General features: G+C 40.5%; 7 protein-coding genes and 20 non-coding genes across 30 annotated transcripts; 2 read left to right on the top strand and 25 right to left on the bottom strand.

The window, feature by feature from the left end:
• Positions 1-4,769: 4,769 nt before the first annotated feature.
• Positions 4,770-10,892, bottom strand: LOC133976671 (NF-kappa-B inhibitor zeta-like). Its single transcript, XM_062414930.1, has 12 exons — positions 10,789-10,892; positions 10,331-10,415; positions 10,108-10,252; positions 8,409-8,503; positions 7,913-8,214; positions 7,723-7,828; positions 7,470-7,616; positions 5,939-6,013; positions 5,691-5,900; positions 5,458-5,568; positions 5,110-5,277; positions 4,770-4,925 (listed from the first exon to the last, which is right to left on the bottom strand). Exons 3-12 carry the CDS (start codon positions 10,178-10,180, stop codon positions 4,887-4,889), a joined length of 1,326 nt encoding a protein of 441 aa, XP_062270914.1. The 5' UTR covers positions 10,181-10,252; positions 10,331-10,415; positions 10,789-10,892; the 3' UTR covers positions 4,770-4,886.
• Positions 10,893-11,261: 369 nt separating this feature from the next.
• Positions 11,262-20,963, bottom strand: gk (glycerol kinase). Its single transcript, XM_062414643.1, has 20 exons — positions 20,846-20,963; positions 19,365-19,438; positions 19,123-19,229; positions 18,922-18,999; positions 18,644-18,723; positions 18,140-18,277; positions 17,916-18,025; positions 17,752-17,818; positions 15,660-15,695; positions 15,494-15,561; positions 15,338-15,380; positions 15,168-15,248; positions 15,008-15,086; positions 14,755-14,851; positions 14,572-14,656; positions 14,362-14,482; positions 13,806-13,949; positions 13,599-13,685; positions 13,286-13,372; positions 11,262-13,006 (listed from the first exon to the last, which is right to left on the bottom strand). The coding sequence occupies exons 1-20, from the start codon at positions 20,936-20,938 to the stop codon at positions 12,996-12,998; spliced, it is 1,686 nt and encodes a 561-aa protein (XP_062270627.1). The 5' UTR covers positions 20,939-20,963; the 3' UTR covers positions 11,262-12,995.
• A 753-nt stretch (positions 20,964-21,716) lies between these two features.
• Positions 21,717-21,788, bottom strand: trnae-uuc (transfer RNA glutamic acid (anticodon UUC)). Its single transcript has one exon. It is a non-coding gene; the product is annotated as a tRNA-Glu (tRNA).
• Positions 21,789-22,269: 481 nt separating this feature from the next.
• Positions 22,270-25,490, top strand: wbp4 (WW domain binding protein 4). Its single transcript, XM_062414743.1, has 10 exons — positions 22,270-22,340; positions 22,505-22,577; positions 22,678-22,740; positions 23,276-23,399; positions 23,482-23,694; positions 23,801-23,871; positions 23,976-24,051; positions 24,178-24,380; positions 24,477-24,691; positions 24,788-25,490. Coding segments are annotated over exons 1-10 (1,242 nt in total). The 5' UTR covers positions 22,270-22,338; the 3' UTR covers positions 24,990-25,490.
• A 123-nt stretch (positions 25,491-25,613) lies between these two features.
• mtrf1 (mitochondrial translational release factor 1) lies at positions 25,614-29,308 on the bottom strand. Its single transcript, XM_062414742.1, has 9 exons — positions 28,838-29,308; positions 28,470-28,567; positions 28,296-28,377; positions 28,097-28,204; positions 27,581-27,753; positions 27,331-27,448; positions 27,093-27,229; positions 26,884-26,982; positions 25,614-26,711 (listed from the first exon to the last, which is right to left on the bottom strand). Exons 1-9 carry the CDS (start codon positions 29,223-29,225, stop codon positions 26,598-26,600), a joined length of 1,317 nt encoding a protein of 438 aa, XP_062270726.1. The 5' UTR covers positions 29,226-29,308; the 3' UTR covers positions 25,614-26,597.
• Positions 29,309-29,529: 221 nt separating this feature from the next.
• Positions 29,530-32,725, top strand: LOC133976607 (coiled-coil domain-containing protein 122-like). The gene is made up of 6 exons (XM_062414854.1): positions 29,530-29,557; positions 29,891-29,994; positions 30,901-31,299; positions 31,510-31,626; positions 32,188-32,261; positions 32,653-32,725. Exons 1-6 carry the CDS (start codon positions 29,530-29,532, stop codon positions 32,723-32,725), a joined length of 795 nt encoding a protein of 264 aa, XP_062270838.1.
• Positions 32,726-52,526: 19,801 nt separating this feature from the next.
• zgc:65895 (uncharacterized protein LOC393546 homolog) lies at positions 52,527-72,974 on the bottom strand. Of its 2 annotated transcripts, none has more exons than XM_062414635.1 (3): positions 70,279-72,974; positions 55,731-55,782; positions 52,527-54,438 (listed from the first exon to the last, which is right to left on the bottom strand). In XM_062414635.1, the coding sequence occupies exons 1-3, from the start codon at positions 72,297-72,299 to the stop codon at positions 54,169-54,171; spliced, it is 2,343 nt and encodes a 780-aa protein (XP_062270619.1). In that variant the 5' UTR covers positions 72,300-72,974; the 3' UTR covers positions 52,527-54,168. The 2 variants fall into 2 exon arrangements, with proteins under 2 accessions (XP_062270619.1, XP_062270620.1); XM_062414636.1 differs by lacking the exon at positions 70,279-72,974 and adding an exon at positions 56,107-56,391.
• A 3,958-nt stretch (positions 72,975-76,932) lies between these two features.
• On the bottom strand, positions 76,933-77,005 carry trnam-cau (transfer RNA methionine (anticodon CAU)). The gene has a single exon. It is a non-coding gene; the product is annotated as a tRNA-Met (tRNA).
• Positions 77,006-77,499: 494 nt separating this feature from the next.
• On the bottom strand, positions 77,500-77,572 carry trnam-cau (transfer RNA methionine (anticodon CAU)). Its single transcript has one exon. It is a non-coding gene; the product is annotated as a tRNA-Met (tRNA).
• An 837-nt stretch (positions 77,573-78,409) lies between these two features.
• trnam-cau (transfer RNA methionine (anticodon CAU)) lies at positions 78,410-78,482 on the bottom strand. Its single transcript has one exon. It is a non-coding gene; the product is annotated as a tRNA-Met (tRNA).
• Positions 78,483-79,120: 638 nt separating this feature from the next.
• Positions 79,121-79,193, bottom strand: trnam-cau (transfer RNA methionine (anticodon CAU)). Its single transcript has one exon. It is a non-coding gene; the product is annotated as a tRNA-Met (tRNA).
• A 556-nt stretch (positions 79,194-79,749) lies between these two features.
• Positions 79,750-79,820, bottom strand: trnag-gcc (transfer RNA glycine (anticodon GCC)). Its single transcript has one exon. It is a non-coding gene; the product is annotated as a tRNA-Gly (tRNA).
• Positions 79,821-81,297: 1,477 nt separating this feature from the next.
• On the bottom strand, positions 81,298-81,368 carry trnag-gcc (transfer RNA glycine (anticodon GCC)). Its single transcript has one exon. It is a non-coding gene; the product is annotated as a tRNA-Gly (tRNA).
• Positions 81,369-85,086: 3,718 nt separating this feature from the next.
• trnag-gcc (transfer RNA glycine (anticodon GCC)) lies at positions 85,087-85,157 on the bottom strand. The gene has a single exon. It is a non-coding gene; the product is annotated as a tRNA-Gly (tRNA).
• Positions 85,158-85,674: 517 nt separating this feature from the next.
• On the bottom strand, positions 85,675-85,747 carry trnam-cau (transfer RNA methionine (anticodon CAU)). The gene has a single exon. It is a non-coding gene; the product is annotated as a tRNA-Met (tRNA).
• Positions 85,748-89,108: 3,361 nt separating this feature from the next.
• On the bottom strand, positions 89,109-89,181 carry trnam-cau (transfer RNA methionine (anticodon CAU)). Its single transcript has one exon. It is a non-coding gene; the product is annotated as a tRNA-Met (tRNA).
• Positions 89,182-89,988: 807 nt separating this feature from the next.
• On the bottom strand, positions 89,989-90,059 carry trnag-gcc (transfer RNA glycine (anticodon GCC)). Its single transcript has one exon. It is a non-coding gene; the product is annotated as a tRNA-Gly (tRNA).
• Positions 90,060-91,343: 1,284 nt separating this feature from the next.
• Positions 91,344-91,414, bottom strand: trnag-gcc (transfer RNA glycine (anticodon GCC)). Its single transcript has one exon. It is a non-coding gene; the product is annotated as a tRNA-Gly (tRNA).
• A 591-nt stretch (positions 91,415-92,005) lies between these two features.
• Positions 92,006-92,076, bottom strand: trnag-gcc (transfer RNA glycine (anticodon GCC)). The gene has a single exon. It is a non-coding gene; the product is annotated as a tRNA-Gly (tRNA).
• Positions 92,077-92,665: 589 nt separating this feature from the next.
• trnag-gcc (transfer RNA glycine (anticodon GCC)) lies at positions 92,666-92,736 on the bottom strand. Its single transcript has one exon. It is a non-coding gene; the product is annotated as a tRNA-Gly (tRNA).
• Positions 92,737-93,852: 1,116 nt separating this feature from the next.
• Positions 93,853-93,925, bottom strand: trnam-cau (transfer RNA methionine (anticodon CAU)). The gene has a single exon. It is a non-coding gene; the product is annotated as a tRNA-Met (tRNA).
• A 588-nt stretch (positions 93,926-94,513) lies between these two features.
• On the bottom strand, positions 94,514-94,586 carry trnam-cau (transfer RNA methionine (anticodon CAU)). Its single transcript has one exon. It is a non-coding gene; the product is annotated as a tRNA-Met (tRNA).
• Positions 94,587-95,366: 780 nt separating this feature from the next.
• trnag-gcc (transfer RNA glycine (anticodon GCC)) lies at positions 95,367-95,437 on the bottom strand. Its single transcript has one exon. It is a non-coding gene; the product is annotated as a tRNA-Gly (tRNA).
• Positions 95,438-97,891: 2,454 nt separating this feature from the next.
• Positions 97,892-97,964, bottom strand: trnam-cau (transfer RNA methionine (anticodon CAU)). The gene has a single exon. It is a non-coding gene; the product is annotated as a tRNA-Met (tRNA).
• A 290-nt stretch (positions 97,965-98,254) lies between these two features.
• On the bottom strand, positions 98,255-98,325 carry trnag-gcc (transfer RNA glycine (anticodon GCC)). The gene has a single exon. It is a non-coding gene; the product is annotated as a tRNA-Gly (tRNA).
• Positions 98,326-99,178: 853 nt separating this feature from the next.
• On the bottom strand, positions 99,179-99,251 carry trnam-cau (transfer RNA methionine (anticodon CAU)). Its single transcript has one exon. It is a non-coding gene; the product is annotated as a tRNA-Met (tRNA).
• Positions 99,252-103,087: 3,836 nt separating this feature from the next.
• LOC134006642 (N-chimaerin-like) lies at positions 103,088-120,233 on the bottom strand. Of its 3 annotated transcripts, XM_062445585.1 has the most exons (14): positions 120,151-120,233; positions 117,668-117,706; positions 117,328-117,383; positions 113,566-113,597; positions 113,181-113,294; positions 111,626-111,752; positions 111,340-111,501; positions 107,485-107,562; positions 106,600-106,684; positions 105,808-105,981; positions 104,886-104,963; positions 104,639-104,776; positions 104,365-104,470; positions 103,088-104,249 (listed from the first exon to the last, which is right to left on the bottom strand). In XM_062445585.1, exons 1-14 carry the CDS (start codon positions 120,167-120,169, stop codon positions 104,078-104,080), a joined length of 1,380 nt encoding a protein of 459 aa, XP_062301569.1. In that variant the 5' UTR covers positions 120,170-120,233; the 3' UTR covers positions 103,088-104,077. The 3 variants fall into 3 exon arrangements, with proteins under 3 accessions (XP_062301569.1, XP_062301568.1, XP_062301567.1); XM_062445584.1 differs by lacking the exons at positions 111,340-111,501; positions 111,626-111,752; positions 113,181-113,294; ... (2 more) ...; positions 117,668-117,706; positions 120,151-120,233 and adding an exon at positions 107,728-107,841 and having other exon boundaries at positions 107,485-107,619; XM_062445583.1 differs by lacking the exons at positions 111,340-111,501; positions 111,626-111,752; positions 113,181-113,294; ... (2 more) ...; positions 117,668-117,706; positions 120,151-120,233 and adding an exon at positions 107,718-107,841 and having other exon boundaries at positions 107,485-107,636.
• Positions 120,234-121,896: the final 1,663 nt, after the last annotated feature.

Here is a 121,896-nt window from a genome sequence, read left to right on the forward strand (position 1 = left end):
CTGACATGACCTTTTATTTTTTAATTTTAAGTCATCTGTTTTTAAGATGTCAAACCCTTGCTAAAGGTTTGTCATTTTCACACTCTGTCCTTGTTGCTCTTCTTTAAAGTTTCAGCTGATCTGTTTGAAGAGTCAACACCCCGGCCTACATTGCTTTGAAGAATACAGTACTGCTTTGTCAAAGTCTTCATTCTTGTGGATGATGCTGTGTGTGTAGTATAATACCTTTGGATAGAGTACTTCTCAATGAGTTATCATCTGGTTGCTAAAGAAGAAAGAGGAATTGTGGGAGAAATGTTAATTTGAAAATAAAGACAGTGCAGAGTTACAAAGTTATGTGTTCTCAGCTCAGTGAACTTGCATATTTTGTATAACTTACTTGCATATCTTGAATACAGAGCTAGCTGTTACACATACCCATTGAGATATGATATCTGTGAGTACTCCTTATTCAAATCAGCGTAGTGTTTCATCCTCCAGGTATCAAACTCTTTCTGAATAAACTGTAAAACTGTCTCACTGCTGAACGCCTTACATGGTTAAACTTCTATAGTTGTGTCCTCTGTGCTGTCAAGATAATGACTGTAACTAAAACTCTAACTAAATTATCCTAAGTGGAGATAAAATATAACGCACTGAGAGAAGAAAAAAAGAGATAAATGGTCTCTATTCATTGTATTACATACAGTTTAAGGTGTATAGCAGATAACAGTGTATGGCTCCTGCTGTAGCCTCAAAGACTATTCTGCTGACAGTTTGGTTATTAATGATGATATGAAACAACGACCACAAGATTAAAAAATTGACTCTCAGCTTGAATTTGCATCCCCCATTGAACAATAGTGCAGTACTGTAATCGCAGGCCTTTTATACTAAGTCTAACTGTTTTAAGGAAGAAGAAAAATAGATAAACTTTAAATGAAGATAGTCTTTGACCCATAGACATTAGTAAACTTGCATATCTTGCCTTACTTACTTGCATATGTTGCACAGAGCTGTCTGTAGTCTATCTATATTCAGATATGATGCCTGTGAGTACTCTTCAGTCAAATTAGCTCATTGTTTCATCTTCCAGGTATCCCAACTCTCTCTTATAGTTATAAGTTAAGTTATTTCTCATAGTTTATACAACAACTGTCTTCTGCATTTAAGGATATTGAGTTTGAATAAGACTACAAGGTTATAATGCTAACTTCCAGCTTTAATTTGAAGTTGTTTGCATCCATAACCGGTGAATTGTGTAGAATGTTAATACATAGTAAAATGAGCATAAATAAAGGAATATTCAATATTTAACATCAGATACTTATCATCATAGACTTGGTATCCTCCATGATAATGCCTAAGCCTGTATTGCAGCCACTACATGATTATTTTATTGTTTCAGGAGTTTTTTGCCTTCAGCTCTGTATTCAGCACATGAAACACATGCTGAGCTAGACTGAGGTCACACTACAGACTTTGGCAGTTAAGAGAACTAAAGCAATGAAGCAATAAAGAAACCCCCCTTTGTTTCCTCGTCCTTGTGCTGTAGCACTTTAACCTCAGTCACTGTTCAGATTCAGTCTGCTGGGGTTCAGAGCCAAAACTGCCTCATTGCCCAGATATGGGCTACACTGCATGATATGACCTTAAACTGAACTTGCTCAACATAATTTGCATAATCTACCAGTGTATCTCACTTACAGAGCTGTGCATTTACGTTCCCAAAAATCAAATATTCAAATTGGTTATACGAGCAGGTGGTGCCCATCCACCTGGACACAATATAATGGACTCACCATAACCAGGTTGCAGCTTCGGAGGATTTCCTTCACTGAAGACACTTTGACCAACGGACTCAGCTCCTGACTGGACCACAGCTAGTGAACCAACCAACCAACCAACCTGCCATTAACCCAGCAAGAATAAGGTAAGGGAGCTCTTAACATTTCTTGGTCGTCTGACTTCTCCTCAGTGAGCCTCACTCAAGTTTGCACCATCAAATTTCTTAAATGAACAAATGCACATTGTTAGTTTCGTACTTGCTTACAATATTTTTCCATCCTGAATCTTTCGATTCTTTGACCATGCGGGTAACAAAATAACTAGGTATGTATCGTGTTCAGGTAAAAATGAGCCAGCTGATCAGCAAAAATGAGAGAAACAGTAATTTCTGATAAAACATACGTCTAATAATAATAATCTATATTTCAAAGCACATCTGCGTCATACAACACTTTGACATTAAAGTTACATTGTATTGCTGATGTAAAACTCCGTCAATTTTTAAAAAATCCTGTTTTGTTGTTTTTCTTCACTAGTGAACCATGAGGATCCCGTTTCTGTGTGTGCTGCTGGTGCTGCTCTGTGCTGCTGGACTCTCTGAGGCTCAGTACTTCTTTGAAATGCACGTCCAATCAGGAATGACTGTGGGTCGATGTACTAGAAAATTGAATCCAATCAACGACCGGCCTGGTAATAGCTATCCCAATGGCTGCAAGCCCAGACATGACTTCATCGACACCAACGATGAAGCTCCACTCAGGGCCCTATGTCGTGGAAGACAACAGGATGAACAAGTGCGAAGTACTCAAACTTTTATAGTTATCGCATGTACACATGATAGGAACAGGCCAGGCTGTTCCTACAATGGTGTAAGAAATCCCAATGCCCACATTACAGTACAATGTAGTCATAATATTCCTTACCACTTAGTTCGTTCAGATTAACATTCCTAATAACTTTGACCACTGAGTTATTTAAAAGTTCTGTTTTACTGCAAATAGAGAATTCAAATTTAAAGGCTTCACCACATGATCATTTCATTGTGTTAATGATAATTCAATCTTCTATTGATACTTTTAACAGAATTGTCTTGGAAGAAATGTATTTCTACCGTTGTCTCTTTTAATGTAAAAGTGCACAACTGTACTGTGTTAAAAACCACATATTTATACATTTACTGTAATTCAAAGACATTTCCCTGTTGACAATGGTGTTACTAATAAGAGATTGAATGATGCTACAGAAAATGTATAAGACGATAATATCTGATGTTAATTATAAACAAAAACAATAAAACTGGAACTATCCTGGCACTGTTCTTTACTTTCCCCTTTTTGGCACACAATGTTGTAAGGATTGTTTAAAGGATGTCCCCCTGCATGTTGTGAATGATGCAGTCATTCAGCCAAGCAAGATAAGGAAACTTATTTGAAAAAGTTCATATGTAGGGTGCTCAGTTGTCTTACTTCTCCACACACTGATTCTGAGTCAGGTATACATCATGAATGTGACCAGTAAGAACAAGTATTTCGGGCTGCAACCAACAAGTATTTCAGTAACTATCTCTCAGAGCCCAAGATAACATCCTTAATTTTCTTTTGTCTTGACCATCACTCATCAACCCAAAAATATTCAGTTTACTGTCACAGAAGACTACAGAAACCAGAACATTCTGATCACTGGTTATGATGTTTGTAGTCCTAATCATTACTGATTATTGCACATCAATAAGAAGACAGGAAGGGAGGTGCCACCTGCAATAGATAATAGCTGCTATAACATATTTAGCATTTAACTCAAAATGTTAAATAACCATTTTGTATAGAATCAATCAGCAGTGGAGATCATAGCCAAAATCTTCTTGGCCTGTGCATCTGCTGTGTCATTGTTCTGGACAACAAAGGAGTTTTTCTGAGCAAGTTGCATAAATGAACATCATTAATTCTTCTCCTGTGATCTGGCTCCGCCTGCAGGCTTGCTGGAGAAAGGTACGTCTACAAATTTGTGTGAAACCCTGAGGCGCTGTTCTCAACCAGAGGTTATGATTGTTTTAGAGCCACTGCTACCAAACAAACAAACAAACAAACAAACACAAATCAGATCTCAAAATTGTATCTGAAAGTTTTAATATTTTGAGAAAAAAAGTCACAACATTCCAAAAAACAGACAATCTTAAAGGACCAGTATGTAGTATTTTGTGGCATCTAGTGTTGAGTGTGTAGGACAACCTACAGAGGTCATGAAACTCGTGAAAAATGCAAAAGGCTGCCTCTTTGGTTTTGGCAGACTGTACTACTGTAGAACCATGGCAATGCAACATGATGGCCTTCATGGAGGAGGACCTGCACCCAATGTAGATCTAAAGGGCTTGTTCATAAACAATGTTTCCTATTTTCATGGGATTACACATTAATTGAAACATTTGTAAATATGATATTCCATTTCTGACAAGTCTCTTCCAAAAGATGCCAATAAATTCTTCACACTGCACTTTTAACTCCAAAATTAGATTAAAATAACCCACAACATGTCAAACATGAAATATTTCTACCTATGATATGCTGTATAAAATTTCAACAACTTTCAAAAGCATAGACATATACTTTTTTTAAATGCAGTTACACCTCTTTAAAATGATTTCACCAGCATTTTACATACCCCAAAAACACACTGCACCGTTAACTAAGTATTTCTACATATGATATGCTGCATAATATTTCCATCCTCTAATTTCATAAACATAAAAATGCACTTAAAAAAAAAAGAAAGTATAACAGTTACACCTCTTCAAGTGATTAATTGTTTTCCATTTCAAAAAGAAAAAAGAAAAGATTTCCTAACCCATGATTTAAGTTTCTAAATATGAAGAACATCTGAGCAATAATGGTAAGATCCGAAACATTTAACATCATTTCTCATCGTACAGCAATTCTAATGTATCTAATGTAAAACAGTTGAAAACACAAAAAAACACAACTCATAGCTACATTTTCTTTTAAAGCATTACAAAGTAATGAACATTTGGACATGTTTCACTGAAACAACCAACATCTGCCCTGTATAGGCAAATAGTATTATGATAGATTGGACTGTCTGACTGACAGTGTTCTTGAGCTCACTTAAGCATTAATATATTTCCCTTTCAGGATCTGCCGCACCTGGAAGAAACAAAACCATGTGATTTATTTTTTGCCATTTTCTTCTATGCACTTCTTTTTTATTCATTAATTGATTTAATTTTATTTCATTAATTACATCATCCTTAACACTTTGGCAACATCTTTCATCTAACGTTCAAGCCAATACAGCTTATTGGATCACAATCATCTTTTCACATTGTACCTTTTCACCAGTGGGTCCTTCGGGCACCAGCTGAGCCGGCAGTTCATTTTCAAAGTTTCTGGCCCCGGGGTCAGCTCCTTTTCTCATCAGCAACTTCACGGCTTCCACCTTAATTTTATGATTTGGCAAGGAGCTGGCGATGTGCAGGGCCGTGTTTCCGCTGAACGTCTGAAACATGCAGACACAAAATAAGTTAGTGTGGTCAAAGCCGATGTGCAACGAGACTGTTGTGAAGTCAATATCTTCTGAGATGCTAATACACAAAATACAAAAACTGATAAAACATTGACATCCCATTATATTCATGTGTTTTTGTAGGCTTGCAGAGTATGGACTAAACTGACTAACCTTAACATTCACAAAGGTCAGTGATGAAGGGTGTTCAAGGAAAATACTCAACAGCTCCACATTTGCCTCCTCTGAAGCTATGTGAAGACAAGTTCGTCCACTTTTTAGATCCTGCAGGTATGAGAAAAAGATTTGAAACTCACTTCTAATATTCATGTTAATTTGGTAGTGGAAATCCTAAACAGTTCCTTGTTTCTTTAGAGTTAAATGCTGTTAAATAGCTGTAAAGTTACCTTTGTCCCATAGGAGGCGCCCATGAGCAGCAGAGTCTTTATACACTCGATGTACGTCTGTCTCCTCTGCATCAGCTCTGTTGCCATATATGAACAAGTACTTTCCACAATCCTCAGGTCTTTCATCACAGTGTTGTGAGACAAGACGGCAGCATGAAGCGGCGTCAAACCTTCAGAGAGAGAGAGAGAGAGAACAGAGCAGTATTTTATGATTGTTGTAGGATGTATGAAGCTTTTTGGTGAAAGAAAAGGCACCCACCATCATAATTGAACATTTCAACATCAATTGATTGCCCACTTCCTAACAGGGTATTCCAGATGTTCTGTTGAAACAAGTGTGAGAGAAATAAATTAATATAGTGCAGGAAATACTGAATCTACAAGGCTTCTCACTACTTCAGCACAAATAGATGTACATTAACAGATAGCACTCCTTGTTTGACTTAAATGAGCAAATGTGGATTAAAGTCCAGAGTTTGATTTACATTTTCTAAGCCATGTGATGACTCAAAGGTCTGACACAGAAACACTTGATAAACCAACATAACAAGCTCAGCGTTTTACATTAACAGTATTAAAACGCAGTTAAAAATTAACAGGTCAGATAAGGTGCATCACTGAGCATTGTGACACATGGAAGGTTTGCTTTTCCTTTACGTGATTCATAAAGCTGATACCAAAGTGTTATTGACTCAACACCAAGTCAAGGATAATTAGATAAGTCATAAATCCTGTCATAAATATGAATAGATGACTTTGACACCATGTCACCACCTAGTCCTGGCTTTTTATGTATGACGCATACATTATTAAATGGAAAAACTTTTAACTGTTGTTTCTCTTCATAGGACAACCAAGTTTGAAAACCTCTGACAAAGTTCACTGATTAAAGTCTTCAACTTCTTCAAGGTAGATTTTGAGGTTGTGATTACATGAAGAGAAAAGTGGAAACTGTAACAAATTAAACAGCTGATAAGGTTTGAGATTTAACTGGTGAATTTTAAAGCCAGCAAGTGAAGACTGATATGTTAAGTGCAAATTTTAAAACTGTAGTGTGGTTGCGGGTTCAAGAGTTTTTTTCCCTCTTCTATTAAGTTCCAGATTGATATTCTAAATAAAATACAAAGAAATGTTTGTCATTAATACTATGACTACCTGCCGGATTAGCTTGTGTTCCTTGGAATACAGCGACATGTGAACACCCAAAACATTTGTCATGACAGCCTACTCATCTACTAGCTCAAGGTGTGGTGACATCTCTAAACTCTGTGTGAATATTTTGAAGTTGTAAATTCAAGTGTGTTGCCAGTCATCACATTTTAAATCCAAATAGTGAAGCGAAGATTTCTGGTAAAGATTGAAATATAAATATAAAACAGTAGCTCAGCTGTCATTATTTACTGCACAAAGTTTTAAAATTGTGGGTTCAATCTTGACTCTGTAATGAATTTAGGAAATCCTGTGAGTTCATTTACTCACAGTGACCTACAGCGGCAAGTCATTTTATTATAGACTTTGTCAATCAAAGATCAATCAGTTGTTTGATCTGCTGTGATTAAGTCGTAAGTTGTATAAGAAGCTGCGGATATTGACAAGGAAACACAGACGAGTGTAATTTGTTATCTGATATCTCACCAGATATGAAAAATGGGAGCCAGACTTATTAAACAAACATATTTGAAAGTATGCTACACTGACATTTTATCAGGTGAGTTAAATCAATTACCTATTAATTCTGTAAGCATGATGTGTGTTGACGTGTTAACTGTGAATTATTACCTGAATACTGAGATAGTGTCCTTTCTCAGCACACACATGCAAAGGAGAGCGGCCCCATAAGTCTCTGGTGTTGATTTGTGCTCCTTGCAGCAGCAGGTCTTGGACAATTAAGTGCTGATTGATGGCTGCTGCTAACTGAAGCGGCGTCTGTGTAACAAGAGAAGAGCTTAACGACACTTTAAGGAAGCAGGTCAAAATACCACAAGGTGTCAGGTAATTGATTTAACCTTTATAACCATGTTAGTGTTCATACCTGCCCATTGTGCTCTTTTATGTCCAGTGAGCCACGTTCTGCCATTTTTGCAGCAAGCACATAAGCCAGAGCCCTTTTACCTTGTGCCACTGCTATGTGAAGAAATCTGGTATTCAGAAATTAAACAAGCAATTACTTAGTGTGCAAATGCAAATAACGTCCAAATAATGACTTTTTTATGAATACATACGTGTCACCATCTGCGTCTTGCATGTGCATTATCTCAGGAGAAATTCCTTCCAACTTCTGAGCCTCATGTTGTATTTGCCATTGAAACAAAGTCATTTTGAACTCAGAAGTCGGAGCCATTGGTCCCTGCAGAGGTGAATGTTGCATATGTGGAGGGGTGATGTGGTTGTGTTCAGGTGCAGCAGCGGGGAAATAAGGAGTCATATTGAGGTTCGCTGGTGCTGGAGGACTCACGTCAAAGGCTTCAAATTTGACAGATTTATATTTATGCTCTGAGTTGTCATCGTGGCAGTATTTCCTTTTCTGAAAGAGAATAATTTTCAAACTCTTATTAGAGTTCAATTCAGGTCTATTTTATAAAAGACACAACCACATTTGGTGCAGCCTTGAAATGTTTTGCATACTGAAAAACCAAAGAGGAATGCTCAACTTCTTCCTCATACTAGAGGAGTACAGAGTCCGTCTTTCCTCATAGATAAAAAATAAGGCTAATGTACCTGTTGACCCTGACTGACCTGGCGGCTCATTACTAGCAGCTGCTTCACCGTCTTTTGCATCACTTCTGGCGGCTTGTGATCAGTGGTAAAAAAGCCTGGGGGGGGAAAAGAACAGCAGAACAGCTGAATGTGAGTTTTCCATCAGTTCAAAATTAAAAACATCCTCAATCTAGGATCAGGTTATTAAATGACCTGGGCTGTTGTGGCTGGCAAAGGTTCTATCTCAGATTTAGGGTTAAAGAGGGTAAATTCTGATTAAAATATAATTTAAATTTGATTTGACCTGATCTAAATCCTCAGTGTCATGTCTCTCAGGTCCTGTTTTGTTGCATTATATGTGATTGTTGTAAATAAATGATGTGTGTATTTTCCACTGCAATGTTAGCATGCTAAACCAGGTAGCTAAACATGTCAACATTGTCATTTTGAGCAGTCTTTTTGTCTTGTTCACAAGATATTATTTAAAGAATAGGATTTTTTTTTCCAAACCTAACTTTTTAGAGATTGTACATTTTTAGCATATATATTTACATATTAGTTGTATATTGAAATGTAAGTAGAATGAGCGTTTAAAAGGTGTTTACTATTAGCGGCAGAGTTAGTTTTACAGGACTCTGATAAAGTGTGCCAACAGACAATTATTTAAAAAAAAATATTTGTGCTTAAGAAATAGCAAATAATGTCTGACAACTAATAACAGGGTCCTTTTGCAATAAAAAAAAAAAAAGCTGAAATAGGTTTTTCTTGCTGTAATCATTCATCTTGTTCATATTTAACATCAGTTATTAGTTACTTCTTCCCCCAAGCTGTTAAACTAATGAACACGGCCTGACCCACTCATCCCACTCACTCACCCACACACACTCACTGACGTGTGGTCTACTGTTACAACAAGCATTGCTACTGTTTGCACCTTTTTATATTGTATATTACACTTTATTGCTCTTATAGATTGTCAATGTTTAATTTATGGCTTAAGTTGTTTTTAATTGTCTTAAATGTTCTTATGGCTCAGGGAGTGCTATCTAAATTGTGTTACATTGTTGTCTGACCCTCAATATAATGACAATAAAGCTACTAAACTAAAACTACTAAACTAGAACATTTTAAAAAAGCAACGTAAGTCAAGGGGGCAAAATTCAAATCAAGTAGATATCTTTCAACTTTACAGTCTTTCTAGAGTCATTGAAGCTCAACAGGGAAACGCAAAGAGGGAAAATCATGCTAATAAGACTGTAATTGTGGCAGATGTCCACTTGATAGGACTAACTCAGACTCCGATATATTTTTAAATGTGTTTTTACACTAAATGACTGTGTGGACGCACTGTAGATTTCACTTACATTGAAAGCACTTTTGAAGGGGCTCTTTTAATAGCCAGTATGACCAAGAGGAATGATTACAGCGAGGAAAACCTCACAGGCAGGCTTGACAGATTGTGAACCTATCGTTTAAGAGACGTAAACTACATAGTGAAGTGCTGGCTTGCGCTTTGTTCTCTAATGTCAAAGTGTGACAAGTTAAACAAACAACTGTCAGAAGGTCTCAAAGAACAATAGCCTACTGTACAGGTGGAATCAAATCTTCAGGGAGAAGTAGAAACACAAAGAAAAGAAAGTGTGTGGGTAGAATTTCATACTTCTGAAAGTGGTGAATGATGAGCATATCTGATATCAAAATGATAAAAACAGATCTTTACCATTAGTGCCGGAGTTGATCCCCGCTGGCAGAAACTGGCCTCTTCTGGTCTGGCTTTGAATTTGATCCAACATGTTTTTTAAGGAGTCATTTATTAACACTCAACTCTACCTGAGAACGGACGGAGAACTCCACCTCTGGAATTCCTGGGAATGTAAACTGGTGTAAAATGTCAAGTTTTAATGACCGAGTGAAAGAGAAACAAATATGCAGGAGTGACTCACCTGTATGCAATTTCCTTCTTGTCAGTGTGAGATCAGAAATGAGGAACAACCGCCACACAAAAGGTGGTACTCCTGACACCACTTCCTGGTTGAGAGGGGTTGCAGATAGAATTTACATTAAGTTTCAGGCTGACTCAGAGATGTATAAAACATATATGAGGACAGGATCATTTAAGGAAACATTCATTAATTCAACTCTGCATCTGACAGTATTTTAGTAAGTCTTAAGTCCATTTCTCAACTAGAAAAACAAGGTGTCAGTTGATATGCAAGTAACACGAATGTGATGCAGATATGCAAAGCAGCTGAACAATAAAGCCTTCATGAACTAATCAGTAAACAAACCTGAAATATAAATAATGAAAGTGCGAGTGGAAATATAAACATTTAAAGTTGTTAAAGTAACAGCAACAAAAACAATCATATTTTTTTGTTTAACACATCTGTCTGAGACTTACTGGTCAAGCTGAACAACCCTGCTGGAACATCTGCACAACCTAGCTTGCGTCTCAAAGCTGAGAGAGACACTGCACACTGTATAAAAGTGTAGCTACTAAATAACTTGAAGTTGTTGTTGGACCAAACCACGCCCTTTCCAACAGCTCCTATCGGTTGTGATTTTCCACCTAAATGAAAAGCAGGTTGTTCTTGGATATCAGCCACACCTGCATGTTTGTTTTTAAGTCTGCCTCTGCTGTCTGATCATTACAACCAAGGAAATGAAGGTTATTTTTTAACATGTATTGTTTATGGATTAAACTCTACAGTCTTTACACAACAAAACAGCTTCATGATCATCTGGTTTTATGTGTGATTTCATACAAAAAGATCATTTTAGTCTCTATTTCAGTAATTAAATGTGTTAGTTATAATCTTAAAGTTGCACCATACAAAACGCAGCTGCCACAGTGAAATTCAGAACGAAGTGAGTTTATTTTTCACGACATTTATTCTCCCATAAAACCGGTTTCCATACATGAGAGATAATGACATAAACTCAACGTTTCCTCATTTCAAGCCTGTTACATTTGCAACTAAGCTGTGCCTGTTGTATAATTGTTCCTGTTTGTTCCTCTTCATAAATAAGTCCCAAACTTTTCAAAGTGTGGAGAACTTAAATAGGATTGTACACTTAATTACATCAGTGATATAAGGTCACAGCAACATGCACAGTCAGTAGCAAAAGGGTTGCATTTTTTTCATTGTTCAGTATGTTGTAATGAGCTCATACATATTGATATCGCCAGAGAGCACTTTGAACCTTTGCACGCAGTCATTTCAAACCTTCAACAAACACTAAACCAAACTTTCAAACCTGTTCTGCCTCCTTCATCAAGCATCAAAAACAAACCGTTTTATTTTGTTTCAGATTCACACGGAAGGTAAACATATCACGTTTGGCAATAAAAATGAATACTGGCTCGCTTCTACTTCCTCAATTCTGCAAACAATGGCAGTTTATTAAGTGGAACTACTTTAAAAATGAATTCATATTCCCGTGGGTTTCCTTTTTAATTTAGTACTTAGGTACTTAACTCACATAAAATTTCTCTCTCATTTCAGTGCAATATAGTTGCATTGGCAATGGTGCGTATCAAATGTTTGCAGTTGAGAGTTTTGCATAATTTGTACATTTCAGAATCATAAAGGAAAAACTGCAGGTATAAATGAGATGATATCAACTTGTGACCAGAGGAACAATATTCCCAGTCTTAATTAGTCATTAACTTGCTGCTTCAGATTTCATCCTACGATGGTGCTTTAGGTTTTCTGGCGTCTAGCTTCGGAAGAATTTTAAATGTTTTTAAATGTCAAATTCTTATAAATAAGTACCTGATTATTCCTAGAATATCATTCATAGCATATGTGTGAACACAGAAATCAAAAATTGTCTGCCAATTCATCATTGCCCTTCATTGCATGCTTGCACATTAAACAACATATTTTCACTGATTCAAGTATGTATGAGAACATCACTTTTCACCAAAAAGCAACCTTGTCAATTCAATGTCTCTCCTACCCTAAACCTGATCCCTTCATGTTTTTTTATTCCACTACAAACTAACCATCTGTGTATTAATCCCAACTGTTAGAAAATATATATATGTACACTCTTCTAAGTACACAGCTCCCACAAGACAAAAAAATAAAATAAAGTGCTCTAAAAAGTCTCTCTGTAGCGCATAGTGGCCAGTCTCACACAACAAAACATCACAGGATTGTGAAGGTAACAATGAAGTGAAAAACAAAGTAATGCAAATTAAACTGTGAACAATTGGCTCTACCATCAGCAAAGTTTCTACATAAATAATCTCAGAATTCATATCATTTCAACACTGTAAAAAAAATACTACATGCACACTGCTGCAAATCATGTCTAATGTACCAATGTGTTCTTGTCTGTCCGGACAAAAAATATGAAAGGGGAAATAATCAAGAAATAGTCTCGTTCGTTAGTTCAAATTTCACCCTGATCTTCCAGTCAGCTGTAAGTGTCAGCAGGAGCGACTGACACGTCTTTCCTCTGGAATGCCTTTTGAAAAAAACAACAACAAACAAACCAAAAAAAAACAAAAAACAGAGTGCAACAAAGAGTCAAAAGTGGTGGTCCGGCACAAAGAGTTTCCGCTGCCCTCTTCACTTTAACGCCTCCAGGAGTCTGAGTCTAGTCGGGGCCTGATGGATGGAGACAGAAACACATTTCAGCTGAACACAGGTTGACGATACATTTGATATTTTAATGAAAAAATGCTTCGCTTCATTAACGTCAGCGAGTGTCTAACCCTAACTTAAAGCTATCAAATACTTGTCATTCTACCATTATGTTTTTAAAATGCCCTATTTACTCAAAGGTCAAAACAAGATGTTATCATGCCATGTCATAATATCCTGGTTAAGTCTCTACATATGTTCTTAATGCCAAACAGGATATTTTGTCGTCAAGTAAACACTAACCTGCAATGTATTTCGCTCCGATTAACATCAACATGCTGCCCATTATGTAAAAGCCCAGTGGAACGCTGCTGAAGATACTAGATTCACCTGATGGTTATCCAAACCCAAGATCAGTACATTGAACATAGAAGGGGAAGACAAAAAAAGAAAGAAACAACTGTATAAAAAGTCAGAACACAGGAAATACCAAGTAACTATGAGACTAAAAAATCTAGCTGAATATGATGTCCAGTGTAAATTAAACTAATCAAATCAAAGAAAAATCATCATTATGTCTTTAATTTTGTGCAAGTTCTGTTTGGTGTTTGCCTACCGTTTCCATTACAAACAGGCTCCGTCGTCTCCCAGTTCATAGATTTCTGCACTGCTTTCTTCCACCGTGCGTACCGAAACTCGCTTTCTGTCAGACACATAAAAAGAAATTCCTTTTAAGTTTTAAATCAGCGGGGGGAAAAAGCACGAACACACAAGCTCTCACGTTGTCTGGTGTGTAAAGATTGACAGCCGCAGCTCGCTGCACCTTCAGGGTTGATCTGAGGCTCAAACTTCTCCGAGGTGACTTCACTCAGGTCCTCTGGGTTCAGACTCCACACGCTCACACCCTCTGCTGCTCCGGCTGCCATCGCTGCCCCCAGAGCAGTGGTCTCAGGCATGGACGGCTTCACTAAGAGAATTATTATATATATTAGATTATATAATGACAGTCTGGATTTTTTTCAGTGACTATTTTCTTTTGAAATAATTATTTAATTTTCTTTAAACCTTAATTGTCGATAAGCATGAGCGATACTGAATGTTTTTAACAGTTGCTGTGTTATTTTTCAACACACCAGCAGAGGGAAGTATTGCTACAGAGTAAGATATACTTAAAGACTTGCTTTTTAACACTTGTAGGTATGCATGTATATTACTAATGTTATATAGAAATATTTTGTAAAATATTTTTTTTTGCACCAGGCATTATGGTGCAGTTGTGGTTGAAGAACCATGGCCCTTTTTAGTGTGACACTAATCCCTACAGGCACACACATCACTGAATACCTACAAATGTGTTCAGATGTGATTGCCAATCTTACCGACAGGGATGCAGAGTATGTCAGCCTGCAGCTGCATCAGCAACCTGTTGGACGTCATTCCTCCGTCCACCTGCAGCTGAGTTAGTGGGATGCCGCTGTCCTGATTCATGGCATCCAGAATCTACACCCAAACAAATATCCTCCATATTACAAAGATACCTGCATACTATTAAAATCTATATTTTTTAAAAGAAGTGCAAAGGTCTTTACCTCTCGTGTCTGAAAACAGACGGCTTCCAGTGCAGCGAATGCGAGGTGACTCTTATTAGTGAACTGAGTTAACCCACAAATAATCCTGTGACACAAACACAGGGTGAGAGATTTAGTGATGATTATAAAACACCTGATTGCATCATTTCAGACGTGTTTGTGCTACTACAGAGTGGCTCTTACCCTCTTGCGCTGGGCTCCCAGTAAGGCGCGTAAAGACCCGAAAACGCAGGAACAAAATAACAACCGTAGGATGTGCCGACCGATGCAGCCAACTTCTCTGCACGGGGAAAGATGGAAAAAAATGGAAAGAAAAGAAAAAGTTGACACCATGAAGCTTTTTCTACTGTTTACACATCAATTAGAGATTAACACTGCAGTCCTAAAGAAGCAGCTCATCGCATTAGATTTGTCTTTAAAGACCAACCGGACGTACCAAGCTCTTCAGAAGATTCGATTATCCCGAGATTGTCCTGCAGCCAACGCACCACAGCTCCTGCAATGGCCACGGAGCCCTGGCAATGAAAGGATGAAAGGAATTATTGTTTTTAGGGCAGGAAATATTAGTGTCAATTTGTATTTTGGAGATACTCTACCTCCAATGCGTAGCAGGCCGGTTTGTCTCGACCTAGTTTGTACGCCACAGTGGTCAGAAGGCCGTGGTCCGACATTACAGGCTGCAAAGTAGCAGACACAAGAAAAAGTTAATAAATGCACATTTTGGAAGCTTGTGATCATGCGACAGATAAAAAGCAGAGCAATTTACCTTAGGTCCAGTGTTTCGCAGTAAAAAACAACCAGTTCCATACCTGAAACACAAAACGTTTTGGTTACATTTCTAACAAAGGAGATCACATTCATCTCAACAACATGATCACAATGCAAATCTTTAAAAAAAACAAACACACACAAAGCCACTCACGTGTTTTTAGCTTGTCCATCCTGGAAACACATCTGTCCAACAAGTGCTGCTGATTGATCCCCGAGACACTGGATTAAAAGAGGGAACACGTTTATCAGACGATGCCTCTGCCATCAGTACATGGAGATAATGAAATAAAACATTTAAAAAAAGAAGATAAACTTACCCCTGAAATGGGGATACCTGAAAGGGCTCCTGATTTCTGCCAAAGGAAAAGATGACAAGTTTAGTAAGTGGACTGTGCCCTTCATTTTTTATTTAAATCACATTTTTGAAAAGGTATTTTCAGCGTTTTTTTCTATAATTTGTTGTATTTTTAGCTTTTAACAGCATGTTGAACTTGTGGAGGAACAACTTAAATGTTTACACCAATTAGATATCAATCAGAAATATTCAATTTATACTTTATCAGTTCACGTTTATAAAGAAAAATAGGAATAAACTGATGATTTTCCAGCCAAAAATGACAGTCCTGATTATAAACCTGAAGTTATACACCTAAATATAATTCAAGTGTGAATATTTGCTGTTCAAATATCAAATCAACAGCAATACTTTAACAGAAAATACAATCAGTAATCAACAGAAACAATCGTCATGTTTAATAACTATGAGGAACAAACTTGCCCAATTAAAACAAAAAAGGGAATTACTCATATTATTTGACTACATGGAGCCAAATAACAACAATATCATGTTATTCTAGCACATAATTCATATATAAAGCGTACTGTAACAGTGAAAACACAGTGAGGGGAAAACAGGGGCAAGTGTGAACCTGGATAAATCAAAATGTCTTCACTCCTATGTGCGGCTGCAGGTCTGGTTAGACGTTTAAAGACGAGAAAGTGATGTCGGTTAAATCATGCTGTGCTAAAGAGTGAAGAGATTCACGAGTTTTTGGATGGGACGTTGCAGATAAGGATGGTCTGTCAGGAAAGCTGTGGGCGACGGGCCGGGTAGCATGCCATGACAGAAGCAATGTGGGACAGGGACCACCCAGTACATTTCCAAAAGAGACACTGTGTGAGTGTTTGTGTGTGTGTGTGTGTGTGTGTGTGTGTGTGTGTGTGTGTGTGTGTGTGTGTGTGTGTGTGTGTGTGTGTGTGTGTGTGTGTGGTAGTGACAATAATGGTAACAAAAAACAAAAACACCACAAACTTTTCTTCTTGTTTCTCAGCTGCTTTTCAGGATCATTAACAAGAATAATGTTGATGGAAATAGTCAATAATCAAAAATCAAACAACAGGGTGATAAATCGCAAGTCTGTGGGCAAATATTTGCATTAGATTACATTAAAAACTAGAAATCTGTTTATATGTTGTTTTGTAAAGCTGATTATTTCCACAGAAGGCTATTATAATTGACTGGGTGACATTTGTAATGAGAAAATCTTGTAAATGTTTTGTTTTACCAGCCAAGATCAGTTTAATAGTTCATTTTTACTGCAGTTGACTAAGATGGAAAAAAGGAAAAAAGGAAAAACAAAATAAGCACAATTTGTAATAATAAAATTTTTTCTGTCCACATTGAACTGGTGTCGATATTTATTTTGTACTTTGGTAAATTAATTCACACGTTTAACGCCTAATGTTGACAATGCATTTCTGTACTGTGATTATTTCAATGGAAAATATATCAAATACCAAAAAATATCATGTTTTTTATGTACATGTTAATTGCTACACTTTGACATCAAGGCTACCTCGTCTAAGCAAGTGTGTTTGTGTGTTTTCTTAATGCTAAAATGCTCCTAAATTAAATAATGGGACATTCGGTACATTATTAGAGCGAACATGACAGCTGGTATTTCTTCAAATCTTTCCTAAAATCTCTTCATACAGATCTTGGAAATGCACTGTGTGATGGTTTATTCGCTTTGGCCACAGAGAAGCAGGACAGATGACTTTTGCATGATGAGGATAATAGTGATGGGGAGGATTACTTACCCGGCTAGAACATATTTTCTACCAGTGAGAGAAGAGAGACAATGGCACACACAAAAAAAAAATGCCTAAAAGAATTTCTCAGTCAAACCTTCATGCACTTTAAAACAGTCTGAAAAGCACACTAATAAAACAAAAAACAGCACAAACAAACATAAAAATCCCTCTATTATCTTATTAGTGGCCTGTTGCATGAGACATCCCACTAGACAAACACATGAAATCATTAAAAGTTAAGAAAACATTTAACATAGTGAAACTGGAAGTATGGCTTACACTTACAGTATAAGCATAATTTATGAGGATGCTTACCATGAGGCCGTATATTTCTGAAGAACTCCTCACCCTGGGCAAGATCTCCATAGGAATACCAAAATATCTAATAAGAAACCAGAAAGATTAAGATTAGATTTAAATCAATGCTTTCATCTTTAATTATTAGTGATATATTTCTAAATGAGTTGCTGCTGTCATACTTGCAAAGTTCTGGGTCCCAGTCCAAAGTATGAATGTTAAACAGCATGGTCCTGCTGGCGTTGGTCACATCTGTGCAGTGAACTCCGCCAGACTTCCCCCCAGTTAAACACTGTTGAACAGCAAAAACACACAGAAAAAGTCCATTTCCACAACATGACTCCCTTATATCTCTTCTTATGTGAAATCTTTTCTACACAACCGAGACAGGAGTCTAGGATCTTACCCAAATGAGCCAGGAGTCGACGGTGCCGAACATGGCGCGGTGAGAAACGACGGCTTCGTGCACCTCGCTCACGTTGTCCATCAGCCAGCGAAGCTTCACCGCGCTGAAGTACGTGCTGATGGGGAGCCCCGTTTTGTGCTGTGAGATGACAATGACATTAACAACTCTGCCTGTGTAAAAGAAAGTCAGTCGTTTCTTGAAAAGGGAACATTTTCTGTTATTTTGATACTGTAATGATGCTGGATGTTAAACAAAAGGTCAAAGGTCCAAAATCAGAATCACAGTCAAGTATGATTATACATACAAGGAATCTGACAATCTCCATCATCTAAAATACTGTTGATACATTTTATGATAAAGTGATTAGTGACCTGCTGATGGTAGTTTATCTGCACTTCAAACTTGCTGTCGAAGCAGAAGCAGACAATAAATCCACCTGCGGAGCTTCAGAAAGCTCTGAAATGAGAAATAAGGTAAAGTGAATGAAACAAATGAAGGTCTCACCTTTAGGTGGTTCTTATTCCTTCCCGGAGTTTTGTTGATCAGACGTTCAACTGTTGATTGAGTCCGCAGGTCCAACCACACTAAAGAAAAATAGAGAAAATCGAGGTCAGTCCAGTGTTTGTGTTTTTGCTGCTATTTCATTAAAATATTCAATATGAGTTACATCTAAGCTACATTTACACTGCTTACATGCTGCATCTGAGCCAGGATTCATGGTAATAATGTACAGTTAATGAAGCGTGCACAAAGGCTGACAGCACACAGCTGTAAAGCTTTACCGATGGCGTTGTAGAGGGGCTCTCCCGTCTCTTTGTCCCAAACCAGCGTGGTCTCTCTTTGGTTGGTCACTCCAATAGCTGGACAGTTTAAAGCAACATTGTAAATTGTGTACATCTCTGTCATAATGTTTAAATGACAATGTTGGAGTGTTGCTTTCAGAGTGCAGGTGGCAGCATAGTGACTGCTCAGCCTCTACATACCTTTAATGTTTGAGATGTCTATGTTGAGCTGGGTGAGTTTTTCACACGTCCGCTCCATGCACTCGTACACTGAATGCAGAATTTCTTTGGGGTCCTCCTCCACCCATCTGAAAAGCACATTGTAAAAGAACAAAATTAACACTTCCACATTTCTGATTTTTTTTGTGCAGCATTTGTAATTGTATCATTTTTATAGGCAGCTCAATACAGCTTAAAATACCTTTTGATGAATTTGTACTTACCCCTCTTTGGGGAAGCTCTGTTTGATTTCCACTTGATGATGGCTGAGAAGCTCTGCTGTTTTTGAATTAAACACCTTCAAAAAAAAAAAATAAAAGAGCACAAGAGAGAGGGAATGTAGCATCAGCTGATTATAGATTGCTTTAATCTTTATTCATCCAGGGGAAGGCTGACTGAGCATGCAGTCAATCTAGGCCTCCTCGTGGTAGCTCTTTATGACTACAGGAAAGGATTTCTAATTAATTGAGCTGTCCAGCAACTGTGTTATATCATGAATACCAGGAAGAACAGAAACACCTTCAATAATTAGAAATTACGACTTGAAAAGAGCCTAAAGAGGGTGACAAAAATCCTTCATTATGTACTTTAATGGTTAATATATTTAGATACACCGTAATTTAAATGTTACACTTTAAATTGCATTGCAGCAGTGTTTCACTTTACAGTATTACAGACCTTTTAGCTTCACCCTCTGTGCTACAGCAATGTTGTTAATCTGCATGGCCAGTATCAACTTTTCATAGTTCAGGTATCACGGCCAAAAATACCTCTGCACATGCTGCATTTACCAGAATTAGCTGTCACGATTTGTGGTTGTACAAGTTAGAGTTTGTGCTTAAAAGATTAAGTTTACTGCATTAAACAAATTATGTTGTGAATAAGTATTGCATATAATTTTGATCCAAAGGTTAAGACTGCTTGACTCATGCCAATAAAACTGTTGGCTCTGAACTGTCAGCACGCACACAGGAAATTAAAAAAACAGAATAACAAACCTCTGTTTTTTCTACTCAGCGAGCTAAAAAGCAAAAACAACAATGGTGACCCTTCCACGTTTCTTACAAGAAATGTATACTACTCATACTGTTGTTGCCACTACTTGTTTATTTCCTTTTTTCCATTCTTCTTTCTTTCTTACTTGAAGTCACCATTTTAAGGGATCAAAATTAACAAATAAAGAGTATTAAAACACCTTTTAAAAAAGAAAAAAGAAACCAAAATCTGGAGCCATCTATTACATAAATTGTCTTTGAGATTAATCAATGATATTTCTATTGCTGTTGTCACTACTTTTTTTCTCCTCTTAGTCCTTTTCTCTCTCTCTTACTTTGGTATGTTGGGATATACAGTAGTTATTGTAAAGCTGTCCTTCTTTTTACCTTTGTTTTTAGGAATGGCCTATTTTAAGGGATCACAATAAAGAGGATTAAAAGACCTTTTAAAAAGAAAACCTGGAGCCATCTATTAGATAAATGATTGTCTTTGAGGTTAATCAATGACATTTCTTGTCTTGTTGTGTGCTGCCTTCTAGTGCTGTTGGAAATTAATAACAATGTGTCTATTTTAAAAGGCTTAGCAGCAAAGAGGCTAACAATGAATATATATTAATAATGTTATATATTTTTTAATAAGCTCAATAATGAAGACAGGTGTTGGAAAATGAAGCCAAGGGCGCCGCCAGCTTTGATTGGTGATGTCTTACCAGAAACCGGGTGGAGCTCGTCCCCTGGTCGATAGCAGCAACCAGCGGCCCCAGCATTATCCGGTGTGAAGAGGCGGCCATGGTGCCGTTCATGGACAGCCCCGCAGCTTCGGCACCAGACCGGGTACTGCAGAGGAAACCGGATTAGCACCACCACCACCCGGTAAAGCAGCTCAGGCTTCAGCAAAGAAGGGCGGTCGGTCAGTCGCATCCATAACGCGTCAACAGTCCTCTTGGAGCTCGATGATGACGCACATATTGCCGTCTGCTATCTTTCCTAGGATGGCAAAGGCACTACCTATCCTACTTTTAATTGACTAGTAGTCTTCGCTATCCTAGGAAACACAATGTGGCGTGCCGTCCTCTAGTGACCTAGATTTGCCTAGACGCAAACCCTTACCTTTTCTAAATCAAATTTATGAACTACCTTTTTAATCCGTCTTTCAATTGAGCTTTATTGTATGTATTCATGTGTCTTTTTATTTTATGATAATCTTTTATGACCTTTTATGTTATTTTTTTTTACATTTGTATCCTTTGCCTACACAGCTGCGTTAACAGGATTCAGTATGCCAATAGCCTATTATTCTTATCTATTGGGTGAAAGATCAATATATAATATATATCAATATCAAAGTCAGGTATATTATTCGACGCCGATATTACTTTTGTACAAAATGTTACTTTTTTAAAAACTACTATTATTTTTTTGTTTTATTGTTTGTGCACTTAATTATTGTTTCTATTGATCGTTCTCTATTTTTGCTGTCCACTTGCTGCTGCAATAATGTTAATTTCCCCACTGCGGGACTAATAAAGAAATATCTTATCTAACAGAGAAACAGCGTATCATTTTTGGAAAAGGTAGTAGTTCCCATACCGGGAGTCGAACCCGGGCCGCCTGGGTGAAAACCAGGAATCCTAACCGCTAGACCATATGGGAAGCTGTTCAAACATGCCCAATATCACTTTATAAATGTTATCTTATATATATGTTGATTGTCAAGATACACACTATTAAATGTGCCTATTAAAATACATGCAAAAAGTTTTTAACTGTGATTTTAACTGTGTGGTTTCTTTCCTTTTGGACTTTTTGTAATTCCTCTATTTTACACTAGGGCGCAATAAAACATCACAACAAACCCAATTGTAGCGTATCGCCCGCTTTACAGTCTACGGTCGCACATAGCAACAAAGCGTCGCCCTTAGAAACTGTGTCACAATCGTCACGATGTTTTTTTTCTGGAATGCCGGTGTTATGACAAAGTCTGTTCCCCCGTCTATATGTGTTCCTTCGTCATAAAGACAATAACAACACAAAGGGGAGGGGAACACTATTCGAAGGGTGAACAGACTCTGATACAACACCGGCGTCTGATGTCGTCATCATTAATGGACAGTGTTGTCATTCTTGAAATGTGGGACGCGGTTGTCTTTTAATTTCCTTAATTTTCCATTCTTCGCTGCCTTTTTAACCACCAAGACCTAAAATGTTAGTAAGGAGACACACTCAAAATATTTTATCTGTAATTATAAATGATTTATTCGGCTGAGGGTTAGGAATTCAGGCATTTAGCCACGTTAGCTGCCTCAGGCTAATGGTAGTTTTATTCATTTATGTTATGGTTTCTAACATTAGTTGTCTGCCTTTTTCAGGGCTGACTACTGGAAGTCACAACCGAGGAAATTCTGTCAGTACTGCAAGTGTTGGATCGCAGACAATAAGCCTGTGAGTTGGCCAAAACGTGCAGGAGCTGTGGTCCATGTTGCTGTGGACTATTGATGCGATGCTAATATAAGTAACTCATCATGTGTGTTTTGATCTGCAGAGCGTCGAGTTCCATGAAAGAGGGAAGAATCACAAAGAAAATGTGGCTGCCAAAATTACTGAGGTATTAGCCTACCATGTCAAAAAAATAAGTTTTCCCTGTGTTTAAGGAGTGATTAAATCAATGCACATAGCAGGAGTGAAATGTTTAATGTAATAATCAATATGATCTCCAGGAATAAATAGAAAATAAGTGTATTTCACTTAAAACTTTAGTTGTAAAACTGAATTTTGACAATGTTGCATTTAATTTGACAGACATTTATGTTTATTTACATTTCTCGTTTGAGTCACTAGAACCAGAATTCACATTTTGCATGAATTCTACACTTGTATATCCTTGGTCTGCTTGCTCACTTACAAACATGGATTAAAAATTGAAATAAATAATACACAGATTACACATATACTATATTCATCTGTGATGGTTCTGTTACGTAAGCATTAATATTAACAGCCAAGAAAACCTGGCCTGTTTTGGCACCGTTTTCAGGACTGGCATGAGAGATAAGGTCCAAACATGACGGTCTGCCACAAACCTGTCTTCTTATTGGCTGCAAGCAGCTGCCACTCATCTCATCCTATCTCTCTCTCTGCAGATTAAGAAGAAGAGTATTGAAAAGGCGAAGCAGGAGCAACGTATGTCTAAAGAGTTTGCAGCGATGGAGGAGGCTGCACTGAAGGCATATCAGGAGGATCTGAAGAGGATGGAAATGGAGTCAGGTAATTGTTTGACTTTTTTATTAAAACAAGAGGAACCATTGATCTTTGATTGCACTTTAAATGAAATGTTTTTGTTTGTTAGGATCAGGTTCACAAGCCCAAACGACAGCACAGCCACAACCTCAGGCACAACCGCAACTTCAGGCACAACCGCAGACACAACCACAGACCAAAAAACCGCAAAAGAAAAAAGGGAAACCCAACAAGTCGCCCAGACAACAAACAGAAGTGCTGTGGTGGACTGAAGGAAAGACGGATGATGGAAACACATACTATTACAACACATTAACTGGAGGTGAGGAGACCTGAAAACACAGCAATAGTCATGCACCATATTCGTAAAATATTCCCATATATTCTCGTAAACTTGGTATTATGTTGTGTATGTATTGTTATGACAGACTCTCAGTGGGAAAAACCAGACTGTTTCAAGGATGAAAGCTCAAACTTTGCACAGCCTGCACAGACTAAGGTTATTATTATTTTTGGTTGTCATGCATTAAATTCATTTCATTTAATGTACTATCATCTGTTGGTTGCTGATAACATTAATCATAATTTTGTGTTTCTCTGTAGAGCTCCTCCTGCAGTGCCTGGATGGAAGGCGTCAGTCCTGATGGTCATATATATTACTACAACACAGAGACAGGAGGTGGAATCACTTTTGCTTAATTGCTATTGAATTTTTTTTAATTTTTTTTCTTCAGGATTACATTTTACCCTCATTATGGAGTTTCCCTCTCTTGTAATCAACACGTCTATCCTCTTTAACTCTCAGAGTCCAGCTGGGACAGGCCAGCAGACTTTCCCTCTTATGAGGTGTCTGGATCCAGCAAAAAGGGTCAGGAGGAGCTATTGACCCCTCAACCGGAGCCACTCTCTGGAGGAGAGGAGAGCTCCAATGGGGCTCCAGCAACTGAGGAGGCTGAAGTCACTGAAGAATCCAGCCAGCAGCCTAAAGTCCCAAAAATCAACTTCAGGGTGAGAGAGGAATCCTTTACAGTGCAGATGTGTCGAGAATAAGTTAAAAAAATTGCTACTACTCAACTAACCCACTTCTTTGGTTGTTGTTTTCAGAAAAGGAAAGCAGAGCACGAGCCCTCAGAACAGGAGGGAGAGGATAAAGCTAGTGGTGATGATCGTGAAGAGGATGCTGAAGAGACAAAAAAAGAGGAAGCGGTCCAAAGCACAACAACTGAGCCTAAAGAGGAAAAGGAGACACAAGTCAAGAGGAAGAAAGTAGTTAACCCATATGGAACATGGGAACAGATCCAGCAGGAGAAGGATCCATAGTAAGTGTCCCACCTGTAAGTGAGGAGTTTGAAACTGTTTAAGTGCTAAAATGTTTCTTAATGTTCTTTTTTCTTCTTCTTCTCTTTCCTCTCCAGTGCCAGCGTGGACTTACAGTTGCCCCAGGTGGAGGGAGCTGCAGTCATCGCTCCAGCTGAGCTGCCACCAGAGCCCAAACCCAAGTTCAAGGAGCGCATTATCACCTCCCTCGGAGATGAAGGCGGACCCGCTTCATTCAGGAAAAACAAGGCACAGAACAGCAAATCCAGGAGCCTCCGACAGAGAGACAATGACGACTGACTCAAACACATACTGACTTCATACTGAGTTCTGCAGGAAGATTTACACAAGTAAATACTCATTTTTTGACAATTAGATGTATCATTTTGATCATTGTCTATTAAGATTTTGTTGACAAAGATGCACAGCTTTTTCTTTTCTTTTTTTTTTTAAAGCATTTTTGGACAAATTGGATTGACAAACTTGAAAGACAAAGTAATCAAAATCTAATGCTGTTTTTTCCTGGAAACCCAAACTTTTTTTTTTTTTTTTTAATCCTTAAATTGTCTGGCATTGGAATTAATTTATTTTCCTTTGTACTGAAGTCTATCACAATAAAGGTGTGCCAGTTTTATACAGAATAGGTAATAAGTATACAATATTCAGCTCGTCAGCTTCCCGGTGTGTACATTTATACATGTGTCTATAGAGAACAATTCAAATAACTTTTTGTATTGTCCATATCTGTATTTTTTTTTTACCAGTGTGCGCTAGTAAAAGCCAGTGAGGCATCTGTGTGGACATGTCATTGCAATGTTTGTCTGTTAAAATGAACTACTGGTATTATTTCATAAAGCAATATCAAAAGAAGTGATTAAAGATCGGAAATTATGGCAATTAAATGAGAACTGTCAGGGTATTGATATATAAGACTAAAAGCCACAGCTGAAGAAAAGATGATAAGTATTCATTTCACAAGGATGGACACTGGTCAAGGCTGAAGAAAACATTAATTTATAATAACAGGCAAAATGACTGGAGAAAAATAGTGGGGCTGCCAATCAGCTGGCAGACACATGCAGGGTGTGACATGCTGCTGGGGAGCATGTGTGTATAAACATGATAGGTGATTTCACCGCACCCTGGCTGGCACAGAATCATCAAGGACACTTACTGAGTTCAGAATATTTACACTACAGTATATTGATGTCTGTTTACAGTCAGTCATAAAAACACAAGTGTTCTCTCTAACAGAGCCAACATTGGGCATGTGGCTCATATCTAATCACTCCAAAATAATTTTCGTTAACTTAGATGCAAAATGTTCCTGGAACTCAACATTATCAAATGGGCAAAATGTTAAATATAACTTTAAATATTAAGGACAAATAAAATGCATGACCTCAAAAGATACAGCTTAAATAGCTCTATTTTCAAAGAATTTGTCACCTCTGGGAAAAGGCAATTTAACACTCAATCCAGGCCATGAACAATAACAGACAAGTGAATGCATTTAACCTATCATAAAGAATAAGAATAAAGTCTTGTGAATAAGTTAAATGTAGATGAGGTCTAAAAGATATTCTAATTTGTCCTCCAGCTCATGATATATTTATAAAGCTGCTGTGCAAATTAATATGCAACAACATACATAATGTAAGATTTTATTTAAAAAAATAACAAGTGATAACTACAAATTGTCTCAAACTGCATAATTTACAGTATTACTACTGCATACATTTTGTTCCGGTATTATATCAACAATAGATATGTCAACCTCAGCATGTGGTCGGGCTGTCTAGCCTAAATACGCTGGAGAAGAACATCCACCAAATGACGTACTGTATGGTTAGTCCACTTGAGAGTACGCTGTGGTGGGTGTCAGTCTGCAGATTGTCCAGACTCCGGTCATTTCAGGCTGCTGTTGCTGTTCACCACCATCTCCAGAAGAGCCTCTCTCTCTGCATGTTCAAGTACATCGGAAATCATCTCGTCCAGGCCCTCCCCTCCTCTCATGAACTCCTGGATGTAGATCAAAACATACACATTTCACACCTCAGGTTGTAAGATGTTTCTTGGTGATAAAGAGTTGGAATAGCAAACTGGTATAACTGCTATCAGTTTAAAATACAGTAATACAGGTTTAATAGTTTCCCTTTTATCATGAAGAGTTTGGGGACTCCTGTGCTCTAACCTTAATATCTCTGGTAACATAACCAGTCCTGTGGTCTGTGACTCGATCCTGGCTGAAATGGTAGGAACGAATCCTCTCTGACTGAGAGCGTGTGCCCACCTGTGTAAGAATGAATAAATAAGTGTGAATACTGCTTGCATTTTCAACTATAAAAAAACTTGCAATCATTTTTTGTTGAGGGCAAAAACCTTTTATAGGAAGTCACTCACCTGCTGTTTTCGTGTCGTTTGCCTCTGCTCAGTCTCTTTACCCATCATGCTCTGGTAAAGCCGAGCCTTCAGCATGCGCATTGCCGTGTCTCTGTTCTGCAACTGAGAGCGAGTCTGCTGACACTCTGCCTTAGTACCTGTCAGGAGGGAAAGATCACCATTAAAACAGCATATGCATATGTTCACCATTAAAACAGCATATGTTTGGAAATATTAAGAACCTGTGTGAATGTTTTACCAGTGGGAAGATGAACGATGCGCACTGCGCTGTCTGTTGTGTTGACACTCTGGCCCCCAGCACCTCGAGCTCTAAATGTGTCAATGCGAAGGTCCTTCGGATCAATGTTGACATTGAACTGTGAACACAAACACAACCAATAAAAGGGTTAGGATTAGGGTTTGGGTTGGGGTACATAACATAAACAGAATGTGAAAAGGCAACCCTAACTCTAACCCTGATGAAGAAACAACTGTAGAGAACGGTGTACCTCAATGGGCTCAGGCAGGATTATAACAGTCATGGTTCCAGTGTGGATACGCTGCATCCTGGAGGAGAGGCCCACCTCAGGGATCCTCTGCACCCGGTGTGTTCCTCCTTCATTCTTCAGATATCTGTACACATCTTCCCCGACTATTCGTACTGCTGCATGGTGCAAACCACCTGAGCAACACAGACAATTTAGAAAAACTACTTCTAAACCTGCAACAACTCGTGACAGCTCAGTGCGTTTATGAAGATAAAGTAAGTTAATGGAAAAACACTGGCTGATTTTCTCAAGATGGAAACATTATCACCTTACTGTCAGTAAAATTCCAGTGTATTCAGAATATTAGAAATTTAAGATAAGAAAAGAAATCCCACTTTTGGAGTTGTTAATGTTCACTAAAAATGAATAAAAATCACTGGGGCCACTAAAACAAACACAATACATGATAACATTCTTGGAACAACAATTCATTTTACTCCATTTGACTGAAAGACAGACGGACATGACATGACGTACCATACTCAGCAGATGTGTAGTTCATAACCTCAAAGTCCCAGTTCTTGTAAAAGGCAAAACCCTGGTACATGTCAAACATTTCGGTGGTGAACTGCTGACAGATGTCCCCTACAACAACATAAACGGTAATAAAAGGTATTAGAAATGATCAGAAAGCATATGATGTTGTTGATGCAGGCATTTGGCGAGTGTTATTTACCTCCTGTTGTCCGACCTGACACAACCTCCAGCAGAACATTACTGGGGTCGAGAGGGTCAGTCGGCACCAGAGCTTTGATTAACTGGAGAGAAAGAATATACACTTAAATGCATTAACATAGGATGTTTTGTGACCCATTTAAACACATATTTGATAATCTTTTCGTGGTCTTACATCTTTTCTTAAGCCTAAAATTCTGCGGGAGATCTGTGCTTCCTCGTCTTTTAGCAGCTGGGTCAATTGTTTGTCTTCGTCTTTGGAACCAGCTGAACCTGCAGTCAAAGGAAGAATAAAACATTAATTTACATGTTAAGATATTTTAATCATTTAACCAAAATTAACAGACAGATGGTGAAAACCAGTTTACTACGTGATAAACATTCTGATTTGTGTTTAGTAATAGAAACTGGAGGCATGTTGAACTACTACCTCTGGTTTTATAATATGGGAATCAATCATTATTTAAGTGTTTAGCTGATCGATTTATACATATTTTCACAATTACTACTTGCAGAAAATACAGAATTAAAACATCTACTCACCAGTGAGAAGTGATTTGACTTCCTCAAGGTCTTTCAGAGCTTGTTCAATACTCTGCAGCACATTTGCCAGTGGCAGCAGCTCTGTGTGCTTCATAGTAAGCTCTTTTCTGTCTGTCTCATTGAGGTATGCGTGCTGTAACTTCTTGCTGAGCTCCCTGTACTCCTCCATGAGCTGCTGGAGATACTTCTGCACGGACTCATTCTTGTATAAGTCCCCCAAATCACTGTGACAGAGGCGCTTTGATAACACTGTGCCCCAGTGTTGCACCTGTGTACTGTTGAGAGTGGTGTGTCCTGTAAATGTCCTCCTCCATCCTGCTCCTTCTCTACTCCTGCTGCTGTAAACTACTCGGCTACAAAAAGAGCCCAAACCAAACCAGCGACGCATTTGACAACATATAGAAAATAAATAAATTAATACATAAACACAGTAACAGTATGTTCACAAGAGCTTTAGTGACAACTGACTGACACCACTTCTATTGTAGCCATGTCTGTAGTCCGCGCAGTCGCAGTAAGAGAAAGCGGATGTAGTTTAGGAAGCGAGGTCGATGAGCTCGAAGAAGTGCATTCTGGGAAATGTAGTTTATTATCTATGGGCCGTTATTCGCCTATCTGTAGTTGGATGACTTGTATTATATTTTCATCAAACGTTAGCGTCAACCTAATGAGCTAGTTTAATTGTTGTAAAAATGTCAAATGTCAAAGCCAATGAAGATGGTAAGATTATTTTAACTAGTTTAACATGCTTATTTTACAAAATGAAGTTCGTCAAATTAGTATTGAATTATTTCAGCAGCTGACACTATGAAATACATTTTAAATATAAATAAATGATAGCTATGTTCGTTAACCTAAAGCTAATAGCTAGCGTTCCTTTTTATTCATTTAGTTACTTTGAATGCGTTGTAGCTCTATTATTTGGTGGTTTAGTAGCTATTTATTTAAACCCTAACTTTTTGTTCTGTATTTATGTTAGCAGGACATCACTGTTAAAAATAGGTTGGTTTCACTGACAGAAAAGTGAATACATGTTTGTGAACTGCTCCTCAGGAACTCAGTGTTCATTAACCAAGGCAGTGGAGGATGTCACCCATCATGGACACGCCCAAACCGAGGCCTTAAAAGAGAAAGAGAAGACACTCAGCTCCCTGCAGGTTCACTTTTATTCCTAATTAAACTCAAGCTAACATTAACTTGACCTGTTATGTAGTATCTGAGGCAATGATATAGGTCAGGGGTGTCAACTCTTTTTAGTTCAGGGGCCATATACAGTCCAATTTGATCTCTAAGGGGCCGGACCAGTAAAACCATAGCATAATAATCTGTAAATAATATAGAATATATAATACTTATTCTAACTTTATTATAATAAACCATGGGGTTACCCTGGTAAGAAATACTGATGAAATGTGTCTTACCCACCAAGGACCTTCAAATCTGAATCACATTTCAAGTCAATTATTTCAAGTTGGATGTCCACCAGCAGACCAGAAGCATTGACTTTGAACATTGGTGAAAATAGCAATGCATTTTATTGAAAAATTGCAATTAGGACACCCCTGATATAGGTAGTAGTTGTAGAGGTAAAAGTTGTTGACATCATGGTTTTAGTGGTACTACAACCATAATAATTTGCCATATTATGGTTGGAGATCTTTACTTCTGACCTAAATCTATTGTTTGGTCCTATTTTGTCTAAATAGGTAAACCCACGAGGTTATATTTAGTCAGGATACAATGATAATAAGAACTTTGTAAATCACCTTTAAAACAGAATTTACAAACTGCTTTGACAGACAAAACAAAAGCAGGATACTCAGACAGCAATATAACAACAGAAAACCAAACAGTAAGGTCAAAACAAAAGCAAAGTTGATTGACTAACAGTAGCTATTACTACTCCGGAGTAAAATTGATGTTTCTGTAGGTGATCCCTGCAGTAAAGTTGTTTCAAAATATTTGTATTGGAATTACCTTTTCCACCCACAGAAGGTTGACCACTCTGTCTTAAAGAGCTATGAGAGTGGCTTTTTGGTTTCAACATGTAATGTGTTCTTCAGGTGAGTCTGTCAGATGTCGAGAAGAAAGCTGAGGAGGCAGAGCAGGAGCTGAGATCTAAAGTGAGGGGGCTCCACATAGTGGAAGGTGAGGTGGAGCACCTGGAGCTGCAGACACGACTCCTGCATGATCGCTGTGCTTCCACCAGCACAGAGAACTCAGAGCTCCAGGTTCATATTAGTGAGGAGGAGGAGAGCGCTTGCAAGGCACTGGAAGGGTTCAGCACTTATCGAAACAAGATCAAGAGCCACAGGGCAGCAGTTTCACATGCAGAGAGCCAGACGGAGGCCCACAAAGACCTGGAGGTGAAGAGAAAGCTGGTCAGGATGCTGACACAGACGAAAGAGGAGCTGAAGAAGGATTTGGAGAATCCAAATGGAAACACAGTGCAGATGGCAAAGGTGAATAAAATCGAAACAAGTGCTATAGGGTCCTGATTCTTTATTGGATTTTGAAGAAGTATGTTTTTATTTTATTTTTGGTCTGAAGGGCAACACATTTTCCTCTCTTTTTTTCCTGTTGTCCGTCCCTGTTTCTTAATTTCTTTCTCAATTCCATCGAGTTCTGCGACCTGCTGCATATGATTTCATTTTTCTGCATTTTTTCAACAGAGGGAGATTGATGCTCTGAAGGACGAGATTGCAGCAGTTAGGACGACTGTAGCTGAGAGGAGAGAAAAATTAGGAAAAGAGATTGACATCCAGACCCAAATAAAGAAAGACATAGAGGTATGACACACAAAATGTGCAACTAACAACTGCTTATAGATATGTTGAAAATCATACAGCACAATAAATGAAGTAAAAGCCACTTTGTCATGCTTATGAATACCAATCATCCACACCACTGGGGATCGAGCCCTCTGCTCTGCTGCACCAGGCTTGTGGAACAGCCTTCCTAACCGTCTGAGGGCAGCACACACCCTAGTCTCTTTTTAAAAAGGGCTTAAAAATGTTCTTAGCTATTAACTCTTATTATTATTTTCTTCATGTTTGTGCTTGTGTATCCTGTTATTAATACTGCAACACTTTGAGTTTCACTGTGAGTGTGATACAAATTAAATGTATTATTTATTATTATTAATATTTGCAGTGTTACACATCTGATTCTGAAATAGAAAACCATGAATAAAGACATTTAGATTTCAACCCAAGATCATAATTCAAGTCTCTGTTGTCTGTTAGTATGATACTAACGTGACAGTAAATATCTGTCTTTCCTGTCTTTGTTTCTTTTTGTCTTAGTTTTTTTCCACTAAAAACTGAACATTTATGTTTCCACTCTCTAAGATCCAAAACAGGCGCTATGAAGCCATCATCAAGCGCCTCCGCTGCCAACTGAGCAAGGCCCAGGCTGTCCACAGGTAAAAATAAATACAAAAACAACACCACTGATGGTGCAATCTGTATTTGTATTGCTATGAAGTGCTTATGCTTGTAATTTCAATGAATGTTTTGCATGGATGTTAAATCTACCTTTATGGATGACAAGCGAAGTCAGAACTAAAGATAGCAAAATTACAGTTTTTATTTCTCCACAGTAGCTTTAAAAGACAGACAGAGAGTGAGGGAGAAAGACAGGGAGAGATCTGTTTTTTTTGTTTGTAATAATAATCCCCATCACTTTTAATACTATATATATTTAATATTATATATAACTTTTCATTTATTGTAATGTAATAGGAGGCTCTTTGGAGGCAACAGCTGCAAGGTCCCACATATTAAACTCTACTGACGTGTGTCTGCTTTACACAGGCAAATGTCTGGAGATATCTACCACATGGAGAGACAGATAGCCAAACTCAAACAGCAGCGGGAGTCATCATAGAACTCAGCGGTCAGTGGTCATTAAACTGCGGTGTCAGACATGTCTGATGGGTTAACACAGTTTATGAAACCCTTCTTGTTTGGATGGAAATGATTGTGTTATCAGCTGCAAAGTAAAGCCTGTAGTTCTGTTTGTGTTGCTGTTACTACATTTGAACAGCTGGGGGCAGAAGTGTCAACAAAATGTCTAACTTTATCTTCTTAACTCCCATCACAAAGCCCTCATCTCCACTGTCTTTGATACCAGATATAAACAACGCTTATCACTTTATTTGTTTGTCTTTATGAAGAGGTTTTTTTTATAGAAAAAATAGAAGAGTATTAAAATATTTGACACATCTGTTTATGTAAGACTGGATCAGGGGCAGCATCAGCTGGGCATGGGATGATGTTTCAGGTCTGGTGGTCTGATATTTTAGGCTGAGTCACATCAGCTTGTCTTGTCAATGTCCACTACAGTGACCCGTCCAGAACAAAAGCCAAGTGTCCACTCCAACTGTCGATGAGATGGTTTTGTTTTGGTACGCGATGTTCCAGCTTCCGCTTCACCGGGTCGGTTGATGGAGTGCGAGGTGACATCCTCACTGCCGGCTAACAAGGGCGTGACTGTGCTACTTCAGCCATATCTCAAAAACTAATTAAACAGCAATGCTGCTATTCCAGAGCATTGCTCCACATCAGGGTGAATTGCATCAGCCTCAAAATGAGTTTCCTTACAGTTCACACATTTTTCCACCTACATACCCATTCCATACATACCTAAATGTATTAGAAAATGTATGTAAAACTGAAGAAAGCCATGGAATTGCATATCCAAAGCCTGGAAAGGAAATTGAGACCAAACTATAGAAAATTAAATTTTCTGTGGCATTATAAAGCTTAAAAAAGATGAAAAATACCCACACACATTACTATCTTCTTCCTAATACTTCTTATATTCTTCATGGACATGACTTTTGGATGTGTGTGTGTGCGTCTCATGACGATTGTCAGCTTTCTAAAACTTACCTGTCACACAGTTAGTCATCCACTAGATAACAAATTAACAATTAAAAAAAAAACAAATACAAGTTTTGGACAATGAGATTATACTTTTATTTGATGAAATATTTGTGGTAAAGGTTTAGAGCAGGAACATACAGTGTACACAGCTTTAATTTACAATCAGGAGGTCTGGTTAAATGTGTGGGAGGTAACGGACACTGTTTGATGAATTATCTAAAAGTGTTTACATTACCCACTCAACCACAAATTATAGTTTAAGGGTTTACTTCCTCAATGGTGCACTTGGGGAGTCCGTCCAGCCAGTGTGGGATGTCTGCTTGGACTACAGCTCTGCTCTGATTGACCTCATGAGCTTTTCCCCAGTCTGCTCAGCCCAGAGGCTCCTTTGCTCAAATGATCAAATTACACACTCACAGGATTACACAAAGATAAACAGCAGCAAAATGTCCAAAACAACTTCTCATAAAGGACAGGCTATGTATATATAGACATGCTGCGGTGTCACAGGCAGAGCGATTTTCTTTCTCCCTCTGACCGTCCACATTTTACAGTGCAAGCACGTGCCTGTACACTCGCCCCCACAGCACCATTGCTAACAGTGTGACCTTTTGAAGTACACAAGACATAAATACTCCTCTTCATCCCTTCTTTAAAAAAGAAACAACAACACACCCTTTTATCAAATTAACTTCAAATGTAGACTAATTATGTGTTATATGCCGTAGTACAGTGCTGTTAACTCAGAGTGAATCATTTGCTGACCAAAGTTATGCAGGTCATGTATTGTTAAGTGCACTGTTTTACATTTACAGTAGAAGGTGGACTTCTTCTAAATGCATTTCCTTGTAGTTTGTTCCTTGTTGTAAAACCCTTTAAAATGCCATCCATTTCCTCCCAGTCCAAGTAGATTCAGTCATGCTAATTAGAAAATTAGTTTAACACCAGTCTTCAACCACATGCTGGTTTTATTTATCTAGCAGTGACACATTTGTCTGTTCTTTGGCACCGGTTGTCATTTCAAAACATACTTGGCAAAGGCTGCTCAAATGGAGAAACTAGAAGGGGAGTTTTGGGGATTTACCAGCCAGAAAATACTTTTAACAAATGTTTTACACCATCAAGAAGTACCTCCACATTCTCTTCCTGTAAAGAGATTATCATGTAGTGACATGAAAAATGGATGTGTGTCCTATGACCTTTAATAACAACCTTCACATTTTTTGCATTTTTAAAAATATTCGTTCAAAACAGCCTCTCCTTCTTGCAAGAAACATGAGTCGGCCTTTTGATAAACGAGTGTGCCAAGAAAGCACGCCTGGCAACATTTCAGATCAACTGACAAGCTATCTGCAGAAAGGCTGAGCACATCTGCTTTTGCATGCAAGATTATTATCTTCAATAGATGCAGTACACTATGAATTTATACGTTTCTACCCATAGAAAGCAGAAGAACTCGGAACTTGTCAATATATTTGACTAAGAGTGACTCAGCGTGTTAACAAAGCTTATCACCCTGTATCAGAACGTGTAATGATAAATAAAACATTATAAATGTCCTTAATGGGCAACATTTGGACTGAATACTAATGCTGATTTAGCACAACATGTACAGTTACAAAATGACCAGATGCACCAAATATTTTGTGGGTCAATGAAAAGGATTCAGGACAGCTATTAATAACATCTGTTTTCCTATCAATGCTGCATCATGAGGCTTTTTGTGTTTAGTCAGTGAGAAATGACATCAGTTTGGTGGGGAAAAAAGTACTTTGGTGTTAAATCTGGTGTTTATCTGCGCAGCTAGATCTAATTTTGGTGTTGTAATCCCGATCTTTTTTTGTCCTGTTATTAGATTTTATGTGTTTTAAAGGTCCACCTGCTCCATCTGGCTGTAAACATATAAATGCAGGAAGACATGGTGTGTTTTTTTGTAGATGTGCGGCTGTAAATCTCTGCTCTAAAGGAACAGGTTTTGGATGTTGGAAGCCGAACAGAATGTGACAGCCTGTAATTTAATATCTCGCGCTCTGCTGTTTGTTTTGCACAGTCACAGCTCTGACTGCACGCCTCCCTTCTCGAGCCTACTGAAGTGTGTCTGACTGGCAAATTTATTGTTGTTTTTACCTCCTCTGGCCAGCTGCCTGTATATGTTGCGTGGAAGCAGAAACAGCTGACCTGGAGTGTATGAAAAATCGTTGTGCATGCCTCCAGTGTTGGGTTATGTGTAATAAATTCCTGGACTCTTTCTACAGTAGGTTGAGGTGTATGTGTTGCAGAGTTTGGCTGAGCTCTGTTGAAACATGACAGTAAGGGTGTAGGGGGAAAAAACAGCTGATGCATCCTTGGAGCTTGTGTTTATTGTGCTGGTTGTGTGGGTGTGTTCGTTATTTCAACGTGATGAAACTCTCATCTGTTCTCTGATGTTTTCATGTGCACGTGTATGTGTTAACACTGCCTGATTTCCAGTAGTCAAATCCAATTTTATACATTTTATCTCACCTCTAGTTACCTCTTACTCCCAAGATAATCCTCCATTGTTTCCTCTTTAAGTGTCACTCATGTACTTTGGACAGATCACTTAATATACAAATGTATCACCTGCTGTAGCTCCCTTTTTAAATGTCAAAATAAGAAGCTAAGTTAGTCAGTCAGACTGCTTTCACATCCCTAACAAACAAAACACCATGGTGATATGTTATGGTCATAAACAATCATTACAAAATGTTTTTAACGCCTCGTCCTCTCTCTTCAGGTGTATTGTTGCATCTGGCTAATGGTAGGTGGCTCACCATTAGTTGGGCTTATGTACACATAAACAAACTATAGAGAAAAGTTGTCTTGTAGCTGGTTCACAACTGTGAAAAGGTGGAATGATATTTCCAGGAAACACGCCTGAAATAATCTTCAGCAGACTCGCCTTCGCTCAGTATCACTTCACATGTTGTCACACAAGCTTAACGAGTCAGTAGAAAGTGCTGGATTTGTTTGATCTCAGAAAGATGAACTCAGTTTCAGAGGTTAATTGCCTGCGTATCAATTTCCAGAGAAACCTGCATTTCACGATGACTTCAAGAAGCTTAGACACCCCTCGGCCCCCCAAGGCGTAAGCTTCAGTATGGATTTACCTAAAGAGACCTGAGAGAGTTTACTTACCTTCTATTGTTTGTATAAGTAATTACTGTCTCTGTAAAGTTACCCAGACAACTCTAAGAAGTTAAGAGGTCTGTCTGACAAAGCAGTAGTCCTGATTCACGAGACAGCAGCTCCTGGCCTCTATCAGAATCAGTGTGTAGTGTGTGTGTGTGTGTGTGAGGGTGAGGGTGTCGCCAAATTAAAAAAGATGTGAGGATGGGATACCCCTCAAAAGACAAGCTGAACACACAGGGGAAACCAGTGTGACTGCTGGCCTCTAATTGCTCCCATCGCTCCGTGTTAGACTAAACAACAGCGTTACAAAAGTCTTACTTTATAAGAACTACCTTATTTAGCTTTATTATGTATCCAATTAAATATACAGTAATAATCGGCAATATGTGAGTCATTGATGACTAAAATTTTCCCCTCAATTCCTTTTTCTTCTTTCACTTAAAAACCAATCCACTTGTTGAGTCACGAGGGCGTTTATCAAAGGTTTCTAGTTTCCAGAGGTCAAAAGGTGTGCAGCACAGAGGACACCAGTTCAGAGCTACATATTTTAGGGCGAGGTTAAGAATTCGCCTGGGCAATGTTGTGGTTTGCACGGACACGAATAATCCACAGATTAGTCGGACTTTGCATGATGAATGAGGGATGAGGGAATTAAATAACATGACGTGGCTACAAAGTCTCTCCCAACCTCAGACAAGCTTCCCGGATAAAAATAGACGTAATAAAGCCATAAAACACGCCCATAACAGAGCCACACCCTGCTATGTACCTGAGCAACGCAAACAAATACTCACACACACACTTAATGTCACAGTATTCATGGCACACACCAGTCTTTGTTTTAAAACCAGCTTACATCATATAACACACGAGAGTCGTGTATGTGTTGTATGATTTATTACTTAGTCTCCTATGACTGTAGAACACACACACACACACACACACAGATATACACACTATATTGTATATGATATATATCAGGACCCCTGCCAAATGTACATCTGGGAGCGTGTGAGTCAGTGTTTCACACCCACCCACCCACACACCCACCAATGAGTCATTTTTCTAAATGCTCTTCAGCATTTTGCCATCATGAATCCTCCAGAGCTAATCAGATGGCTACAGCTTCTGTCCCAGAGAAAGAAAGCATTTAAAATCACGTTAGAGCCAAAACGATCAGTCGATTAACTCGGATTGTTTCTGTGCTTTATTTTTAAACCAAAATATGCTGTGGTTGCAGCTTCCTAAAATATGAGGACAACAATTTTTCACTATTTTTGACATCTTACACGCAACACAATTTAAGTTATTGTTTGTTGCAACGCGAAATCATCTATCATGTTATGCTGAAGCCTCAAATTGATTCAATATGTAGGGACATCTGCTTCTTCTGTCCAGACTCTCTGATTCAGTGTGTATGTGTGGTGAAGAAAATATTGATATTGTTCCTTCAAGTAAAAATCTTTGTGTAAAATATAAAAGAAAGCTTTAAACATGTGTACATCAACACTAATCTGTCTTGGTTCTGTTTAAAGAGTACATGGTGATCTAGATTTTTTAAAAAACAGCTTGATCCAAATCACATAAATGACATTATTTTTCCAAAATGTCCTAAATTTGAGTGCACACACCACTCTAGTTATAAATAGCGAGGTTCCGGTGTAAATAAACAGTGCAATGTGGGACACTGGATGCTTTATGCCATCTGCGTGCGAAGCTAAACCGTGAAAAGATCTGGCCTCCCTTGAAACTGCGACACAAGGCCTGAGGAGGCTGATTCTGTTCCTCCGCATTCAGAAAGTAGGACAGCTAGGGGGAGCAGCGGGGAGTCCTGGGTCGTCCATTACATCATGAGAACAAGTGTGCAGGAGCAAGAGGAGGGGGCTTTGCTTTAGCTCGTTTCCGCCTCTCTCCGTATCCTAATTGCAGACAGAACAGTGGAGCAGTAAATTATGAATGAAACAGAGGAAAGTATTTGAGGGCAGGAACTAAAAACTCAAGTATCTCCTACTCTCTCTCTCTCTTTCTCTCTCTCTCTGTGTCCCCCCCCCCATGCCCCTTTTTCTCTCTCGCATGCAAAGATGGAAAAGCTTTGCCGTCCTGTACATACTGTTCCCTGTTTATTTCCCCCGCGCACAGGCACACTGAAACCACAGCTGCAGTTTTATCACTCTACGGTGATTTTTTTTTTTTTTTTTTTCGCAGGGCATGAACATGGCCAATGAAAAACATGAACGTCCTCCTCCTCCCTTACTTGAATGTTCTTGCTCCCTCCTGTATGACTAAGAACAAAAAAGGCTTACTCACATTTTAGATTCAACCAGTCTCTGTATGTAGACAAACATTTGGTGCATATTGCTGCGAGATGATGTATCCTCACGGTGACTTTTCCTGTAGTGCTACCATGAGGTTGAGATTTTGAGTTTCAAATATTTATTGTCCCACAAGAGGGAATTATTTTTGCAGCAAGTCAGCATAAAAACATAAAACCATGAAAACACAGCAAGACAATAAAAAGCATTAAATTTGCCAGTTTTATACACATTATTCAGACAAGCAAGGAAATTTAGTAGAGACATTCATTTCCCCCTCAGGATGAATCATAATAGTTTTGGTTGACTTTTCATCCAAGATTGGCTTATATACAAACACCGGCAAAACTGACATCCCCACTAGCCTCACCTGTACGTTGTGATCAATAGCAAACATCAGGGGATCACTAAAATTACTGTGATTCACCCCTGACGGAGGAATGAATGTCTCTTCCTGCTAACACAAGATGGTGAACATGTTAGCATGCTGACATCTGCATTTAAGCTCAAAGCGCAGCCTCACAGAGCTGCTAGCGTGGCTGCTGACCGGCTGTAACAAAGACAAAACATCCTACCAGTCGCTAATATGCTCCAGAGTTTTATCATGCCTCATTCAAGCTTTTGAATAAATTCCTACAAAGTGAAGCTACGCAAGCAAAATCCGTCATTCTTCAGTGTTGAGATGTGAAAATCAGATAAAAAAGGGCTTGTTTTTATCTCCAACAAACCCCCATTTGAAGCACAAGTAATGTAAGTTAACCACTGCACATTTGCAACATCGCTCTTATCCCTCATAATAACAAAGGAAAGGTCAAACTCTAAAAAAAAAAAAATGGATTTAACATTCATCACTGCTCTATTCCTCCCATACCACTTCAAAAAAATGTAAAAAAGAGACTCCTGACTGAGATAAACACTTCATGCAAACAAACCCAGCAGCCCTTTTCCAGCTCCTGTTTATTAAGAGTCTGCTTGTTTACCTCTCAGTACTGTAAACCAGGTGTGTGTGGGTGTTTAGATGCAAATATTTTCCTTTTCTCTGCTCTGGGTGCACAAAGAGCATGCAAAAAAATATCTCAGTGTACATTATACTAAAAACACTCAGCCAAGTAAATGTTAATGTCAGAATTTCAACCTTTATCATCGCCTCATTGTGCTGAAGCAGGTTTTTCATACCAGCGTGTCAGTCATTTAACACCTACAGAGAAATAATCCCTCCAAACATGGCGCATTACAAGCTTTACTGTCAAATCATCTTCCTCTCATTCGGAGCGTCTTTTGTAACCCACGACAACTACAAATTTCACATTGGCTTTCACACTTTTGTATTTGTAACAATGATAAATTATGTACAGCTGCATAACATACAACAATCATTGGGTAAAAATGTGAAATGATGCTGTTTTTTTTCCTTGTTTAAAGCACATGAGGACTTCAGTAGTTTACACATTCAGCCCACGCTCTGCTGTATCGTGACTGAAGCTCAAACACTGACCCCTTCCTCTGCTTTTGTTTGCCAACTCTCAATTTTCTTCCTCTATGGTTGTTTGATTGCGTGCGTACATCAGTCTGAATGTGCGTGTGTGAGTTGTACCAAGCTTTTTTAGTTCCCACATCTCTAAAGTTACAAACACACAGTATTCGTGTGGTTGCTGGATGACGGGAGAGAAATATAAGATCTTCTCCGAGAAACATTCGAAAGAGAGAAGAGGAGATGTGGATTAATCTGGGAAAAGTTGCGCTATAATTAGAGGCATTAAATCAACGCTGCCAGACGACAAAGCACAACATTGTGTGACACAGACGATTCAAGCATGTGATAATGATGTCAAAGCATTTGAGCACTGATGTAAGTGAGGAGAGACAGTTAAGAGCTATAATTAAGAGTACTTAGCACTAATAGATTTAAGTGATCGATTTGTTGGTCAAAAATCATTAAGTATAGAAATATGAATCATACATCTTGTGATTTTTAATATAATTTCTATTAAAAAGCAAACCTATGATCCAGACTGTGATGATAAGCATTTGGTATCAGTTCATTAGTCACTCAGTCAGAGCTTCTATAGATATTTCATAGTATTTCACACTTTATCTGATAGAAATCTATCTGATGTAAGGATTAAGAGTAAAGATGAGATCTACTATATGAGGAGGAAATAGTAATAACCAGCTGCATTTATCTTCCCACACTGGACACACAACTCTTTACGAAACAGAAATTTGGTGGTGGCGAGCAGAAGAGCTTCATCTGTATTTTACAACACACGACGCATCCTGTATTCACGCTACATCCCATGAACTGCAGGTTTTTTTCTTTTCCCACGCCTGTCGCTCATATTAAACGCTCCCCTGCACCTGTTCTGTTAAAGACGGACTGATGAGGACTCTGTGTACTGTATGGATACACTGATGGAAATATTAAAAACAATGCAAAGAATGGAGACGTTAGTATGTGTGTGTGTGTGAGAATACGAGCTGGGCGGGCAAATTCTCATACATGCATGTGTGTGTGTGTGTGTGTGTCTGAATACATATGAGTCTGCTCTCTTCTATATGTACAGACTGTGCTGGAACACCCTGTACTTCTCAAAGCCTAAAACCCCTCGGCTAAAGAGAGGAGGAGGGGTGGTGGTGGTGGTAGTGGTGATAGTGGGTGGGTGGCGATGGTGGTGGGGATTCATTCAGTGTTGCCCACAGTGGAGTTGACCTAAATATCAACTCAGCATCCGTACCTTTTGTATCAATTTACATGGTTTTAACTGTGATTAGAAGATTGATAGTGTAACATTTAAGACAATGGCTTTTTTCTTTGTCTCTGCTTCACTCCCTCCGTTTTCTCTCTCTGTCTCTCTTCCTTTGCCTTGATGGAAATATTGTAGAGGCTTAATGAATAAATAATATCCCTTATATCATCTATTAGGGCTGCATTGTCCTTGTGAGTCTTACTTAAATGCATAAAGAAACATAGAGGAAACGTAGAAGAAAGAGAAATGTTAGAAAATACCTGCTAATCTGTATCATTTTAGATTGTGAGTCCAGTTATGACACGTGACATTTTTGTATAATTTTTATATTAAGTGTTCAGCTTAACTCAACATAAAAAAACATTTCAAAACAACCACTTTATATTAATTTTTTTAAGACAGTGAAGTTACCAACATCCACTCTAAGTTTAAACTACCTTGAATTATTTAAAGTCCACCTCCGCTCAAAAATGTTTTTTCTTTCCTTCTTCTCGTTCCTTCTGTTGCACATGTGAGCTTCACCGTGCAGAGTTTGACAGCAGAAGAAGCCAGTTTTCACATTAATCTGCCGAAAGTGGAAAGTTTCTCTGTGCTCACCGACAGTTCAGTAGTCAAAATGTGTGACATCGCAACTAGTTTGGAGCCAGTTTTTGTCCATTTATTAAACTTACACACGTGTGATGTGGAAACTTGAAGCCTGCAGCGCACCAACACTGAAAATAATTTTTTTTAGAGAAGTATGAGACATATTTTATCCAGCGTTATTTAATTCCAAGCAAAGGATTTTTATGTATCTTAAAACATGACTGGAAGGAGTCTTCAGCTACATTTCATCACGTTGATCCACAAACCTTGAAAATACTTGACAACTGTGATTTCTGTCAAACTAAATTAGCTGATGATAATAAATTAGTATCAGCTGCTCTTATTTAACTGACGGTCACATGTTTTATATTTAATGCATCCACTGTACATAGTGTACAACATGTCAAGTGATACACACACATTCAGCCAAGTTACATAATAAGGTTTGACGTGTAATTTCTAGCACCTGGCCACATTTTTTCACTCCTCTTTGTGACTGTATAACCTTCTCTTTCATGTCATCCTCGGCCTTCGTGTGTCTCTTACAGCTTCACTGTGTTGTGTTTGTGTGCTCCTTCTCTTCTTCTCTTCTCCTCTCCTCTCTGCTTCTTGCTTCTTGCCTCTGCCTGCATTTTCTTCCTGCTGATGTTGGCACCACGTGTCGCTGCTCGCTGCCTGGAGCCGGGCTGAAAACGTGACAGACCCACAGATTTGAAAGGAGGGAACAATTTAAAGGAACACATCAGATATTTTGAAGGAGATTGTCCTTATCTTGTCAGTCAGGTGTGAGATCAGACACCAAATGATTTCACACTAAAGAATTTCCCTACACTATATTGATTAAAATGCAAATAATGTTAAAAATAAAGGCTTTCTATAAAGGGTAAGTGGTTATATTTTAATGTAGCCTCAAGCATTAAAAGTAATTTTGGCTGTCAGGCATCACCGAGCACCAGTAGTCCAGTATTTTTAGTACATTTCTTCAAGCTGTTATATCATATAGTCACCCACACGTCAACAAATAGGGAAGAGACGCAAATAATCCAGTGATGTCAGACTATTTGTGGTGGACTTATTTCTCAAATATCTAAGTAACATGCAGACTTTGCTGAAATACTGGGCCTCATGAAAATGACTCGGAAAATAAGACATTACAATGCAAAAAAAAGAATATTGTGTAGCAGACTTCCTCTGTCAAAAAGAAAACCTCATTCTGCAAGTCTACAAAATCTGAGCATCAAAAAACAAAGTATTCAGAAAACTAAAAGTAGATATCACAGCAGATGGTAGATGTGCAGGAGTTCAGTGTAATAAATGTAAAAACAGCTGGAGACAAGCCTGAGAGGGAAGACAAGAATAATGATCTGGTATTTCTTGATGGAGATGAATGAGCTGGCTGCCACCCAAAAAAGGGCAGAAGAAATTACAAGATGTCCCACTGCTCCTGTTAAAAAAAAAAAAACATTCAAGTTGAAATGAGAGTGAGGTGAAAAGTGAAGGACAACACGAGGAAGAAAGAGAAGGCTGCTGATTTCTCTTCCTGTCTCGAACATAGGAAACAAACAGGAAACAGTGCTGTGATGGAAACTGACCTCAGACTATGCGTGTTTACATTTGCTTGTGTGTGTGTGGTTGAACACTGTGTACCAGACGTAGGCGAAATCAGAGTTCGAGGACACGGAGGATGCATAGAAATACAGTTTCAAATGTGCTGAGATGTGAGATTTTTTTTTGTTTAATGTGGCGTCTGTGCCTGCGTGACTGACCCAGTTCTGCTCCATCTATCTCAGATAAATTGCTGTTTATGGTGAGCTGAAGGAGAGCAAAACACAAAATGACTCCCCTGTTAGCGATACTGCAAGATAAAAATGCTGCGGAGGAAGCCGAATGTCCGGCTAAATTAGGAGGGAAGATGATCTCAGAGCAAATATGCCTTTAGGGGAAGCCGGGGTTTCTTTTAACTTGGCTGTGTCAAATTATCTGTACACATGAGCACACACACTCTACCGGCCCAGCAAACAAAACAAAGTGGGATTTGTGAGTTACTGAGAAGGGCTTTGCACGTTCTTGCAGATGTGTCGGGTCAGTACAAACAGGCAGATGTCAACCAGATGATTTCTCTAACTTTCCGTTTACTCATACCAGTATCTGGGCTGCTCCAGGTTCAGGTTTCCACAACTTTTTTTTTTTACCTAAAGGCCTCAGGCTCAGTCCTCCATTTGGTGCACACCTGCTCAAATAAACTCACTGTGGTGAATTTTCATAAGTAAAAAAATGGATGTCTGGCGCGTCGTAAATACACAACACTGGATCGGTTCACCTTTAAGATCATCAATCATGTTCTCCTCAATCAGATCACATCGATCAGCGAGAAGCATCACAGACGCCTGCCGACTGTGCATGCTATTTTAGAGAGCGCTGTGGTTTTAGGTCACGGTATTGTGCCACACAAGGTCGAGACTTCTCTTTCCTGCGGTGTGAGTGCTGAGCCAACGCGTACATGTAGAGGCAGTCAGAGGAAGGATGTGTTTAATGCTCACGCTGGCACTGCGGCCGCTGAGCGTGCCCTCTGATTGCTGCTGCTCAGCATATCATCTGCCAGAGAACAGACTGTCTGCCCTTTACTTCATGAAACAGTTGATGTCAGAGAGTCTGTAAGGAAGGAAATCAATTATTATTGATGGCACAGTGTGAAGCAATTATCTGTTTCCCCCCTAAGTCACCGCTTCTATGCCTGTCAAGCACTGCATGTTTACAGTGCTAATGGTGGAAAAAAACAACCAAAACTATTGTTTGTTTTTTTGACAGAAGTAAATACAAGCAGCTTTTTGTTTCTGGCCAGAAGTGATATTAGTGATATAAATTACTACTTGTATCAGCTGTAGGTCGCTGGCCACTGAAGCTAATAAAAGCTCCATGAATGTGTTGAAAATGTTGCCTCAGGCTGACTTTTAATGTTTCCAATTGACTTAAACATGACCCCTGTAAAAAGAGTCTTGAATATGCACTAGTATAAGTATTTGAAAAATGTAAAATATCATTCAAATGTAACCCTGTTTGGCTGCTTAGATTACTACTTTTTTTGTAACTTTTATAATGAATCTCAGTTATTTTTTTAATGTAAACCTCCCCACATTTAATAGAGAGCAGGTAATGTTAGCTTAAACTTTCACACAGTAGGAAAGTATTATGTATTGGATGTGTTAGCTGTGAACAAGGCTTTTAAAAAATATAACGCGTCAAACTAACACAGCTATTTAACGATGGGCCTCCTGAACTTTGGATTAACATTGTGGCATGAGAGGAGCAGGAAATGGATCCAAAAGCAGAACAAAGCAGGGAGTATGAACTGAGGAATAGTTCTTTAATAAGGAACACAAAGACAGACAAAACAGAACAAATGCCCCAACCACACGGAATGGAAAACCAGAACTTAAATACAAACTAAACTAACGAGAAGATGAGGTGCAGGTGAGGAGACGGGACAACAGTCAGGGAGCTGATTGGCTGCAGGGGAAACACAGTGAGCAGAGCAGGCCTGACGAGGCTGATACAGTACAGGTGTGGGTGAAAGCACAACAGGAGGAAAAACAGAAAACAAAAAGCCAGAATTCACATGAAAATAACTAAAATCACACTCAGCAAAAACAGCATAAACAGCTAAGCATATTACCAACCTTCGGGTCTTTAAAGAGCGTAAACATACACTGCTGTTGACATAAACACGAAACAATAAGTTTGTTATGTGGAGTGAATTACATATAAAGTTTGTCAGACAGTCATCCCAGTGTTACTTAGTTTCTACGAGCGTCATTGTGTTAAAAAACAGTATCTCAAGCAATCCTTGAATACAATCCTTCTCCCACTCAGTCCAATAAACAAACCAGACTGTGACACAACCACAATATGCTCATTGTAAGTAGTAAAGTAGTTAGTTTGACAGTTTAATGAATTACACTTTTTCTCTCAGCTTAAATAAAGACACCACCTTCCAAACTCTACATATAATGAATAAAGTAGAGATGATATCAATAAGACAACCCTATGAACAAGACGCATTGACTAGAGCTGCACACTTTTGCACCATTGAGTTGAATATCGGATCATTTGGTCTGATGGGAGACAAAAGGTTTTGTTTTTGTGGTGTTCTCGTTAAAGAGAGTGACATTTAGGTCAGTAACCGTGTTGAGTCAAACAGGATGTTGTGGTCAAACTGTTCAGATATGAGTGTGTGTATTTTACTCTGTTTCTGTAGAATATAACATCTCAGCAGCAGCAGTTTTTCTTTCTGTTTCCTACAGCTGTGTGCAACATATGAAAACTTTAATCTGTGTCTGTCCCGTCGAAGCACGGATCATTTAAATACCCGTTTTGACACAAGCCAGTTCCTTCCTACCAGACGCAGGTTATACTTCACAGTATGGCCTCCAAGCGTCCTTCTAATAAAGTGGAGCAGTCTGTGCCATAAACAACCTGATTAAGAGGAAAGCTCTTTAAGGGAACATAGCGTTGTTGGGCCTGTTGTTGTCTCTCCTGCTGTGTCGGTTCAACAATGGCATAATGACTGTCTGGCTGCATGGGAACAACGCACACACACACACACACACACACACACACACACACACACACACACACACACACACACACACACACACACACACACACACACACACACACACACACACACACACAGTCTCACACTATGCTAGCCAAAACAAAGAGTTATAGTGAAGTGCACTTAAGGACAATCCAAGGAAAATGTTGTAAAGCACACCAATCAGATTGAGTCTCTCTGTATTTATATATAAATAAAGAGTTTACGGTGTTAAACTGCTTGTGTCTGCTAACAAAAATCTCTAAATAAGAAGGCAAAAAGGTGATAAATTCATGGATTTCGGTGCGTCTTGTCTTGTTGACATTTTCTCACCTGAATTGAGCTTGAAGTTCATTGCGTTCATTAGAAATTGTGTCACAGATGCTTAACATACATCAGGAATGCAGCTTCTCTTTCACAGTGACAGTGACATTTAAAATAATGGTGCAGACATTTAGGGGACCGGTCCAACCACACAGTGACTGTTGACTTAAGAAAAATCATTAACTATGAAGTATCCAGTTCATTACACTTCAACCACGCACACAAAGCATCTGCTGCCCATTCAAAGGTTTAAACGTTTTTAATCATTGTGTGTCTAAAATCACTTTTTGTTTTAAGGAAATGAAGTGATGACTCTCCTTCATCAGACTGAGTGTTAAGGATGGAAACTTTTCTTGTTTTGACAGCTCACAGTGAGCGAGAGAAGGTGCTGAGGGGAGGAAAAGTGGAGGATAAAAGAGGGCTGTAATCCCCCATAATCCCCTTCTCTCCCCCAGTGGGGCACGAGCTTCGTGCCTCTTTCGGCGCTTCCGTCTGCAGTTTGTTTTGAATTTTCAGAGGGCTCTCGCTTGCTCTGCGGGGCACGTGCCGCTGAGAAATGTGACTTTGAGTAGAGGACGAATGAGGACACGCTGAAGAACAGACCTGCTGCAGGAAACACACACACACACACACACCGACCCTGAGCTTCACACCAAAATAATACACCCCCTGAAGCTTGAAAAATCACTCTGCCATCAAAGATACTTATATTTTCTAATAATACTAAACTACTAAACTGGAAATTGAGGATAAAATGGCAGCTGAGTCATAGCATTGAATGCATTTTGAGGTGTTTAAATTGAGTTTATGATTATATGACTCATCTGGACTATATGAAGCCCTGATGTGTTAAAGCAAGTCAAACCTGTCCTCTATTGCTTAAAAGTCATTTTTTGTGTCGTTTGTAAGTGAAAAATTGAGGTTAGAAGTAAATATGTTTGGTTATCGTTGAAAAATTAACAACTTTCTGTGTGTGTCCAGGATCAAAAAGCAAACTGCTCTCTCTAGAGTCTGTCAAAGTTTGACAATAAAAGGATGGCAGGAAGAAATCCACTTCACAGCAGAAGAGGGAAGCTGGAGAGATACAAGAACAGGAGATTCTCATTTTCTACAAGACCAGAGTGTAAAACAGCCACGATGTAAGCTGCTTTTTGGGTAAAGATAGAATAATGTGCCAACCTATATTATATTATTTTATTTATTTTATATATTATACCTATAAAACGTCTGAAGTAGCTGTGTGATGGTCTCCTTCAGCAGGCAACATCTCGTCCTTCAAGACTCTGCACAGGTGAAGGAGCTCATATGTTCAGGGTGACTCCACCTTCGACTATCATGCGCTGTTAAAGTGCAGCCGCGTGTTCACACCTCCCCTCTGCCTGCTTCCCAAACACACACAGCCGCTGGACATCCAATTAAATGTGACCAGTGTAGTAGAACTGGTGATTTCCTGGGAATGTCCACACAAACACACACACATACTTCGAGTGTTTCTCCTATTGGCATCACATGGTGCATCAAATGAGTCACCCTTCGTCTGTATTTTGCGTGTAACCGAATGTTCAGATCAGCGCAGAGATGCACTCGCAGGAATCATAGCAGCAGATGACTTGAATTTAAAAAACAGCGCTGATTGAGTGCACATGTGTATGTCTGTGTGTGTGTGTGTGGGTGAGTGTGTGTGTACATGTGACAGAAAACAAGACTCCACATGCGCTCTATTTGTGTGGCGGCCTCGGTCACATACGCAGACCACCGAATCAACCGATCACGTGTGTTTGTGTGGCATCAAAGAGTAAAAACAGAACAGATTAAAATGTCGGATGGAAATTTAGACAAAGCATCTCTGACCTTGTAATCCTTGGTGCAGTTTAAAGGGTAGTTTCACTGTTTTACAACACAAAAATGGTTGTTGAGTTCTCCAAACAGCCTCCGAACCAGAGAGAAAGTGTCATGTTAACTTCATCTATATTATTCCTTTTAATTACATTTTCCAGGAAACTTGTAAAATAAGGCATTACAATTTTAACATTCTTAACGCTGTAGGGTGAAAAATATTCATGAATTTATTTGTTTTGTTGGCTCACAACTAAATTTGGAATCAGCCTATAAAAAAACCAGGAGTTATCAAAAAAAAACATCATACGGTCGACGGAGCGTGCAAAGAAAAATATACTACCATGACTACACTTATGATACGTTACATAATCACATTATTAGATTAGATGACAACACTTGATGCGTTACATATATTTTTGGAGGCTGTTTTTGTATGACTCACACTTGAACTTGCCGGATATCTCTATTTCCACAAATGTTGGCACTTTCAAGACGTTGCACAAGTGTAAATAATAAAAAAAATAATGATTTCCATTTGGTTTCAGGGTCTCGTTGGCTCACTTTAACACTATCATGGCTTATTGGGAACATCGCTAACATTATTAGTAACACCTGTGCTGTTTCCTACTATGACAAGGCTGTGATAAAGCCCTGATGGTCAGCCAGGGTTTAACTCAACACAAAAGCGCTTCTCTTCATACATTGGCTGTGATACCGTCCCCTCAGCTCAAGTTACTACATCAGGTTTTAACCTCTGTTTGGGATTTTGGAGGCATGAGTGTGCTTGTAACAGGTTTTCTTTGTGTGTGTGTGCAAACATGAAGAGTATTTCTGGTGCCAGGTCACCGGACAGGCTAATCCCATGTAGCAATGTAGCGTCTCTGGAGGTGGAGGGGGGGTGGCCCACAGGAGGAGGAGCCTTCCTGACAGTCTGGACGGCCAGGGTTTAACCAGCAGGCCACCTGCTTTCTCAGCAATAAGGAATACATCAACAGCACAGAGGGAGGTCCAGCCAAGGGGGCGTAAAGAGGATTTTTAGGGGTCAATTTTGTCGCAGATTGTTTTTGTGTGTCTGGGAACAGTAGGACAGAAGCTGAGATTAAGTGCATCCTTGTCAATAAAAACTTGATATGTATGTAAAAAAACAGCAAATTTATAAAATAGGTTATGTTGTTGGCTGCAAAACATACAGTCATGTAAATTCTGCCCCCTGTGTTTGTGCCTCCAAACATCAGCCGCAGCACAAATAGATGAGGTTAATCCACGTGTGATCCCTCAGCCTCAAAGTACATCCTGTACCCTCGGCGGCGTGCTTGAAGAAAACACCTTTTGTCAATGAAATGGGATTTGCGAAAGTGCCATCTGGACACGAGAGCAGGAGCTCTGTCTACGCTCAGCGTCCGATCCGCCTAGCCAGTCAGCCACTCCGAGGTCAGGCAGTGGGATCAGACTGACCCGGGGGGGGGGGGGAGTGGAAGTGGGGCAGGATATTTAGCAATGGACCACAATTGATTCTATTCTGTTTTTGGGACATCCCAAAATGAAGCAAATGACTTCTTTGATGTCATTTTCATACAACAACAAGAGGCTGCTCTGGCTCTGCAAAGCCATGCATGTGGAAAAATGTAACCCAGAAAAGTTTCTAAAAATACCAGACAGACACAGCGCTGTACCTTCAGGTTAAAATGCGGCCCTGAAAGGAAATGTCAGTCACTGAAGTATTAAATTGAACGAGCTTAAAGATTCATCGGTGACTTTGGAAACAAAAACTTCTCAGCACAAGGTCCTCCTTACTGGAGTTTGTCTGGAACTTTCACCAACAACACCCCATGACCTTCATGAGTGGACGGTGTTGTCATGGAAACATGAACAGCTGAACTATCTCCTTGACAATTGAGTGAAATCCACTCACTGATGAAGGCCAAGGAACATTTCCAGTAAGTGTACATTGTGCTCGGAACTTCTTTATCTGGCTGTGAGTGACTAATTATTATTAACATTATCAATTAATATGTCAATTACTTTCTTGATTAATTGATGTCCATGATCCAAATATATTCAGTGTACAGTCACAGAAGACTAAAGAAACCAGAAAATATTCACATTTGAGAAGCTGGAATCAGAGCATTTGGACATTTCAATGACTAAAAATGATCAATTATCAAAATAGTTGATTAAATGACAAATTGTTGCAGCTGTAGTTGCAGTTGTCATTTCAGTTAAGTTATCAATATTTTAATATGTTTATGTTTTACATGTTTAACTGCTCTTTTTCTTGTATTGAAATTAATAAATTAAATTGAATCAGAGATATAAATATCTGCAAAAACAACCTTATTTGAATCACTTTTACATGATTTACTGTCACGTGTTTCAGCTTTGTTCATATACTGTAGCATTTGAGTATGTTTGGAGGAGATTACAAAAAGATTGATCCTAATCCCATCATAATGTTATATTAATACTATGCAGACATGGCGGCAGAGTTTGGCTATAAATATATATGTACATATTACTGTAGGAGATTAAACATATCATATGTATATAAATCCACAGACACTAAAAGCGCACTGGAAGGAAATTTAGGGATTTATATTTTCTTTACAATCACCTTTTTATGTCAGAACGTGTAAACTAGAAATAGTTTTTTTTTATCTGCACAAATCGAGCTAAATGTACTTTAAAGCTGTTTTAACGATCATTTACACACCAACTACACCAATTAAATCAGTCATTAAATATCAAACAGCCTGTTTTGTATATCGTGGCAATCAAATGACGTCGGCCTACATTTTCGCGCGCTCCATTTTTCGCGCCTCCTCGCCGACAGCGTGCACATCCACGTGAGGGAGCGGTGGGCGGAGCCACCATAGGGATGGCTTCAGGGAGGCTCGGCCTCCTATAGCCAATAGGAAGACCCTCTATACATCAATATTTACACGGCGGAGTCAGCTTTACACATGCGCAATGAAGTCTGCAGAATGAATGAGTGTATATGTGGAATAGGAGGGTTTATTTGTGGTTTACCGACATGTTTGCTCATTTAATGGCTTAGATCTTAAGTTTTAGGGTTAAACTGGTTCAATGTACTTTTTAGAGAGAGAAAATGCAGATTGAAGCCTTTTATGTACACTGATTCTCATTTTAGCTTTATATCTCTTCATAAATCTAATGAAACCACTACCGATCAATCAGTACTTTGTTTTTTAAGTATTTGACATTTTTAAAGAGAACACCAAACAGTCCAGTTTTGACTTTTTTGTTTTTATTTGAGGTGCAACTGTCTAGTGCAATTGTAACGTCACATTTGTGATGGGCTGAGGAACATGCACAAAACATTGACATACTTCTGCTAGGCATTTTCCATTTTTTGCCAAGTGTCTCATATATAATGTTCAGCGTTTCGGTTGCCCTGCGAGCAACTACAAAACACTTGGCTGTACAAAAAGACAAAGAAAAAAAAAATAAAGAAAACACCATCGTCATTCATTTAAAAGAAATAATAAAGAAAAAACCCTAAAAAAAATAACTACACACGTCCCCAATTGGAAAACCGTCTAGATCATTTGAGCGAGTGAGTTAAGCGACGGCGGAGGAGAGTTCACATACAGTACGAAGCCGTGTGTCACTGCAGGAGAGACAGCATCTTAGTGTCGAGGTAAAAGATCCTCTTCTGTTCCCACCCTGAGTACTGACATCACAGGTAGTTCAAAACCTGGCAAAACCAGAGATATATATATATTTATATTTATTTAAGTATATACACACATATCTATATCTGTACATTGAATAACTAAAAAAAAGGTTTTTATATATGTATCTATGGTTAGCAACCAGGCACTTGGCAGAGTTGAATTGGAATTTCTTAAATCTGTACAAATTCACTACCTAAAAACAGTCATGTCCTATTTATACGCCTTTCCATTATTTATTTTTTACACATCACTAGGACATTAATTACATCAACAAGAGCAAAACAGACAAAAAAACGAACAAATTGCAAAACGAGACCTTTCTTAGCCCTCCCTAAAAAAAACCCAACAAAAACAAACATCGATTCCCTGCATAAATGTTTAATGCTCCATCGAAGACTGGGAGAGCGCGTTAAGGGGCGGGGACAGCAACGTGAACCTCGAAAAGGAACATCGAGTTCTCGAAGTGAACAATAAGGCGCTGCTAATATATATTTAATTATATTTGAAACCCCCTCCTCAACCCAGACTGTTTCTCCCATTCCAGATGGGGCGCACAAATCTTGTGTTTTGTCCTTTTTAAAAGTTAAGTCCGCAGTCGTCTTTGTGAAAGATGTGGCCGACAAAAAAAAAAGAAAAAAGAAAAGTGCATTAACCACAGCACTGAAAACACTGAAAAAATGAAAGAAGAGTAAAGTGTATGCAGATGGATAGCGCTGGGTTGAAGCGGGGCAGGGCAAGACGATGGCACACTTTTCCATGGGTCACACGATGAGGGGATTCGACAGCACCGACAAGAGCGTGCAGCGTGCAGCTCCCCCCTAATTGGCGGGGCCCTGTTTTAGCTACCCCTCCTTGGATGGGCCCTGAACAATGGTGGCGGTGGCCGCCGCTGCAGGGTCGCCTGTCAGCTCAGTCCTTTCCCTCGTTACCACGACAACAACGATTGTCTTAAGCAGGTAAAAGTTGGAGACAAAATAGACACACGCACACCGGTGCAACTCCACAGTTTTTGAGTTAAATAAAAATGTGCAACAAAATGAAGTTGTTTGTGGTTCTCCGGGTGATTGTTGTGTGCGCTCCTCGAGGCGGTGGCATAGTCGGCTAGAGTCAGTTCACAGTATGGCGAGAATCCTTCCTCCTCATCCTCCTCATCCTCCTTCCATCTCTAATCCTCAGGCGGCTCTTCTAGATGCGTGTTACGCTGATGTGCCGGAGTTCTGTGTAGGGGGGAGGGCTTGTGTCGTTCCCACCGAGCCCGGGACCGGAGGCTGGGAGGTGCCGGTCGGGGAGCCGCCGGTCTGGACCTGAGCCTGGAACTGAGCCATCTGCTCGGGGCTGGCCAGGTTCTTGAGCAGGTTGTTCTCCTGCTCCAGTTGAGTGTTGCGATCCATTAGCTCTTTGATCTGCTCTTTCAGCACCTCCACCTCCTCACGCACAGCGTACATGAGGTGACTCTTCACCAAGTCCTGACAGAGGAAGGAGAAGGAGAAAGAGAGATATGGTTGGAATCCTTTTTCTGTACCAACTTCATGTTTTATTCTTAAAATTAAATCACATTCATCACTTATCACATGTACTTCTTCCTCAAACACCCCTGCTTGCTTCCCTAAATGTATTTTACTCATCCATGTTTGCTCCATTTGTAAATATTTATAAATATATGACGAATCTTCCTACTTATAAAAATAACAGCTGTCTTAGTGTAAAAAAAAAAGAAACTCACAAAGATCTACAATTAACTGCTGGAAAAACTGAGCTGCTGCATAAAAATGCGTGACACAGCACAAAGGCTGAATTTGCAACACAAATCACTTTGCCGCCTCTCACGGCACCTGCCAGCTGTCACTGTGACTGACGGGAGGAGACATGCACATTCACACACACATCACTAACTCCTCCAAAAAAAACACCCATTAAAAAATTATTTTTTACATTCTCATCTTTGTAGTGCATCTCTACGATGATGTTGATGCCTGATCGCTGTGTTGTGCCAGCCTGTTCGAGAGGGGATTATTAACTCTGAGCATCCCCTCCTTTGTGGACCCGCCTCCACCTCCTCCTCTTTCTCCTGCTCCAGCAAGCAGCGAGGGAACAAAATGTTCCTGCATCGGGTGGGAGGAGCCAATCACCGGCGGAGTTATTTATACCTAGCGGAGGGGAGGCTGCTGCTTGCCTAGCAACACAGCACAGAGAGGGGAGAGGGACTATGTATATGCATGAGAGAGAGAGATAGCGTGTGAACCTTTAGCCTGCCCCACATCAAGTTGCCAATAAGCTGGAGGTCATCAGTCCAAATTGTGACGGAGCAGGAAGCTCCTGTTGCTCCTACCTCTAAATTCACATGCCAGCAGATACATAGATGTGGAAAATAATCTACTTTTATAGCGCATTAATACACTAAGAATAGAGATTTTCATTCATTCATTCATTCAAGGAAGCTTTTTGTTTACTCTTAATAATCTGATCCCCCCTCCCTCCCTCCTCTTCGTCTTCCTCCTCCTCTCCCCCTCTTATTTACACTCACATAACATTATCATGCATTTAACAGGCTCTAAAGAAACTATACAATGAAAGCAGAAGAAGGGATAAAAGGTGTGTGTGTGTGTATTGAATGAGCCCAGCAGTGTTTGGGTTACATAACCACGGAGGCAACACATACATGTCAATGATGAGACATGCCTATTTACTAACACTGCAGCAGCTATATGACTGATATATTGTTTGTTAGTTTGTTTTCATGTCAAAAACAATCTCTTACCATTGCTTGCTCAATCTTGTTATCAATGGCCACCACACTTGCACCGGAGGAGCTGAAAGACACAAAAAATATATACACATAAATAAATAAAAAAGCTTATATGATAGAACATTGGCTGAAAACTAGTGATGTAAATGTGCCTCCATTTAAAAAAAAAAAAAAAAAAAGGCAGATTCCTGATATTTTTTGGCATTTGCAGTTTTCCTGCTCCTAAACCCCCCCCCCCCCCCCCACACACACACACACACACTATATCACCTCTAACAACAGAAATCTGCAACAAAGAGGAGCAATTGGAGGTCGACACGGCAGCATTTTGACTCTGATGGCGGTGATTCTTCTACTTTAAAGGGGGTAAATAAGTGGTGACATTTACCTACTGTCGACCCTGACTGATGCACTCTCCTTCCCGAGCACAGAGGACAGAAACGATATCGAGAAATTCCTCAGTTGACAAACGCCAAGGTCCATCGCCACTGTGTAACACTGGGAATTCATGCTACCCCGTCCATTAAAACATCAAAGACGTCTCTTCGGCTGCACAGAGCGAACATCCAGTGGTATAAAAGTAGAAAAATTGAGCATTGTTTTAAAAAGGCAGGATGTGTGTGAAGTGGAGCCGGGGAAACGTCTGCTCTCTCCGGGCGACGCACAGCTCGCAGCCGGGACTGAGCACAAAGACTGAAGCAGCGGGTTGCAGCTCCCTGTGTGCATGACTAGAGAGGGAAACAGCTCCCTGATTGGAAGAGAGGGCGCTCATTTGCATAATGCATGCGAGAAAGCGGCGCCTGATTGGAGGAGAGCTCGCCTACAATGATAATTTATTTAACAGCTCTCTACCTGGGGTTGCTCTGTCCTCTATAAAAAAAACCCGCATCCAACTTCACCCGCCACATTTTAGAAATGAAAGGAGGGGCAGTAAAAAACGCTCCAGCTGTCCTTTTCTGCTCCAAAAATGTTATGTTTCCTCTGTGAGTTAAACCTGTCTGTGCATATGTGCTTCTGCAGGTGATGGGGGGGACTTGGCTCGAGGCTGTTGTGTGAACCAATGCCTCCACCTATCGGTTATAACGCGTGTAATAAAGGGTTAAACATGCAACAAACTGTGGACTCGCCTCTTGTCACTTCACTCAATCAATTGGCTCTGTGGTGTAAAAAAAGAAAAAGTGAGCAGAAGCTGAGCTCAGCAGTGTCCAGCTGTCAGCTCATGTGGAGGTAAATAAATAACCCCTGAAAGTGCACCCAGTGTCAATAATAAGAAGTGAGGGTGAGATGGCACGAAGAAACGCTCCGCTTTGTTCTCTGTAGATCATCAGTTAGACTGTGAGGTGGGAACACACTGTACTTTACAGTAAAACAGGACCAGCCCTCTGCTCTACATAAGAAACTAAGGCTACGTTATAGATTTGGCACCTGTCTCAATCTTGATTGTATAATTTTGGGATGTGTGAGCTTTTGTTTTTTGTTTTTTACCACCTGAGCAAAGAAAAAGAGTCAAACATTTCAGGAGAAATCAGGTTGAGATTCTCGCTGCAGTTCTCTCATTTTTTTTTCTCAGTTTAAAATGTCAGTGTCATCACAATGGTGATTAATTTAGCTTTAATCAAGCACATTATATTGTTTTTTTAGATTGTTAAAATTGTATAATATTGCAATAGCACAATTGCATATAATATGAGAAGCTGGAAAGGAGGAAAAAGTAAGAATAAGGAGCCCTATCAATCAAATTAAATGTCTAAAAAAAGGTGTAAATATTCATTGTCCTGTATGTTAAGTCTATTATATATTAGTAGAGTAATAAAATAACAGATTTACAATAGTTTGTTGTTTTTAATGGGATCACGGGGCTGTAAATGATTCAAGCAGCTGATCAGATGCACGCTAATTACATCACATACAGGATTTTAAACAATGTGGAGTCCAGATAAACAAAAACACTGAAACCACACAGACACTTTTTTTAATTGAATAATGAGATAACAGACTTGTTGCTGCTGCTCATTCACACCTTTTAGGTGTCACATGGAAGGAGCTTAAACAAGCTGTGGTGCTCTCGTTGACAACGTCAGGACACCCCGTCCCGCTCTAAGCACCTTAGCTGCGTTATATCTGTCTCTATGTGACCGGGACATTCACCATCAATCAAACGTGGGCGTGTGAGAAGTCTGTTGTTCAAGAGACAAACACTTCCTCAAAGACATGTCTGTAACGACTTCTGCTTTTCTTCTATCCGAAAAAAAAAAGAAGTGGCGTCACATGTCTGCAGTGTAGTAGAGGATTTATTTATAAATGAATGCTTATGCAGAAAGTATTTTTTGAAAAATGGGGCAAAATAAAATATAAATAGTAGAACATTTGTGCTTTTTGCTGGTTGTATAGTTGGTTTATTGAGTTTGGGACACTGGCGTCTATTATAGGTCTGATACCTGAGCATGAGGAACCAACGTGGTGTCACCTGATCAACTGGAAACATGACGTTTTATCTCGTCAGTTGAGATTGGAATAAAAAAAAAAAAATTAAAAATTAACTGAAAGCAGGTGAGACGACGACCCCCACCAACCACATGATCACCAGCCAACCACATCTGCTTTCATACACTCAACATAAAGAGCAAGCGCAACAACATGCGTGTGCAGAAGTGAGAACACAGTGTCCTGACACACTGAGCTGAGCTGAGCTTGGGGCTGTTGTTTTTTTTTTCTCCTTCTTTTCACACGCTGAGGTGTCGCTCCTTACTGCAGAAGGAGGAGGGCACCGATCCCACATGCTGATGCTCTAAGCTCGACGTGCATACGACATTTTACGACTTGGACAAAGAAGACAGATACGATACAAAAAGCGCTTGGTTTGTGTCCACCCTCGTTTAGGCGGCAGTGGACCCCCCCTTGCCATCCCCTTGACAACGTGACAACACTACAGTCATCGTTACCTCTTCAGATGCTTCTCCAACTCCCAGAAGAGCAGCTTTAGAGCCATGGCGTCCCTGCCCTGCGTTCCTCCTGCCCCGGCCAGCCCCTTCTCTCTCATTGATGCTCCCAGACTTAAAAAACCCCCCCGAAAAAAACCCTCACACACTCCGATCAAGCACCCCTGCCCAAAAAAACACCCCCTAAACAAACACCACCACCACCACCCAAATCCTCCGTCCTCGTGCCCTGCGCCCTTTGGCCCCTCGACCCCCCTGTGCTCCCCTCAGCTGTAGCAGCCTCACATAAGGCGGGGGGGGGGGACTGAGCAACAATGGAGGGACTGGGAAGGAGCTCGATGGGAGTGGGAGTGTGTTTGTGTACAACGGGAGCGCGCCTCGCTGTGTTAAGTCCTCTTGATCGCCCCCCTTTGCTAAGCCGCCCCTGTGCCTGAATCACATATAGACTGTAAGGCGATTGGGCGCGTAGCGAGGCGAGATAGGAGGGTGGGCCTGTGATGTCACCGCAAAAGGAGTCATGTCACCTCCTCCTTCTGTTGTTATGTAAACTGTCAGCTGAGATTAGGGTGATCCGTCCAATGGGATGAGCCATTTTTGACCACATACCCCCGTTAGCACGCGCGCCTTCGCCTACAAGCCACTCCCTTCAGTCTGCAACATCTTCTGCAGAGGTGGTGGGGGGATACTACACTTGTGACCTCACCCCACCCATTCCCACTCATCTCCTCTGTCAGTTTTCCACCACATATAAACATGACCATCCACATCCTGCACCCCTCCTCAGGAGGAAGTGTATGTTGTACCAGGCGTGCTTTTAAACTGTCCTGTCACTCCTAATTAGCGGATGCACACCGGACAAACACACACACACACACTCACAGTATGGGTGTCCACTGGAGTCCGCCTCACGTGTACCTCCATGCTAGCAAAAGAAAAAAAACACACCCACACACACACGCAGGCGACTGTCTGAACAAAGACGATCAAAACATGATAACGAGAAAGGTCAAATAGGATGAAGTGATAACAAAAAAAACAACAAATACAGATTTAATTGATGAGTGGATGAGCTTTAGAGAACAAGAAGGGGGGAGATGACAGTAGTCGAACGTGCGGCAGGGTTGCAGGGGAGGCACAAAATGGCGGCGACGGGGACTGTTGGGGGTGAGTTTTGTTGGTGGGATTCAGCTCTGTGCGTGAGGTGAAATTATTAACCTCATTAGGTCGAGGTCACGTCCCCTTTTCTTCTCTCCACTGTATGTGTCACTAATCCAAAAGAGGCGCAGAGGCCCAAAAACAAGACGACGACGGTGTGAGCGGGAGATGAAGGAAACTGTAAATTGCAGAGAAAGGCAATAAAAGGGACCTAGGACTCGCGGTTATCGATTCAAACTGAAAACACCCCTCACATATTGTAAATCTGTACATTGTGTACTTGGTGGGGGGGTGGGTGGTCTGGGGGTCTGGGGTCAATGTGCGCATGCCCACTTTTAGAACAAAAGGCTGGAAAACTGGTCCAAAGGGAAGCATTCACTGATGTGGAGACACAGCCCTTTTACGTTCAGCCAATTGCGAATGGCGCAACGGCTTACGCTCAGCCAATGGCGGGGCGAGACCTCGAAGTCATGACATCACACATAGCCCAGATGGGATGCTTTTCATTCACTGTGCATCCACATCCATCCAACGCTCGTGTGTGTATGTGTGTGGCCTGTATAAAGAGCTGACCCATATATGACCCGACCAGTATGTTAAGGCTTACTGTATATTTAAAAAGACTCAGGAATGTAAAGATAACGTAACAAAACAACACAGCTAATTAAAGTCTTCCTCATTGGCCGAGCTACCTTGTTGATGTTCCTTTATTAGCTTTGTTAGTTAGTTAATGAGCTATTACAGCCTCTTTAAAACTGAGGATGAAACTATTTAAACAGGCAGAGCTCGTTTGAACTCTGTATCTGAAGCTTGTATCATCTTCACTTCACTTAAATCCTCTATTCGAGACAATAGCTTCTCAAAAAATGGCCTACAAGATCTTAAAAGAGAAAAGAAAAGAAGTGGTAGCGGTGTATATCTTCACCACACCCTGTGGCGCTCAGAAAAAAGGGCGGATGTGTGGCAGCAGATGGTGCTCGCATTGACCGCATAGTTAAAAATATAGAGTTTCACCCCAAAATAAGGAGTGAGAGAGATGACACTTGACTTTAAGATTCAAATTGCCCTCTTGTATATTTCAGAAGCTTTAAAAAGGAGCCATAAAAACTAAACTAAACCTCAAAAGCTTACGTTTAAAGACTAGAAGAGCAGAGAGAAAAGAAGAGAAAAAAAAGGTGCAAACAGCAACTTGAATGTCTTCTAGCGTTTCCTGCTGTACATTTATTGTCTCCATCCTTTCTCTTTTTACACACGTTCCCTCTCACAAAAGCATCCAGCTGAGTGTAACTCTTCACTATATTGTGCAGTTTTGACAGAAAGCAGAGCCGTGCTCGGTCGGGGGGAGACGTCACTCAGCCTGCTGTGTGTGGTCCTGAAAAGGATCCAAAATCCGCCACAACAAAAAAAAAGAAGAAAAAAGACAAAAATCAGGGGTTTGATTGAGCGTGTGTAAGAGTAATCGCCGCGGAAACCACGACACAGCTGGACCAAAACTTCATGTCTAATTAGTAGACACTGCTCACTTTTATTTATAATCACTCTCCATCTCTCTCCCTTCATCCCCCTCTCTCTTTCAATTCTCTTCTTTCTGTGGCGCCCTCTGCATCACTTCTCCTCGTGCAGTTGGGAGACACGTGTGTGTGAGCCTATGAATACAGACTGGCAGAATCCGGTTTCGGAGGGTTTTTACACGTCGGAAGAAGCGAGGCTGACAGCGAAATCAACCTCTATGTCCTCTCTCTCTCTCTCTCTCACACACACACACACACACACACACATATATACACACATTACTTGAGCAAAAGGAAGGGTTTTTATTTCCTAAATATAAGAAGAAGAAGAGACAATTGAATCTGCGACCTGTTATTATTTTCTTAGGCATTATTCATGAAAGGTGCACAAAGGTAGCAATCAAAAGCAGCCTTCTGGTTTGTTTGCAATCATAGATCTTCGCTTTTTACCCACAGACAAAACAAAGAGACGAGGGAACGCCCCAAAACTCAAACAGCTCTCATGGCATCTGAGAGCTTCGGGGCAGTGATTCTCTGGAGCGTAAGTGAATCGCTCTCTGCCATGCACGCAACGCCTTACATAACCAGCCCCGATGCCATATGGGCCACGAGAGAGAGAATGAGAAAGAGGGAAAGAGCGGGAAGGACGGCAGTTAGCACCCACATCTCTGCCAATTTAATGACAGTGCAGACACACCTTGTTTATCTGATGGATGAGGTATTAACTTTCAACACCCTCACACTTCTTCCTCCACTTTACAGATAAAAATAACAGGGAGTTTTCAGCAACTAGCCAAGAATTTATTATATGATTTAGAGTTATGAGAGGACGCTACGTGCATACATGCATGTGCCTCAAAAAAAACATACACACACACACACACACACACACACACACACACACACACACACACACACACACACACACACACACACACACACACACACACACACACACACACACACACACACACACACACACACACACAGTACATAGGGAAGAAATTAGGGAGGCAATGTAGGATCTATCACTTCCTTTTACTGCTGCATAAGTTTTTAATCAAGAAGGAAACTTATTTTATAGTCAAGTATGAGAACGAGAAGTTAATATTATCTTCTGGGTTAAAAATACACTACATGTGACATTAACATCTAATAAAGCCACACCTACTGGGCAGACATGAATGGATTTAAAATATTTTATTAAGCCGTTAAAAAAAAAAAGAAGAGTGCAACTTTATTCTAAGATTAAGCAGTCAGTTAATAAGTGGTTAAAAGCTAACTTGTATGTGGTGGTTTTGTGTTTGTCAATGAATAAACTGTACTGTACTGTTTCTATCTTGAGTGGGAGGAAGTTAAATACTGTTTGATTTCTATATTGTTTATTGGCTTTGAAGGTAGTAGTTCAGGCCCACATACGTCACTAAAATGTAACACTGTCGCTAACAACACAAGATTTTCAGTTCATTCCAGTCGATATATTACGTTTTAAATGGTTATACCGGGTTAATATAAATGTTTAAATAACATCAAACCAGGTTGTATTTCTTTCACAACCATAAGTATTTAGATTTTTACTTGACAAACATATTATGACTCTTGATCTCAGAAATGTGACTGTTTTAAAAGCTCACTGGCAGAAGTGATGTAGGAACGCTCCTCACTTCTCATTGACCCTCAGACACAAACCTTCTTGCAAACATTGGAGATTAGAGGATTACACATAAATTGAGCTAAAATCTAAACCTCTCCTTCCTTTAATGGCTTTCTAAATACCTCAAATGTTAGCAGAGAGGTTCTTTATATACACTCGAGCATCCAAAAATAATGTTTGGCTCGTCCACTTCGGAGGGTACCCTCACCTCTAAACCCGGTGTGTTCTAATAAATCTTACACAATCAAACATTACACAATCTTACGACGCAGATAAACCAGGAGACGTCACAAGAAGTTAGGTTAGCGACCCCCCCCCCATCGAGTCACATGGACGTGCACAGGGTTTCTGCTTTAAAGCCTCGAGGTGTCACTGTCAATGTAAACAAACTGAACTTGCAGTGGGTCAACAGCGAGACGGCGATGTGAGGCTCCTCTCAGCAGCGGTGGAGAAACATTGCTCCGGGGCTCTCTGCGGCGGGGCTGCCTCCACGCTGTGCTATGAAAGTGCTTTAACAGTAGGACGGGGTCGAGGTTTGGACCCTTTACACAGAATTACTGTAATTTCTCTTTACCATGAAGTCTCTGTGTGTGTGTCACTTTGAGGGTTACATTCCTCAGAGGTCAACGAAAACCATCCAATCCATGTGAACTAACCTGCTCAGGAACACATGAAGGAATATGAAGGCTCAGCTGGCTACTTGGAAGTGTTTTGGCAGCCGAGATCCAATTACAGGATCCAAAACATCCCCATTTCTCTCCTCTCCTGTTGTTGAGTGTAAGTGGAGGCAGGAGAGGGTAACATAGAAAAGCTAGAGGGGTTACGCTATGTTGTGACAGAGAAAAAGAAAATAGAAGTACAACTTTTAGGGAGAGCGATTCAGGACACAACCACTTAAAACCAAAAAAGGTTTCCTCTCATGATTTTCCCTCCAGTATAAAAGCCTGAAGGAGAACAAATAAAAACAGTTCAAAACGTTTTAAAAGAAAAACGCCTCTCCAGTAAACACACACCATCACAACCTAAAGGGGAGCCTGTTTACGACTTCACCCATCACAGAAATGCAGGCAGACATGTATGGACACATATTACATCCTCTCTAAGGCCTCAAAAGAATCCGCGGCACAAGGCAAGCAAACGTGACACCCCTCCAAACCCCCCACCCTCCACCCGTGTGCCTAAAAGCAAATCTGTCAGAGGCGGATGATGTTTTCTGGTCATTGATGCATTCACGCACCGAGAGGTCAATATGCACTTTTTGGGAGATGGCGGCAAAGCCTGAAAACACTGTGTCCATCTAATGTTGAAAATCTCTCTGATTCAAACATATGGTGTCGCAGCAAAAATAAACATGTGACGCGCGCATGAATAATGAATAATAAATAATAAAAGTCGGACCTCTCACTGGCAAAGCAAGAAGCTCTTTTCATTATCAATTAATCTGCTGGTGATTTTCTCCATCAATGTATTAATTTTGTGTAAAAAACTGATTGAAAAACTGATTTCCTCTGACATCCTCAAAGTGTTTGCCAACGCTACAAAAACATCAATATGACATGTCAAAGCAGATAATAAAGATGCTGGGTCAAGAAAATGTTAACTCAAGCATCTGATGGATTATTATGACAGTTGTCAATAATGCTTCGGCTCTATAATCCTACATTGATGAAATTTCTTGTGATTGTTTTTTTGGCAACTAGATACAATACCTGTGCTGTGCTTCATAGTCAGGATGACATTTTGACATTAGTACAAATTAAGAAGCAATCTACAACAACTTGTCCTTTCTGACTCATTAATTAACCACTCAGACAAGTTGATACAGACTTCACAGTACTGGGCAAACACTGGGAACAGTCAACCCATTCCTTAAATCCAGCCTGAGGTTATATTATATCAATCACCGCAGCGCTGGAGTCCTGTGCAGCCACTAACTGTGTTTTATGAAAAATCACACACCCGTCACTGAGTGTTTTCACAGAGAAAGACGCTTGTTTTGTTGGCCATCCATTCCTTGCGTGCAGGAAGGCCATTTCCACTTAGCTCCGAGGCACATTTAGGTCAGTGATTCTCTAAAGCACATTGAGGTTATATAAACTGCAGTCCAGGCTGAGGGGGATTTGTGGGTGGAGGCCGCCACCTTGTGGTGAAACGGCGGTACGACGGCATGAGAGAGAGCAGAAATATGAAGCATGATTTCATGTCACGTCTCATTTACTGACGGATGACTTAACTACTTTCAGCTGTGATTTATTCTTCATGACAACAAGGAAATTCCTGCAAAGAAATTAAAAGCACTGCTGAACTTATTGTTTTCAGGAAGCTACAAACCGAAAGATGAACCGAACACGAAAAACAACACAGGAGAAGACAAACTGAATGCTGCAATAGCTGTACTTAAGAGCACTTTGAAAACAACATAGCAGGAAATTGGGGGCAAATTTTAAGGGCAAATTAAATAGACCTAATTCGTTTAGAGGCCAAGTTGTGATCTTACGCAAGGCTACCACACATTAAGGCTAATCTCATTAACACTCAGTATTGCCCTTAATTTGTTTATTCTCATTCCAGAGGAATCCCGTACTGCTCCAAAGTCTGAGGGGATCTCCCCCCCGTGAACATCTAATTTCATATTTAATGCAGTCATTTTAAGACATTTTCAAATTTTACCTGCACAAACAGCAACAGAAATATACAGAAACATGCCTTAAATACAAAATCTGCACATTTACAATCTTATACAGAGTAATATAAAGTGAATTCTGTAGTTTCTTGTTGTGAGAAAACGTTACATATTCTATAAAGGATTCAGGTTTAAACTTTAAGCATACTTTATTCTTTTCAGCTTGTATAAACTGTGCAGTAGTGTACTTATCATTGTTGTCTTTGGCTGTGTTCACAAGAGCATTGACTCACAAATATTTGTTGTTAGGTATGACTCACTACTTAGCAGTATCTGTTTATGCCATAAACAGTAGCAGAGAGGTGTACTTAGTTACACTTATAATCCTAAATTCAATTTTTTTTTAAATTGAAGCTTCCTCTTTAAAGAAACTCAGCTGCTGTTGAACTCTTACGTCAAGAACAGAAATTCCAGCACCGGTCCATATTTAGTGTTAGCTGCTGGGGACGTCTTCAGTCTCATATAAAGTTCAGTTTGTGATGGATAACCTTTAAAAAGATCATTCATCATGAGGTAAAAGCCAGTAGAGCTTCTGTGTTTGACAGGTAGATTATTATCACAAAAACAAATGAAAGATCATTGACAGAGAATTTACAACCGCCAAACCTCCCAACGACTAACTTAACCACCTCTGAATCACTGAAAAACTAATCTGCATTCCTAAAAAAAAAGAGATCACACAGCTAACACACTGCCAAAGCTCCAGCATATTCACATCTCCACGGCAACAAGGCTCCTGACCAGGCCAAGTTTTTGTTTTACAAGGCACAGTAAAAAGTTTTAACCCCCTTACATCTATCTTTCTATGTTTATTGTTATAAAAGGTGGTGTGGACTGAATCATCAATTATCACTTATCACTCCATTTTTTTGTATATTCTGGGTCACATGAGGATAAGTCATCAAATTTCTAGCTAAAAGAAAAGTTGTTTTTTTTTCTTCTCTCAAATGTAAATAATGGGTAAATTTAGACCCTGAACAGTATGTAAGGGTTAATTAAAGTGTCTATAAAACAGTAAAAAATAATGCTGCTAATATTAAGCTGACAAGAACAGGTGTGTAGTATGTTTTATAGGCCAATCATCACAACAAATGCTGTAACTTTTATGGCTTTAAAGGATGATGTCATGCCTCGTAAAAATCCACTAAATGTTCTTTGATCCTTCATGAATCTTCGACAGTTGGCTATTTTCACACTTTATATAAATAACAAATACACCTGTGCACAGGAAGTATTTTTAGCTTCTCTGTGGTCGGGGAAATATTTGAAAAGAAAATAAACTTCGTCATGGTAATTGACTCCAAAGTAACGCACATATAATCACACATAAGCGTTCGTAAGCTGTAATTTTGGTTTGGGCTCAGCGCCAACGTCACGCTGAACTGGAATAAAGACACTGACTGTGCTCATATAAGCAGCCTCTGAGCTCTAAACTCTCTTATGTGTTGTTTAAAGATATTATTATACTGGATTTCTGCCCCGAAACAGGTCGCACAAGGTGATATAATTCAGCTTAAAGAAGAGTGCAACCTGTAAAAGTCTCTACAACTTGTGATAGATGCTGAGAAGAGAGATGTGTGTGAGGACAGCAGGTATACATTTACTCAAAATGTGTGTGTCAAAGTGTTTTCTCTCTTTAAGGTCAGCCGCTATTGGCAGCTGTTCAAAAAGTCAAATTATACCAGCAGCGACGTGCAGCCTGAAATTCCAGCCGTGGGGTGGAGGCGGGGAGGGGAGCGCGGAGACCTGATGAAAGCTTTGATTAACGCTGCTGTCCTCGCTGTGCTGACAGATATACAAACAGACAGCGAGCAGGTCAAAAAGAAATGAGCTGAATTCTACTGAGCAGACACACCCGAACATCTCCTGTTTCAAAAACCTGACAGCTCACAGTCATGACAGCTGTTACATAAAAACTCCAAAGTCAAGCAGTCACTACGAATTCACAGTGAACACGACTGATTTCCTTGTTGTTTAACTCTCTAAATGGATAAAACAGTGACACGCAGGGCTGCAAATAACCATTATTTACATGATCAATTAATGCTATTGGCTGTAAAATGGCAGAAAATGGTGCAATAATAGTGAAAACAGCCTGTTATAATTTATTAGAGTTTAAATTGATGCCTTCAGATGTCTTGTTTTGTCTGATCTACAGTCCAAAATCCAAAAATACTCAGTTTACTGTTGTGTGTGACATCAGTAGAGCTGATTTTTTATCATCAATTAGTCAGTTTATCTATAAAAATGTAAGAAAATGGTGAAAAATGTTGATTTCTGTTTCTAAAAAGGCAGAGATGCAACTTAAAATATCTTGTTTTGTCCCAATCAGTCCACAGTCACAGAGGACTAAAGAAACAAGAAAAATATTCACCTTAAAGAAGCTGGAACAAGACAATTTTAGCTTAAAAAAAAAAAAAAGAAAGACTCAAAGTAATGAATCAATTATGAAAATAGATGGTAATTAATATTCTGTTGATCGACTAATCTTTGCAGCCCATGCAGAGTTTATAATCCTCACGTCTGAGAAGCTGCAACCAGTAAATATTCAGCATTTTTCCTTTAAAAAACAATTATCAAAAAGAGTTGATGATTCATTCCCTGTCAGCTATTTGTTGCAGCTTTAGCAACACATATTTTAAGCCAAGTCGCTGTCTTCTTGTCAGAATCGCTCCCACTAAATTTGCCATTAAGCGTCGACCCAAATAACTGCCCTCAGAACAAAGAAAGAATTTGGCTTCAATGCAAAAACGCCATTCAAAGTCGTTTAATTTGTCAGTCTGATGTATGATTGTCTACTTGTTCTCTTCAAAGCTCTCAATTTTGTTAAGAGGAGTTGTTGAGATTAGATTAGACACCACAAACACACACAAACACACACACGTCATTTCACTCACTTGCTCTCTATTAGATAATAAATATGCGTGTAAAATCCCAAACACGATGGCACAGGACACTAATTAACTTGCAGGAAGCGTTGCATGTAAGCAGTCGGAAGGGAAAAGAGATTTTTGAGAGGTTAAAAGAAAAAAGGCCTGTGAGAGGAAAAAAAAAAAGACAGAGTGACAAAGAAAGATAAACAGAGGATAAAGAGAGAGAAAGAAAGCAGACATTACCGTGACTGTAAACAAAGCAGACACAGACACACACACACACAGAGGCTGATTCATGGAAAGAAAACGACCCGACAACTGGACTTAAACACAGAAACACACACATTTAGAAAAGGGATTACATGCAAAACACACACAAATACAAACACACACACACACAGTCATGATGGGATGCCACGAATCACTGACAAAAGCCTCCACTCAGAATATCAGGATATATAGTGCTGCTCTGTCTGCAGCTGAGTATGACTAAGACTACGGCAGGATTAAGCCAGCGGTTGTCGCTCCCTCCAGTCTCGCTCCGTTTCTTGAGCCACAGACACACACACACACACACACACACAAGTCTGAGCCGCTGAAAATACAGAAACGTCAGCCTCAGCTTAGCAACGACAGAGTGAATTAAAGTAAATCATGGAAAGACTGATAAATTTGTGAAAAAACAGCTAAATAACCCCCCCTCCCTCCAAAATATTCACAAATATCTTCTGTTGTTTTTTGTTTTTTTAAATGGGTGCTTGGGTGACGTAAACCCAAGAGGTATTATTGTTGTAATCACAACACGAAAATCTCCTGCTCAACCAGAACACGGGGCAATACAGAGGTAACACTACACTGCTGCCACAACACTGCTCCATTTCTCTGCAAATTCAACTCTTGATCCGGGCCTCACATGTCTCTCTACAGGACATTTCACTGCATCTTTTTCAAATAGGGCACGGGAGAGAGGGGTTATTTCCTTCTTTTTTTTTCTTTTCCAGGCCATCAGCTGTATTTAGACCGACCTCACATTTTTAGAAACCACCTGCATCTGCAATAACCACGTTTGCGGGGAGCATTTACATATAAATAAACTATTGCGCCGTTCCCTCGGGATGGTGCTAATCAACAGATCCAGTGTCTAATAAAAGAATAAACCTTAAGGGAGGAGGGGAGGGGGCAAACACTGAATGAGGAGGGGAAGAATAGTGTGAGGCAGTAGAAGAGGGGAGAATATAGTCTTTACTGACACAATCAGAGGCCTGAGCTATAATGGAGGTGAATGGTAGGGGGTCTGCTAGGGTAGCGCATCTGCTGAGTCACGAGCTGCCTCGGTGACTCAGCAGCTCCACTGCTTCTATTCAAGCCACCGATATTTTTAAAGCACCGATGTGCAGAGAGTCGTTTTTTATTTTCTGCCGTCTTCTCAAGGTTGACAGAATGACCTCAGGGGGACGAGTGGAGTCGACCTCTAGATCTGAACGAAACTGCTGTTCTGCAGTTTAAAAACCAGGCAGATCTGAACCTTAGTGTTATTAAGGTGTTTTTGTTAATCATGCTTCATCATGGTTGAGTCAGTGATTGGTGTGAATTTAAGAAAGGGGAATATTTGTGATGCAATGTTGATGAAATGTTGCACAGCCTATAGCAGATTAATAATAACTTCCTCTCCTTGTTTGCTGAAAAAAACCCTCAAAAAACAACACACAGTTTACATAACATAACAAACAACCGTCTGTCCTCACCTGTCCTCGTCTCCTTCAGCATGCTGAGTCCTGAGGCCTGCAGCAGCCACAGCCATGAAGGCGCTGGCCTCAGCTGACATCCCCATGTGCACCAGGCTTCCCACAGCGCCACCGGCCTCAACGGACCCCAGCTTGGGCAGACCCAGCAGGGTTTGGTGCTGGAACAGAAGCTTTTGGGCGTCCTCCAGGTGAGAGGCTTTTAGGGAGCTCACTCCGACACCCTGGGTGAGAGTCGTGCCTGGGGTGAGGATGGGCTGGAGGTCAGCTTGTAGTGCAGTCAGAGGCATGTATGGGATCGTGTGGCTGGGTGGTCCTGGGACTGGGGCAGTGGAGGGGGCCTGGGCATGGGGCTGTGGGCGATATTGTTGGGGCTGAGCTGGCAGGGTCTGTTGAGGAAACGCTGTCAATGCAGATGGAACCACCTGACCTTGAAGGGGAAGCTGCTGAGTGATGCTGCCCGGTGGCTGTGCTGTGACCCCGGGACCTGGAGGTATAGTGATCCCTGTTGGAACGTGCGGCAGCGGAGGCTGGACCTGCGTCTGGAATGGAGCAGTGGGCTGGATAAAGTCTGGCTGCCGGATGCTACCCTGGGCCACTACCCCTGTATGGAGCTGAGGTGCAGGGTAGCCTCCCTGGGGTTGCCCAACATAGGGTAACTGCTGGGGCATCACAGGGAGTGGCTGATTCACACCGGCCTGTGCCGTCACCTGCGGCGTTACGGGAGGGAGAGTGACAGGAGCAACTGGTTTCTGAATGTGAGCTCCACCCTGCACCTCCTGCGGTGATACATAGGTGAGAGGGGTGGTTTGTGCTAGTGCCTGTGGTGGGCTCTGCATGGCCTGTGGACTGGTGAAGTCCTGGCTCGGCAGCTGATAGGGCTGCAGCGTGTGAGGTGGTTGCACAGCAGGTGGTCCTGGATTAATACCAGTGTTACCTGCCTCAGTCTCTGCAGCAACCTCTGCAACTTTTGCAGCCTCAGATATAGTTGCAGGTGGAACCTCCTTTTCATAAAAATCTGTACACGTCCATCTTCCTTTGCGGAAAGGCTCAGAGTTAGTGTCTAGTTTTACCACCCTGAAACGAGAGCCGGTGGCTGTCTGAGTTTGGGTGGGCTGGGGTTGAGTGCTGGGGATAGCGGCAGCGGCAGCAGGCTGGCCTGTTCCTGCTCCTGCAGGAGCTACTTGCCCACTCACATTTGTATTGTCAAAACCTGGTGGCCCAGAGGGAGCAACAGCAGACATATTAGAAATGTTCACACCGCCTTGTAGATCAGCGGCTGCCCCACCAACATTAGCTGGTGACTGACTAGTCCCAGCTTTGGAAGCCATAGCCGGGCTTGAGCTAGTCAAGGGAGCGACAGGGAGAGCTGGCAATGGAGGCTCACCTCCTCCCAAGCTGTCAGAGTGATGATGGTGGGGCTGGCTGTGCTGCTGGGTAAAATATTGATGCACGGTCCCGTTTACCATGGAGGCATGCTGCTGGGAGCCATGGGGGATTGAATGAGGATGAATAGGCTCGTTGGGGGACACAATGCCGGGTGTGTCGACCCCATGAAGACTGTTTAAGGTCTCATCGGAGGAGCTTCTCTCTGGCAAACCAGTGTCCGTGGCCCTCGACATAGAAACATCCAGCATCTCGGAGGAAGAGAGGTCTTCAGTGTGTGACTCATCCATATCATCGTAGCTCTCAGTGTCATCAGCTAAACTGTTGTTGCCACTCACGTTAATCTGAGCCGAGGTGACACTCGTTATCTGGAAGCCACTCTTCTTCTTCACCTGAGCTCCAGACACTTGGGATTGAGCCTGGTGCTGCTGCTGCTGCTGCTGGTGGTGGTGGAGTCCCGGAGAAGAGGACCCAACCTGGGTTGAAGTGTCGTCCACCACGTTAGCTCCTCCACCACCTCCACCTCCACCGGCTGCAGAGGAGGAGGCAGACGCACCACTGCTGCCCCTTCGGTAGTGGAAAGCGGGTTTCCTACTCCCGGGGCCGGGCGGATCTCCAGGAAAGTCTTGGTGGTGCATCTTCTACTTTTGGAGAGTTAAATTTCTCAAAAAAAAAAGGCCAAGAATTGTCTGACGGCTAACTTAGCTGCAGTAGCGTGATACTAACGAGCCATACGTGACAAGTCAGATGATTTATGTCCTTTAAAAAAAAAATCAAGCTATAGTTAAGACAGGCTCAAACTTGTAATCAGCGCCTATATACACACAACAACACACGTATTAATCCAATTTAAAGAAGATTTAAAAAAACGAATATATTCAACGAGGTGAAATAAAATTAAACAGCGAAATCCAGCTAGCTCCCTTGGTTAGCTTAGCTGTTAGCCACACTCCTCCGGCACTAGGATGTACGTATTCCCCACTAATTAAAATGACTTTGCAGATATTACAGTCACAAGTTTAAGCACACAAAGGATAGACTGAACAGTTTAAGGTGCACTCATGTGGGTCTTTAGAGGGGAATGTGGAGGTTTCCTAGCTGGCCGGTGTATGTCGCATGAAATCAGCCGTCACATCCATTCCTCTCCCCGGACACTGAGTCTTCCTTTTTACCAGAAACAAACGTGAGTCTAGCAAATATATAAATGTAAATCCATGTGTCGTTAGTAGGCTGTGGCGTCAAAAATAATCTCCGTCTTTGTTTATGATACAAAAGTGCTCGCTAAGTCCATCTCGTCCGTGTTTGCTGTATCATTGCCGGTGAAGCAGCAGCAGCTAACGGGGCTGTCAGTCTGCAAACACTACGACTGCGCATGCGCGTAGCTGCCCACTTATCAAATCGGTGTGGCGTTCAGGGGCCCGTTGTAAACCTAGGATTTGACCCGGTTAATGGGTTCAAGTTTCGTTTTTATATATGGTATAAAAAATTCATTTATTTAACCAATACTCGTCGTTTAGATAATTAAGATTGTAGAGAATTGTTGTTTTTGTTGTTGTCTTTCTTTTTTTAATCGTGTGTTTATGTTATTTGTTTCCTTTTTCCGGTTTTTGGTATCTCAATATGAATTGTTAATAAGCTATTACTTCTTACTATGTTACCAGTAGTGTGTGTGTTTTGCTCCAGAGGAGTCAAAGGGGAGGAGTTGGTGTGGGTGGGTCGGGTTAAGGAGATAATATGATAAGGTTGGCTACACCATATTTGTTTTACTTTTAGCTGCACTTCCTTTTTAAAAAAAAAATCCATTTACATGTCTATTTATGTTTTCAAAATATTTTCCAAAAAGGTGCAAGATAATTAAAACAGTTCCCGCAATGTTTATCAATATATCAGGTCGACTGTGTCCGTTGTACAATATTTGCAAAGCAACTGAAGGCAGCAGAGGTTCTGGGTTTTGTTTATTTTCTCTTCTTGTCCCCCCCCTTCTCCTCCTCCTGTTTGGTGCTACTATACATGTATGTGAGCTGTATCAACCAAAACAGCATTGACCAGTGTCTTTAACCTTTTCAACTCCACTACTGCTCTGGAGCAAAAACTTATGAAACACACTCAAATTGAAATGACTGTAACACCTGAACCACAGTGACTATTTACATAAATAAGGTCTTGCCAAAAAGGACACCTCCCACAGTTTCCTGAGAAAGCACCAGCAACACGCATGGTGATAGAGAAACAGAGCAGAAGGTTTTTGAAATAATTCCACTTAAAGTAAAAATGCTTTCCAGTCCAAAGAACCGCCTGTGGGTTTGTCTGCAAGGGTGGAGGACAGTATGTGTGAATACCTGCCTCACATCCAAACAACATAGCATACAGCCTGACAACACTAGTGTTTTTCTCCAGGAAAAGTTCCAGGCAGATTTCCAAAACAGACATTTGTACTCCATATTTTTGTAAACACAAGGTCTTTGTGATAACAGTAAAACCACAAGAAAGGAAGAGAGGAACTCTGTGCTCGCAGAGTTCATGAGGTTAACCTGGCTTCCTGTTACTTGTTTATATGCTTGTTATTGGTTAATATTTAACATTTTACAGCTTTATCAAACATCCAACCCCATCCACATAAATTGTGAGCTTAAAGCAACAGTGATTTTGGAGTAAAGTGCACTGTATTTTAGAAAAGTTTCAGCCTCTATTTTCAGTGTTTAGTAACCTTTTCATGGATGAGATAACATGCCAATCATCGTTGTAAACTATTGTGCGGAACAAGTCCTGACACAAAGAAAGTTCATCCTCCACCTCCTCTTATAGGGACAGCTCATTATGCCTGTTTGGCTCAACTATGCCAGAGGATCTATATAAATCACCACACATATACTCCCCTCCACTCATAAACATAAATTACCCATCAACAACAACTGATTTTGCTTCACCTGTCTATTTTTGTGCCTGCCTTCTGGCGACAGATTCTCATGTTAAAGATAAAATTGCAGGGCGACAGGTTATGACTGATGTGGTGCCACGGTTAAGACACGCCTGCCAGAGCTCCTCCAACATGTGAGCATCAATGCTATTCATAAACACATCACATGCACCTGTAGGGGAGGGCTGGGAGCGATGGGAAAGTTCCACTCTGAAGTCTGATTCCAAAGGTTGCGTAATGTTGAAACCGCAGTAGTAAACAGAGAGACATGAGCCAAGCTTTCTGTAAACATTCAAACTGAATGTCAAGACTGTTCCTGGACGATCACAGCTGCCACCGATAAGGGGTTTACACAGTGTTTCATCAATTAGGGATTGACACAGCATAGTTATAACCTCTTATTCAATTTTATGGATAGAAAAATCAGATTTTTTAGGACATTTTCAAGGTATTAAACATATTATATAAAAAAACAAAAACAAATGACAACTGTGTAAACATGAGAAAAATGGTTATAGATGGAAAAAGATGCAAAAATACACCATCCAGACTCCCAAAAGTGTTATGGATTATCTGCATACGTAAAAACAAATACAAAAAAAACAACTTTCTATTGAGGTTTATTATGGTTCAGGTAAAACCAGGTGTGGACAAAATACTTGCAACACCTGATAATACATCATACCGGTGTCACAGCACTTTAAGTGAAAGACTCTGTTCATTTGTTTAAACTGTGTTGGAGTTGTTGATTGATGTCTGTGGTGTTTGGAGATGTATTTTTTTCTGTCTTCACTTCCATTTTCCATTAATTCATGTTTTCTGTTACATTATATAGTAAGCTGTCCTCCTCATTTTACACATAAACAAACAAAATGAATGTGGCCTTGTTGCTGTCTATTATGTAATACTCTTTGTGATGACCGATAACCATGGATGTGAGTATTAACAGTAGTATTAAAGCAGTCTGTGCAGGTCTTTACAGGAGTATGAGAGTGTTCCTACAGAAGAAAACAAAAACACCACAAAGTCCAATGACCTCATTATAAACTCAGCGGTGACTCTGTGTCCCTGTGTAAACCTTCATTTTCATGACTATTTTTTGCAGCAGAGGGAGGAAATGTTCTTTCTGAGTGCTGTTTAAAAAGTGACTGTACAGTACATTTAAAACCAAAAACAGTAAACAGCAGTTCAAAATGTATGAATAAACAATCCCTCAGGTTATTAGTAATTTCCTGTCCTGTGTCGATCTCAAATAGTGATGTCTGCTGCTGCCTGGATCTGCTGTGATTTCAGGTTGTAGTGCACACACTTTGATGTCATCTTAGTCCAGGCTGAAAAAATAAAGTAGAACAGCTCATATGAGTTAGAAGTCAAATGTACATTGGCCAAAAATCAAAAACTGGTCTCAAAATGTGACGATACTTAATCCTTAAACCCTATAAAGATACATGAAAGAAGAACATATATTACATATTGAGTCTTTCATTTTATTTATCAGTGTATGACAGTCACTCAAACTTATGATAATGATTGGAAATCACATTCTTAATGATCTTTCCTTGTATATTTTGTACCTGCCTGATTGTTGCGGTGTCACTTTATTTTACAGATGTCACTTCTTGTCTTCTGCAGCCACCTACGCCTCTTATTGTGGATAGAAGTGTTCAGGATGTGTTTCTGGGGCCACACAGTCTCCTGACCACACTGGAGTGAAGCGTCTCTGCTCTCTGGAACCAGTTAACACGCTTTGCAGATGTGGACAGCTGTAACACAGCAGAGAATCATTTAAGTGTGTGCACTTTACAAAGAAAAGTAACACAGATATTTTCCTCGGGGTGAAATTTATTTCTGCGGGCACATCTGATCATCTCTCAGCTGTGACACTATTTACATTTTCTCTTAGCAACGTCCAACACATGAACATCAGCAGAGGCTCTATTATGGAAACAGAGACGTGACATTTGAGGCCCACATTCATGATGTGATTGCGAAAGACGAGAAACACACAAAGACATGTAGTGATACTCCAACAAAAATCTATTTATGAGTATCAAAGACTCACCACCTGCTCTACCATAATGGCTGGAAAAGTTCGTTTTTTCCTTTGTTTTTCCCAAAATTGCAGTTGTGTTCAGTCTGAATAGCTGTGGATTACAATTATAACAGTGTTATTCTTGGACATTTTTCAAACCACTCCTGTAGCAAGATCCTTTTCTTACTTAATCTGCATGCTATATCAACTTCAAACACTGATTGTTTGTGTTGCGGATCCCATGATGGGAAGATCTTGTCATCACACATTGTCTATCTGACCTTAGATAATCTTAGCAACCCTGTGTTTTTATCTAAACAAGTGCCCCGTGTGAGGCTCGAACTCACGACCTTCAGATTATGAGACTGACGCGCTGCCTACTGCGCCAACGAGGCTTGTGACATAAATAATAGAGATTGTTCTTCAAGGATATGCCCTTTGTTTGTTTCATCATTTGCCCTCTGTTTCCGTTTCCTTTCCTGGGTATATTTACACCCTTAAACTCAGGAAAGGAGGATTGTCTCAAAAAGCATTCTTGGAAAGCTCCGGAAGAACAAACCGTGCAAGAAAGCTTTTTAAGTGGAGCCAAAGTGGTTCACAACATAACAACAGGAGAAGCATAGTGCCACCGGAAACCTACTGACTGAGCCTCTTTTAGGTCCTGGGATACCATCACAGTTTATATGTCTGACTGTATATACAATATCTCAGTTATGTAACATAACATATGCCAATGTGATACTCCGACTCACAATCTTCAGATTATGATGCAGCCAATTAACAACACCAATTAAATTCCAGAGAGAATCACTTGGTTTCCTCCAGGCTGGTACTTTAATATAATACACAATACATGATTTAGTTGAAACCATAGATGTACTAAAACACCTGCCCCGTGTGAGGCTCGAACTCACGACCTTCAGATTATGAGACTGACGCGCTGCCTACTGCGCCAACGAGGCACACAAACCATACAGAACTGACGTTTACTTAGCACCTATGCTTCTATTTACCCTCAAATTCATTTCTTGTGGCACAGTGGATTTAGCAGCGGACTCAGGAACATTTTTCAGACTTTGTTTCCCACTAGTGTTGCATCATATGAGCTCAAAATGTTTCATAAACAAGGCATCTTCTAATGTGTCTTTCCTTGTAGTGACAATGATTCACTGAAGATAGATTTATGGTATCCCAGAACCGGTTCTTGTGACAAGTTTTCCAACCATGACGGAAACAAAAAATATTTTGAGTGCAGCCGTTCAACGATAAACACGAAGTGAAAAGCTGACTGTCACAGAGAGAGGAGGGGTTGGGGGAGACGCAATATCGTTTTAACACAGGGGTAATGCCGCGTATTTTTAGACAATCTCTCTTGGGAGGCTGTCATTGTGTTGCACTCAGCTGTTCAAACAAAAAGTGACAGAAATAGTTGAGTCTATAATGAAAAAGGATGCCCTCCTTATATAAAAAGTTCAATCTTTGGCTCCTTTCTCACCTCTCTAGAGTTTTAAATGGATGTTAATGTCATGTTGTCCATCTTGGAAAGTGAGAGAAATGGCCGTGGACAGCGCCCCCATGCCTGCTGTTGGAGGATACTTTTAATAGGCAGTTCAACTATACGACAAGCATGTCTGAAGGAGTATGTAAGCAGTCTTTACGTTACATGGCTAACCAGGGTTTTCTAGTCACAAAGAGTTCATAACAACTTAATCATTCAACACAATAGCATCTGTGCTGGTACACCCTAAATGCTTGTGTAGCAGATGCAGGATTCCATACGACATATCTACTAAAGTATCTGCCCCGTGTGAGGCTCGAACTCACAACCTTCAGATTATGAGACTGACGCGCTGCCTACTGCGCGAACAAGGCCTGAAAAAATGCCACAATTTATCATTTTTCACAGCTTCTGTTTACCCCTGATTCCTTTTCCAATATCATGTCCTTAGTGCAGAAACACAGGAAAACAATTTTCCCTACTGGTGTTATGTCAACGAGGCCCAGAAATCATACCAAATAGTGGGTTTTTTTTAGGATTATGGTTTTGTTTACCCTCAAATCCTTTTCATAATGTAGGGTCCTTGGTTCTGAAAAAATAATTTGGCTCTGTTTCTCTCTGGTGTCAGCCAGTAAGAAATGTCCCACAAATCTCTACATCCACTGATGCATCTCTCCTAGTAGTAGCCAAGTAATGGAGGTATAATAAATGTTGAGTTTCATGCTCTTGTTTTGGTGTCTCTGTAAAACTTGCCTGTTCAATCTCTTGCAACAGAGCTCAACTACAGTAGATGATGGGGCTCTAATGTACTTGAACCTGTACAGATCGTTCACTCGCTGAAGCTGACAGATGGATGAATGTTAGTGAAAACCCTTTACGAGGCTGAGCTATTTAGCATTTAACCAAATTCTGCCACCACATTCAACATCATAGCATCCCTGCTGGTACAGTTAACACCTTCATAATTCACTGTATGTGATTCAAGGCAGAACCACAGCTAGAACAAAACACCTGCCCCGTGTGAGGCTCGAACTCACGACCTTCAGATTATGAGACTGACGCGCTGCCTACTGCGCCAACGAGGCCTAGAAAGTCTTCAAAATAGATGTTATTTCAAGGCCCTACATAGTGTCCTTAGCACCAAAACTCAGGCTCACCCCTTCAAGACCAATTCATGTTTTGCACGTTCACATGGGTCTGCGTGACGTATGGTGAGACTATGAAATATAAAACAACAAGCCTGGTTAGAGTAACAGACTGATCAGAAAAGAACATTACTCAGTGGTTTTGTAATATTCAGACTTGATTTTACAACTCTGGAAAGTTTTCAGGCTCCAACCCTGTTTACTCATGCACACAGCTGTATTTAGAACACGGAAAGCATGAATTGACCTTAAATGGACGGTTACTCCTTACAGATTGCTGGTCGACTTTGTGGTGAGATTATTTTTCCAATTCGATGTTTCTAATGTAAAAAGTGTACTTTCCTTTCAACTCAACATATTGCACTTAAACTTTTAAGCCAGTTCTTAAAAAGTGCTCCGAAAAATGGAAAACTGGTCACCTATAATTCCATAAAACTTGATAAATTCACTCTGAACTCATTTTTTGAGTACACAGAATGAAATTTTAAAAGCTTGATGCATTGGCCGGGAATCGAACCCGGGCCTCCCGCGTGGCAGGCGAGAATTCTACCACTGAACCACCAATGCTCACATACATGACTTTTTTCCCCCACTCTCTCGTTGGGTATTTTTTTTGTTCTGTTGCATCTGTATAAAGATTCCTTCCAGTGTGGTATAACTTGGAAATGTCCCACAAACAGTAAGTTACTCTGACATTTCTTTCTCGTTGGTGGCTGGCAGAGTAGTTTTTTGGTGATGGTGATAGTAAGCCTCTTTTGTTGGGCACATCCCTCCAATCTCAACATCAGAAAGGTCTAGGGTGAGGGACTTTTATGGTCAGAGAAGGACTTTAGTTCAAGCAAACTGATGCATTCAACTCAGGTTCTGAGGATGTGAACAAGCTCCCAAAATTGTTTCACCATGTTTACTTCATTTCCTTTCCCATTGCTCAATCTATAGCACCAATAAGCAAGTAAGTATCAAAATTTCCCACAGCAACTTCATTTCAATAGTTGTAATAACCGTCTCTCACTATGACAGCTGCCTCCTTGTCCAGTATCATGTTGTGTTGCAGCTGAAAGTGTAATATCACCTACTGTAGGCTGTTAATATCCTCTCCTCTAATATCTCTGTGACTGCCACATGACCGCCTCCCATTACAGACCCCTTTGCTTTAATGTGTTTTTTTTCAGCATCCAACTTCACATGAAAGCATTCCCTCTTTATTTCTGTCTCACTGCAGAGCTGCTCAGATTGCATGTTAGCTGGATTCACATTTTCTAATTGTTCTGCGTCTCCTGCTGTCACTCCTAAATTTGTTCTGTGCAGGACTCGAATTTATGTAGTGTTTTTACTATTTGGGAACTTTTTGTTAATTAAACTAAGCACAACATGGAGCCTTTTATGGTGATTATAGGGGAGTAGATTATACTCATGATCACATCTCATGAATGCACACCTCCTCATGAACAGGTGACATTCATCAGGCTGAAAACGAGCAATCTACCACAGTTCAGGCAGATAAAGCTAGGTCTTCTACTTTTGTTCCTCCACTGACACTGAGACCAGGTCAGGATATAATCAGTTGGACCTGTGTGTGGAGAAGGTCAGAGCTCCAATCTCTAGCATTGTGGCCTGGGTCCCACCATATGCTCAAGCCAGGAAACGCCCTTTCATTATGCCGTCTCCCTGCACAGCCAGAATTCAGCGACACTGTGTAGCGCTCCAGTCCCGCAATTTCTTTCAGCTCCATCCATTCTTTATCTGGAAACCAGAGAGTGACGTCACGGTGACACTTAGGATGAATTACATACTCCCATTCATGGTTGCCCAAAGCCAGATATAGTCACAGCTGGTGTGGGTAGGCCAAGTGATTTTTGGCACCAGTGGACAATACTACATCTTTGCTTCACGCCTTTACTGCAGGATGTTTAAGAGGGTCTGGTTTGCTGATAGTCCTTGGTGGCTGGATACGGAAAGCATTAATTGACCTTAAATGGATGGTTACTCCTTACAGAATGCTGTTCCTTTTTTGAGTACACTGAATGAAAAATGAAAAGCTTGTTGCATTGGCCGGGAATCGAACCCGGGCCTCCCGCGTGGCAGGCGAGAATTCTACCACTGAACCACCAATGCTTACATAAGTAACTTTCTTCCCCAGTCGGCCGTTGGACCACACTAGGAAGGTGGCTTGAAAAGTGACCTTGTCATCTGGCACCATATCAAATTATGTTATTATGATGAGAATTGGATGGTGATGATAACAAGTCCCTTGAACCCATGTACCAGGGTTTAGCCAAGAGGTACCTGGTGTTGAGGGATCGCTATGCACCATTCAGAATCCCTAACCTTCACCATGGAGGACCACACAGTCTATCATCACTGAGGCCACTGCTGGGACTTTGGAGAACACCCTGTGCACAGTACAACCCCAACATTGTGGTCAAGTTGGATTAGTTTCACTGCATGATACATTTACAGATGCAATTCATTCTTAAATCCCAAGCATTTTCAGTGCTTTCCAGTCATTCTACCTCACATTTGATAACACCTCAATTGGGATTTGAACCCTGTCCTAAGTAGAATTAGAATAAAAATAAATAAAATAAAATAGCTGCCTTCCTATTGGCTGTTTCTCTGTTACAGCTTTTCACAACTGGCCCACGACACAGTAAGATGTTTATATTACTCTGAAGATGTTACTCTGGCCAAAATATGTTTTAATGTACTATACAATCTGGGGTAATAATAAGATGTGTGAAAATGACTCCATGTTACCTATTATGTTTTTGTTTTGCATTCTTGTCTCAACAGCTACATCTTCTACTTTTGTTCTTCCACTGACACTGAGACCAGGTCAGGATATAATCAGTTGGACCTGTGTGTGGAGGAGGTCAGAGCTCCAATCTCTAGCACTGTGGCCTGGGTCCCACCCATATGCTCAAGCCAGGAAACGCCCTTAGTGCCCCTTCCCCGGGAACTGATTTTTCTCATGCCAGAAAAAACAGGTTCCCTGCCCACAGAGACAACTGTCACAGTACCGGGTGTGTATTATTTTAACTGCATTTGCATCACAAAAATATCTATGTAGTGTGCATCATAACTGTTGTTGTAAATCCTTTAAAGTCTGTTCAATTGTTGTAAATCATATACAGGATCATGTTAACCTCCTTTTAAAGATAATTGCTAACCGAAGACTGGTGTGCAGTTTTAAGACAAAAAATAGCCAACACTTTAGTGTACAGCTTTCTGAATTTCACAGAGTGCAGAGTAGATACAGAGTGCCTTATTACATTCTTTCTTTCTATGAATTGTCAGAGACAATTTTGTGTTCTCCTGAGAGGTCCGCAGTGCCCCCTCAACCTCCGCTGCCATTGCCAGTTGCACAGAGAGCTCAAAGTAAGTGTTTAAGTGTTTTTTAGTTAGTTAGAATCAGGTCACACACAAATTCTAAATAATTTACCATGTGTTTCTTTTCTTGCCTGACTAGGTCAGCCATCACCCCAGCCATCAAGTGTTCCCACGTGTCCTCCTCTACAACTTCCTAGGTATGATCAAGATGTCAGCCAGTGGAACTGTTCACAGCAGCAGAGAATCTGGATGAAGACAGAGCTGGAATCCATGGGTCTCTGGCCAGGTTCCATCCCTGTGAGCAACCCCATGAAAATGGTGTCATTGTGGCGTTTCCCTCCCCAGCCAGAATTAATTGACAGAATCTCTGATCTTCCATCCCCAAAGTACTTTCAACTCCATCCCTTTTTCATATGGAAGCCAGAGAATGACAATTTAATGGGAAGGCTGAGAAACAATGACACTCTGCCATGCATCGAAGGTTGTGTTCAGCCCCAAGTTGTCTTTGCAGGAATAGGCAGACCTCGTGTGATTGTAGGCATCGCAGGACAGTACTACCTGTTGTCATCGAGGCTGTGCTGCAAAGTTTGCCGGAAGAGGTGGTATGCTGACAACCCACTTTGGCTGGAGAACCTTCCAAAGAGGTTCACAAACTTGTTGCCAGCAATACTGACCTACAAGAAGGCAATCTGCAAATCAGTCATGGATGAGCTCAAGCGCACAGGTAACTCACCCACCGACATGGCGAACCAGATCATGGAGATGATGCACCTGAAATATGAACGTGCTAATCTGGCCTACCTACTTAGCTGCCAAAACATCTTGGATGGTGAGGCAGGAAAGTATGACCAAAGAACCATCACGCAGTTCATACGACAGGAAACCAAGCCAGCTCCTTTTGGAGAGTATGGTGAGTCAGACGGCTGGAATGGGATCTCTGTGTCTGCACACTACCTGACTGACTGCCTACTGCATGAATAACAGCACCAGGAGGGTGCCATCAAAAAACGAATGCAGGGCAACTTTTGACAGGCGTTTCGCTCAGACCACACCCGTAAAGTTGCTAGGAAGGTCACTTTCTCATCTGGGACCATGTCGTCATATGCAATTATGAACGAAAACTGGATGATTCTTTCATGGGTGATGGTGCAGTCTGAGACAGAGAAGTCACTGAAGCCCATGTATGAGGGATTGTCAAACCGCTACAGCACTACAGGCATAGTGAAGGCCCAGTACCAGTGGGTAGACAGGTAAGAATGCATCTATATTCAGCTAATAATGACAACATACATATTTTATATTTTCAGTTTGATGGAAGAAAATCCCTTTGTATTTGTATAAACGCATTTTTTGTTTCAGGGATTGCTGTGCAGCATTTAAGGTGGCAGAATCTCTTGCAGGAGAGCATCTGAACTGGGACGCTTGGAGAACAGCTGATGCCATTGTTGCTGAGGCCACTTCTGGTAACCTGCTGAACACCTGTGCCTCGAGATCTCATTACAATACGAACATGACCATCAAGCTGGACTTGTTCCATTGTATGAGGCGGTTCCTCCGTGAGTGTGTTTCAGAGCATCATCCCCTGTACAGCTCTTTTTCCCAGTTCCTGTCTGCAGCCTTTTCTGTGGTGGATCAGGAAGACCTGCAGAGGCTCAAAGACGCCTATGCATTTTGCGGAATTGAACCTGCCAACCCGACAAAGAAACACATTCGGGCACTGCAGGACCAAGATTCCACAACCTGAGGAGCTTGTCCGGAGAGTTGAGGGAGTATTCCAGCACTTCTACCTGGCTAAAGATCCGAATGGTGTCCTCCTCTTCAAGCCCTCCATGCTGAAGGCATGGCGCATTCAGCGTGTGCACATCCTGCGAGGTTGCCTTAGTGATCCCCAGGTGGAAAGTGGGATCTTGTACAGGCATGGAGTAACAGTGCAGCTGAACCATGTGCAGGGTGAAGGAGCTAAAGATCTTCTACTTTTGTTCCTCCACTGACACTGAGACCAGGTCAGGATATAATCAGTTGGACCTGTGTGTGGATGAGGTCAGAGCTCCAATCTCTAGCACTGTGGCCTGGGTCCCACCATATGCTCAAGCCAGGAAACGCCCTTTAATTATGACGTCTCCCTGCACAGCCAGAATTCATTGACACTGTGTAGCGCTCCAGTCCCGCAATTTCTTTCCGCGACATCCAGTCTTTATCTGGAAACCAGAGAGTGACGTCATGGTGAGACTGAGGAATAATTACATACTCCCATATCTTCATGGTTGCCCAAAGCCAGATATAGTCTCAGCTGGTGTGGGTAGGCCAAGTGATTTTTGGCACCAGTGGACAATACTACATCTTTGCTTCACGCCTTTACTGCAGGATGTTTAAGAGGGTCTGGTTTGCTGATAGTCCTTGGTGGCTGGATACTGAAAGCATGAATTGACCTGAATGGATGGTTACTCCTTACAGAATGCTGCTCCTTTTTTCAGTACACTGAATGGAAAAACGAAAAGCTTGTTGCATTGGCCGGGAATCGAACCCGGGCCTCCCGCGTGGCAGGCGAGAATTCTACCACTGAACCACCAATGCTTACATACACATTTTTCTTTTTTCAGTGTGTCATCAAACTATTTTTCCATCTATTCCTTCCCACTGCAGTTTCCATCTAGTGTGGTATGACTTGGAAATGTCTCAAAACTCCAGCTTACTCTGACATTTCTTTCTTGGTTAGAGGAGTTCGGTGTATGTTTGATGTAGTTGTTGAGTTTCATGCACTTGTCTTGGTGCTCTTTGCAAGTTCTGTCTCATGCAACTCTTGCGTGAGTTTTGGTGGCTGATAGTTTTTTCATGTATTTAAGCCCCTGTGGACTGTTCAGACCTCTTTTGAGCCAAAGCAAAAGAGAAACTCCTCAAAACAGTCAGCTCACCTAAAGTGATGGATGGATACTGTCAAAAACAAGGACCACCATAAATTCTCCCAGTAAAACTGGGAAAAAGGTCAAGCTCAGTCAGCAAATTAAAATCACATGAACTACTGGATCTACCTGTACACCCTAAACACCTTCGTATATGCCTGTACATGTTTCCATGCATAGAATAAAACACGTGCCCCGTGTGAGGCTCGAACTCACGACCTTCAGATTATGAGACTGACGCGCTGCCTACTGCGCCAACGAGGCCTACAACACCTTTCAAATGGGTGGTGATTCGTGCACAAACGCTTCACGTGCTAGGACTTTCCACCATTATCCTCTGTTGTCTCTTTGATTGCTTAATCTACATTGTGCCTTATCACAAACTGGGCTGCACAGCCATGAAAAAAGAAAAAGGAATAACTTAAAAGAAAAGAGTGCATGAGTGAGAAAGAGTGTAGGTCAAATGTTTTAAAGCACAGAATCATTAGCTAAACAGCAACCAAAAAACAAAAGATGTCTCAGAGAGGAGAGCACACAGCAACTGAGCTTCAATCAGGTTTTTGAAGGAGCTCTGGCATGCAAGGTCCCAGGTGTTGCTAGTATTGCTAATGACACTGCCACACCCACAGGACCTGTCAATGCAACAAAAGCAAACGTAAAAAAAATATGTACACAATAAGCTGAATATTACAACTTGTCACTCAACATCCTGCCAGTTCACAAGCCATTCCCACAGCAACCTGTCAACAAGCAAATTGACTAACGTTGAAAAGTGACTAGTGCATTCCTTATCCCAAACATCACTTTATAGGAATACAGAGTGGATAGAGTGATAAAAAAGACTTTGTAATCCTTCATACACAATGTTGAGAAAGCTGGGCCGCGCGACAATGTTTCAGATGGGACCGTTTTCAGTGTTGCGCTTCCTGCCACTCAACAAACAGCAGAAGATGTTTGCCTGCCGAGCGGGTTAAGATGATGATAGTTCACGCAACACATCCTGGTTTTTAATAATTAGTCAGTAAACTCGGCATTGTCTGACGCAGGCTGGACAATGTGCACTTCTATTTACAGTTAGAAACATTTCACGTGTGTTTCGGCTTCTGTCAAACTAACGGAGCTGCGGTGGCTTCCGGTCTAAGTTTCCAAATAAAACCTTTGTTATTGTGCTATTCTTATTATCATTAACAAACAAAGTTGGGGCTGTAAATTACGGGAGATTCCCGGGGGAAAGGGGGGGGGGGGAATACCGTCATATACCGTAAAACCGTTAGAATTTTGAAAATACTGTGTTATACCTTTTTGGTCATACCGCCCAGCACTAACGTGGGCCTTCACAATCAACAGCTGTATGAGCAGATTAAGCTTGGTTGATGCTTTTAATCGTGTGAAAACTTGACCTTGTTCTGAAAAAAAATTACATAGTTTTTTCTCTGTGTAATATTCATATTCTGTGTCACAGTGCTAATGACAAAAACAACAGGTCGAAAAAATATACTGACGTATAAATTGCTCGTATGAAAGAAACACCTCCAGTGTGTGAAGGCCTTAACTCTATCAAAATGCTGATGGATAGGCTGCACATCACCCACATCACTATCATGCTCAACCTAATTATTGCAGGATGGCACGTAACCAAACAAACCTGGATATATCCAGGAAACCCTTTCGAATTGTTGAGTCTCTGAATTTTTCAGCAGAATGGTCCATACACTCACAGAGTTTACATGCCAGGACATGTTCAGCTGTTTGAACGTTTATACCTGCATAGAGGCTATTTTACTTTGTATTGACATTAATATTTTACTGAAATTCAACTGAGGTGTGTCTCTGCTGTTAATACTGCTGCTGTTTTTGTTTATGGTACAATTAATTGAACCCTTTTCTCATTATCTGACTGTGATGGCTCCTGGTGTTACCTTGGGGTTTGATATGCTAAACCTTTATCCCTCCGTGTTCTGCAGGTGATCATTAGTGTAACCTGGAACACCTGAGCACACACAGCGTTTCCAGGTAATTTAAATCCTGGCTGTAGCACGGCTCACATTCTCGTTGACTCTTAGCTGCTGCAGTTCTCCCCTCGCCTACAGGCACGTCTTTTGATTTGGTTATGCTAGTTTAGTTCTTGGTTTTATTTTCTTACACCTCACAACACACACACACACACACACACACACACACACCTTACACTCATGCACATCATACAGTTCTAATACTACTGATTTACAAACCCATACTTTAAATATTAAGTAGTACCAGATGATAAGAGCCTGATCTCTCAGAAATACGTGACAGGGGCACAACTTCTTAACACTGAATTTTGTGATGGGGACACGTAATGTGTCAAATTTACGTGTCCCCATCACGGAAACAATACCAATGTAAAATCGTGGTGGACACACGGATTCCCCGGTTCAACAACGTCACGTAGTGGGCGGTAATTAATACTGTTTTCTAATCTATAAATCTTTTATTTAATCGTTATTTTTAATAGTAATTTAACTGAATTTATTATAGTGCATTAGATAAAAAAAAATTTGTTGTCTAAAAAACAGGTTGTGTACGATATAACTGTCATTTTGGTGTAATGAGGTAGTTATTATATTTATTACCGCTGGACTTTACCTTTACGTTATTAAAAAGGGAAATACTGTCCTCTTTTAGCATTTAACCACATGAATAATAATATAATCAATAGTTTTATAGGCTGTTATTAGAATGAACCAGGGAATCCGTGTGTCCACCACGAAAGAGGATTCCCATTGATTTTACATTGGTATTGTTTCCGTGATGGGGACACGTAAATTGGACACATTGCGTGTACCCACCACAGAATTCAGTGTTAACAGGGGCCGTGCCCCTGTCACGTATTTCTCTGAGATCAGGTTGGATGATAAATATGGTTGATCTAGACAAAATGACCAAATAAGCGGAACGAAAAAACTGTTAAATGACATGAGTTGATGTTTGCTGTGTAAGTGTTTCTGATTACACTAAAAAATATAATTTGGAAATTAGGAAAAGTTATATGTGAAAATAAGGTGGTAGAGTATTTTCTGGTACCCACAAGGGTTTAATCTGTGCCACGGATATTTTATCTGGTTTTTACTTTTAGTTGATTTCAATAAACCTAAAAGATCATTATGTAGTTAGAAAACCAAATGCATTGTAAAAGATATCATTTACATACTCAGCTCAGGAATCAGCAGAATCAAAGTTACGTGACGTCACATGGAAGAGCGTCTGTCACCTAGGTTACAGCTTCAGACCGCAGCAAAAACTCTGCTACATTTAACGCAGACTTTTGCGTTTTTTACCCTTTAGACAGGAACGCGACGGTGGAACGTTTAAGATTTCCACTCTGGAGGGTGGTTTCACTTTTTTGCGGTTTTAAGCCTCAAAAACGCTGTCACCGTCTAAACGAAAGTCACATCCGATAAAATATTTTGTCGTTTTCACCCGCAAGTGTTGTCATGTAAACAGGGCCCGAAACTGACAAATGGATCCTGTCACCTCAACCAGGACTATCAGAAGCCTCTCAGCAGGACCAACACCATAAGATCCCTGTTGGAACACCTTAATCATGCTTGTCTCTCATTGTTAATTACAGGTAGAACAAAACACATGCCCCGTGTGAGGCTCGAACTCACGACCTTCAGATTATGAGACTGACGCGCTGCCTACTGCGCCAACGAGGCCTATGACGCTTCACTTAAGCCAATCCAAACCCTAGCTGCTCACACGGCCATGAAGGCCCGCATGTCGTAAATTTTGTCATGTGCCCTTATCCACAACGTCTGCTTGCAGCCAAAATTCTGCGACCATGCGGACTACGAGAGCATTAACTATGCATGTGCTAGAAAGGCAAACAGGAATATCTGTCTCCTCTTCTGTATGTATGTACTTCTTTTATTTTTTTTAATCATCAACATACAGGAACTCCTCAGCTGCATTCAGACTGAAACAAGCCTGGGTAATACAATACAAGAGGGTTGGTGTGAGTATATTGTTTATAGAGCTGGTGAGACAATGAAATACAAAACCACAAAGTCAGGTTGGAGTAACACATTTTTGTGTTTAAAAGCTGGTCAGAAAAAGACTGCACAGTGGTCTGGAAAGTTATCATGCTGCAGCCCTGTTTACTAATGCACACGTGGAACATGTCTGTGTTTGCGATCCTCTGAAAAACTATGCATGGAATTGTGTGCATGTCTGCAGTCGACTTGCGAATCCACAGCTGTCTGTGGACGTGGAACACAGAGAGCATGAACTGGCCTTAAATGAACGGTTACTCACTAGAAACTGCTGGTTGAATTTGTGGTGAAATAGTTTTGCCAACCACGTTATTTCCAATGTTATGAACTTTCCATTCAACATATTTCAATTACACAAAGTCAAGAAGTCAGTACTCTGACAAATGGCAAACTGATCATCTAAAATTTCATGAAAACTTTTAATTCTGAACTCCTTTTTTGAGTACACTGAATGAAAAATGAAAAGCTTGTTGCATTGGCCGGGAATCGAACCCGGGCCTCCCGCGTGGCAGGCGAGAATTCTACCACTGAACCACCAATGCTTACATACAGGTTCACATTCTTCCACTCTGCCGAGTGACTATTTTTTGCTCTGTTCCCTCCAAAGTTTCCCTCTAGTGTCTTATGACTGGGAAATGTCTCACAAACTCCAGGTTACTCTGACATTTCTCTCTTGGTAACTGGTAGAGTAGTTTTGTGAGGTTTTTAAACCATATTTCGTTATTTACTCACTTTTATCAGGCAGAGGAATACCTAACACCCTTGCTGCAGGAGGATGCCCAGCCAAAATATCAGAAGACCTGCTACCCAGTGCTTCTGTTGCTGCAGATAGATATGAGCAGGAAATGGGATCCAACCTTCGGTGTGGACCCATTTCACTCTGAGGAGGACAGGAGCCAGGCAGAAGAGGACTTTGCCATTGCCTACCCCGATCTGTCATTTTTGACAGTGTGGTCAACAGTGACTATACAGTTTTCAGTGAAGCTCTTTTCTGCCTGCTGAATGTGGCACAGTCACCACCACACGAGTAGTAGCCCACAGGTGATGATTAAGCAGGATTTCTTTTGTTTTAGTCTATATCTTGTTTTTTTAGGGAAATCCTGCAGAATCTACCTTTAAGGCAAATACAAATTGCCCTCTAGGAACAGTACCTGTACATATGATGCAGGTAAAGGCATTCTTCACAGCTGCAGCCTGCACAATTTGCACAAGGAATTTCAAGGTCCTGGAGACTTCCTGTAGACCCTGGTTTTTATATCCAAAATATTTTGGTTTCAAAACAGAAAAAACTGACCCATTTGCTTGTTTTTCTGATTTTGGTTTGAAACGGAATAATGAAAGAACAAACCATACACGGATTCGCAAGGTACCAACATTTGATTTAACTCAAATCTGTACACAGTAGTACTGACATAATTCTAGCTTAAACCTTGTAGAAAAGGTCCTGTATGCTAGCTCTTACGAAACGGATTGACTTTTCTTTTAAAATAGCTGCAGTTTTCAACATGGCAAGACTTTAGGTGACTTTCACCTCTTTAATACTTTTCTTTCATTCTGGTACAAAGGTGATGGCCGTTTTGGTTTTGGCGACGTATATTGTGTGAGATGAGAGATGTAGTTTCACACAAAACTACTTCAGGAAGCCCGTTCTCAACAACTTTACGATGTCAGAACAGGGGATGTATTTCTTACTTAAGTTACTTCTCGTGTTTACAACCAAGTGCTATTTTGGGATACCTAGCGAGAGCCTGTAAACCACTCTTGTTTGACCACTTCCCCTTCATTACTTTTCCCACTATGTTGCCAGCAGCCTAAAAAAAGTGTGTTGCATTGGCCGGGAATCGAACCCGGGCCTCCCGCGTGGCAGGCGAGAATTCTACCACTGAACCACCAATGCTTACATGTATGTATCATTTTTCCCAATTTCTCGTTGGGCAACTTTGTTCCTTCACTCCATAATTTCCATCAAATGTTGTATGACTACAAAATATCTCAAAAACTCCAGCTTTTTCTGACATTTGTCTCTTGTTAATAACTTTTAGAGTAGTTTTATCTGGCTGGTGGGGCTTTCACAAACTTAAGCCTTTAAGGATCATTCAAACCTCTACTGACCAAAACCATGAGTAAATCCCCTACAAAAATACTTTGTTCACGGAACCTGACAGTCAGTCAACTCAACAAAGACAACCAGCAGCCTCCCAATGGAAGATCAAAATCAGGCAGACAGCATAAACCAAAACTGCAGCTCTGTTCTACTTGAATTTGTTTTGTTTTTTTTAACCTTAGATTCAAATAATGATATGTTCACAGTTTTCAAGGTTATGCACTTGAGATGTCTCCTTGGAAGGTAAGATCACAAATACATACAGAGTTTAAAGGTCCATGCTCTTTCCCATTGCACTGTGCACACAGTACTTTTAGGCTCACAATGCACATAGAAATATAAACCTTTGCCACAATAGTATTCCTAAAAAGATTAAAAGCTTGTTGCATTGGCCGGGAATCGAACCCGGGCCTCCCGCGTGGCAGGCGAGAATTCTACCACTGAACCACCAATGCTTAAATGTATGTATCATTTTTCCCAATTTCTCGTTGGGCAACTTTGTTCCTTCACTCCATAATTTCCATCAAATGTTGTATGACTACAAAATATCTCAAAAACTCCAGCTTTTTCTGACATTTGTCTCTTGTTAATAACTTTTAGAGTAGTTTTATCTGGCTGGTGGGGCTTTCACAAACTTAAGCCTTTAAGGATCATTCAAACCTCTACTGACCAAAACCATGAGTAAATCCCCTACAAAAATACTTTTTTCACGGAACCTGACAGTCAGTCAACTCAACAAAGACAACCAGCAGCCTCCCAATGGAAGATCAAAATCAGGCAGACAGCATAAACCAAAACTGCAGCTCTGTTCTACTTGAATTTGTTTTGTTTTTTTTAACCTTAGATTCAAATAATGATATGTTCACAGTTTTCAAAGTTATGCACTTGAGATGTCTCCTTGGAAGGTAAGATCACAAATACATACAGAGTTTAAAAGTCCATGCTCTTTCCCATTGCACTGTCCATTGTACTTTTAGGCTCACAATGCACATAGAAATATAAACCTTTGCCACAATAGTATTCCTAAAAAGATTAAAAGCTTGTTGCATTGGCCGGGAATCGAACCCGGGCCTCCCGCGTGGCAGGCGAGAATTCTACCACTGAACCACCAATGCATACATACTATATAATTTTTTCCACCGTTTCGAAAGACTATTTTCCCCCTCACTTCCATCCTACAGTAGTTTCCTTCTAGTGTGGTATGAGTTGGAAATGTCTCATAGAGCAGAGTAGTTTGGTGTTTATTTCATGCACTTGCTTTCGTGCTCTCTGTAAAATCTTGTATGCTTGGTCTCCCTTTACTGGCTGGTGGAGCTCTTGCGTATTTAAATCTCTACAAACAAAAGCTCAAAAGCAAAAGAGAATATCCCCATTAGCTGAGTGACAGTGTTGAAAGGTAACAGTAAATATCACGATTGTCTCACAAAGGTAATCATTTAGTCTTTCAATCAAAAATGCTTGCAGTCGCTACAGTCAATGCTACAAGAACCATGGGGATCCACCCAGTAGCCCCATTTCCACTGTAAGAACCATCAGGGTCATTTTACAGGGCCGGGGCCGTTGGTGCGTGTCTCAATAGCAGGAACCTCCCCCGAAGGACAATCTCCCGGAACTTTTGCGGGGGCTAAACGAGTCCCTGCCTCGGGGTAGGTACTCTGTTCGGCCCCCGAAAAACTCCTGGGTGGGGCTTGAGGTTTAATGGGTGCTGATTGGGTATACTCAAAGCAGGATGTGGCGTCAACAGAAAGCGCTAAAATAAGCAGCATTTTTAAAACCCAGCAGAAGACGAACAGTAGTAAAAAGTGTATACACTGCCGGATAAAAGTTCATAGCGTCCACTGCCATGTACACGAACACACGAACCAGAAACGGCAACCACCTCAGCTCCCTCCATGTTTACCTCCTCCTAGTCATTTTCTTTGTTATGCTTTCGGTGCGTCGCCTCTGAGACGTCACGGTCAGAGGTCCGGTGGGTTTTATCTGGGTCCTACTCTGCTATGGAGACACACCGGCCTAGAGGACCATGTGAAAGGACGTTCCTGTAAAGGTACTGCCTCCTAAATTTTACCAGGAACTTCCTTAGTGGAAACAGGGCTAGTAATACTCCTTCAAGGAGGTCAAACTCACTCAGCACTCAAAGCACACACCTCCAGATCTGCTGGTACATCCTACACACCTTCATTTCTGATGTTACATGATTCCAGGTGGAGCCATACATAGAACAAAACACCTGCCCCGTGTGAGGCTCGAACTCACGACCTTCAGATTATGAGACTGACGCGCTGCCTACTGCGCCAACGAGGCCTATGAAATATCTTATGTTTTTCAGCATCACAGAATTCTGCTTTCCATACAACCTATTGCTCATGGCTAGAGATTTCTTTAGCAATATTGTTTTTTAAATTAATTTTTTAAGTACCAGAAATGATCCCACACTACCGACTTGGTGCCTTTGTTTGGTGGATATAATTGAGTATCACTCCAGCTGAATGTGTGAGCACACAGTTTGACCACACGCAGATTTTCCACTAATCCAACCTCGCGAGATACCGTAATTTATCAAATTCTTGCGGTTATCCTACCGTGATGATCGCGGTTCATCGTAAAACCAGGTAATCCTGATATCCCTACTCATGACCCTATCCATGCAATGTCCTTGGCACCAAAATTAAAAAAAAACATTTCACTCTGCTGCCTTGTGAGTTGGAAATGTCTGACAAACCTCAAGCTGTTCTGATGCATCTCTCCTGATGCATCTCTCCTAGTAGTCACAACGTAGTAAGACATGCAATGTATAAACCATTCAACACAATAACATCTCTGCTGGTACAGCCTAAACACTGATTGTGAGTCTGATTGCATGAATCCAGGTCAAACATGTAACAAAAATTCTGCCCCGTGTGAGGCTCGAACTCACGACCTTCAGATTATGAGACTGACGCGCTGCCTACTGCGCCAACGAGGCACATGAATTGCTAGCTTCAATTCTCACCAGGTGACTGTGAGGGTCTGCATTACAAAATTCTTTACCCTGTGATACCTCCTATAATGTGTCTCTTCTTTCTGGTGTGGTATGACTTAAAGCTAAATTTATGGTCGTTCAAAGCAAGCTATTATAGCATGTTGTCCAACCAGGAAATCAGAAATCAAATGCATTTATAGTCATTCTAATGGTCTCACTCAAAGGCAGAGTGAAAGCAGGCTGTCACAGGAGAAGAAGGAGGGGGGAGTTGAAGATCATTTTCAGACAGCACATATTTTCCGGCAGTCTTTCCTGGAAGACAGTAATAGTGTTACACTTGGCTGTTCATATTAAAAGAGATAAAAATAGTGGGGTCATGAATGAAAAAGGAGAGTTAGAGGAGAAATTCAAAGCTTGGCTCCTTTCTCACCTCCACTTTGCTGGCAAATTACTGTGTGAAGTGGGCGTGAATGTTTGCTTGCCTTTAGAAAAGGCACAGGTATGGCCATGTACACCCTCCCCCGAAATCAAATGTTGGAAAGGTGTGGGGGAGGGAGTTTAAAGGGCTTTTTCCACCATCCAACAAGCATGTCTCAAGGACTTTACAGCTATCCTTAATACTGCAGTAAACAGGAAGAATAAAACAGCTTGAGAGTGAACCAAATGTTCCAGGAATTATAAAACTTAAGGATAAATTTCAAGGAAATGAAATTCTTTTTGCAAATTCACAGTACAAGATTACCATAAGTGAAAAAGTATTACTAAAAAAAGTTAAAAGCTTGTTGCATTGGCCGGGAATCGAACCCGGGCCTCCCGCGTGGCAGGCGAGAATTCTACCACTGAACCACCAATGCTCACATGACAAGGGAATTTTTGGTATTGGGCTGTTGCTTGATTTTCTCTTCCTTTCATACTGACTTAAAGCTGCAGTTGGTAACTTTGAGGAGAGAGAGAACTTAGCATCAAATTTGAAGAAGTACAACTTTCAGATCCCTCCCCCTCCCTCTCCGCTGCACTCCTGCCCTGCCTCCAAAGTCCCTCCCCCAGAGGAGGCTGACGGCACGCGACTTTGCTGTTTATGCTGTTGTTGGTAACGGCGGTATCGGTAGTTTTGTCCTCGCTGATGGTTGTTGCTGCGCCATTACTTTCTCTACGCTCCTGAAGCCGCTCTCGGAGATATTAGCTTGACCAAGCTGAGGAGGAAGGGGGAGGGGGCTGTGTGCGTGAGCAGTGATTGACAGCTGTCAGACAATCCATCAGACACCATCCTGGCTCTGATTGGTTCTTTTTGTCCGGTCGCGGTGGATTCTGGCAATTTACCAATTTGCAGTAGGTGGGGCTTAATGAACCTGTTTAGTTTCGTCTAATGCTGTCTTTACATAGTGAAAGTCTTAGCAAATATGACAAAAAGGTACTTTTATAAGACTTACCAACTGCAGCTTTAAAGTCTGTGTAAAGTAAGAATAAATATGTGTTCTGAGTTTGACATACCACAGAAAAGAGTGTTGTTAACCCCCCTGCCAAATTTGAATGATTAAAAAAATCTCCAAATATATGAAATTAGGCTTAAAAGTTGTGTAAAAATCAGCCTGCTGTCTCTACTCCCAAACGCTGTGGGCTGTGAAACCCCGCCCCCTACCAAGTGTCACCTGTCGATCAAAGTCACCACCTCTACCAGAAACATGGACGCTACGTTTGAGAACTTTCTGCCGCTAGCTCGGCGGCTAACTCAGCTAACTGTAGACTGTAGTAGTAGTAGTAGTGTTAGATATTAACAATAACTAGCCACTAGGCAGGTTAACCACTGAGGAGCGGAGGTGGAGCTTGGTAGGCGGCAGGACTCTAGCAGAGGGAGGGCGCATGTGGGCCAAGGCAGGAAAAAAAAAAAAAAGAGGGAGAGAGATAGATGGAAGGACAGAGGGATGAAAAATTAAATGAAAAGTAAAGAAGAAAAGGAAATATTTTTAAAAAAATATTTATTTAATTTACTTGTGAGTGCATGTGGGTGTGTGTTTTGTTTTGTGTGTTCAGTGTTCAGTGGGGGGGTCATGGGATCATGAAGGGTTTAGGGTGGTAGGTGGTTTTGTAGCTGGAGGATGTATGACAGTGGGGTGTTGGTTGTGAGCTCAGCTTCCTTGATAGTCTTCCATAGAGCAGGGTTGGTTGTAGCGGTCTTCAGATATTTGAGAGCTATGGTTTGATGTCGTTGTCTTATGGACTGAATGCCTGTAATTGTTTGTATGTAATTGTTGCTGATGAAAAAGGGGAGTCTGTGGGCAAGTTTCAGTGCTTTGTTTTGAATGGTTTGTATTCACTGTCGTTGGTTGTCAGAAATGATGATCCATGCGGGAACAGAGTACTCAAATAGTGGTTTGATGTATGCCATGTATATTTTGATAACTGTTAAGGGTGAGGCGTCATGTTTTCCACAGAGGGCTTTGAAGTGGTTGAGTCTATTGTTTGCTTTTTGTTCCAGTTTGTCAATATGTTTTGTCCAGGTCATGTTGTTTTGAAAGGTCACTCCGAGGAAGGTTGCTTTTTTACTGAGGGGGATTTGTTGATTGTAAAGTGACAGATTAAGATTCGGTTGCAGACGTTGATTTTCGGTAAAGAGGATGCATTGTGTCTTGGCAGGGTTTAGCAGAGATCGTCGGCGAACTGAGAGACTTTGGCTATGGTGACCGTTGTTATTTATGTCAGAAATATAAAGGAGAAAGAGGAGGGGACTAAGGACTGCACCTTGGGGGACTCCTGCTTGGGGGGTGAAGGGTGATGAGAGAGATGAGGCAACTTTAACTTTGATTTGTTGGTTATTGAGGAAACTTGAGATGATGGACTGGGTGGGTTGTGGAAGTTTGAGGTTGGAGTCTAGTATTCTGTATATGAGTCAGTTGTGCCATACTTCGTCAGTTTGGCAGTGGTGTACTTGCTGCTGTTTGTGGCTTTCTGTCACACACAAAGCAAGAAAATTGAGCCGTATAGCTGTAACTATGGTTGTAACGCTGCTGCCGGTATTTAAAAATGGCGGGTTTGATTCTTGTGTGGGACGGCTCATGACTCTTCCAGCGACAACTATCAATCAGCGGCCAGCAGTGTGTCAACTTCACATTTTAGTACCGGCTTGGCTCGCTTGGAACCTCACCAGAGCTGGTACTAAAAAAGTATCAGGTACCAGGTACTTTCCCTAGTGGAAACGCAAAGAGAACCGAGGCGAGGCGAGTCATGCTGGAACGGTGTAGTGGAAAAGCGCCATTAGTGTATCTAGTAACAAATCATTTCAGGTTAACCTGTACAAGCAGCAAAACACATGCCCCGTGTGAGGCTCGAACTCACGACCTTCAGATTATGAGACTGACGCGCTGCCTACTGCGCCAACGAGGCCCACAAGACTGTCAAAACAAAAGAAGAAAATGGATAATACCTTTTATTCAACATGAATGAATATTGCTAGTTGTCTTGTACACAGGAATGCACCTTAATCCTGCAAAAAAAAGCTGACGTGCACAAACCCAGTACACAACTGTGTCCAACATAGTGCTGTATTTGTACTGTGTTGCTGATTTTGGCCATTTATATACATACATTTGGTGATTGTTATATTAAAATCTCAACGTCCAAGATTTAGTTTAATATCAAATAATACATTCAAATGTAAAAGTGAAAAAGGATGTTGCATTGGCCGGGAATCGAACCCGGGCCTCCCGCGTGGCAGGCGAGAATTCTACCACTGAACCACCAATGCTCACATATCAATGTTTATAGCCCCTGTGTTTAAATAGGACTCTCTTCACAGACATACAATGAATGTGACTATGGAGGACAAGACGACAGAAGTTGCAAGCCCACAATTACGTCAAATCTGTGAGAAAATAGGGTGATTTTGCTTCGGCAGAGTCTTATGAGTCAACATGAGAACATTACATGCTAAAACATTATCCACCAATGAAGCCACTCATATCCCAAACACTTCTACCTATGCTAATAAATGTATGCCTTGTAAATCAATGGCTACAACATATATACTGAAGTAGAAAGGGAAAAGGGTGGGAAAAAAGAAAAAGTTGTGCGCCCAACGTGGGGCTCGAACCCACGACCCTGAGATTAAGAGTCTCATGCTCTACCGACTGAGCTAGCCGGGCCTGATGCAACAAGGAAAACCTTGGATTTTTATTTCGTCTCCCAGCTATATAACAATGGAAATTAAAATGACTGTCACCTATTGCTACTACAATAATTAACATTCAGACTGTTGGTTCCTCCAGAAAAGCTAACTTATTCAGTACAGGAGCTGAGATGATGCATCTCTCCTGGTGGTCACTACGTAGTTAGACATTGCATGTAGTTAGACATTGCATGTCTAACTACGTTGCTGACAAAGTATGCTACTGTTCTGTTTTGAAAATCATCAAAACAGAACAGTATTAAATTGTGATTTAAATCCTTATATAAAAGTATATTCATATATCGATTTGCAACATCCTATACTTCATACACAGCTTTCTACCAACAAAACATTTACATCTAGCGTATTTATACATTATCTACCGATAAATAAACTGTAGTAAAATATGTTGATGAATAAGAAGCAAAACAAGTGCCCCGTGTGAGGCTCGAACTCACGACCTTCAGATTATGAGACTGACGCGCTGCCTACTGCGCCAACGAGGCTTCGGACACAATCGAAGAGGAAGCGATTATATAGCGACCATAATAAAACTTTAGGTCCCTCATTAATTCTGTGGTGGTTACACGTGGTAGCTCAAATTGTCCAGACTGCTAATAAACACAACTGCTAACAACACTTCCTGTCCTTATCTTGCAAGCTGCAGTGAATAGCTTTCCGATTATTATTATACACGTTTCCAAGCTTAAATTTTGTTTGTAATACTTAATTGTGATTTTAAATGCAGGATTTTTGACTTGTAATTAAGTAATTTTTATATCATGATATTGATAAACTACTTTCACTTGAGTAAAGGATTGTCCTTCCAACACTGCAGGACACATAATCTGAAGGGTCACCAAATTCGTTGTAACACCGGACTTGCAATAAACGGGCGGTGACCCTGAACTGTTACTTCTCGACACTATAACTGGTTATACCGGCAGAAATAAATGTGATGTGGGCGTAAACCCAACGTTAACCACTAGCCTTAAGTACATATAATGCCCTTAAAATTGAAAAACACATTTATATAAACATATATTGCTTGTGGTTTCTCTCTTTGTCCACTGGAGGGCTGCAGAGTGGTTTTCACTGCCCGCCTCTGACCTGGAGTTACCCTTGCCTGCCCTCTCCACCATCCTTAATCTGTACCGAAATTAAGAGTGTGTAATTTATTTTTTTTATATTACACAAGGATCCAACAAAGATATTTTACAAGTCCCATCTTGATGCATTGAGTCCCATTTTTAAGTATGTATTTGCTATCTGGAGTTCAGGAAAATCACTTCAAAAACGTCCAAATGGGAAATCAGTTTTTCTGCTCAGATGCAGAAACCTTCAACCTAGCTTCAAATAGCTAACATCCAAATATACACGGTAATAAACTTTTACAAGATCAACATGTAGTCAAAGTTCACTCACCAATTAGCCGCAACAACCTAGCTCACATTTTTCTCCGGTGGTCAAACAAACTCTTGCGTTGCCATCAGGAATTGGTACAGTTCCCTTCCTGGATATTTGAGGCAAGCTTTGAAGCTTAAACTTTACCAACAATGTAAAAAATATAAGATAATATCTGTGTGTGCATCCTTCATTGGCGTCGTCGAAGTCACTGGAGACACTGAGGCGCCTTTCAATTAAGGCAGCAGCCAATAAGGAAGCGTAGTTACGATCACGTGATGTTCGCCTGACATTACATCACCTTCAAAGACTGCTCACGTTTGAGCATACTAAAAAAAAACTAATTTTTGCATCAGATAGTAACTTTTCAGGGTATATTTTTAAGTTTTATGTGAAAACATTGGCTAACAAAGTACAATGCACATTTATGCATAACCACCAAAACAGGATAATCTGTAATTGTGGTTAATTTGTTGTCATTCTTGCCATCCAGACTCCTCCAAAGCATTTTAAAACAAGTCTGAGTGGTCACAGAATTGGAGAAATGAAAAAATATATATTTCTGTATCACACAATTATGGATGTTATCCGATTTTCTCTAATCTTTGGCATTATTATATGAAATGCTGCATAGGTTAACCCCTTCAGGAATAAAAATGGTTTGATTTTGAGGTGTCATGATGTAAAAAAAGTGGAGAAACAACAAATCTAAACCACCTCTGCAAAAAAAAGTTCCTCTAATGCATCTATAAACACTGAATTCATTTAAAGTGATGAGTTGGCTAACGTACAAACTCTCAAACCAGGATAATTATTTTTAGTTATGAACAAAATTCAAGATATGCGCTGAAACTGAAAGCCATATTTAATAATTTAATTTCACCATGCATAAACCATATAGAAAATACTTTACAGCAATGACAATATAAAAAAAAAAGACATTTCATGATGCCAAAAAAAAATAAAAAATCAAGTGTCACAGATCACTGAAGGTTCACAAGTTGTCATCGGGTTAGGCTGACGATAGTTAGTACATGGTTAAATCGACAGGGTTACATTTCACCCTGCGAGGAATGAACAAACAAAACTGTTAACATAAAGAACACATGAAAAACATAATGAAAAAACTTGTTAGAAAAATGTTGATGTTACATCCATTTTATTGGATTTTTTTTTCTTTTTTTTTTTACAATCCTAAACTCCATCATGGTTTTATGAAATTAATCTTAAATTCATGGCAGGTTGTCACTACTTTGCAAACGAAGCTAATAGTTAATCAGTGACCCCCGACAGAAATGGGGGTAGAAATGAATAAAGAGGTGTAAGGGATGGGGTATAGTGTGTATTAGCTGAGGTGGTGGGGAGGGGTTTACATGCAGAAGGCATCCTTTCCTCACCTCCAACCTTTTCAAAATGGCACTAGTTTAAAAAATAACATGGCAAATACACTCCTTCATATTACAAATGATTGGCATCATCGTCCCATGATTAATACTGCTTTCATCGCATCAGAGCACGGTCGAAACATCACAGCTAAACTCTCTATATGCGATGTTAAGCCAGTACCTGATCTTCAAATATCTGGAAAAATCTCAGTCATCTGTATGGCATCTGATTCAAATATCTGGAAGAATCTCATTCATCTGTATGGCATCTGATTCAAATATCTGGAAGAATCTCAGTCATCTGTTTGGCATCTGATTCAAATATCTGGAAAAATCTCAGTCATCTGTATGGCATCTGATTACGCTAACATTTATCTAGCTAAGATCTCATTAACTGTTTTTTTTGTTAGTTTTTTTTAAGCTGGCCCAGGTAAAAGAGAAAAAACAAGTCAAAAATATGAACTAAAAAAGTGTAAGCATTAGTATTTCTCACATTTTCACAGTTGAATGACAGCGACAGCAGGCTGGTGTATGTTCTTTTTTAGGTTTTTTTCTATATCTTTTCAAACATGGCTTCAGAGTCAAAACACAGCCTCACTGTCAAATAGCATGTCAAGGAAAGGAAGGGGCAATACTTATTTAATTGCAAACCCTGTTACCAAGTAATTACCGTAAAAAAGATCTTCTTTGCGTTCATTTTTGGTACGGGATATTACATTACATTTTCAAATTTTCTCTTAATACTGGTGCATCCCCGCTGTCAGTGTTTGAATTATCCTACTCAGTCTTTCTTATTTGCCTCAGTAGGATCATTCAAACACTGCTTTAGGATTATTTGAGTGTTTCAATATGTTGAAATGCATCCAAGCGAAACATTTCAATTTGTATTTCGACATCACTTAATTACAAATACTGCTTCACACGTGTTACAAACCAAAGCAAAAAAACAAAAAAAAACAAACATAAAGCACGGTTTTACATGTTCATGTTCCAAGTCACTTCCTCTCTTTGCGGTCTGCCACTGGTGTGATATACTACAGCTTAAAGCTGTGCAAATGAGATCTGTAATGAAAACCAGCCACTCGTCAAATGCCGGTAAATATTGGTTGTTTTCTGTAAAGTCTGTCGGTTCTACCGGCAAACAATCTGTGTTGAATTAGAAACAATTATCTGTTCTTTATGTGATTAAACACGAAAAACTCCCAAACCTTCAAAAGGGATCCCGTGACACTGAATTGTGAGTTTAACTTCTAACTAACAAAGCTTTAGGGTATCACCTTCAGAGGCAAAGCAGGCAGGTGGAGAAGTGAGAGAGTGCAGGATTGGTTCAAAGACAGTGAGGAAGAAATGTTAACCATTGAAAACCACTAAATGTACAGCTCTGTCTGTTCTATTATTGGGTGTAATAAAATACACAGTAAGAAAACTGTTCTCCAGAGGGCCGCTGGGCATGATTTTCTATGTTAGCCACTGAAAGCCTATAGTATTAAATTACTGTGTAGTTACACTTCACCCAGTGTTACAGAAAAGGGAGCTGTACTGTAAAGAAAAAGCACTTTAAAAAAGGAATGAAAAACACAATAGGTCCAAGTCACTTCAGTTCCATTCAGAGGAATGATTGCGGATGAGTTTTTCCCCCCATTCATTCATTCATTCATTCATCCAGCTGTCTACTGTTTTGAATTCAGTGCTTCTTCTCTTGAGGAAGATTAAAAGGATACCTTGACACTACGAGAGAAATAAAGTAAACAAAAGACATTTCTTAACACCAGGGCTCGAGGGAAAAGTTGCTCTTTTAGTAAATATGTTGGTTAGAAAAGCAGCATTTTTCACTGAAACCTCCCCACCTTCTTCTTATTAGTATGTGGTTTAGCAGTATCATTTGGTTTCTGTGGTAAATGCTAACAATGCTAACCAAACGGGGTTTTTTTTCAAAGTAGCAGTCTGGTGAAGAAAAAATAAAATGCCACAGAGAGAAGAAAAAATGTCAAGGCATCCATTTAAGAAACAAAGAGAGTAACACAAAGATGGATCCCACAGTGTTTCCTCTACGTAGACAAAGTAGTGTCAATGCTACTGTTATTAATCCCCCTTTTCTCCCAGCTCACTGAGAGACATGAGTGAAAATCCCAATATTCATTATTCCAGTAATGCCATTTTATACAGTTATTACATTAGCAGTTAAGAATCTTCTGCAGAAGCTTCAAGTTTGATGACTATAGTTTTGCTAATGTACACTAGAAATGTAGGGAAACACTGCATCCTTCCATTCACTTCAATGCAGAGTCACTATGGGTTTTTTTTTTTATTCCTTCAATGATCCTTCCATCCTCTGCTCATATAAACAGGTAGTGTCTTTTCTGTCCTCTCTAACAAGACACAAGTCTCAGGTATCTTGTATGTTTCTCCTTCGTTTTTATGTAAATAAAATAAAAAAATCAACAGGTCTTCCCTCTTTTCAAAGGAGGACAACACATATACTCCTGATCTCTCTGTCCTTCTTCGCATCACTGGGATAATCATTTCCCTCTTCCTCCCCCTTTTTAGAACAGTACGTCTTCGTTGGTAATGAGCGTTTCCACCACCTGTCTCTGGTATCTGATGTCGTTGAGCGACGTCATAGCATCCAAATCGGGGGCTCGCATCAGTGTCGGACCGAAGACGATACCCAGGTTCTCGCTGGACATGAGGTTCTCCTTCTCACACTGGATGACTCTGGTGAAGAAAAGGGGGCAAGGATAATCAGAAGGGGAAATGGGAGACAAGGGATAGAAGAGCCCTATACCAAAACACTTAAGATGATGTGAAACCGCAATATGTGTGTTCAGACCTCTTGAGGTGAGCCATGAGGTATCGCAGCGACTCGCAGTGAGCTGGTGGCAGCAGCCTCAAGGCCTCATGGATAGACTCCAGGCGTTTTTCTGCGTCTGTAATCTCTGCAACAAACAACCCACACACACACAAATATTGAAAAACATGGATTAAAAGGAGAGGTGTTTCAGGAACCACGCACAAACACAGAAAGAAGGATTTATTAGCATATTAAAAAAATCCATTCACTCTTGCATCTTATGTAATGGGGTACAGAAAGCCTGAAGACCTACTTGCGGCTTCTATGAAGCGTGGGTAGGCATCATATGTGATGAGGGGAATAGGCAGCTCTCTGAAGTAGAGTTTGAGGGCTCCGGTGATGATGTTGATGTCCTCGTAGGCGCTTGAGGAAATATCCGCCTTTTCTCCGTCTGTAGAGCGAATCCATTGGTGAATCAAACAAAAGCGCAAAGGAGATGAAAGTTAGTCAAAGCGGTGAGAGAGTGTAGCGATTATTTGGGTTTTTTTGTGCACACTAACCTCTATCGAAAGCCAGCTTGACGTCTTCAATCAGCTCACTGAAGCCTGATATTCTGTACAAACCCTCTGACTGAAGACCTGGAAGCAGAGAATTGCATTAATAAAAAGCATTAACTGCACTTAAACTGTAGTGTGATTAAACATTTCTTTTAGTGCTGAAATAGTTGGCTTTAATTCAAGACTTTTTTCAAGGGAAAATGCCAAAAAGTTTCTATTTCTAGCACGTAAAATGTGAATATTTGCGTTTTCTATGATCAGAAATTGGATATATTTGGGTTTTGGACTGTTGTTTGAACAGAAAGACATTTTCAGACATTGTCTTTGGGCGTTGGGGAAATGTGAAATGCATTTTTAATATTTCCTGACATTTTGTTTAGTTGCAGCTGTTGATGAATGTTGATGCACAGCAATAGTTTCTTTCCTGTTGTGCCAGCGGATCAACTCAAGTAAACTGAGCTAAAGTGGATAAAGGAATTGAAGACAGTGCAGACAGTGAATATTGATTAGAGGACAAAAGAAAACATGACAAGCGAGACAGATTGGGGGTGGGGTGGGGGTCGGTTTCAGTTGGTGCTCCTGCTCCAGTCAAGTCCAATCACTTCACAGTCAGGTGTCTTTATTGATTTCACGTGTTAGTTTCACTCAAGACTCGAAATTTAGTCAATAAAATCCCGTCTGTGGCGGCTCTCTTATGAATGCTCAGGTCCCTCAGGGGAGGAATTGTCGCTCTCTCAGTCTATTACACACACACACACACACTGACAAACACACACATTACACTTACATGCCAGCATCGTGGGTGTTCTTGCTTATGGCTGCAGCAAACAATACTTAGTCTTGTTTTTTTGTCAACGTTATATAATCACTGACTCACTCACATTCATTCACACTCCTGCTTTTTCTCTCTTTCTCTCTCTCTCACCTCTGGCCTCGATTTCTTGTATGCACATGTCCACCACCATCGGCCTCTTGGCGTTGTGGGCTTTGACCAGCGTGGTTAGGTCGCAGCTGTAAACCTTCTTGACGTGCCTCAGGTCTGGCTGGCAATCGTTGGGCACCACCTTGGAGCACTGCTTGTGGACATTCAGCCCACAGTCTGACACAAAGAGAGACACAGAAAGGGGATCTGAAAATGGCTTTTCTGTAGCTGCAGTTATGTAAATGTATATGTAAATGTAAATGTAAATGTATGACTTTCCCCTGCTTCACACTGATTAGTAGCACCAACAGCAATATTACAACAATATCTGATATTTAATGTAAAATAACTATTTGGTTTAGTAAAAGTTGCATTAAAACACAAAGTCTAAACGTAGGCGTTTCAGAAACCCACATACACAGTGATAATCATGCTGCTGGTGTGTTCTTTGGAACCAAACTCCATCTTTTAACATTTATATCCATGAAACGCTGCGGATGAGTCAACAGCGAAAGTGACTAACTTTAGCCTGATGTCCCAGTTTCAAGTGAGAGAGAGAGAGAGAGAGAGAGAGAGAGAGAGAGAGAGAGAGAGAGAGAGAGAGAGAGAGAGAGAGAGAGAGAGAGAGAGAGAGAGAGAGAGAGAGGAGGCGCAACATGTCGAGCAAAGCAGTGGAGGCAAAAAAGGCAAAGATTAACAGCAGAGAAGAACGTCAATGACTGAAAATCAGCCAGTGTGAGGAAGGTGAAGGTGTGTGTGTGTGTGTGTGTGTGTGTGTGTGTGTGTGTGTGTTACCTGCACACTTGACTCCCTGAGCGATGAGACCCCACATGAAGTTGGCACAGTACTCACACCAGTGGGGGCCCCTAAATGTATGAACCTGGTTAGAGAGACGGAGAGAGAGGGAGAAGGTAATAAGATAATAATAAAAAAAAGAAAACAAATAGTCACACAAAATAATAATAATAATTGGAAAAATACATGAACTGAATAAAATTGTATATTTAAGAGGAAAGGGTAAGAGAAATATTACCTTTCTGTATACCTGAATGGAAATCCAGTCTGAGTACTAGTAATAACCTTTATTATAGACTATCAGGCTCTCACAAAAGAATGATGGACAGTGAATAGGAGGGCTCTCTAGTGAGAATAGAGTTTTAATCTGCTCATTTATTGTATAAATTGGCTGCACATAATGAAATGCTAATAACCTCACACACACACACACACACACACACACACACACACACACACACACACACACACACACACACACACACACACACACACACACACACACACACACACACACACACACACACACACACACACACACACACACACACTCTCTGTGTCCATGTGTGTTCTTCCACATTTCTCCAGAGCTCAGTCACTGAGGCTCTGACCTTTATGCTCCTTCTTAATGGCCACTAATAATTAACAATCTGGAAATGTGGGATTTGAAGCTTTGTTGTGAAGCAGTAAAAAGCTGACATATAAATGCATAAGTGTTTGTGTTCACTGTGTGTGTGAACATCCGGTGGTCTCTGAGGTGAATTTGAATAAGACCCCACGAGCTGAATCAGCGCTTTTAGCACACACACACACACACACATGTGCACAACACACACGCACACACATACACACAACATGATTTGAGGAAGCGAAGGAGTGGCTCACCTTGAAGTTGTGCACCTTCTCGTACTTGGGCGCCAAGTCGCTCTCCCTCAGGGTGGCCCGCCGCACCAGCGACGTGAGCTGTGAAAGGGCAAAAGATCGGATTGGTTGCCAGAAGGTGGAGGCAGGGGAGGTGGGCTTGGAGGGGGCCGGCCCTCGGTTGAGACGGGTCCCCGGCCCTGCTGTGGCGGGTGAGTCCGAGGTGCTGCTGGTGATCGGCAGCGAGGGAATGGAACCGCCGCTGACATTTAAACCGAGAGCGGCGGTAAACAAAGAACCTTTCTGACTTGCGTCCTTCTCAGCTCGCCTGCCTGACTGTTTTTTACCTCTCCTAACAACGTACGACTCTCGGCTCGGCATTGTGGTACGTGTAGTTCTGACGTGGATTTAGCTCCACCTCAGTTAAAATAAATTGCTTTTAAAACTACAATCTAATTAGACTTAAAAAAAAAAGAAGGAAATTCTCTCATATAGATGCTGTTAGAAATGATGAAAATAAGGAAGAAGTTGAAAACAGCAAAACAAGCAGACTCTCATAGAGAAATGAAACCGTTTAAACGCTCAACAACAACAACAAAAACAAAAACATCCCAAACTGAGGAGCCGTCACACGACCAATCCTGCTGTCTTAGCACCACAAAGATCAACCAATCAGATTAGCTCTGCATACTGATGTCGCTGCACTGTGAGACTCCAGATCAAAACAAGAATAAAAACACACAGAAAAACAAAAACCAGCCAGCGAATAATAAATCTTGGGATACAAAAAAAGAAGGAAAATCCTGAAATGAGTTCATTTGATAAATCTTCTCTTCATGGAAGGTGTGCCCAAAATCCTCCAGACCAGACTGATGCGGCAGAATGTGCATTCCTGGCTCTCGGTCTCGTGTAGGTGAGCGCTTCAGCCCACATGGCTCAGTGTGTGTGTGTGTGTTAATCCGCTTTCCTCTTCCTCTACACACACTCGCTAGGCAGAACCAGCAGAGGAGGAGGAGGAGGAGGAGGAGGAGGAGGGAAGGATAGAGGCGGAGAGAGAAAGGAGATGAAGAAGGAGGAGGAGGAGGGGAGTCGGGACAGAGCTACGACGCAGTAATGGATGAATTTAACAGGTCACATTGAGAGGAGAATGAACCAATAGGAAGGCAGCGATTGTTGTTGTTCGTCACCAATTCTGCCACCTCGATTGTCCCAGGAGGGAGAGAGAGAGAAGGAGCTGAAAAACAGACTATTTTATTCATTTGTTCACACTTTTTGTTCCTCTTTGTTTCCTTAGCTTTTTTTTTAATATTAATTTGAATTTTTAATCATTCTTGCCTTTAACATCCATCAGCTCTTCCTCCTGTATTTTCCAAATTCTCTAACACTTGTCTGCTGAGTAAACAATAGGAATTATAATAAACACTGAACTGTCATATTCTGCTTTATGTGTGTGTGTTCAAAAAACCAAAAAAACTAAAATTTGCACCATCTTATATCCTTATTTGGATTATTTTGGTCTTAAATTTAAAGGGTTCTCTGTTATTTTAGATCATACAAGGAGCATTATGCGTAATTTAAGGCTGGATTTTTCAGTTTTAATCCTTTTAAAATATGTTTTATATTATAATACAAATCTTATTTTGAGGAAAAGCAGTAACAAATAGAAAATGATTAATTACATTTTAAAAAATTGCCACAAAATGCTATTATAATGCACAATTCCATATTCATGTCACTAATCCTCAGCTCATATACACAACAGAGTGAATATGTATGACTGGCCATGGATATTTAATGATGTTTTCATTGCATGGAGATGGGGGGGTGGATGGTGGATGGTGGAGGGTGGATGGTGGATGGTGGATGGTGGAGGGTGCTGCCGGGTGGCTAACAAAAGACGTTCTCATAGAAAGAGACCAATGGAAAGAATAAGAGAGAAAACAACAGAACAAGAGGAAAAAAGCTCATACATGTATATTCATTAGGATATATTCTGATTTTCTGATCATAATTTTTTCAATATTTTCTATCAAATTGAAGTTGGATTGTGATCTTTACGCTCTTGCCACCTCATCTCACTGCCTTCCAGTCACCGTCCAGCGAATTCAATCTTACCACGTGCCTTTAAAATCAAAAATTTAAAAGCTCATCACCGCGGAGATGCCGTTATGACTCTCAGAGGGACTGTAAAACCGCGTTAAAGCCGCAATAAGAGCCGATTAGCTGCTCTGACGTATAAAATATGTATTTCTCACACGTCTTCCCATAGAGAGCCACCTCTGCTCTCAATGTCACAGCCACAGCCGTACTGCTTTGTCTGCAAATCCAGCCAATTACGAAAGCACGCACGTACACGGGACCACCCCCACACACACACACACACACACACACACACACACACACACACACACACACACACACACACACACACACACACACACACACACACACACACACACACACACACAAAAACACACACACACACACACACACACACACACACACACACAGGCAGACAGTGATGTATGAGTGTCAGTGTAGGTGGTCATGCACTGCAGGTCATACAAGGCCTCAGGAGGCTCAGCACTGGTGTAGCAGTTTGCAAACACCACACCTACTTTGCTATGAGGCTGTTGGTGTGTGTTATACATGTTTTTGTGTGTGTGTGTGTGTGTGTGTGTGTGTGTTTTTTTTTATTACATGTGTTTGTGGGTGTGTAGTTCTGCAGTAGGATCTGCATCTACTGCCTTGTTTTCCTGCATCCACCTGCACACACACACGCACGGCCGCAGAACTAAAATGTACATTAAATGCTGCCCACTGTGATGACCATGGGTGGCACGCAGAAACCTCGCATCTCCAATTTGCGCCAAATTGGTTTCAATCCTCTGAAAAAGCAAGTATCTCCACCTCTAGGAAAAAGTTTCCAGCTTGTCTGTGAGATAAAAACTAAACACAGAAAATCAAATTACACGACAAAATCTGAATACTTTTAGGTTTCTGCAGGCAAGCAGCTGTTATGTAATTTTACTGCAGAGCCCTTGGCTGGAGGCCATCTCTCCTCTGCATCCATCCTCCTCCTCCTCCTCTTTCTTCATCTCCTTCTCCATTCAGCATGTTCCTCGACTCTCATCCTTCCATCCTACAGCAACTAACTCTGACTTTACAGGGTATCTAAACATTCTGTTCTTGTGTATTCTGATGGTCAGATGTTATGCATTATTAATTATATAACTTATTTATGCAGGTTAAGTTTAAGAGATCGCCCACAGCAGAAATGCAGTAATCTTCCTCAGAAACTGACATTTTCTAACATTTCATTCTTCTATCTTCTACATTCAGTTGCAGATGACAGAAATAAATCCACTCGAAACCCCCTCATCTCCCACTCCTCTTCTGAGTCACTGCATCCTCAACACCAGTGTCCATCTCAGTGTTCCTACACATTTTTTCACTGTCCTGATAATAATTTGTTCCTCACTTTTCAACAGTTTCCTACTACAGGCAAAGACAATGATGAATACACAGATGTGTCTACAAGTTGCGAACAAGTCGATTTGTCTTTAGAAAGTGAATTTTTAAGGGTCCCTTGATTGGGGAATGCTTTTGTCTGTAGCTCCGACGAGGCATGAAGCCAAAACTTCTTTGCCAACAACACAATATATGTTAATTAGTGAATGCTTTTGGCTGGGGTTCCTATACAGTTTCCAGAGTGATGAGTTTTGAGGATATCGATTGATATTCAGTATGATTCCTTATTGTGCAGCATCCAAAAACGACATCATATCACTCTGTAGCGAGAGAGTCTTCCTCCAAATGACATTCAATTGATTATTGAAAGTAAAAAATCAGTGTATACTTGTGTGTGCGTGTCCTCACCCTCTCCTCTGTGCTGTGGTCGTCTTTGACTGGAACAGGTCCGTCGGGTGCCTCGGGGCTGATTGGCAGGTGTTTCTTCAGGGTGGGCTCCTGGTTCAGGGTGGTGTAGCCCACGTGTTCATAGATAGGGTTTATGGTCATCTTAGCGATGTACTCTGCTGCCTGAGAGAAGAGACAGTGACTGTAAATAAGCAAGTCCCTTTCATACACTTTAGATCACTTCTGTGTCAAAAGTGACATGTATTTATTGCTAGAGTAGGTATAAGAAGAAAGGAGAGAGACACACCTTCGTCTCGATGTAGAGTGTGATGAGGCCGTCTGTGACCAGGTCGTGGATGGACTCGAACCTTTTCTCTCCAACAAAGTGCTTCCCGTCATGGTAGAGGCGGAAATTTCTAGTCTGGTTCCCAAACCTGGATGGGATGGAGGGAATAGATTCTTAAAACACTGTCCGGGCATTATTTGACAGGGCTGGATAACTCTTTTTCCTCTCATACTATTTACAAACAGAATAGAGGAGTCTACAACCACTTTAGCAGCTCTGTGAAAATGATCTGCTGGTGTTGGAGTAATCCTCTGGAAACCATGAATGCCGGCACTAAATTTCTTTTAAATCCACTTGATAGTTCATAGTTCTGATAGTTATTTCACTAAAAATAACCACTGCTGCTGCTAGAGGAATTGTCAGGGGATCAACAAGTTATTAGGATTCATCCTGAGGGGAGCCTGTACAAAGTTTGATAGCAATCCATTCAGTGGTTGTTGAGATATTTCAGTTTGGACGACGCTTTTTGCTTCTTTGTCCAAGATTATAAAATCACACACACACAAATAGTTCAGCCCTTCAATCAGATAACAAAGAGTCAGAGGAGTAGCACAAACTCAGAGCGACAGAACTGTGACAGCCACACAGATCCTGAACTGGGCCAACGCATTATCTCCTCCTTAGTGGATCACCATGAAACCACTGTTGAGATAAAACAGCACCGCTAGATCATTAACCCAAAATCCAACCTTTCCTTTTTCTGCCTGCCCGGAGTGGGACTCTAGTTTATGAAGGAGTATTTATGGAAGGTAATTAGAACCACAGGGATGAGAAAGAGAGAGGGAGAGAGAGAAAGAGAGAGAAAGAGAGAGGGACAGCAAATAGAGAGAAAGATGGTCAGGTGGAAAGAGCGACACGACTATGAATAGAGCATGCTGACCCAAAACCAAACTGTGCTCCACTTCAAATGAAGCAATGAGCCCATTTAAAAAGTGTGACATCTACTCTGAGAAAACGATAGCACATATTGATGTAAGACTGACACCAACAGAGGTTATTTGTTAACAGGATAAAAAGGTAAACTGGGTAATTTTTGCTTTCTAAATACTGTCCACTAGAAATCTGGTAGCTATAGATTAGATTAGACTAGATTAGGCCAGTTTCCACAAACTATCACTCCCTCACGCTCTCATCTCTCCTCACGAGGAGCAGATCGGTAAGTGAAGCCATGTGAGTTGAGAGATGAGCGCCTCTGAGCAGCTTAAAAGTTCAACGAGGTGCTTCTAACTTGAGGGATAAACCACCTCACACCTCACAGCGACCCCGCACGCTCTCTTTTCTTTGCCTTGTCATACAGAGAAATATCCCAAAATCACATCTGATGAAAACTTTGATGGCAGGTAGATAAAATGTAAATGCTGCTTAATACAAATGAGTGGAGGCATTTTCTTCCTAACTTAAGCAGATTTTCTGGACTTTTGTTGTTTTTCTGCTTGTGGTTCATTTTCTAATAAATGCATTGAAGTCATTGGCTCAAAACGAAATAATCCAATCACTCTAACTTCCATAAACATACCTTAGAGCCAGCGTGTATGTGCCCGGCTGTCTCTGACTCTCTCTGATGAGGTAGCTGCCTTCGGCCTGACTCAGCAACTGGTCGGCTTCTTCTCTTGAAATCATCCCGTGGTACCTGGATATAAAAAGAAGAAGGAAAAACACTGTATCATGAGGAATTTTGTTGAATTTGTTAGATTAATGTTTGCTTTGGTGTGCAGACAGAGCACTGTTGGGTAGCTTTGCTTCCGATTTAACAATTAAGTACAAAAAATACTCCCTATATTTTTGTTTTGATGTATGTGAGAAGCATGACTTTGGATTAAAAGGTAGAAAAAATAAATGTAAAGTAGGTGAAGATGGATCCAAAATTACACAAATCACAGATAAAAAGAGGGCCAACTTACTCTCTTCCATAGTATTTAGGTCGGTTGTCCACCTGCAGGAAAAAGAGAAATATTCGTTTTTTATAAAACAACTAAAAAGGTGGAAGAATTACACCCATCTGCAATAACAGACTTGTAAAATTCAGGAAGAATGTGCCAAAAGTTTCAACTGGTAAATGCGCCATAAAACACAATAATAGATTATTTATCCCTCCAAAGACAGTGGCTCAGAAACTAAACAAACTGTGGGCCCTTTGAGACTTGTGGGACTTAAATGTAAAACCTTGCTTGGCAACAAGCGTGCAGGCGTGTGAGCTGGCGAGCTTGTGTGGGCGCGGAAAATATTGCACGACTCAGATAAAAAGCGGCACAGAACATTCTGTTGTTCTCGACAAAACTGCTGTCGAGCCAATAAATCAACAAAGAGGCAACAAACAGCAGTGAATATTAATTTGGGCGCTGTGTATATGTGTATGTGTGTATGTGTGTGTGTGTGTGTGTGTGTGTGTGTGTGTGTGTGTGTGTGTGTGTGTGTGTACGAATAAAGAGATGAAATTGGAGGCAGAAAGTAAATTTCAGAGACTAAGAACAAGAAATAATCTGCCGTGTACTTATGTTAGCTGTGCACGTGCACCTCTGGACACCAACCAATACTGCTCTGAGGCCTGTCAGTAAGCCATGCATGGAGCACACAGACTAACAACCATTACTAATGCTCAATAGACGTCCATGACCGCACATTAAGCAGTGCCTAGCTCAAGAGAAACATATTTCCAATCTCTGCTGTATATTATTTTAAATGAAATACACTTAAAAGTTATTTAAGAGGCAAATGTCAGAAGAGGAGAACTATTATTACTCAGGTCTACGGACAAATTGTCTAAAAAGAAACAGGAAAGATGACTCTGATTCACAAACTTATGCCACAAAATGACAAAGAGACGTCAGGTCAGGTCATCTTTACTATATCAGGCCAATTCAATTCCACTAATTCCAATAAACAATAAAAGTCCCAAATACTGCGACTCAATAAGTGACTTAAAATGATTAACCAATTATGACAACTGTTGTCTAATGATTTAATGATCAATTCACAATCATTTTCAGCTCTAACTCACCATATCTGACATTCTGTCTATAGGCTGCTGGACTGTAAGTTACTGGCTGTGTGAGCCTTAAGCACAATTGCATTTGCACTACCTCCACTGGCACATATTCCGTCTGTCGTACATCTGACGGCTAGACAATCACTTCACTGCTGGGTTTTTATTCTTTTATTCTTGTATTTGTTTTCTATGTGTCGTATAAGCTACTGGATGCTTAAATTTCCCTTGGGATCAATAAAGTTTCTTCCTTCTTTCCTATCTATTTACTTTATTCCTTGCTTATTTTTGTGATTTTAATGTCATTTTACTGTTTTTACAATAATCTACTGATCTACAGGCTTTAAAGCACAGCCTTCCACAAAATATAAAAAGTAGCAGCCATATTGGAGTGTTTATTGGTGCTTTATTAAACCACATATGGCTGAAGTCCCAACAGACAACACTGGTCTGCTGGTAGCAGGGGGACGGGGACGGGGAAGGGGGGGGGGGGGGGGGGGGGGGCTCCTCCACTCTGTCTGTCTGTCTCCCAATCTGTGTGCTTTAAACTGGGTCAGCACCGACTACCTGACCAGACCAGGGCATTAAATCCAACACATGTTCATTTTTCAGCTTCTATAAACACACACACACACACGCGCATATCACGCTATCCATCCCCCATCTTTAATCCCCCTTGGATTCCCGAAAACACACACATCTGGTGGTTGTCTCCCCTGTGGGCAGATGTGCTGGTGTATAGGCTTTAAATGGGCATCAGCAACGTGCCACCTGGGTTCCCTCGGCTAGGACCGCAGTGTCCTTTCTGGGGAATAAATGGGTACTCGTATGTCACCATGCAGAAATAATCTAACCACTAGTCACTAAGCGAGCTCCATTTTTTCCTATTGTACTTGTTTCTCTGCTAAAACCTAATGAAGGAGAACAGGGTTAAACATGACAGAAGCTGAGTGCTTCAAAAGAAAAGTACAAATACACTAAGTTAAATTGTCTTTAGTAATAGCAGTGCTACTTTTCAACATGACAGAAAAAAAATCATGCTGTGTTTCTCAGTTTTAGATGCAGACTGTAGACGATTTAACAGATGCCTTTGCTGAGGACAATGGATTGTTGAACTACAGCAGAAACAATCAGCTACAAGTCAAGTCAGCAAATAAAGTCTCTGAGGACACACACGCACACACACAATGAAGCATTTAGCTTACTCCAGGATTCATTCATGCATAATTGTTTCTGTTGGTTAAGATCACATGTAAGTGCTGTTGGGAGCAGCAACTGTACACAGCGTTGAGAAATACATAATAGTACTACATTTAATTTGTTCCGCACTTTTCTTTCATATTGAAACTCAACATAAAGAAATCAGTGGTAAGAGTTAAGATGAAAAAGCTTTCCTGAATAGAAACGTTTTGGGGCCTTTAAAACAAAAAGAAACTAGGGTCTGTGCTGCCCTCAGATGGTTAGGAGGGTTGTTTCAGCAGATCTGAAGGCTCGGTCCCCCATGGGCTCCCAGAGGAGTACGATACTGGCAGATCAGAGGGTGCAGAGGATTGTGCTATGATCAGTTCCTATAGGTGGGGAGGCGCATTTCCGTTGATGAATATGTGAGTAGAAGGACTTTGAAATCAATCCTGAAGAAGACAGGGAACCAGTGCGATGAAAACAGAAGTTGTGGTTTATTGTTCATGTTTTCATGCTGACATCAGGATCCTGGTACTGGAGCGTCTTGATCCAGAGATGTCTTATATGGTCATCAAAAGTCAGCTGAAACCTTACACCCAGATTAGTGACTGAGGAGGAAAGGGGGATGTTCGGGCTATGAAAAGTGAGATAAGGTATGGGGGATGATTGAGTCTACCAGTCCAGTGGTGGTGTGGATGCGATCTAAGATGATAGCGTGATCCACAGTGTCAAATGCTGTGCTCAGATCAAGGAGAATTGAGGGAAAAAGGGACTCTGCATTAGCTGCCATCAAAACCCTTAGCAAATCCACAAACCCCAGTAGAGAAAGTAGGAAGCACTTTACAATGAATAATCCAAAATCCAAAATCCCAGTAGACAAGATAGGCAGTACTTTACTTTAGTTAATCCAAAATCAACCAGTTTGATAGAGTGTATTTCATCTCAGGGAGCGTTCACAACACACAGACAGGAAACAGACAGCTCAAGTAAAATAGAGGAAGGCCATGTTAATCACAAGAGCAGTGACGTTCACAGTCAATTGCCTATTTAGCAAATTAGAGAGGAAGCCAGAATGAGCCAGCAATCCCTCATAATAAAGAATAACCCTTTTTCTCCTACCGCAACATAAGCCCCAAAACAAATCTTGTACTTTTGGTTGCCGTGATAATCCCCTAATATGTGTAGATACAAAGTAATGGGATTTCAAACTTAATGCCAGACCTCCTGAGGGTGCTGTGGGTCTAATTCAAATATAACATCTGGCAAGGGACGTCCGAAAAAAATACAGAAAAGTGGCCCACTGACCGCACCTGTGCTCAGATTTCTCCTTCAGGCTGTAACTATAAAAAGGGAATAACATTTGTCTTTGTGGATCAACAGAGGCAGAATGCTCTGACACTGCCTCATACCCATGGAGTTAATTTATTAATGCTACCTCACTGCAATATCAAAAGCATCAAAACTCGGCTTGGCTGATGTCTGGGAAGTGTGTTCTCACCTCACAGGTACAGGTGAGTCTGCGTGGGTGAGGTGCCTCCTGCTGGAGCTGGTACACTGTGACAGAAAAAACGACAGCACCATCAGTATAAAGCATGTTTATAAAAGGGTTTGATACCTTTCGGGTTCTGTGATGTATGAATTTAATCAGTGACTCATAATGTGATGCAGTTACATCAATTTGCAGAACTGGTGCAGTTCTCCATTTACAAGAGTTTCACTTCTACAATTAATGTGATAAAGGCAGTATTGGTCAATACTCAGTATAAAGCATGTTTAGAAAAGGGTTTGATATGGACAACAATGAATAATAATAAGTAGAAATATTCATAGGTACTTACAGTAGGACTTCCACACTGGTGGTCTGTATTCATCATGATCTAAAGGACAGAAAAAGCACATTTACTCAAGCTTAATTTCCTTTGCCACAGCACCCCCAGGTGGATAAAACCTGGTAGTGAACAGTGCTGATTTTATCTGTCTCAACTTTGATATGAATCAGACAAGACAGGATGAGGATTCGCTGTCTCATTTAATCTCTTTCTGATGTTAAATTAATGAAATAAGAGAGCATCTAATTGAGAATTCAGGGAGAGCTTTCTGTAAAAACAAAAGCAGACATCTTACATTCAATCATGATTACTGATCATTGATTAACACTCGGTGCTGGGAAGTAACAACAGGAATTCCCACCAACCACACGAATTTGAATTTTATGACTAAATATGGAAATCGCTATTAACGCCAAACAAATAGTTGTTTAAAAAAAAAAGAAAAAACTGAAAGGTTATAAAGACAGCAAGATGTATGAAGTCAGCGCTTTTTATTTTCTTTGGTTTAAGCGCAATTACTTTGGAATATTAGACTGATTAATGATGCACTTTGCCACAATAAAACACTGCACTTAAGCACCTTAATAAATGAATCTACTCTGCAGAGCATAAAAAGCTGTGAAAGATTCATTCATGTTTAGACAGAAAACGGATGGCTTGTAAATTACCTCTCCGTGCGATGTTCATCTTTCTTTACACTCAGACGGCTTCTCGCTGTCACCCCCCTCAGGCGTACGCTTCTTAATTGGATAGCAACGATATAACTGTGTTTCAACACTGCCTGCTCAGCTCTAGCACACCGTAAACAACACTGGCATTAATATTAGCGTAACTGTGACTCAGAGATAGATTAGATACTAAGAAGAACAGAGTTGTTTTCAGGCTCCAGGCACTCATTTGGAGTTTGGATGAACTCTGCAACAGCTACTGAGCAATTTCCTTAAATATCCTCCTCCCTACGTGATTATTGTGAAATCCTTCCGTGTTCTGTGCTGCATGTATTTAATCAGTTACTCATAATATGATGCAGTTGTATAAATTTGCAGAACTGGTGCAGTTCTCCATTTCAATTTTTAGTATACATGTAATGAAGGCAGTATGGGTCAAATAGAGTTAGTTTGTGTTTCTGTTCCTTATGTTGAGCAATGTTTTCATCTAGAAAATACAAAGATTAAAATAATAACAGCAATTAAAGCAGAAGCGGGCCATTCCTACAGTGAAAAGCAACTCTATAACTAATCCTTGAATCAGCCAAACATTAAATTCAAACTTTATTCCTGCCTCTTGAAAAAAATCAATATTAGAGTTATTATGTGATGATATCCTATACTTTGGCCAACATCTTGCAAATTCAGCCTTAAGCTGTCTTCCACCTTCTCCGCAGCGGGAGAACTAAACAGCCTGTTTCCTGTCTTAGCGTACTCTGTGTTCACTCCACAAGCCTTATCTATTCAAAACTCGTCGTCCCAGTATCCTGTCTTCAAAATAACTTCCAAGTCCTCCCCAGGCAAAGCTTCTCACCCTCCTACTCAAAGCAGCGTACCCTCAGGGATAGACAAACTCACAAGAAACCAGACAAAACATATCAACTACACACAGTGTCCGCAGACAGAGAAAGTAACACAGTCAAGGGCATTTTCACTGAATTGTGTAGAAGTACAATTGTGTAATATGTTGGCACTTCAGCTGAGCATATTTATTTGTGTGTTTTGGTTTTACCCTGCTACAATGGAAAGAGGAACATCACCATATTCTTCCTGCAGCTTAAATTTGTCATCACATTGGAGACAAAGGTTTTACATTAAAATGCCCTAAAAGGGTCATAAAATATTATGCACTGTCATAGTTTTAACTGCCCAACAGGAGTAGCTGTAATTTGGCTTGACACCAAATAGACCACAATTAAGGGACACTGCTTGCACCACTTAAATCTGAATGAGATCATTCTTTATAATGAGTAACTTTTGATGCATTTTACTGCTAATAATCTGTTGTATATTCTAGTATACAATCATCTACAATACATCAGTGGTGGAAGAAGTATTAAGAGCCTTTACCTAACTAAAAGTAGTAATACCACAATATAAAATAAACCAAAAAGCCCTGCATTATGTACTTAATTACAATTACCCCTGTGCATTACTGTGTAAGCAGCATTTCCATGCTGTAGTGAGCTTGGTGAGGGTAAAGCTTATTTAATTACTTTATACAGTATGTAGTCTAATATATAAAAAGGTATTAAATTATATAAACCATGTAATATGTATTTAAAATCTGAATCTAAGTATAATTGTTAAATACATTTAGTGGAGGAAGATGTATGATATTTCACATGTGGTGCAGTAGAAGTAGCATAAAAAGGAAAATACTTTCATATGCAGTATGCATTGAACCAGCCACAAACAAAGAAAATACACGTACACAAAAAACACAAAATTAATACACACAGATAAGAAAACAATAGCCAACATCTGAGGTGTCATGCTCCTTACCAAACACATTTAGGGCCATCTTGAGTCTGTGATTTGATGATGATGAACAATTAAAAACAAGCAGATCCACTTAGTTTAAAATCCTGAAAGAGAGCAGACAAATAAAAGAATAAGCAGAGAGGATTAGACAGCTGCATGCGGTGAGCTACCTTGGCTAATTTGTGAAAACAGCTGAGTAACGTTAAACAATAAATGATCTGGCATCAGATTAAACGAGAGCTAACGTTAGCGCTTACTTTAGTTGGCAGGCTGCTAAGGGGATAAAAAAAACCGAACTGGCTGCTGTCTTAACGTGTTTAAACCTTGGAGGAGTTTTCTTTCTTTTGCAATAAAAATAAAACAATTGGAAACAATGCATTGGTTTATTAATTTAAGCGTTAACTAATAATACGTAGTACTCACATTCACATCCATTCTACATTGTGATCGCCATCTTGCTGTGTCACGTGAATAGTCTCGCCCTCTCTCTCTCCCTCAGTCTCTCGCGCTCCAGAGTAACTATAGCAACGGACCTACACGACGAAGGAAAGACGTTTATTCCCTATTTAAAGCGGTTTTTATATATTTATAAGATAGTTAGCTTACGTTCTGTTTCGTGGTCATGTCGGTTTTTTAGTTGGCGGCTTGAATTAAAGCTTTTTTTGTTTAAATTTAAAAGAGAAACAGCGTACAGGAGCCTCTGGATAATTACCAAAGTGGACACGTCTGGTCAAGATGAATGTAACGTATAAAACTGACGTAATTTTTACCGGGAATTCATGGCCGGTTAGCTCAGTTGGTTAGAGCGTGGTGCTAATAACGCCAAGGTCGCGGGTTCGATCCCCGTACGGGCCAACTACGTTTTTCCTCTTTTTAACGCTAAATGGTTGGCATTACATGTAGGCCATACTGTCTATAAAACACAATCAATACAGTAATACTAATATAATTTTAAGTAAAATGAACAGTAAACATGTACTGCAAACTCTCAATAAACAAATTCACATAAACATATATATATATATATATATTAGCCTACATGTCTGAAAAGGAGTAGGAGGAAGTATACACTAGGCTACTAAATGCGCCTACCCCTTCTTCATAACTCAATTTTTATATATCACAACCAAGTACCCCAATACTATTTATGTACAACGCAAATAGCCTATACACCCACTGTCAATCAGATATAATTTAGACAATTGGCTCAGTATTATACCAACACTTCCGCTTCACTAGCCTATAACTCTTAAAAAGATTTTTTGTACCTATCCTTGAATTGATTTGTACTTGGACTTTGCTTGATTTTTCTATCCAAACCATCCCACAAACCATTTTGAAATAAACAGCACAATATGTGAGTAAGCAGCATGTTAATGTTGTAGCTGCTGGATGTGGAGTTAATTTCAGCTAGTTTAGTCCATTGGTTCCCAACTTGGGGGTCAGGCCCCTCCAAAGGTTCTCCAGATAAATATGAAGGGTTGTAAGATGATTAATGGGAGATGAAAGAAGAAAAAACAAAGTTTTGAACAGAGATGTGTTTTCATTTATTGGATTTTTTTCTCTAATGTTCGATTTTTGCTGAAATATTGGATCATTTGAACATTTATTGAAATGAAACCATGTGAGAAGTTTAAAGGGATAAATCACTATGTTGTGGAGCTTTTAACAACTCACAGACATCTGAAATATGACCCAGAATACAAACTGCTTTTTGTAAGACGTCAAAAGCAAAAAAAAGTTGGAAACCACTAGTTTCAAATGTGT

The sequence above is a fragment of the Scomber scombrus genome, chromosome 24 (genome assembly GCF_963691925.1).
Source record: "Scomber scombrus chromosome 24, fScoSco1.1, whole genome shotgun sequence".
In the NCBI taxonomy this organism is placed as follows: domain Eukaryota; kingdom Metazoa; phylum Chordata; class Actinopteri; order Scombriformes; family Scombridae; genus Scomber; species Scomber scombrus.

What these genes read in the sequence shown, in the direction of transcription:
- LOC133976671 (XM_062414930.1), bottom strand. Translation starts at nt 10,180, where the DNA reads ATGTTGGATCAAATTCAAAGCCAGACCAGAAGAGGCCAGTTTCTGCCA. An exon ending in CAAGACGCAGATGGTGACAC is followed by an intron (nt 7,829 to 7,912) that starts GTATGTATTCAT and finishes TCTGAATACCAG; the next exon opens with ATTTCTTCACATAGCAGTGG. An exon ending in ATTATGATGGTGGGTGCCTT is followed by an intron (nt 5,901 to 5,938) that starts TTCTTTCACCAA and finishes CCTACAACAATC; the next exon opens with ATAAAATACTGCTCTGTTCT.
- gk (XM_062414643.1), bottom strand. Translation starts at nt 20,938, where the DNA reads ATGAACGGCACCATGGCCGCCTCTTCACACCGGATAATGCTGGGGCCG. An exon ending in TCGACTCCTGGCTCATTTGG is followed by an intron (nt 18,026 to 18,139) that starts GTAAGATCCTAG and finishes GCTGTTCAACAG; the next exon opens with TGTTTAACTGGGGGGAAGTC. An exon ending in GCCTGTTTGTAATGGAAACG is followed by an intron (nt 13,373 to 13,598) that starts GTAGGCAAACAC and finishes GATAACCATCAG; the next exon opens with GTGAATCTAGTATCTTCAGC.
- wbp4 (XM_062414743.1), top strand. An exon ending in TTACAACACATTAACTGGAG is followed by an intron (nt 23,695 to 23,800) that starts GTGAGGAGACCT and finishes TTGTTATGACAG; the next exon opens with ACTCTCAGTGGGAAAAACCA. An exon ending in CACAGCCTGCACAGACTAAG is followed by an intron (nt 23,872 to 23,975) that starts GTTATTATTATT and finishes GTTTCTCTGTAG; the next exon opens with AGCTCCTCCTGCAGTGCCTG.
- mtrf1 (XM_062414742.1), bottom strand. Translation starts at nt 29,225, where the DNA reads ATGCGTCGCTGGTTTGGTTTGGGCTCTTTTTGTAGCCGAGTAGTTTAC. An exon ending in AGTCAAATCACTTCTCACTG is followed by an intron (nt 28,568 to 28,837) that starts GTGAGTAGATGT and finishes CTTTGACTGCAG; the next exon opens with GTTCAGCTGGTTCCAAAGAC. An exon ending in ATGTTACCAGAGATATTAAG is followed by an intron (nt 26,712 to 26,883) that starts GTTAGAGCACAG and finishes ATCTACATCCAG; the next exon opens with GAGTTCATGAGAGGAGGGGA.
- LOC133976607 (XM_062414854.1), top strand. Translation starts at nt 29,530, where the DNA reads ATGTCAAATGTCAAAGCCAATGAAGATG. An exon ending in ACACAGTGCAGATGGCAAAG is followed by an intron (nt 31,300 to 31,509) that starts GTGAATAAAATC and finishes TTTTTTCAACAG; the next exon opens with AGGGAGATTGATGCTCTGAA. An exon ending in AAATAAAGAAAGACATAGAG is followed by an intron (nt 31,627 to 32,187) that starts GTATGACACACA and finishes CCACTCTCTAAG; the next exon opens with ATCCAAAACAGGCGCTATGA.
- zgc:65895 (XM_062414635.1), bottom strand. Translation starts at nt 72,299, where the DNA reads ATGCACCACCAAGACTTTCCTGGAGATCCGCCCGGCCCCGGGAGTAGG. An exon ending in GCTGAAGGAGACGAGGACAG is followed by an intron (nt 55,783 to 70,278) that starts GTGAGGACAGAC and finishes TGTGTCTTTCAG; the next exon opens with CTCCTCCGGTGCAAGTGTGG. An exon ending in ACAAGATTGAGCAAGCAATG is followed by an intron (nt 54,439 to 55,730) that starts GTAAGAGATTGT and finishes TTCCTCTGTCAG; the next exon opens with GACTTGGTGAAGAGTCACCT.
- LOC134006642 (XM_062445585.1), bottom strand. An exon ending in TCAGGGAGTCAAGTGTGCAG is followed by an intron (nt 105,982 to 106,599) that starts GTAACACACACA and finishes TCTTTGTGTCAG; the next exon opens with ACTGTGGGCTGAATGTCCAC. An exon ending in ACGCTTCATAGAAGCCGCAA is followed by an intron (nt 104,471 to 104,638) that starts GTAGGTCTTCAG and finishes TGTTTGTTGCAG; the next exon opens with AGATTACAGACGCAGAAAAA.